The sequence below is a fragment of the Sminthopsis crassicaudata genome, chromosome 3, assembly GCF_048593235.1.
Source record: "Sminthopsis crassicaudata isolate SCR6 chromosome 3, ASM4859323v1, whole genome shotgun sequence".
NCBI lineage: Eukaryota > Metazoa > Chordata > Mammalia > Dasyuromorphia > Dasyuridae > Sminthopsis > Sminthopsis crassicaudata.
In genome coordinates this window covers 502,584,537-502,722,717 of record NC_133619.1, presented here as the reverse complement: position 1 = coordinate 502,722,717, position 138,181 = coordinate 502,584,537, and the positions used below count along the sequence as shown (strand labels likewise).

General features: G+C 38.2%; 4 protein-coding genes, 1 long non-coding RNA gene and 1 pseudogene across 23 annotated transcripts; 2 read left to right on the top strand and 4 right to left on the bottom strand.

Moving 5' to 3' along the window:
* The first annotated feature begins 18,367 nt into the window (after positions 1–18,367).
* LOC141562251 (60S ribosome subunit biogenesis protein NIP7 homolog pseudogene) lies at positions 18,368–47,810 on the top strand (annotated as a pseudogene).
* A 4,275-nt stretch (positions 47,811–52,085) lies between these two features.
* Positions 52,086–60,434, top strand: NRGN (neurogranin). Of its 3 annotated transcripts, XM_074303931.1 has the most exons (5): positions 52,086–52,198; positions 52,651–52,825; positions 58,409–58,635; positions 58,914–58,933; positions 59,481–60,434. In XM_074303931.1, exons 2-3 carry the CDS (start codon positions 52,811–52,813, stop codon positions 58,628–58,630), a joined length of 237 nt encoding a protein of 78 aa, XP_074160032.1. In that variant the 5' UTR covers positions 52,086–52,198; positions 52,651–52,810; the 3' UTR covers positions 58,631–58,635; positions 58,914–58,933; positions 59,481–60,434. The 3 variants fall into 3 exon arrangements, with proteins under 3 accessions (XP_074160032.1, XP_074160034.1, XP_074160033.1); XM_074303933.1 differs by lacking the exon at positions 58,914–58,933 and having other exon boundaries at positions 59,489–60,434; XM_074303932.1 differs by lacking the exon at positions 58,914–58,933.
* On the bottom strand, positions 52,184–59,104 carry LOC141563190 (uncharacterized). 2 transcript variants are annotated; one of them, XR_012488369.1, is made up of 4 exons: positions 58,864–59,104; positions 53,538–53,707; positions 53,082–53,425; positions 52,184–52,411 (listed from the first exon to the last, which is right to left on the bottom strand). It is a non-coding gene; the product is annotated as an uncharacterized LOC141563190 (long non-coding RNA). The 2 variants fall into 2 exon arrangements; XR_012488368.1 differs by lacking the exon at positions 52,184–52,411 and having other exon boundaries at positions 52,811–53,425; positions 58,864–59,103.
* A 437-nt stretch (positions 60,435–60,871) lies between the features above and the next one.
* Positions 60,872–68,053, bottom strand: VSIG2 (V-set and immunoglobulin domain containing 2). Its single transcript, XM_074303929.1, has 7 exons — positions 66,441–68,053; positions 65,536–65,699; positions 64,525–64,732; positions 62,550–62,708; positions 61,785–61,904; positions 61,492–61,636; positions 60,872–61,071 (listed from the first exon to the last, which is right to left on the bottom strand). The coding sequence occupies exons 1-7, from the start codon at positions 66,499–66,501 to the stop codon at positions 60,939–60,941; spliced, it is 990 nt and encodes a 329-aa protein (XP_074160030.1). The 5' UTR covers positions 66,502–68,053; the 3' UTR covers positions 60,872–60,938.
* A 137-nt stretch (positions 68,054–68,190) lies between these two features.
* Positions 68,191–77,940, bottom strand: ESAM (endothelial cell adhesion molecule). Its single transcript, XM_074303928.1, has 7 exons — positions 77,720–77,940; positions 72,214–72,398; positions 71,446–71,644; positions 71,009–71,164; positions 70,054–70,176; positions 69,610–69,736; positions 68,191–69,336 (listed from the first exon to the last, which is right to left on the bottom strand). The coding sequence occupies exons 1-7, from the start codon at positions 77,787–77,789 to the stop codon at positions 69,021–69,023; spliced, it is 1,176 nt and encodes a 391-aa protein (XP_074160029.1). The 5' UTR covers positions 77,790–77,940; the 3' UTR covers positions 68,191–69,020.
* An 8,196-nt stretch (positions 77,941–86,136) lies between these two features.
* MSANTD2 (Myb/SANT DNA binding domain containing 2) lies at positions 86,137–113,925 on the bottom strand. 16 transcript variants are annotated; one of them, XR_012488363.1, is made up of 6 exons: positions 113,263–113,832; positions 93,341–93,385; positions 92,555–92,810; positions 90,993–91,053; positions 89,292–89,616; positions 87,334–87,471 (listed from the first exon to the last, which is right to left on the bottom strand). XR_012488363.1 is itself a non-coding variant. In XM_074303919.1 (5 exons), the coding sequence occupies exons 1-5, from the start codon at positions 113,773–113,775 to the stop codon at positions 86,619–86,621; spliced, it is 1,572 nt and encodes a 523-aa protein (XP_074160020.1). In that variant the 5' UTR covers positions 113,776–113,820; the 3' UTR covers positions 86,137–86,618. The 16 variants fall into 16 exon arrangements, 11 of the variants coding, with proteins under 11 accessions (XP_074160020.1, XP_074160017.1, XP_074160018.1 ...); XM_074303919.1 differs by lacking the exon at positions 89,292–89,616 and having other exon boundaries at positions 86,137–87,471; positions 92,555–92,654; positions 113,263–113,820; XM_074303916.1 differs by lacking the exon at positions 89,292–89,616 and having other exon boundaries at positions 86,137–87,471; positions 113,263–113,818.
* Positions 113,926–138,181: the final 24,256 nt, after the last annotated feature.

Sequence of the window (138,181 nt, the reverse complement as noted above, 5' to 3'; positions counted from 1 at the left end):
TTTCAGTAGACTGTGTGTCTTTGATAACTATGTTGATCCACTACTGGATTAAATTAAGCAAATTGAATTGCTCCTGAGGATCAACATCTCATCAGGTTTGGTTGCTATAACTATTGCACTAACTCTGCAATTGATTCTAGTTGCTAAACCTTGTATGATGCATCCAACTTTTCAAAGCTCCCTTGGGTCATAATCTGATCCAACTGCAATACTCATTTGCCTAAAATAAGGAAAGAATAGACACAAAAAGGTATAAAGATACAGTAGCACAATGTTTTTATGACCATGTGGCAGCACAGGGAGGTGAGGCAACTATATAGCAGCACCTGCCATTGCTGCTGCTACCTCTTCCCCCAACCAGATGCTCATAGCATTTGTTTTTTCTCCTCACTAAAAAGAAACCAGAAAAGAGAGCTTTCATCTGTTCCAATTTTTGTATTCATACTCATTTTTGGCTCCAGAGCCAATTAAAAGGCATTTCATCACGATATATAAACCTACAAGAAATCATCACAGAATACCTGCCCATATTCTGAATAGAGAAAAGAAAGAGCCTTTCCATCACGTTTGTGTAAAGCTGACTCACCAATTCTCCACATAAACACATAGCAGCCAGAAAATATAACACATATTCTAAGGACTGTGCTCTTATTGATCAGTTCCCTGTTACAGCTATAATACACATTACAGATAAGTTAATTAGAATCAAAAAGTAAGTACTATACAATATCAGAATCTTTCTTGGGAGAAAAAAAAGAAAAACTCTGGAAAGATTTCATGGAACCTATTGACTCCATGGAAATCAATGCCTGGTAAATATCAGGCATTTAGAAATGCTTGTTGGAAGGGGCAGCTAGGTGGCGCAGTGGATAGAGCACCAGTCCTGAATTCAGGAGGACCCGAGTTCAAATCTGACCTCAGACACTTAACACTTCCTAGCTGTGTGACCCTGGCAAGTCACTTAACCCCAGCCTTTAAAAAAAAAACAAAAAAAAAAAAACTTGTTGGTTATTTGATTGGTTGATTTGAACTTTAAAGGATAGGTAGGAATTCAGCAAGTAAAAAGAATAAGAGAAGGCATTACATAGATACAAGATTGCATAAACAAAGGGAAGTACACTGTAGGAAACCTGATCTACTAGGAAAACAGAGAATTAGCCAATTCTGTTTTTTTCTTTTTTATTATTATCACAGAACATATGCATGGGTAATTTTTCAACATTGTCCCTTGCACTCACTTCTGTTTCAACTTTTCCCTTCCTTTCCTCTACTCTTTCCCCTAGATGGCAGGCAGTCTCATACATGTTAAACATGTATCTTAAATACAATATATGTGTACATATTTATACAGTTCTCTGGTTGCACAAGAAAAATCGGATTTAGAAAAGTAAAAATAACCTGGGAAGAAAAACATTTGTTTCCCAGTGTTCTTTCACTGAGTGTAGCTGGTTCTGTTCATCACTGATCAACTGGAACTGAATTGAATCCTCTCATTGTTGAAGAGAGCCACGTCCTCATAGAGTATTGTTGTTGAAGTGTATAATGATCTCCTGGTTCTGCTCATTTCACTCAGCATCAGTTCATGTAAGTCTCTCCAAGCCTCTCTGTATTCATCCTGGTGGTCATTTCTTACAGAACAATAATATTCCATAACATTCATATACCACAATTTACTCAGCCATTCTTCAATTGATTGGCACCCATTGAATTTTTGCACATACAGGTCCTTTTCTTTTCTTTAATATCTCTTTGGAATATAAGCCCAGTAGTAACGCTGCTGGATCAAAGGGTATGTACAGTTTGATAAATTTTTGAGCATAGTTCCAAATTACTCTCCAGAATGGTTGGATGCATTCACAATTCCACCAACAATGTATCAGTGTCCCAGTTATCCCACATCCGCTCCAACATTCTGCATTATCTTTTCCTGTCATCTTAGCCAATCTGACAGGTGTGTAGTGGTATCTCAGAGTTGTCTTAATTTGCATTTCTCTGATCAATAATAATTTGGAACACCCTTTCATATGAGTAGAAATAGTTTCAATTTCATCATTTGAAAATTGTCTATTCATATCCTTTGACCATTTATCAATTGGAAAATGGCTTGGTTTCTTATAAATTAGAGTCAATTCTCTATATATTTTAGAAGTGAGATCTTTAGCAGAATCTTTAACTGTAAAAATGGTTTCCCAGTTTATTGCTTTTCTTCTAATCTTGTCTACATTAGTTTTGTTTCTATAAAAGCTTTTAAACTTGATATAATCAAAATGTTCTATTTTGTGATCAATAATGATCTCTAGTTCTTCTGTGGTCACAAATTCCTTCCTCTTCAGATCTGAGAGGTAAACTGTCCTATGTTCTTCTAATTTATTTATAATCTCATTCTTTATGCCTAAACCATGAAAATTCAATCTCACCTTGGTGTACAGTATCAAGTGTGGGTCCATACCTAGTTTCTGCCATACTAATTTCCAATTTTCCCAGCAATTTTTGGCAAATCATGGATTCTTATCCCAAAAGTTGGGATCTCTGGGTTTGTCAAACACTAGATTGCTATAGTTATTGACTATTTTGTCTTATGAACTTAACCTATGCCATTGTTTAATTAGTCTATCTCTTAGTCCATACCAAATGGTTTTGGTGACCACTGCTTTATAATATAGTTTTAGATCAGGTAAAGTTAGGCCAATTTCATTTGATTTTTTTCATTAGTTCCCTTGAAATTCTTGACCTTTTGTACTTCCAGATGAATTTTATTATTTTTTCTAGGTCATTAAAGTAGTTTCTTGGGATTCTGATTGGTATAGCACTAAATGAATAGATTAGATAATATTGTCATCTTTATTGTATTCACTCAGCCTATCCAAGAGCACTTAATACTTTTCCAATTGTTTAGATATGATTTTGTGTGGAAAGTATTTTGTAGTTTTGCTCATATAGTTCCTGACTTTCCTTTGGCATATAGATTCCCAAATATTTTCAACCTTAGAGGCTGTGGAATGTGGAGTAATATGATATGAAACTTAAAATTTAAATCAGATTTTGACAAAGATTCAAAAATTCAGGAGGTGAGAGAGAACCCCTGAAAATTTTAACCAGAGTAGTGATATGGAGAGCTATGTATACAAAATATTACTCTGGAAATTATATGGAGAATAGATTAAAGGAGAAAAGAGAATGGAAGCCCCTATTAGGTGGCAACTGCAGTAGTTCAAACAGGTTATTGTCTGAGGGTAGGCCTTTAGTTTGGGTAATCACTGTAAAAATAGAGAGAAGGAAGAGATGTTACAAAAATATTTTCAGATGTGAAAGATAAGGTAATGGAATGAGTCATTGATAATTCCAAGGAGAAAAAGGGAATGGTAGTGTGATGAACACATAGGTAAATCAGAAGTAGCAAGTTTAGGGAGAAAGATAGTAAACTTTGTTAAAGTCAAAAAGTTGGATAAGCCATTAGACATACAGATAAAGATACCTTGAAAGCAGATGGAGATGTAGGGCTAGAGCTCAGAAGAGAGGACAGTTTTAGAAATATAGATTTGAGAGTAATCTAAATATAAATGGGAACAAGACTAATTAATATCTCTTTGGGATATAAGCCCAGTAGTAACGCTTTAGAGACTAATGGGAAAAGTATAGAGAGAAAAGTGAAAAATATAAAAGAGAGATCCTGATGAAACAGCCATTTGACCATTCAGAAAGAGAATAAAGAGATAGCAAGGACACAAGAGCTATTAGAGAAGCAGGAGAAGAAGCAAGAGAATTCTATCTTAGAAAGTCTAAGAAAGAAGCAAAAAGATTACAGAAAATCATCCCCAAGATAATGCACCACAACCAAGTAGGATTTATATCAGGATTGCAGGGATGGTTCAATATTAGGAAAACTATTAGCATAATTGACTATATTAATAACTAAATTAACAAAAAACATATGATCATCTCAATAAACACAAAAAAAGCATTTGATAAAATCCAACATCCATTCCTATTAAAAACACTTCAGAGTATAAGAATAAATGGGCTTTTCCTTAAAATAGTCAGTAGCATCTATTTAAAACCATCAGTAAGCATCGTAATGGGGATAAACTGGAACCATTCCCAATAAGATCAGGAATGAAACAAGGTTGCCCACTATCACTATTACTATTCAATATTGTATTAGAAATGCTAGCTTCAGCAATAAGAATTGAGAAAGAGTTTAAAGGAATTAGAGTAGGTAATGAGGAAATCAAATTATCACTCTTTGCAGATGATATGATGGTATACTTAGAGAACCCCCAAGATTCTACTAAAAAGCTATTAGAAATAATTCACACCTTTAGCAAAGTTCAAGGATACAAAATAAACCCACATAAATCATCAGCATTCTTATATATCACTAACAAAATCCAACAATTAGAGACGCAAAGAGAAATTCCATTTAAAGTAACTGCCAATTGTATAAAATATTTGGGAATCTATCTGCTAAGGGAAAGTCAGGAACTATATGAGCAAAACTACAAAACACTTTCCACAAAAATAAAGTCAGATCTAACCAATTGGAAAAATATTAAGTGCTCTTGGATAGGTCGAGCAAATATAATAAAGATGACAGTACTTCCTAAACTAATCTATTTATTGAGTGCTATACCAATCAGACTCCCAAAAACTATTTTAATGACCTAGAAAAAATAACAAAATTTATTTGGAAGAACAAAAGATCAAGACTTTCAAGGGAAGTAATGAAAAAAAAAAATCAAATGAAGGTGGTCTAGCTGTACCAGATCTAAAACTATATTATAAAGCAATGGTCACAAAAACCATTTGGTATTGGCTAAGAAATAGACTAATTGTTCAGTGGAATAGGTTAGGTTTACAGAACAAAATAGTCAATTACTTCAATAATCTAGTAGTGTTTGACAAATCCAAAGACCCCAGCTTTTGGGATAAGAATTCACTGTTTGACAAAAACTGCTGGGAAAATTGGAAATTAGTATAACAGAAACTAGGCATTGACCCACATTTAACACCATACACCAAGATCAGGTCAAAATTGATCACAAAATAGAAAAATTTGATTATATCAAATTGAAAAGTTTTTGTACAAACAAAACCAATGCAGACAAGATTAGAAGGGAAGCAATAAACTGGGAAAACATTTTTACGGTCAAAGATTCTGATAAAGGCCTCATTTCCAAAATATATAGAGAATTAACTCTAATTTATAAGAAATCAAGCCATTCTCCAATTGATAAATGGTCAAAGGATATGAACAGACAATTCTCAGACGAAGAAATTGAAACTATTTCTAGCCATATGAAAAGATGCTCCAAGTCATTATTAATCAGAGAAATGCAAATTAAGACAACTCTGAGATACCACCACACCCCTGTCAGATTAGCTAGAATGACAGGGAAAGATAATGCAGAATGTTGGAGGGGATGTGGGAAAACTGGGACACTGATACATTGTTGGTGGAATTGTGAATACATCCAGCCATTCTGGAGAACAATTTGGAAATATGCTCAAAAAGTTATCAAACTATGCATACCCTTTGATCCAGCAGCGTTACTACTGGGCTTATATCCCAAAGAGATTTTAAAGAAGGGGAAAGGGACCTGTATGTGCAAGAATGTTTGTGGCAGCCCTCTTTGTAGTGGCTAGAAACTGAAAACTATGTGGATGTCCATCAATTGGAGAATGGCTGAATAAGTTATGGTACATGAATGTTATGGAATATTATTATTCTGTAAGAAATGACCAGCAAGATGATTTCAGAAAGGCCTGGAGAGACTTACATGAACTGATGCTGAGTGAAATGAGGACCAGGAGGTCATTATATACTTCAACAACAATACTATATGATGATAAATTGTGATGGACGTGGCTTTCTTCAACAATGAGATGAACCAAATCAATTCCATTTGTTCAATAATGAAGAGAACCAGCTACACCCAGTGAAAGAACGGTGGGAAATGAGTATGAACCACAACATAGCATTTCCATTCCCTCTGGTTTTGTCCACCTGCATTTTTTATTTCTTTCTCAGGTTATTTTTACCTTATGTCTTAGTATGATTTTTCTTGTGCAGCAAAATAACTGTATGGCTATGTAAACATATATTGTATTTAACATGTACTTTATCATATTTAATATGGATGGGTCTACCTGCCATCTAGGGGTGGGGGTGGGGGGAAGGAGAGGAAAAGTTGGAACAGAAGGTTTTGCAAAGGGTCAATGCTGAAAAATTACCCGTGCATCTATCTTGTAAATAAAAAGCTATAATAATAAAGAAGTCTAAGAAAGAGAAGTATTCTTTGGGAGAAAGGGATCAACAGTGTTTTTTCAACAAAGTCTTGACAGAAGTCAAAGACTAATTTTAAAAGCTTTTTTGATTTGGTTATTAGGAAGTCTTTTTTTCTTTTTGGCCCGAAGTTGTCTACAGAGAGTGTTGGGGATAAGGGACAGGTCACAAAGAACACTCACTTTAAAAGATCAGGAAGAGAATTAGGTACCATAAAAGAAAATAATGACATATTTACAAAGGTAGGAGAACCAAAATCAATTTCACATCACACACACACACACACACACACACACACATTTTACATATAAGAAAACTAAAATCAAGAAAAATGAAGCCACTTGTCCAGTGTTATAAAGCTAATCAGCTAATCTGTTTTAAACTTGTACCATTTACACCATTTAACAATTGAATTCCAAAACCAAACTAAGAGTATCCTCCCTTAAATTTGGATTATGATTGTCCTGGAAATGGTGCTCCTACCCAGAATATTTTACAATCAGTTCCCCATTGACACTCAGCTTTGAGACAAAGGGCCAAGAGTAAGCACTGTGCTGTGGGTCCTTTTTCCTAAGTTCATCTGACCTCTAACTATGACTAAGTGTAAGATATGCATCCCCTAGGGAAACGATATCTAGAGTATCAGTGTAACGTCATCATTTCAGATTGGTGAGGCAGGGAATCCCAACGAGTAATCAATGAGTCACGGGTCTAGTTTGTAAAGCACCCACAGGGGCATTTTCTGACACAAACCCAGCCTCATCAGCCAAATAGCTTCTTGCCAGAGCCTCCCATTTCTCTGACAGAGATGGTATTGAAAGTGGGCGTCTGTCAGTCAGTTGCATGCAGTACCTAAGAGACTGGGCAAAGAGCATAGTAAATATTTGGTGAAGTTTGAGAAGCAGGATGAGGACTGAAGAAGGCAGCAATTCAGAGAGAAACTAGTATGCTCATGCTATCCCAGGAAGCCAGAACTATTTTTATTCCCTTTCCTGGGGAAAAATGGAGCAGGCAGTCAAACACCCCATAGCCTTCCTTTTACAGAGTGATGGGAAAACTACAGCTACTCCACTCTGTCTGTCTCTGGTACCTCCCAGCAGAGCCAAAGAGAAGCCTGGGGGCGGCACGTAGGCGTGAGTGGCTGCAGTATGTCAGCAGCCCCACTGCAAAGCAAAGAACAGTTAGTGCCCACCCACTCCCGTGGCTCTGCCCCCTTTGTGCTGGGAGCTGTTTAGTCGCTGGGTAAGGACCCAGGGGGTTTCTTAGGCGGCATAATAACTTGTTTCTTCCTAATCTCGAAGTCATTCTGTTGTTATTGTTGTGGTTTGGCACTTCGACAGCCGCTTTTTTCCCTCGCTACCTCCTTCCCTCCCTCCGCAGCACTCATAGGCTCTCATCCAGTGTAGAGTTTCCAGAGCTGCCCTCCAACAACCCATTCCTGTATCCTCCCCCAGAGCCTCCTTCCCTCTATCCACTTGCGGCTCCTTCACCCAGCCCCCATCTCCAATCCTCTCCTAATTCCAGGGAGTGGCTCAGGAGGAAGCATACAGGATGTTAAGGTACTAATTGTATTAATGAAAATGGCAAACACACATCCGTTCCATCTGTCGGCACAAAAGGAGAGGCTGTTGGGGATGCAATTACCCACTACAGGAGAAACGAAAATATTTGTCAAGCTTACTAGCAAATTAAGGTTCCCCAGTTGCTAAGAGCCCCTATGATAAGATGAATTTAAATTGCTCTTCATCAATGGGGGGGAAACCCCATACGCAGACCCAAAAGAGCCATTCTAGGACTTCAACACTCAACCCAGGCGAGGCTTTCAAGGCCCAGATGTCTTTGACTTGGATGTGGACTTCCCCCTCCCCCATCCTGTGGATTTGAGGTGAAACAGTTGTCATGTTTGGGATGCCAGCTGGAGGCTTTGATTTTGATTTGCTCTCAGGGGGGGTAAGCTGATAGCTGTCTTGGTACCTTTCAGATAGTCACTCTAGAGATACCTGGGCAACCATTAGACCGGAAGGTCACAAAGAGTCATCATCTACGGCAAAACCTGGCTCAATCTCCCCTGAAATCTGTATGCACAGCAACCAAGGGTGCCCATAGCAAGTGGTTGTAGCCCACTTACATACCATCAGATATTTCTGCAGTTTCTAACATTTTTTTTCTTTATGAAATTTGTATATAGAAAAAGCTGGGTTTGCTTTAGGCACAACATATGCTTCATATTTATCAGAATAAGTTTTTAGTTCCTTAGCATTCTGTTCGCTGATATTCCGTATGTTAAAAATATCTCTACTTTTCCCCCTGATACTCAGTAGTAGGCAGCCACACTTTTCATCTGCAGTTTTTCTGGGTAGAAACCAGTGCTCACTACAGCCTCAGGGAGTGTTCTGTGCCTTTCAGACCATTGACCTCATTCCCTGGGGGAGGGGAGAGGGGAGAGAGAGAGAGAGAGAGAGAGAGAGAGAGAGAGAGAGAGAGAGAGAGAGAGAGAGAGAGAGAGAGAGAGAGAGAGAGAGAGAGAGAGAGAGAGAGAGAGATTTTAGAAAGAATAGGTGGAAAGATGAATAAATATATGGATAGGCAGAAGAAAGAAAGAAAGAAAGAAAGAAAGAAAGAAAGAAAGAAAGAAAGAAAGAAAGAAAGAAAGAAAGAAAGAAAGAAAGAAAGAAAGAAAGAAAGAAAGAAAGAAAGAAAGGAAGGAAGGAAGGAAGGAAGGAAGGAAGAAAGAAAGAAAGAAAGAAAGAAAGAAAGAAAGAAAGAAAGAAAGAAAGGAAGGAAGGAAGGAAGGAAGGAAGGAAGGAAGGAAGGAAGGAAGGAAGGAAGGAAGGAAGGAAGGAAGGAAGGAAGGAAGGAAGGAAGGAAGGAAGGAAGGAAGGAAGGAAGGAAGGAAAGAGTAGGAAGAAGGAGGAAGAGTATACATTTAATACATAGCAGGCACTTTACTATGAATAGGATATAAATAAAACCAAGCAAGCCAGTTCCTATCCGCTAGGAGCTTACATTCCAATGGGGGAATTTAATACATACAATGGAGGTAGAAAGGGGTGAAGTATGTACGTGAGGGTCAGGGCTAAAAAGGTGTGGAAAATACACCATCTCCTTACTCCATATCCAGCTTCTTTACCTGTCCCTAGAGCATGCCCATGCTATAGTGGAGGAGGGGCACAGTAAACTGAGATAGCTAAGTGATGAAATGAATAGCACACTTCAGGATAGCTTAAAATCAGTAAGACCTGAATTCAGATCTGCCTTCAGATTTGCCAGCTGTGGTGACCTTGGAAGAAGTCACTTTAACTTGGTTTCTCAATCACAAAATGAGGATAATAATAGCACCTATCTCCTAGGATTGTTGTGCAGATCAAATAAAACAATATTTGTAAAGCTCTTGGTACAATGCCTAACATATAGTAGGTTCTTTTAAAAAGCCCTTGCTTTCTTCCTTTTTTCCTAAAGCCACACACCTTGATTGATTTTTTTTAATTCTTCTAAAAATATTATCTACACACCTATAATTATTGATCTAGATAGCAATAATGATATCCAAATCTTTTCAAATAATTCAGTTCAACATATTATTTTTTAAATTGTATGTGAAAATCTTTTTAACATCTATACATATTAGGAGGAGCTGTGTATGATTTTCAATAACAATAGCTAATATTTATCTAGCATTTAGCATATTCCTGTCACTGTGCTAAGTGCTTTAAAAATATCATCTTATTTGATTCTCAGAGCAACCTTGGAAGGTAGATATCATTAGTATCCTTATTTTACAACTGGGGAAACTGAGGCAGTTTTGCCCAAGGTCACATCCCTAATAAGCATTTGAGGAAAATTTATCCTTAAGTCTTCCTTACTCCAAGCCTAACATTCTACTCACTGTGCCACCTAGCTACCCTAAGATTAAAAAATACAGGATATACCCCAAATCTTAAAGTTTGAATTATTTTAGAAGCCTTAAAGTTTGGAGCTTTATGTTGGTGAAGCTTCGAACCAGTCCAACCATTCTGTAGAGCATTTAGGAACTATGCCCAAAGGGCTATCAAATGTTGCATACCCTTTGACCCAGCAATGTTTCTACTGGGCTTGCATCCCAAAAAAGATCATAAAAGAGGGAAAGGGACCCATTTGTGCAAAAATGTTTGTGGCAGCCCTTTTTGTAGTGGCAAGGAACTGGAAACTGAGTGGATGCCCCTCAGTTAGGGATAAATTGTGGTATATGAATGATATGGAATATTATCATTGTATAAGAAACAACCAGCAGGATGATTTCAGAAAAACCTGGAAAGACTTATATAAACTGATGCTGAGTGAAGTGAGCAGAATCAAGAGCACATTGTGCACAGTAATAGCAACATTGTGTGATGATCAACTGTGATAGATTTGGCTATTCACAATAGTGCAATAATTCAAGGCAATTCCAATAGACTTAGCATGGAAAATATCACCTGCATCCAGAGAAAGAACTATGGAAACTGAATATGGAACAAAGTATAGATTTTTACCTTTTTGTTTGTTTGTTTTTTTCTTTCTTTTGGACTGATTTTTCTTACATAACATGATAAATGTGGAAATATCTCTAAAAGAATTACACATATTTAACCTATATTAGGAACAACTAGATGATGAAGTGGATAGAACACCAACCTTAAAGTCAGCATCACCTGAATTCAGATCTGCCCTCAGACATTTAACTTTCTAGCTGTGTGATCCTGGACAAGTCACTTAACCCCAATTGCCTCATTAAAAAAGAAAAAAAAAGAATTAATCTATATCAAATTGCTTGTAGTCTTGAGAAGGAAGGAGAAAAATTTGGAACATAAAGTCTTACAAAAATCAATGTTGACAACTATCTTTACATGTATCTGGAAAAATAAAATACTACTAAACTTTTTTAAAATGGTGCTTTTAAAGCTTTATGAAAAGCTTTCATTCTGTGAATCTGCCCATGATTCTGACACTTTGACTTCTAGAACTATCTTCTCCACATTACCAATGAGGAGATTCACAAAATGAGAATTCAAGGTTCTAATTTTCTAATCCCATTTGCCTGGAATCCCCTGGAATTTGACATTGGATATTTAGCTCTCAAGAATAAGTACATTGTCTCTATATTTTTGTCTGAGTCAGAATACTATGGTCAGTGATCTAGGTTGGCCAGTGGGGGTAGTTTGGTGATCAGATATCCATGCTGAGACCATCATAGAGCAAGAATGATATCCCTAGAATCTTACAGATCAATAAGATCTGCTTATTCAAGCATTGCCCACCTTTAGAAATAGGTTATATTCTAAAAATTATTTTTGGAATTCAGAATGCATTTTCCCACAAGAATAATTCCCATATGTGGTAGTTATGTTCCTAGCTAAGCTCACAAATTTTATATAAGCCATAACTTCAATGACATTGGCATTAGAATGGCATTAGAAAAATTAGGAAGGCTCAAAAGTTGATCAGGGGAGTAGAAAGGAAGCAGCCATTAAAGAGGGCACTAGCTTCTCTTCCTTCCTGAGGCTACCTGTAGATAATATGAAAAATCAATAAGATATAGTTATGCCAAAATATTTATTACAGCACTTTTGTAATAGTATACTAGTGCTCCTTCATTTTGTAATAGCACTTGGAAAGGTTGCATAAATTGTAGTATGAAATTATGATAGAATATTATTGCACCTAAGAAGTAATGAATATAAAGAATTAGAAAAACTGGAGAGAACCAATATAAATTGTACTAGGATAAAACTCAAAGAACCAAGAAAAAAGATGGAAATAATAACCACAGTAATGTAAAGGAATACATTATTAAAAGACTTGAGAAGCTTTTAAAGCTTTGTGAAATGCTGTTATTTATTGTCTTAAAAGATTCACTCCATGAATCTACCCATCCTAAAATGGAAAATAACAGGTGCCTAGACCAAGATCAAGGTGATCCTGACTTTCTGCCTTCCAGGGTTATCCTCCCTACCCTACTCAAAGAAGAAGTTCACAAATTCTCTGAACTCAGGACCCCAGTTTTTCGATCTTACTTCCCTAGAATCCCCTGGAATCTGAATAGCTACAATGACAAATGACCAACTGTGATTTCAGTATGTCACCTGTGAATCATGCCTCCTTCTAGTAATGGAGAGAGAGATGGTAGAGTGTAGGTACGGAATTAGGAATACATTTTCATGCTTAGTCAATGTATTGATTTACTAAACTTCAGTATTTGTTGCAAGGAAGAGTTGGGGGGTAGGGGTTGTAAAAGATGAATAACTGGAAAGTTGCAATAATATTTTTTTAAGTATCATTAAAATATTTTTTAAATCCCTAAGCACCTGATATTTCATGGCTGATGATTAGACTGGACCAATTTTTCTTGACAAATCAGTATGGCCCTGGGGGGCTTGGTTGGCTTTCCCTGTGTTGTATGATTGATTCTCTAGAAAAGATTCATACATTAAACTAAGTGTAAAATGACTAAGGTCTTAAACACAAAAAATAAGAGTTGAAACATAATGATTCTATGTTGGAAGATAATTGACAGCTATACTTTTGACAATGTCTTCTTGCTTTTCCCTTAGGCATGTCTATGTCAGAAATCCAAGGTGCCTGACAGGCACAGACCACAAGAACCTTACAAACAGCCCCATCAAATCTACTCACCATTGTTTCAAAGTAAAATTTTCTTCAGATTTCATCATGAGATGTCAAGAAAACAATGATTCCCATTTCCCTGCCATCCAATCCTCAGCCGCTGTACCCAGAAAGAGATACCATTAGAATCACTGACACCCAAAGCTGGAAAAGATCTAGATCCAAACCCTAATCTGAGCATCCCTGACAAGTAACCTTCTGGATCTTACTTGAAGCCCTTGAATAAGAGAGAACTTCCAGCAGCATCCCTTAAGTTCAAGTAGCTCTAAGAATGAAGAAATTCAAAAAAACTCAGTGCCTCAAGTTGAGATTTAAAGATTAAGCAAAATTTTAAAACAATAAAAGGAGTAGGACTATTAATAAAAACTTTTATGTAAGAAGCAAGAAAGAGCTGGTGCTTCAGGTACCTATGATGGCCAGGAGAGACTCCAACCTATGGCTCTGTCCTTCACAGAATCTCACTCAGACTTCCTCTGAACTTATTAAACTTATTAAAAATACATTTCCTTTAAGAGTAGACTCTGGGCACAAATTCAGTGTTCCCCTCCCTATCTACCATGAACAACAACAACAACAAAATGGCATGGTTAATTCTATCCCAAAGTTCCTGTTATCAGTTCTTTCTTGTTAATTACAAACTGGTCTAGAATAGTGGTTTCCACTCCCTTATGAATGATAAAATTAAAAGTAAAGCAAGTAAAGAATGTTTCAATTCCTCCCTTTTTCACAGAGAGATTCTCCAGGAGTGGTGTAAATAGTTAGAAGTTGGCCCACTACAATAACAGCCTGCCTCTGTGCTAATTTGAGGGACGTATATTAGGAATTCATCAATTTTTCTCAAGTGACTAGGCAGTCTACAATAGACTCCTACAATGATATCATCTATTTATCTAACCTTTTGCCTCTGAAATACTCTTACAATCATAAACTTCTAGATTCATGAATTTCTACACAAACTTGTGTTGTCTTCTACATAAACCTAGGATGTCTGCACAAATCTACATTGTTTTCCACACAGATCTACCATGCTACTCCATCACACTGTTTATCTGATCTGTTCTTTTTTGAACAAAACTTTACTTTGGTAAATACCTCCCTATATTGTGACACCTAGATTATTGTTTCTTGTTCCCAGCTTCAGTAGTAATGGCCCCTGTAAAATGGAGTTGTGGTTGTAACAGGGTAAAAAGAGGCTGTGATGAGAATAAACTCTTGCTAGGAGGGGACTTGTGAGCTATGGTAGAAGGGATTTAGTGAAGAAGGAAGAAGGACAATAGAGTTGGGGAGAGATCAGAGGATGGTAAGACAGTTGTTTACACATTCTAGGCATTTGTAACTTAGATTTCCATAATTTGAAGACTGCACATTTGAGGATTTTCTCCATCTGGCCTTGGTTGTCATTGACCACCCCCACCTGCTGCCCTCAAATTGCTTTAAGCTTTGATGAGTTCTTGAATAACAGAAATTTTGTCACAACTCAAGACCTTTATCTTCAGCTTTGTTTTCTGTGGGAGACGCTGCCAGAGTCATTCGGTAGCCAGACTATGAGTAATGAAGGAGTAAATGAGTTTCTTATGTAACAGGAAACAGCAATCTCTAGGGCACATAGTGCACACAGGGAGCCAGGACTCCAGACTTCTATTTCTGATTTTGCCACTGCCTAGTTCTGGATCTTAGAACTATTTGCCTCCCTTCATCTCCTCTGTAGCTGGGGAAGCATGATTCTGTTTCTCCCTTCCCCCACTCTTTCTGAGGGAAAGGGAATTAAACAATAAGAGAAATACTTTCGACTCTGTGACATCCTCTCTCCCATCTTCATTTTATCTTCTGTTCCCCCTCCATCCTTGCCCTTTGTCCAATCCCCCTCACTCTCTTCCCAGAAACTAAATTCCATTAGTGTCACTTTCTCCTTCATAGAACAGTCTCAAGAAACTTAAATATAGTTTGATGAAAATAGCTCAGACCTGGGAGTCAGGAGATCTAAGTTCTATCACCAATTATGTCTACCTAATTGTGTGACTCTGGGCACATTATTTAATCCCTTTGGGACACAATCTTTTTTAGCTAAACAATAAGAGAATTTGACTAAATGATCTCCGAGATCCCTTCCAGCTTTCAAGTTCCATGATGCTATTTCATGATTCTTTTCTAGGTAGCTCCTAATCAAAGAGTTCAAACCATTGTCTTTAATTAGCTCTTGGCTCTTTCTATGTGTCTTGGGTGACTGAGCATTTCTCTAAAGCTCAGGAGGCTCTAGAATTGTGAATCTTCTATGGCCTGGACCTATTTAGAGAACATGACAGGAATCCCAACCTCCAAGCAGCATTTCCATTAGTGTAGTGAGGCAAAATAGAGTGACCACAGGCAGAAAGGCAGAAGGCACACTAGAAAAGCATGATAGCACACTTTCATGGCCTGCAGCAAAATTGGAGGGCTAATGAGCAACAGAGGTTGAGTCTTGCCGAACTGAGAGCGTCCATCAGCTGATGACATTGTAGAGTAGCTGCAAGCGGTAATTGTAGGAACCTGCATCATTTGAACATGAAGTAAGAGCAAGAGATAAACAATGGAATGGTATCTTCAAGCTGTCAAGAGAACATAAGGAGTCCCTTACAAACCACCTATGGGAAGGACATGGACAAGAGTTGTCCAGAATGGATAGAATGGTTGGAGTTTTATCCACGTCATTAAACTGAATACTCAGACTGGTGAGATCAGAGATTCATTTGAGTATAATCTTTTCAGATGAAAATGAAAGAATAGTCTTTTTTGAAAGCCTGGTTCAGAAAGATTGTATGTTTTGAAGTTTTTCTGACCTATTCATACCCACAGAGTATCAGAGTGAATGTTTCCCACCTCTCACTGTTGAGAATAATAGGGTAGGGTACAACTATCCTGTTTGGGGAATAGACTCCCTCAGGAATAAAGGAAAAGTAACCCCTAAAAGGACACCAAGTCTCTTCCTCATCCAAGGCTCACATCTCAGCCTTAGGACAATTCTGTTGTGCTCCACTCGCCCTGCGTGGGCTGGTTCCTGTTGCTAGGAGACCCTGACCATTTGCATCTCCTGCTGTTTTTATTTTAGATTAGCAGCCGCACTGCTGCAGGAACACAGAGTATTTTAAGAAAGAAAAAAAGAGGGGGATGGTTAGGACTTCCTTCCCACAGATCCCAGAAAGATTTAGACCAAGACCAAAGTGGCATCTGAGCCCAAACTCCATCTGGCCTTGAATTCCTTCCCTACCCTTCCCCACCCTGACACCATCATAGGTATCTTCAAACCTTAGCAGGAGTTTCAACGAAACTATCTTCCCTCTAATAAGAACACAGAGGTCTCATCTCAACCCCAGAAAAGGAACTAGTTCCCCATAAATTCAGTACCACATTCATTCCTTGGATGCCAACCAACTGATGGCAAAACTGACCTGAAGTGGTGATTCATTTTGTTTTCTTTCTCCTTCCCTCCTTCATTTGAGTGCCACCCTAAGGAAAGATGCTGTGTGTATGTCACATATTTCTTTATATGACTGCAATTGCACCAAGTATAATCCCTAGGCTGCCTCCTATGTCTTCCCCTAATATGTCCTTATTCTCTATCCCTTTCCATCTCATCTTTCCTTGGAAGTACATACTTTTTCCAACTCCTCAGTCTCATGATCCATGCTTTTGGGAGCTAGCAGAGGACAGAAAGAGCACCAAATATCACAAAGTCAGGCCCCCAGCCTTCATTGAAATTCAAATTTGCCATACCCTCTATATGATTGCCCTCAAAAAGAGTAACCTCTGAAAAAAGATCTTCCAAATCAGGGCAGTTGTTGGATCTGCCTTGTACCCACATCCCATTGTGTATCTGGCAGACAAGGAATCACCACATGACTCAATTTTAGAGACGAAGTCACCTAGTCCAATCCATACCAACACAGGCATTACAACAAACCCACTACCTTCTAAAGCAGCATTTTTTTGGACAACTCTAATTGTAAGAATTTTTTCCTTACATCAAAACTAATTTTTTTCAGCTTCTGTCTATTGCTTCTGGTTTTTTTTTTTCCTTCTGTGACCAAATAGAATAAATCTGGTCCTTTTACACATGAAACCCTTCAAATACTTGTGGACTATTAGCATGCTTCTCTTTGTCCTGTGTTCTAGTCTTCCCTTCTTTTGATTAAATATCTTCAGTTTCTTCATTCTGTCCTCACATGGCATAGATTTAAGGCCCTTCATCATCCAGGCTACCCTCCTCTAGATACTCTCCATTTTATCAATGTTTTTCTTATTCTTTAGTGTCTAGAACAATGGGATCAGGGACAAGAAGTGAGAGTGGTCAGAAGCTTTTAAATTCTAGATCTCTGATTTTGAAGTAACCCCTACCTGATCACAGGACTTCTAGGCAAAATAATGACCAGAAAATCATTTCTGCAGTGTTGGTGCTCCCTTCTTCTTGTTTTCCTATCATTGAAGAAGATGAGAATTACTTAGAGACGGCTGGTATCTCAGTGGATAGAGTGCTGAGTCAGGAGTCAGTATAAATCTGACCTCAGACCTTTGACAAGTCACTTGACTTAAAACTGCCTCAGTTTTCTCAGGTGTAAAATAGGGAATAATAATAGCACCGAATGTTGTCAGCAAAAAAATAAGATAATTGAAAAATACATTTGACACGTTCTTGGCATTATAAATGCTTATTTTTTCTCCTATAGAGAGTTAAGTAAGTCATATAGTGGCTATATTCCAGTCAGCTTCCTCCTTTCTTCCCTGCTGTCTAGCACTTTCTTTTCAGGGGTCTCAGAGCAGGCCCCGCCCCTATCCCCCCACTTCTCTTCTCCAACTCCCCTCTCCTCACCCCACAATCCTCCTCCAGTAACTGCCAATCCGGCTCCAAAAGCACTTTACCAGGAAGGAAATTAGCATGTATGTTGGGACAGAAAGTGACACTGCTCAGCTCTCACTGTCATTCTGCTCTTAATTAATATTTAACCTCAGAGAGACTGTAGCAGACGGAAGTCGCTGACAGGAGAACAAAGCCCAGGCTGGCACCCCGCCTCCCTTCTGATTCCCCATCTCCCCAGCTTCTCCCTCCACCTCCCCTGGGTCTCCAAGCCCCCTGAGGAGTCCCACAGAGTCTCAGGGCTGGGGTACTTTGGAAAAGAGCTTTACTCGAAAAACCTTAAACTAAATTTGGTATAATAGCAACATCAAAGACTTTGAAGCTCTAGAATATTTGGGCAACAACGTACAGACAGTAGCCACCCAGAACTCAGAACCGAGAGCCCCAAACCAGAGCCCAGCTTCTGCCCCGTCAGGGAGGCTGTGAGGAGGCAGGAGAGAAAAAGCAATGCAAATGTACCCCTCTCAGGATTATATTTAATGCACTATATTTAGTTCCCTTCAATCCCTCGGGGCTGTCAGGGGCGGTTGCAGCCCCACTCCCCCGGGAGTGAAATGACAGGCATTGTTACCCAGCCCGATAGCGCCGGCAGCCTCGTAGATGGGGGAGGTGCAGCTGCACCAGTTTTGAAATTTAAAGACCTGACTTCTGCGAGGATATGGAGAATTAACCCTTTGCGGCAGGAGCATGATTACCCCTCCCTCTCCAGACAGCCTAGACAGGCTGACCGAGATCAAGTGTTCACCAAGCCCACCAATGTAGGTGTCCTCCCCTACCTGCCCCCCCAGCCCGCTTCTTTAAAATCTCTAGAAAACGTTACAGAGCCTTCCTGTTTTTGCCAAGTTCTACCTTCTCTCTAGTTTTAGTTCTTTTAACACTTCTATTTAAATACTATTTTCCCTTCATTTCACTACCTCTTTTTCTCTCATCCAATTTTCCAAGTCCTGTTCTTATGTTTCTTTTTGATATAAAAAGTATTTAGAGACTGCCTGAATGCTGAATATAATGGAAAGATCCAATTGTTTGCTATTTCCTATTGTTCTCTAATGTGTCGTGTCTCATAAGACTGAAAGGATCTTAATATCAAGAATCCCCCTTTTTTTAAACATCTTTTATATCTTCTTCCCTCATCCCTTCTCCCCATACAAGGGGGGAAATACACAAGCACTCTATTCTGGACACACAGAAAGTGCTAGGGAAATGTTCATTTAATGGAATTTGTGCCACATTCCAAAGAACATTTGTTTTCTTACCCAGGGCAATAGCATTTTCTTCTATTTACTTTATTATCCACCAAGTTACCTAGATCTTCTTGGGCCCTCCATACACATGATCGAGGCTTCTGCATCTTAAGAGTTATATACTTGTTTACCTCTCCAATGGCATTGCTTTCACATTTATAACAACAACAGTTCATGAAAATAAAATCTGGAAGGGACCATAGAAATCATCCAATCCAACCCTCTCCTGTTACAGGTAAGGAAACTGAATCCTAAAGAAGTGATAACTTGCTCTAAGTCACTGAAATAAAAAGTGGTAATCAGTCCCTGAACTCAGAACATGAAGGCCAATGCACTTCCCATTAAATCAGAACTTTTTTATTTCTAATGAGCAAGTCTATTTACTCATAATCACTGGTTTAATTTGTTCCAATCTGTTTAATTCATTATTCTCTTTTCCAAGAGCCTTGTCACCTTCTTATACCTATCACCCAATCCTTAACAATCCTGTTCCATATTCAAGATATTTGATGAAAATGTTATATATCCCAAGAATGATCCCTTAGAGTACATATATCTGCTATGGGATGCAAATTCTTTATATTCCATATAAACTGGGGTGCTAAGCCCCTCCTGCTTTACCTCCTTGCCTCAAACTATCCCAATGACCATCTATACTGAATGCAGTAAGACTAGAAGAATTATGGGTCAAGTGAACCAACAGTCATTCATTTGCTTTCTTCTCCTTGCCTCCTTCCCTTTTCTTCTCTCTGGTCATCAGAGCCCACAGATACTAGAAGTATTTTAATCCAGATTTCATAAAGCAGAAAAAAAGATTGCTTCGATAGATAATACCTGCAATTCTGCAAATCTGCAATGAGACAGTGAATTTTATATTAATCCATTCTAGAATTTTGGGTGGGTAGGACCATTCTAGAACTGAGCCACAGTTTTTGGAGTGATGTGTTCAAAATTGAACTCCAATATCACAGTAGCTAATGTATATATAATAACAGAGACCTAGAGTAGATGACATCAGGGATTCCAGTTTTGTGACATCAGAATATTGCTATCTCCGATCAAAATGGAGCTTTCTAATTACTACCAGACTTTTTTTTTTTTTGTAATGAGGAGTTGATCAAGACAACCTCTGATAAACATAAATCTTCCTCAAACCACTTAAAGATGTTACAGGATGTGGACGTTTGTCCAAACAAATTCATTCTTTTTAAGAGACATGTACTCTAGCTAGCACCTTGATGAGATATAGAACTCCTGATGTGACCTAGTAACTTGGGTTTTGTCCAAAATAACTGGTAATTAAATATCAGGGAGAATGGAATCTTAAAGAAAAATACCTGTTTTTAGAGTCTATCAGAATGAGGCTCTGCTATCCTTTGGATCCTTATGCTTTGGCATTCTTTTCTAATGCTTTCTCTCCTGTAGATTTATAGGAAAGGGCAGGGAGAAAGTTTATTTTCACTCACCTAGCAGCACTGTACATTTGTAACAGAAACATGTCAGATGAAAAAATTAATGCCCAGGAAAATCTGAGACTGCATCTCTAAGGTCTACTTGTGTCTTTGGGGTTCCTTCCCTTAGCATAAGTCAGCAACTAGCAATTCTATAGAACAAATTTCTAGCCTTGGTGGTCGAGTTCCTGAGTTTGGATTTGGGGTACCAGATGACCAAAAGAAAATGATAACCATAATTCCACACTTTTGAGAAGGGAAGAAAACAAGCTATTTTCTGTAGCAACTACAGAAATTATGGCTCTGACTGGTTGAAAGATCTGAACCTAGTCAATTTTCCATAATGTGGTTTCATTTCTAAGACTATAGAATCCAGTTAAATGGAAAATAAATATTTAGCAGTTTCACAAAGGTGCTTAATAAATGTTTATTGAATTTAGAGCAAATATAATATACTTATATGGGTTTTTTGAGTATTCCATGAGCACCTGTAAACCCTATGTATATTACACCATTTCAGTGGTGAAAGAAACAGTTTTCCCATATTTTGTGTCCACATTGTCATGACTTCCTGATCATCTTTATGGAAAAGGACTCTGTTGTTTGTATCAAGGAAACCCAGAGATATAAATCATACCTAAGCTTTTGGAGATTTCCCTGAAATTACTTTGGGGTAGGAGCAAAACCAGAAAAGATAATTTAATCTTCCTTGTGAGCAGGGCCACCAAGATGGATCTGAGGTCACATAAGCCCAGAGGGTTGGGGCCAGGAGTTAGGAAAGGGAAGAGAAGAAGAAGAATGGCCATAGAGTATATAATTTTATTATATATTTTTATATTTCATTTTTAACAATTTTATTGATGTCTTTTCTTTATCTCATACTCATTTACTTTGCACTCAATCCTCCAGATTGGACTCTCTCTTATGACAAAGGAAAAACAATCAAAAATATTTGATATGGAAACATGATTTGATAGCATATATAAATATAACATTATGTTCTAATAGCCTCCCACATCTCTCCTATGAAGGATATATTTTTCATTACCTCTTCTTGAAGATTTTTATTAGTTTTTCTGTTACTCAGAATTCAACTTCCTTTTAGTCATCTTTTAATTTAAACGAACAATCATTTTATAAAACACAATATATTAAGAATATGCATGCATGTTGCTCTGTGCATTTATACTTCTATATATTTTCATTAATTCACTTTGCCTTTCTTAAAAATTTAAGTTCCCAAAAGTCATGAACTCTGGGGCAGCTAGGTGGCGCAGTGGATAGAGCACCAGCCTTGAATTCAGGAGGACTCGAGTTCAAATGTGCTCTCAGACACTTAACACTTCCTAGCTGTGTGACCCTGGGCAAGTCACTTAACCCCAGCCTCAAAAAAAAAAAAAAAAAAAAAAGTCATGAACCCTGTCTCCATAAATTTAGAAAACTTCAATCACAGTCATTCATTTAATGGACATTGGATGTGTGTATATTGCAGTTAGTGATATAATTAATGACTAGAAGTTGCAAGATAATGAAACTTTCTAAGAATAATTTAATTCAATAAATATTTATTTACCCAGTAGCTTTCACTAATAAGGCACTGTATTAGATACTATGAGAGACTCCAAATTCCTCAAACTCTCAATAATATGGTCACAACCTAATTCTTAATTCAGTTCAAGCCTTCTTTATCCTTCCAATTCCTCCTTAAAATCTATGATCTGTTCTTTTCATTCTACCTCAGTCACACATAAGGGTGGTCACATCCTGTATCTCACAAAATCTGAAAAATTTAATCGAAATAACTTAATCGCTTAGTCAAAATGACCTATCATAATGACATCATATAATCTATTATTCCATCTCTCTCTGTGCTTCATTCCTCCACTACCCATTCTTTGCCTTCTTCACTATCTTCTCTCCTTTTTCACAATACTTTCTGTGGGTTATTACCCCTGCTCTGACTTCGAATTCTTCCATTTCCATTCTCTACTCATAGTTAGCCAATTTTAACTCTACCCTGTTCTCTATTCTCAAATCCCATGCCCTCTAGTCACTGCTGTTCCTCATATAATGTACTCCAGCTCCTAGCTCAGAATTTTTACTAGTTGTCACCCATACCCATAACTCTCTCCTTCTTCAGCTTCTAGTTCCTAGCTTTTCTGGCTTCCTTAAAATTTCACCTTTTTTAGGAAGCCTATTCTGGTCTCCCTTAATGCCAGTGTTTTCTCTATGTTGAATATATCATTTATCTTTTATATATCTTTTTTGTATACAGTTGTCTTGAGTTCTTAGAGAAGAATTTTGCCATTCTTTCATATGCTTTGTGCTTAGCAAAGTGCTTGGCATATAATAGGTACATAATAAATGTTTATTGATTTCCTGATTGACCAGATTACTATTGATGCTCTTTCCTCAATCCTTGATTTCTTCCATCTATCTCCATCCTTCTGCTTATAGAGTCAGAGAAAAGGTTGAATAAAGCTGGAAGAAATCACACAACTATGCTGTTTGGGCACATTATAAATCTTGTTTTCCAACATCAACTGGATACTCACTGAATCAAAGCAATCTTTTTATTCCTCCTTAATTTATTCTCTATCTACTCCCCACAGAACTCCCAAACTTACTCTTCTCCCAGGCTTTCCTGATCTTTACCTTCTCTCTCTCAGCTAAAGATTTTGTCTTTTAGAAAATTGACACCATTTGACATAAGCCCAACCATTTTTTCCTTCTCTTCATTCTCAAGCCCTTTGACTTCATCCCCTATTCTCTCTTCCTTCCCCTCAGTCTCTGACACTAAGAAAGCCTTTCCCTTTGTCAGGGCTAACCACTCTACTTTTATCCTTGATCCCCTTCCTCTCATCTTCTCCAATATATCATAATCTCAATCATCCTCTCCCCTATCTTCTACTTCTTCCTATCTACTAACATGACCAAGTTTCATTAAACCAAAACACTGTCACTAGACTCTACAATTTCATCAAATTTTCATCTTATAACCTTTTATCCTTCTCAGTTAAACCCCTGTACTTACTACTTTATATTAATCATCCTGCAACTTTTTGGAATTTGGCTTCTGACCTTACCACTCAATTGAAATTACTCTCTAAAATCCAATTTTTTTCTATCCTTGCCCTTCTTGATGTATTTGCTATACTTGACATTGCTGATCACCTTAGCCACATTGATATTCTTTCTTAAGCTCTCCTACCTATCAAACTATACTTTGAGGAAACTAGGTGACATAATGGAAATAAAAATAGAGTAGTAGACCTGGAGTCAAGAAGTCCTAAACCGCATTTAGTTTCTTACATCTACTAGCTGTGATACCCTGGACAAGTTATTTAACTTCCATTTACCTCCATTTCTTCTGTAAAATGTAGATAATAATATCCTATAATGATTTCCTATAAAATGAGAATAACAACACTTAAACTTACCTTGCAAGATTGTTGTAAGGCTCAAATGAGATGATATTTTTAAAAAGCATTTAGAGCAACACCTAGCACTGATACACAGTAGTGACTATATAAGTAGTTATTTCCCCTCACTCTTACCCCCTCTCTAAACGTGTTGCCTTTGCTGGCTCATCATCTCCATTTATGGTCCCTAACTAAGAGTATTCCCCAAAGTTGTGTTTTGGTTTCTCTTCACTCTATCTTGATAACCCTATTAACTCTGATAGATTTAATTATTATCTTTATGCAGATGAATCAGAGATCTATATATCTAGCCCTATTAGTTTGAACATCTATCTTACATTTGCTTATTGGACATTTCAAATTGGATGTCACAGTGACATCTTAAACTCATGTCCCAAAAAAGTACCATTACCTTTCTCCCAGAATTTTCCTATTTCTGTCAGAGACACTATCATTCTTCCCAGGTTCCTAACCTTGGCATTATCCTTGACTTCTCACTCTTCCTCATCCCACATATATAATCAGTTGCCAAATCTTACCCCTTCTACCTCCACATCTCTCACATCCACCCCCTTCTCTCTACTCATAGCTATGAGCTTAGTTCAGGCTCTTCTCACTTCTCATCTGGATTAGTCTCCTAATTGGTCTCCCTACTCAAGCTAATCTATTCTTCACCCTCCTGCCCAAGTCATTTTTCTTAAGTACAGACCTGACCACACTACTCCCCTACTCAATAAAAACCAGTAGCTCCCTATTTACGTCTGTGTAGCTTTGAAGTCCTTCACAACCTGGTGCCAGCCTATTTTTCCAGCTTCCTTATGTACATTTCTCCCCTTTCTTCACTCTCCAAACCAGTAGAACATAGTAGAGAGTAATAAAATGGTTTTGGGGGACAATGAGGTTGGTTCTAATACTGATACTAATGCTGAAGGGTGGGAAATTAAATCATACGGAGGACTTGTTCTGCCTAAATCATGTACTCTTTCTCCAGAGTACTATTGGTTAAACTGAAATTTCTCCCCTTTCCCTCTGTGGGACATGGAGGGGGGAAGAGGTGGGAAGATGCCAGCTTGGCAGAAACCCATTTAAATATGTACCAAAACAGCCAAACTGAGCATTTCTCTGTTCTTTCCACACAACACTCCCTCAAATATCTAAGCTATTGCACTGTCTGTCCCCCATGCTTGGGATGCACTCCTCTCTTCAGTCTTATAGAAGACACAATTTAAGGACCATTTTTTATCTTTTATGAGTTGTCTATTTAATTATTTGTTTCACTTGTATTTGGTTATAAACTTCTTAAGGGTGGGAACTGCCTTTAGCCTCCTTTTGTATCTCAAGCATTCAATATAATACCTGGCACATAATAGGCAGTTAATGAATGTTTATTGATTGGTTTATATTTATCCTCTTCATGTTTATTTTTATGCAATTATATGGGGAGGTCCCAAAAATCAATTTTAAATTCATAAAGCTTTTAAGTTGTAGTTTTAACTGCATGAAGACTTTTTAGGACATATTCTATACATGCCTACATAATTTAGAATAGAAGTTCCTTGAGGACAAAGATTGTTTCATTCTGTGATTTGTATTCTCACCACTTAGTACAATGCCTAGCATTTAATAAGTGCTTGGTGATTTACTACCTGATGGTTTTTTATAGATATGTAGGCATATTTCATGCTTCCTGGAAAATTATAAGACTTTTGAGGGTAGAAACCATGTATTTTAACCTACAAGTCTAAGAAAGGTACTTAAAAGGAGAGGCATTTTTTTTATGTTTCCCCCAGTAAATTATAAATTCCTTAAAGTTGGGGACAATACAACCTTACATCCTCCTTCCTAACACAGTATCCCCTACATATTCCTTGTTTTTCAATTACTTCCATCATGTCTGACTTTTTGTGACCTTATTTGGGGTTTTCTTGACTAATATCCTGGAATAATATGCCATTTCCTTCTCCAGCTCATTTTGCAGATGAGGAAACTGAGGTAAACATTATTAAATGAATTGCCCAGAATCCACAGCTAGTGTCTGAGGTCAGATCTGAACTCGATCTTCTGGACTCCAGATCTGGCACTCTACCCTTACATAGTAGAGAGCAATAAAACTGGTTTTGGAGATAATAATGTTAGTTCTAATATTTCTGAAAGGTGGGAAACTAAATTATACATCGGGCCTGTTCTGTCTAGGGTCACTCATTAATCAAATAAGATGTACTTTTTCTCCAGAATACTATTGATTAAACTGAAATTTCTCCCCCTTTCCTCTGTGGGACATGGAGTGGGGAAGAGGTGGGAAGACGCCAGCTTGGCAGAAGCCCGTTTAAATATGTACCAAAGCTCCACCTCTGCCAGCAGGTTGCTAAAAATATCACCACAGTGAGAAGCTGAAATATTTTCAGAGAGAACTGTCTCTACTGCTCCCCACTTATGGCAAAAACCTGGCCCAAGAAGCCCCCAGACATTATCCCTTCAGAATACAGAAGCTACTATTTCTACTTTCCCTGCTCATTGGCTAGTCTCTGAGTTAAATAGGTCTAAGTTAAGGTACTATAACCATAGAATGCCCATTCTCCCAGGTAGGAGTAAATAAGCATTGGCAGTAAAAGTGCCACATGGCTTATGATTTCTATTGCCTTCCAGAACCATCTCCACCCAGATTCTTCTCCATCTGTCTCAGTCAGGATCTGGCCTAGAACCCAGAACCCTCCCTTCCCATCAATCGATTCCTCTTCTGCTACCATCAATCAACATATCCTCATCCATCTATAGGATGTCCTTCCTCTGATACTATCAGCTAAAGAATGAGTCTTATTATTTAGGGTGATTGTTACTCAGCAGACCGAGTAACAGGCTAATCCCAGATGGGACAATTTCTTATTCTCTTCTAATTCTTAGATGCTATGAGTTAATAATTCCCTTTATCCTAGTTTCTGCCCAACTTTCTACCCATTCTCCACCCACAGACCCAATCCCCATGCCAGTTAATGCCTCTGCTTCTTCCCCACTATCTTCCTCAATTTACTGCTTTCAGCCACATTATCTATTCCTACATGAATTTTTATTTGTATACCTGCAAGCCTGTCACAGTCGGGAGCTAGGCAAGGAGGAAGAATATTTAAATAGGGATAGTCCTTAGGAGAGAGCTAAAAAACACAATTCTAAATGTTCCTGGGGTAATTCCTAAATATTGTCATGTAGTGTTTGGAACTAGTGGGGCAAACAGACAGGTAGAGCAGCTCCTTCTTCAACCTGTGTAATGCCCTCTTAACAAGATGCATTTCCTGATGCTTTTCTATTGGAAACTTAGAGCTTGTATTAAAGGATACATGAAAAAGAGGAAAAAGTACTGGATTTAGAACTAGTTTTGATTCCTCCTTCTGATTCTTACTAAGGCAAGTCTCAGACTCTGTGACCCTAATTTTCCCCACCTTTTCTTTGACAATTTGACTACATGTCCCAAGGGGAATACACAATTTCAGATGTAGCCTGACTAGGATAGAGTTCAGTGGAATAATAATTCTACCACATGATCTTCTTAAAATTGTATAAGCTTTTTTTGACTGTGTCAATGAAGTCTGCTAAAGCCCCTGGGCCTTTTTAATGTTAATTGTTGTCTAGTTATAATGCTTTTAAAACCAAAATGAAAGACCTTCCAGTAACAGAGAACTTACTCTGGAAGGAAACAACACATTACATCTCTAGTCAGATATAATGATTTTTCAAATTGTTCAATTTGCAACAAGCGCTAAAGACAGCTGAGATCCTCTTCCCTGAAATCCATGGTTGCTCAAAAGAAATGGGCCTAATAATAATCCACAAAAGAAAAAACAACAAAAACTAAGTGATGCCACTGCTTAGGGGAACAGTTTTAACTGAACAAAAGATAGAAATTATTATTGTATAATTCTTATATAATTATATGACAATATATATAATTCTTTCAATAACTATAATTATTTTATAATTCTCATTTGATCAAATTGCAAGACTTTTGTACAAACAATATCAAAAAGGACTTGAACTAAAGAAAAACAACTAACTGGAAATAATCATATGAAAAAATATGCTAAATCACAAATAGAGAAATCCAAATTAAAGCAACTTTGATATTATACTTTATACCTTTCAGATTAGCAAAGGTGGCAAAAAAGTAAGAAGACTTATTGGAAGACCTGGAAAAAACAGGAACATAATTTTTTGAATTGGTCCAACCATTCTAGAAAGCAGTGTTGAACTATGCCCATTGATTTATACACTTTGATCCAATTATATCATGACTACATCTCTATCCCCCCCACCCTCCAAAAAATCCACAAAGAAGAAAATAATTTGTCAGTTCTTTTGTCAATAGCTAAAAATTTTAAACTATTGAGAAATGATTAAGCAAATTATAATATACACATGTAATGAAATATTTATTCTGCCTTAAGAAATGATGAAATTGAAAATTTCAGAGGAAAGGAGAAAGAATTTCATAAATGGATGCAGAGTAAAGTGAGCAGAACTAGAACAATGTATATACAATAATAATATTATAGAGAAAAACAAAGTTGAAAACAGAGGCAGCTAGATAATTCAGTGAATAAAGAGCACTGACCCTAGAATCAGGAGGATCAGAGTTCAAATCCAGCCTCAGATACTTAGCAGTTACCCAGGGCAAGTCTTTTTTTTTTCTTTTTTTCTTTTTTTTTTTAATTAATTTTTATAATTATAACATTTTCTTTGGCAGTACATATGCATAGGTAATTTTTTTTACAACATTATCCCTTGTACTCCCTTCTATTCCGAGTTTTTCCCCTCCTTCCTTCCACCCCCTCCCCTGGATGGCGGCCATTCACATACATATTAAATATCTTATAGTATATCTTAAGTACAATATATACGTGCAGAACCGAATTTTGTTTTTGTTGTTGTTGAAAAGGAAGGATTGTATTCACAAGGTAAAAATAATCTGGAAGAGAAAACAAAACAAAAAAACAAACAAACAAACAAAAACCCAATGCTCACAGTTTACACTCATTTCCCAGTGTTCCTTTTCTGGGTGTAGCTGATTCTGTCCATCATTGATCAATTGGAATTCAATTAGCTCTTCTCTATGTTGAAGATATCCACTTCCATCAGAATATATCCTCATACAGTATCATTGTTGAAGTGTATAATGATCCCCTAGTTCTGCTCATTTAACTCAGCATCAGTTGATGTAAGTCTCTCCCAGCCTCTCTGTATTCCTCCTGTTGGTCATTTCTTACAGAGCAATAATATTCCATAATATTCATATACCATAATTTACCCAATCATTCTCCAATTGATGGACATCCATTCATTTTCCAGCTTCGCCACTATGAAAAGGGCTGCCACAAACATTTTGGCACATACAGGTCCCTTTCCCTTCTTTAGTAGTTCCTTGGGATATAAGCCCAGGAGTAGCACTGCTGGGTCAAAGGGTATGCATATTTTGATGACTTTTTGGGCATAATTCCAGATTTCTCTCCAAAATGGTTGGATTCTTTCACAACTCCACCAACAATGCATCAGTGTCCCAGTTTTCCCACAGCCCCTCCAACATTCATCGTTTTTTTGTTCCTGTCATCTTAGCCAATCTGACAGGTGTGTAATGATATCTCAGAGTTGTCTTAATTTGCATTTCTCTGATCAATAGTGATTTGGAACACTCTTTCATATGAGTTGAAATAGTTTTAATTTCATCATCTGAAAATTGTCTGTTCATATCCTTTGACCATTTATCAATTGGAGAATGGCTTGATTTCTTATAAATTAAAGTCAATTCTCTGTATATTTGGGAGATGAGGCCTTTATCAGAACCTTTAACTGTAAAAATGTTTTCCCAATTTGTTACTTCCATTCTAATCTTGTTTGCACTAGTTTTTTTGTGCAGAAACTTTTTAATTTGGTGTAATCAAAATTTTCTATTTTGTGATCAATAATGGTCTCTAGTTCTCCCTTGGACAAAAACTCCTTCCTCCTCCACAAGTCTGAGAGGTAAATCATCCCATGTTCCTCCAATTTATTTATGATTTCGTTCTTTATGCCTAAATCTTGGACCCATTTTGATCTAATCTTAGTATGTGGTGTTAAATGTGGGTCCATGCCAGGGCAAGTCTTTTAACCCCAATTGCCTCACCAAAAAGAAAAGAAAAGCTCTAGAACTCTGATTCTGATCAATGCAATGAAAAGACATAAAAGAATAAAGATGAAGTACTATTTGACAAAAAAGTGCATGCAGAAGATGCTCATTTCTGGAAATTGCTAATATAGATATTTGTTTTGTCATATTAAATATGTGCATATTAAATGATTTGGTTTTCAGAGTAGTAGTTGGGTTTTTTTTATTATTATTTTTCAGTAGGAGGAGGGGGATACTATGAAGGATTGATTCATTTTTAAAACACTTGTTACTTGAAAACTTGAACTAAAGAAGGAAAAGTTCCTTAATTGGAAAAGTTTAAGTTTTTTTCACAATAAATATGTGTTAAGGATTTAATGTCCAAGATACTTAGGGAATCTGTATAAATATATAAGATAAAGATATTCTCCAACAGATAAGTAGAAAAAGGATATGATATGAACTAGATGTTTTCAAAATAAGTAATGCAGATTATTAACAATATGAAAGAATATTTTAAATCACCAGTAATAAAAGAAATTAAATTAAAACAACTCTGAGTTTTCTTTTTATAGCCATCAGACTGGCAAAGATAGGAAAAGATGGTAAATATTGAAACTGAAGAGACAAAGATACTAATAATTCACTGTTGGTAGATATAAACTGGTCCAACTACCATGTCTGGAAAGTTTTTACACAATAGTTATCATAATTTAATTATTAAGTTATTAATTAAATAATAATAATAAGCAATAAAACATTTAAAGAAAAAAATCCATGCCAGAATTATGGCTTATAGGTGGAAAACAGTTTGTGTATACATGGATATGAAAATATACACATTATACATATATACATATACACCTTTACTTGTGAGTACTCTGCCCAAAGAAATATAAATTTTGAGCACTAAAACTTCATAAGAGATCTTGGGATTTACAGACTTGATTTATTTTTTTTCTCTTCTCTACTTATTTTTTCCATATTTAATTTATTCTATAATTTTTAAAAATGGGGACAATTAACTATTTTGCTCTATGTAGTTTCATTTATGATTTCTTGAAATACAGCATTGGAATGGAGCTACTTGATTATACTTAAAACCCAAATAATAACCCTGGTTCTCTCTGATTAGCCAACAATAAGTCACAACCTTATTTGGTCATCGTTTGGGTTTTCATAGTTTGGAATGAGTGTAAACAGCAATTGTTTCTGTTTCGGCCAGAAACTCTGAAGATCTTCCCCTCCCAGATAGATTTCTTTTAATTAGGTAAGAGAGGCCATTTTTTGCCTCATTTTTTCCTAGTCTTGATTACTGAATGAGCTTTGCTCAAACTGAGACCTGGGAAAGGCCAAAGTCTCCCACTGTATCTGAGATCATCTCCAATTATCATGATCTATAACTTGCCTCTGGATAGATAGCTCCGGAGGGGAGAATGAGATGATGATTTTGCACATGGCTACTTCACTTAAATTCAGGTCACTAGCGCCTTCCTGATGTCTTAGGCTCTTTTTGAGAACAGGACAAACAACAATACATACATATGATAAGGTCCTATGTAGCTAGGTTTAAATAGAGAAAGCATGATTATAATGCTTCCTGGGGCTTAAGTGAGCCTTTTGTTCAAGTGGACTTTTGATTACAGTCCTACCCCAGTTGGAGGTCTGAAACCCTACTTTACTGTATCCAATCAGAAAGCTGAGTAATTATGTCAAAATCCAGAGGTTATATTTCCCTAATAAAACATAGGCTCCTGGTGTAGATTTTTGCTAAATCTCTTTTAAGGTTAGCCTACCAGTAATGGTGTAATGGTGTAATTTCCTTCCCTTGCTAACATGCTTTTGGACTTAGTCTGCTAAACTCCTTTATGGCTGTAGCCTGCCAGTCAATAGTGTACTTTTAGTGTGCAACTTTAATTCTTTGTGGACAATATTCCATTATGAATAGCAATATAACATCACCAAAATAATATTAATATTTTAAAATCGGGCTTTTTTATCCCAAAGAAGGCAACCCCCTTCTATCTATCTATCTATCTATCTATCTATCTATCTATCTATCTATCTATCTATCTGGACTATCAGGGGTCTCCTCCTCCATACTGATACACACAACATGGATAAGCTAAGTTTTTTGTTTCCCCTAAAAGGAGAATAGTCAATAGTGTCATGTATTCCCTTTAATGGGATCTTCCTTCTGGTTAATTAATTGTGTCTTCTTTCTGGTTAATTGTGTCTTCCCTCTGATTAATTGTGAATTCCACTAGGGAACTTGTCTTTCTCCTGATTAATTGTTCATTGTTAAAACCTTTTTTCTTGCTAACTCCTGTGTGCTATTCACAAAATAAATGAGCAAACCTTTGTACCCTGTGATGGATGCCTATGACATAATTTCTTTTTGTCAGGAACTGAATCTCTATCATGCTATTTTTATATAATATTCTTTTTACAAGCTATTGCTCTCCTGAATCTATTTCTATTTATCACTCCAAGAGCCTATTTTACCTCATCACATACATTCAGGCATTTACATGATATTCTAAAAGTCTTGTACAGTTTTAAACCACAAATCTTAAATATACATAAATATAAAATTACAAAAATACATATCTAGAGTCGTTGAAGAATGACAGTTAGCCTGTTCAAAATGGTTAGCAAAGAGAAGTTGATATTCTCTGATAGTTTTGTGATCTTGTTAACAAGGGTACTCAATACAAAAATCCAGGTAGCAACTTATGAATTCCTTCTCAGCCTGTGCCATTGTACTCTTCTCTGTGTCTTTCCATAAATACTCAAGATACCTTCCCAATGTATCTTGATATTTTCTAGCTACCAATGTAGCACATAGATTTTTCTTTGGTTATTCATTGTTCTGTCTACATAACTAAACCACCTCTTTTCCTACATATATCTGATGATACACTTTATGTCAATTCTCCTATGTAATTTTTCACTGGTAACATTGCCACCTAACACATGGCTACCATTAACCTCTATATTACCCTTATGAATTAAACACAATTTGAATTCTTTGGAGACAACATTCCATTATGCATGGTAATAGAACATCACCAAAATAACACTGATATTTATAAAATAGGGCTTTTTCCCCAAAGGCAATCCAATCCCCTGTGTTAGGGGGCTATCTACTAGGGGTCCTCCCCTCCATACCTCTACACCCAACATGGGTTAGCTAAGTTTTTTGTTTGTCTGTTTGTTTCCCCTAAAAGGAGAAAAAACTTTGAACAGCATTTGGGGCCAAGGTACAAAATACACTTTGAGTTGGTTTCCTGGTGGGTCTCTGGTCTTATTTAAGTGACTTCCTAGTCACCTAAGGATATAAAGAGGCTCACCCATGGGAAGTCTAGGCCTTCAGACTTGGAGGATGTCCCAAGATTGAGTCACCATACTCTGCCATGCTGAACAGACACATTTCCATATGGAAATGAGAGGAACTGTGTCTACCCAAACTCAATTCTGGAATATCCTTTCTATATACTGTTATGTAAGTAAACCTCCTTTTGTTAACTATTGAATAACCTCAGGCCTATCCAAGCACTTCCTCCTCCTTCTCCACTTCAGTGGTGGATCCAATTTATTATTTGTCCAAATAAATAACACATAAAATTACTACTGAGGTCTAAGAGGTCTAGGAGGGCTAGGGAAATTGACTTTTCCCTCCAAGGTTAAAATCTATATGCATAGACTAAATTCAATTATAGGAGAATTGTGTTCTGAAAAGGGTTCAGGTTCCTTTGCTGGAACTCTATCTTTCCAGAAATCAGCAAGAGTCAGGATCACTAAACGTCTTTATTCTAGATCTTTACCTTCGCCTCCAACGCCCGGTCACGAGTGCAAGTGAGCGTGAGTTCCACCACCCAAGTTTCTCTTGCTCCTCCCACACACGTCACTTCCCCCTCTTTGTCCCACCAATCAAGTCAGCACAGAACAGCTGGGGAGGGTCAACCTTAAACAAGTTAATAGGGAACCGTCCAATTGGCAATTAGTCTCACGTGCTTCACCATCCAAGTGCATTGCTCAGTTCTAGCCCTTTACATTCCTTTTCTCCAACTCTTTGGTTTTTTTAAACCCCTATCCAGAAACCCCAGGGAGAAGCACATAAAGTTTGGATTTGATTCATGACTACCTATAGTAGGGGGGAAATAGAAAGGCATTCAATATACAAATATAAATCAAGTATAAGACATCTATTTATTTCTTACACACACATACTAAAAACATAAATTACTTGTAAGTGTACTATGTGTGTGTGTGAACTTAGAATCATTATTATTATACTCTCTCTAAAGGTTGAAAAAATGTCAAAGCACAAAACATTCTGTAGGACTGACTAACTCCCATTTCTCATTTATCTTGACTCTGTATCCTTGAATAGAAGGTAGATTCTGGGGGAGACTTGACTCAGGTGTCTACCTTGTTAATTCAGGTTTGATGTTGGAATAAAATGAGCCTCTATAGAGGTTATTTAACTGTTAATAAAAGGAGGTTTATTTATATAATTATATCATATAGAAAGGATATTCAACAAAGATATTTCATGAATCTTCTAGCAAGTCAGACTCTAAGAAATGTTAAAAGGGGCACTTCATGCACAAGGATTAAAATAAAAGTTTAATACAGTTACATTAGTTGATTAACTCAAGAGTGTCCAACCTCTCCAAAGTCACAAGATTGCTTCCAAGATCGGAAATGAACATCTGAGGGTCACTGTTTGATCACTTGTGCTCAGGAAAGAAACATAAATCAGAAAATGCCAGCAAAGCTTTGAAGTCTAGTCTAACACATGTGCTGACTGCCAAATATGAAAAATTAACCATTTCTGTCTCATTAGAAGTTCAGGGAGAGATTTGCAGAGTTTTGACTTGTTCAATGAATACTAAGGTTGAGGAATGGGCAGGAGAAGAGAAAAGAGAGAAAGAGGAGGAAGACAGAGACAGCCAGCCAAAGAGATGGGGAGAAAGTGAGTTTCAGTCCTTTAAGACTTGTAAGTGAAAAATCAATTTACAAGCTTTAATTTCACATATTGTTTATTATTATCTCTCATACAGTTTTGAAGCAGGCCTCCAGAGAAAAGAAAAGGACTCATGTGTGCAAAATGTTTGTAGTAGCTCTTTTTGTGGTAGCAAAGAATTGGAAAATGAGTAGATGACCATCAACTGGGTAATGGTTGAAGAAGTTGTGATATATGAAAGTAAAATAGAATATTATTGTTCTATAAAAAATGATGAACCAGCTGATTTTAGAAAGGCCTGGAAAGATTTACATAAACTGATGCTGAGCCAGGACCAGTAATACATTGTACGCAATAACAACAAGAATTTGCAATGGATCAACTATGAGAGACTTGGTTCTTCTGAGTGGTTCAGTGATCCAAGGCAATCCCAAAAGACTTTGTACAGAAAATATCATCTACATCCAGAAAAAGAATTGTAGAGATTAAATGTAAATCAACACATGCTATGTTCACTTCTTTTTTATGTTTTTTTTTCTCCTGTGGTTTTTCCCTTTTGTTCTAATTTTTATCTCCCAACATGATTTTATAAAGAAATATGTATTAAAGAAATTAGTATACATGTATAACCAGAAAAAAATTAATAATGAAGCAGGCCTCCTCTCTACCCTGGCAGCCATTATAGTGTGATGTGAGGAACCAAGGGATCCCCAAAATTTCTTGCATCTTCTCAAAAGATCTTCAAAATTGAGCCAAACATATTGTCAGGGGAGCTCAGTGCATGCTCTGAGATGGCCCTTACAGAACAATCGTCATACATCTTCCATGGCATATACTCTGGCAGATTTCCCCTGAAAGTCTAAGGGATTTTCAGACCAGATCCTTTAGCTATTATTATAAAGGGTATCTGGAAGAATGGGAAAAACCAATTGGGATTTGGAATCAGAGGGCTTGGATTCAAATCTCAGTAATAGTACCCTACTCTTATTGATTCCCCCTTCTCAGAAGAGGTAGGGCAAGCTACAGATTTGTTTTGTTGGCTTTTGCTTTTGTTTTTGTTTTGCTTTGTCTAATAAAACATGCAGCCATAATGATTATATTCTATGTATGAGGATCATTGATTGACAAGGAAAGTCCAGAGATGAGAATGGAAGTGGAAGTCCTAAATATTTCTATAATTTTCCCAAAAATTATAACCAAAAATTCATTATTCCTTAATATAAATTCAAAATTTTGTCAGTATAGATTTTTAATTTTCCCTTCCCTCTTTCCCTTTCCTTCCCCAAACCACTATAGTTATATGACTTGTAAGGATGGGAAGCTTTCTCATGCACACCAGAAAGTCTAAGGAAAACATTCAGTAGGGATTTGAGTATACCACCCACTTGTGGAATAATTATATATGACTTGCCATCATGCAGTGATTAATAAATTAATATTTTGGGCAGCCACAGCTATTACAGCTATGTCACATGGAATATCCATGAAACACACAAGCTAACTATATCAATCATTCTTTATCACTTTTTCTCAACAAGATCTGTGATTTTTTTTTCCTCTGAAAGAGGGAAGAGGTATCTACCCTAGTCTCAGGTTTCTTGAAAATCAGTTCTCTATTTTTTTCATTATTTGTATCATTAGGAAATGATAATAATCTTTGTCAATGTCTATTCTTTTATCCATTTCCCATTTTTGGTGTCAACAGTTGTATCTTATATGTGGTCTTTTTGCAAAAGATCATCATATATAAGAGAAACTTAAATCAAAACAAATACCATTGTATATATTACCAAATATGGTTAATATGTTGGTTCTACTTTTTTTCTTTCTCTTTTATATTTTTTATTACCAGGGCTCAATCACTGGATTGGGGAAGGAGAAAAAGTATATTTAGGAATGATGCAAAACCAAAAAATATCAAAGGTTTTTTAAAGAAAAAAATCATCATTGTGGGCCAAGGACATGAGATGATGAAATATTCTATGAATTGCCATTTCTTATTGTCTTTGAACACACAATTAAATGAACCTTTACAACAATTTTAACTGCCTTCTCCAAGTCACAACTTCCTTTTGTCTTCTACAAGACAATATCTACAAGAATATTAAAAATTAACATGAACTGATGCTAAGTGAAATGAGCAGGACCAGAAGATCATTATATACTTCAACAACAATACTGTATGATGATCAATTCTGATGGACGTGGCCCTCTCCAACAATGAGATGAACCAAATCAGTTCCAATAGAGCAGTAATGAACTGAAGCAGTTACACTCGGCTAAAGAACTCTGGGAGATGACTATTTATCACTACATAGAATTCCCAATCCCCCTATTTTTGTCCGACTGCATTTTTGATTTCCTTCACAGGCTAATTGTACACTATTTCAAAGTCCTATTCTTTTTGTTCAGCAAAACAACTATTTGGTCACGTATACATATATTGTATTTAATTTATACTCTAACATATTTAACATGTATTGGTCGACCTGCCATGGGGCGGGGGGGGGGGGGGGGGAGGGGGGGAAGGAGGGGAAAAATTGGAACAAATGGTTTGGCAATTGTCAATGTTGTAAAATTACCCATGCAAATATCTGGTAAATAAAAACTATTAAATAAAAAAAAATTTCATTTTACCAGAAAAAAAATATTAAAAATTAGATTTAAGCTCTGTGAGGGCAAGAACTATCTTTTGCCTTTTTTTATGTGTCTCCAGCATGCTTTATACAGATTTGCTGGTTAATGGATACAGTTTGTTGCCTCTAGTTATTTACCTATCTGTTGGTCACTGAATATAAGCTTTTATATTTAGAATACTAGAAGCTAAATTAATCTTCATAGAACATGTAAAAGCCAAATGTTCTTTATCATTTTTTGCCAGTGTTGCTGTCAGTATGGGAAGGGGCCACGCAAGACTGAAGATTATTTTTTATTTTTCTTTGTATTCTGGATTACCATGGAAAATAATTCATCCCCAAGTGGTTAGTCTATTAGTGATGAGTCTCTTTGTACTTAACTATACAGGTTCACAAGAAACTAGATTGGCCCACTGATAGAATGACATAGTGAATACATTGGAATTGAAATTAGGAACACCCAGACAAGGCAATCTTTTTTTTTTTTTTTTTTTTTGGCTTAGGCAATTGAGGTTAAGTTAATTGCCCAGGATCACACAGCTAGGAAGTGTTAAGTATCTGGGATCACATTTGAACTCAGGTCCTCCTGACTTCAGGGCTGGTGCTCTATCCACTATTAGGCAACCTAATCTTAAAGAACAAATGACAGAAACAGTCAGTCATTTCATTAAAGAAAATGACAATAATTAAACAATATATCAAAACCTGTAGGAGACAACAAAAGTAGTAATCAAAGGAAAATTTATATCCGTAAGTGCTTATATCAATAAAAAAAGACAAAAAGCAAATCAATGAACTGGGTATGCAATTAAAAAATAGAAAAAGAACAAATTAAAAATCACCAAACACTAAATTAGAAATCCTAAAAATTAAAAGTGAAATTAATAAAATTGAGTACAAGAAAACCAATGAATTAATAGATAGAACTAGGAGGTGGTATTATTTTTAAAAATCAATAAAACAGATAAACCATTGGTTAATATGATTTTTTAAAAGTGAGAAACCAAATTATTAATATCAAAAATGAAAATGGTGAATGTACCACTAAAGAAGATGAAATCAAAGCAATTCTAAGGAATTATTTTGTCCAATTATATACCAATAAATTTAACAGCTTAAGTGAAATGGAAGAATATTTATAAAAATACAAACTTCCCAAATTAGCATCAGAAAAAAATAGACTATCTAAATGGACCCATTTTTAAAAAAGAAATTGGACAAGAAGAAATGAGCTTCCTAAGAAAAAAGTAGCAGGACCAGATGGATTCACAAGTGAATTTATCAAGAATTTAAAGACTAATTCCAATATTAAATAAATTATTTGGAATAAAAGCCAAAGAAAGGATCCTCCCAAACTCCTTTTTTATGAAACAAATATGATATTGATACTGATACCTAAACCAAAAAAGTAAAAACAGAAAAAGAAAATTGAAAAAGAAAAACCACTTTCATTAATGAATATGGATGCAAAAATTCCTAAATAAAATACTAGTTAGAACATTACAATAGCATATTACAAAGATTATACATTATGATAAAGCAATATTCACAACAGGAATACAGGGATGTTTTAATACAAGGAAAATTGTTAACATAAGTTATTGTATCAACAATAAAAGTAACGTCAATAATAATATCAATAGATACAGAAAAAATATTTGATAAAATGTAACACTTATTTCTGTATAACACTTGAAAGTATAGATATAAATGGACTTTTCCTTATATTGATAAGAATCATTTATCTAAAACCATTAGCAAGAATTATTTATAATGATGATAAGCTAGAAGCCTTCCAAGTAAGATCAAATGTGAAACAAGGATGTCCACCATCACCAATATTACTCAATATTATGATGAAAATCCTAGCAATAAGAGAAGAAAAAGAATGAGAATGTAGAATGAGGCAAAAAAAAAAATCTATCTCTTTTTGCAGATGATATGATGGTAAACAGAAAATCCTTAAGACTTGATTGAAAGCTACTTGAAATAATTAATAATTTTAGCAAAATAACAGGATTTGAAGTAAATCCACATAAATAATTAATACTCCTGTATATTACTAAAAAGGATTCTGCAGGAAAAGATAGCTAGAGATACCCCATTTAAAATAACTCTAAAGAGTATAAAATAACTGAAAATATGCCTACCAAAATAAACTAGGATTTAAATGAACAAAGCCATAAAAAGCTTTGTGCACAAATAAACTCAGATTTAAATAAAGGGAGAAATAACAATTATTCATGGGTAGGCAGAACCAATATTTTTAAAATTATAATTTTACCAAAATCAATCTATATATTCAATACCATTTCAATTAAATTACCAAAAAATTATTTTATGGAAATAGAAAAAATAGTAACTAAAATTCATGGGAAGAACAAAAGGTCAAGAATATCAAGAAAAATTAATAGGAAAATAATGTAAAGGAAGAAGTTTTAACAGGACCAGATCTTAGAGTAAATTATAAGGTAGTAATTATTAAAACTATCTGGTACTGACTAAGAAATAGAAAGGTAGATTAATGGAACAGAGTAGATATATAGCAGCAAATGAATATAGTTACCCAATGTTTGACAAATATGAAGACTTGAGATTTTGGAATAAGAATGCATTATTTGATAAAAAATTGTTGAGAAAACAGTTTAATAAAAATCAGGCAGAGACCAATATCTTATACTACTTACCAAAATAAATTCAAATTAAATACATCACGTAGATATAAAGGAAATATTACAAGAAAATTTCAAGAATATGGAATATATTAACAATCAAAACTTATGGGTAGGTAAAAATTTTCTGAAGAAACAAGAGAGAGAATGTTATGAGGTATAAAATGGATAATTTTTATTACATTAAATTCAGATGTTTTTGTACAAATAAAACAAATGTAGCCAAAATCAGAAGAAAAGTAGAAAAATGGGGAAAAAATTTTAAACAGTTCCTCAGATAAGGGTCTCATATCTTAATTATATAAGAAACTTTATTGAATCTATAATGTTAAGGGACAGATCAATTCTCTGACAGCTTCCACAGCTGTAGATCATGACATCTGAAGGAGTTGCAGGGCAGCCTTTGCTGACACAGGTGTTGCAGACAGGGAATGAGATAAATTGGAGGCAGAAGGAAGAGGAGTGAGGTCAGACAATGTAACGTCCTCTCAGTCAGAGAGGTCAGAGAACATCAACTGCCTCTCAGTCTCCTTGTAGCATCCTCTCACAAGAGAAGATCCATTCTGGGTTGGATCTCCAGCAGCCTTTGTCAGATGGCTCCCGTGTATTCCAGCAGCTCTCCCATGAATTCCAACACTATAAGAATAGGTGTCATTGCCTAATTGATAAATGACCAAAGGATATGAATAGTTTTCCAATGAAGAAATCAAAACAATTTATAGTTATATAAAAAATACTCTAACTTACATGAACTGATATGAAGTAAAATGAGCAGAACAAGGAGATCATTGTACATGATAACATCAATACTATTTGATGATCAATTCTAATGGACATGGCTTTTTCCAACAATGAGATGACTAATGCCAGTTCCAATGATTCTGTGATGAAGGGAGACATCTACACCCAGAGGAAGGACTGTAGGAATTGAGGGTGAATCACAACATAACATTCTCACTCTTTTTGATGTTGTTCACTTGCATTTTGTTTTCTTGGTCATTTTCTTTTTTTAATCTGATTTTTCTTGTGCAACAAGAGAATTGTATAAATATTTACATATATAGGTTTTAACATATATTTTAACATACATAACATATAGTGGATTGTTTGCCATCTAGGGGAGGGGGTGGAGAGGAGAAAAACTAAAACACAAAACTATGCAAAGGGCAATGTTTAAAAATTATCTGTGCATATGTTTTGAAAATAAAAAGCTTTAGTTTTTAAAATGCTCTAAACCATTATTGATCAGAGAAATGCAAAATAAAACAACTTTGAGATATCATTTTATACCTATCAGATTAGCTAAAGTAATAGAAAGGGAAAGTGACAAATGTTGGAGGAAATGTGGGAAAATTGAGGCCTTAAGTACTATCAAAAAAAAATTGCTATAAAATTTTAAATAAATAAATAATTGGGGCTTAATTCAGTTTTGATGGATCTGAGAGATGATCCAACCATTTTGGAAAGAGCTTTAGAATTATGCAAAGAATTATGCAATTATGTAGAACTGTGGATAGAGCAACAGTCCTGAAGTCAGGAAGATCTGAGTTCAAATCTGGTCTCAGACACTTAACACTTTCTAGCTGCATGACCCTGGACAAATCATTTAACCCCAATTGCCTCAGTTAAAAAAAAAAAAAAAGAATTATGCAAAGAGATATTAAAATGCCTATACCCTTTGACCTAACAACACCACTATTAAATCTATTTCCCAAAATGATTAGGGAAAATGAAAAAAAGCCTGCATGTTCTAAAACAACTCTTTGGGCTGGCAAAGGACTGGAAATCGCAAAGATGCCCATTAGTTGGAGAATGGCTAAAAAAATTGTGATATATATGTTTAGGATGGAATAAACTGTTCTATAAGAAATGATAAGCTCAATGATTTTAGAAAACCATGGAAAGACCTCCATGAAATAATGAAAAGCAAAATAAGCAAAACATTGTATACAATAACAATAATATTGTTTTAAGAACAACTTTGAGCAAGCAAGTCATTCTATTATAAATATTCAAATTAACCTCAAATATCCTATAAAGAAAAATATTTTTTAATCCAGAAAGGAATATTGTTGTGAGATAGGAAATGATGAGGAGATTTACAGAGAGCTGGAACTCTGAAAAGGTGTAACTGATCTAAGACAGCAGCACTCAAGGCTAATTACTTATAAAATGTGAGATAATGGTTCTATAAGCATATACTTGATGATATAGTGATGTGATGGCTCTCCTCACTATTGGGGCTTGCTGAATGTGTTGTAGTGAGGTAATCATAGGCAAGGATTGGAGGGCTTAGGGAAGAGTCAGAGTCTCTCTGCCACAGCACACTGAGGAGAGAAGACTTCAGGCTCCAGACTCTATAGTCCAGAATCCATCTTTATTGAGCCACATGGCAGCTTGTCTGGCTCCTTCACTTCTCCTCCTAAAGACCAAGGTCTTTGACTGATTCTGACTCTGACTTATCCTGAGGCCCTCCAGAGAGCTAGCTCAAACATTATCAGGATTGATTTAGAAAAACGTGGAAAGGCTTGGACTTATTAAGGAAGATGCCATCTACCTTCAGAGCAACAAATGATAGGCAGTAATAAGCATAGTATGGTTTCACATTATGTGTATGAGTATATATGTGTACATATTTTGTGTTTATAGATATCTATACACATATATCTATATTTAATTGTAGTCTTCTTTAGGGTAGGGGTGAGGGGAAGGAAGGGAAAAAATAACTTTAAAAGTACACAGCAGAGAACAAAAGAAAACCAACAAGGAAGAAAAGCTAGACAGCTTTGAAAATAATGTGTAGCTTTTATTAGATATATTTGCCTGAAATGGAATTTTATTGTTTTATTTTGAATTTTTGTGATCTGCTGTATACATGGCAATAGTTTTTTTTCTTTTCTCATTTTAAAATTAAGTGTAAATTTTTTAAAAATTAAAATTGTTTCATAGGAAAGAAAGGAAAAAGGATAGAAGGAAGAAAAAAGGAAGGAAGGAAGGAAGGAAGGAAGGAAGGAAGGAAGGAAGGAAGGAAGGAAGGAAGGAAGGAAAGCTTACCTCTTCTTGCTTGATTCTTGGAAAGTCATTTGATCCTCTAGGAGGAGTCTAGAATCTCATTTTCCTGATCCATAAAATTAGGAGATTGGACTCAAAAATCTTTAAACTACCTCTCAGTTTTAAATCTATGATCCTTTTTTTTTTTTTTGGCATGGTAGAAATTACTAGGATTTATCCTCCTCTGGAATAGTCTTGAAGAACCCATAATTATCTCTTTGCCACAGTGAGTAATGGAAATAGATTTTGTAGAAGTTAATAATTTGGGAATAATAATCTCTGGGACCCTGTTACCATTGATCATATAAGAGTTATTGTGAGAAAGGTCATTTATACACAACAAAGCACTGTGTATTATTTATTGGGTCAGGATGAACAGTCCAAAGATAGCTATAGCATAAACTAGTCCTTGGACTTCTCTCACTTATTTGTTCCTTGATTCACATTTGCAAGTTAAAATTCCTCAATTTTCTTGTCTTAGCCTCCTAGGATAATAGATTTAAATTGGAATGAACCTTAGAGATCAAATTCAACTGCTTCTTTTTTTTCATAGATGAAAAAAAATTAAGAACCAAGATATCAACTAATCAATCATTAAACATTTTTAAGTGTCTGCTATATGCCAGAGATTGGACGGAGTGCTAGGGAATACAAATAAGAAAAGGAGAATTAATAAATAAATATTGGTAAATTATTGGCAAATTTAATATTAATAAATAAGTTAACAAATACTTGTTGTATTTATTAAGAGCATACAACATGTCAAATGTGGTGCCTGCTATTGAGTATACAAATACATAACCCTACTTTCAAGAATTCTAATATGTGTGTGTGTTTGTGTGTTGAGGAATAGAGGATAACACCAAGGTTATGAACTTGGGATGCTGGAGGAACCTAATGGTGCTGTAAAATAAGTGGGGAAGTTTGAAAGTTGTTTTGAGAAGAAAAATGAGTTCTGTTTTGGACAAGTGAATTTTAAGATGTCTTTGGTACATCTTTGAAATACCCAATAAGTAATTGACATACAGAACTGATGTTCAAAGGAGAGACTGGAATTGGATATATACATCTCTGTATATTATAATTAATACAATATGATATTTAATTGTAATGTTTGTTATAATTATTATATTATTTATTATCAATTATTACATTATGATTAATAAGATTTTTGAGATGTATATAGAAAAAGTATGTAGAAAAGGAAAATAAGAAGAGCCAAGATAGAGATTTGAGGAACACCCATAGTTAGGAAGCATGATATTGATAATGAGCTAGTAAAGACAGGAAGAGAACCAGTAGACCCTCCCCCAAAAAAAAAACCCAGGCTGAAAAGAATTGTCTCTGTTAATGATGGAGGATGAATAAATGAATCACTTCATAATCAGTAAAGGCCTAGAAACCAAAACCTCTCAATTTCTGACCATTCTGACCAACCTACACAGCCAGTTCTCTTGGACCACTTACATCATCCCAGATACAGAGACTCAACACTTCTCCACACACTCAAGAAAACTGAATCACCAGCTTAGCTGGAGCCTAGGTCATAAATCCATTTGCTACCAAAAAGTTCATAACCATTTATTGTTCTATGCTAGCAAACTCTCATTTCCTACAAATACTTGGAGTTCTGAATCTAGCCTGCAGGTGCAAACTCTCTTTTGCTTCCAGCCTCTGCTCCCTCATCCCAATTTACCTCAACACTATTCCTAACTGAGCAGTGCTTTCCTCCCATTTCATTATGCCTTCTTTCTATTGGTAGTCAACTGCCCTTTCTCATATTTTCCCTTTTCTCACAATCCATCCATTTTCTCTTCTTCAAAAAAATTTGGCTCTTCCCCAAAACCACTGAACTAATTCTCAGATGTAACTCCCATTGTGCTCCCCAATACACTGGATCAGAAAGAGGAATAAGTTTACCCGTGCTCTTTACCTGTCGTTTCCAGGTCACCCCCTTGCCACCATCATTCAGCTTCCTCCTCTTTTTATAGAATCACTCCATCTAGATTTACCATGACTTCCAAATCTTGGTGGAAGTTATCTACTGACCTTCCAATCATCCTTTCTCCTTTCTCAAGGAATTCAGTACTTTGTGTCACAGATCATCCCAATGCCTTGTTCTTATACTTGCATCCTAAAATAGTTCGCCAACCTCCTCAACTCCCATGACCTGTACCACACACTCCAACTCAGATACCCTTAATCTCATTGTCATGGGTTCTACCTAACTCTAAAATTACTTTATCTTATTTTGACCTATGCTTCCATTCTCACCTCTCCCAAATATATATTTTTGTCCTAATTGTAGCAAGTGAAACTTTCTAAGACACAATTTTAGGGTAAATTATAATCAATTTTATTAAGTACACCTAGCAAGTAGTCTACAAAATGGACTCATTTTTTTCTCTCTCTGAACAAAGAGAAATCAGTCCTTTCTTGATGCTTATCAGCATTTGGAAGACTATGGAAATCAACTCTGATAAGTTAACCTAAGAAGAAAAAATATTATTATGGAGACCTGGAAAATGTGATTTTGATTATGTCACTTATACCCAGACCATCCCTATTCTCCGGCAATCTAGACAAAGGATCTACTCCCACCTCTACCCTCACCCATGGGCAAAAATTCACCCCATTAAATTCTTTGTAAAGCTTTTCTGGTTGGTGGGGCAACAATTTAACCTAAAATTTAGGTGAGATAAATTTTTGGACAAGGCCAGAGATTTCCTTAAAAAGGAAAATATCTTGGATCTTCCCAATTATTTGGTTATTTAATAATCATTTCTCTCATTATCCTATTCTCTAGTCACTTTAACCTCTCCCTTCCTTTCTAATCTATAACCTTTGCTCTAACCTCACTATGATGTGATTTAGAAGGGCAATTCTTAATGCCAAATAATGTTTTTGGAGTTTAGAAATTGTTATAGGCACCAAACAGTGGGATTTGATCATATGAAGAAATCACAATGGCCATTCTCTTAGATAAAAGGCAGGTTTATTTAGGAGAAGAATTATAGACAAATCCAAGAGATACGATAGATAAAATAGGAGTGGTAAATATGAAATAGAGTTGGGGGAGTGTATAATTAGCGAGGAAAGGGTTTAACAATTAACAATGGAAAGGACAAACTCCCTAGTGGAATTCACAGTTAACCAGGATAAGGAACTATTCCATGAGGTGGGAATAGGATTTAGCACCCTAAAAGAGTTATTAACCACAAGAAGGAGAAAGATACCTTGAGGTATGGTGGAGAAATGAGAGGAGAGACACCATGAGGAACGTGGGGGAATGACATCATGAGGCACGCTGAGGGACAAGGCTGAGGGCTAAATTCCAAAGGGGAGTCAGCAAAGATGGCTCGAACCATGGAATGATTTATAGGAGAAATTGAACTTCAGAGGTTTGAAATAACTCAGATTTCTGACTAGGCATAGCAAGATGGGGCGACCCACGACTTCCCCAAGGGCCTATAAGGTTGAACTGATCTCCATCAGTGTCCTTTCCTGCTTGTCTCAAGGAGTTATTCTATCAATAATTTAATTATTTGGGACCTCATCAACTATATTCTCTTTAAAATTCTGGTTATTGGCAAAATGCAGCCCCTGACTAGAGACATACTTTGAAACTCTTTAAATACATTGGAAAATGTATTCAATTGCTTGTAGACCTGATGGCATCTACTGTAGCTCCATGAAAATCGTCTATAATGTGAGAAGAGTCTTAAACTAGCAATCAGTATCTCCCTGGAGAAGCTGGTGCCTCTAGGGACCTGCTTTGGGAAAAGTTCAGATTGCTCATTACTGATCTGAATTACCTAGCACCTTATGCAAAGCATAAAATATGGATGAAAACTGGAACAGAGCAGTCATTCTTATATGAGAACCATATGTTAACAAGCAAGAATTGGGGCAGTGGATGGAGTGCCAGGCCTGAATGGCAATGGCCTGATGAAACTCATCTTCCTGAGTTCAAATCTGGTCTCAGACACTTATTAGCTGTGTGACCCTGGCCAAGCCACTTAACTCTGTTTGTCTCAGTTTCCTCCTCTGTAAAATGAGCTGGAGACGGAAATGGCAAACTACTCCAGTGTCTTTGCCAAGAAAACCCAAAAGAAGTCACAAAGAGTCGTGACTAAAAATGACTGCACAACTACATGGGCTGAAGTCTGGCCTGGGTACAAACCTAGAAAATACTAATAGTTTCAGGGACTGGTGGTATATAGAGTGTATACTACGAAAAATGTCCCTTTGAATTTTGGTGTGGCAGCAAAGTCTACATAGGACTGCAGGAAGGTGGACCCCATGGTAATTATTATGTTTCACTAAACTGACATTAGGAAAAATGTGTGACATGAAGACACTGATTCGATTCTTCTTCTAGGCTTGAGAAAAAGAAGAAAGACCTCAATTATTCTCTTCTGAGAAAGGCTAGCCTACAAATCCAGCCTTTTACTGATTTACTATCCACAATACTGTAACCTGTGTATATACTTCTTCTTCTGTTGGCCCTTCTCAATATTGCAGAGATACCAGATGGACAATGGATTTGGAAGTAGGACTGAAGTTTGACTCCAGTGCTTAGTATAGTGCGTAACATAGTAGGCACTTAATAAATGTTTAGCCATCTCAGACATTTAATAGTTGGGTGATACTGTGACCTCTAGATTCCCCAGGGTTCTTTCTAAGAGTCTCTTTTATTCTCTCTTTACATTTTTCCCTTGGTTATTTCATTGATTTTTTAAAAATTCAATTATTACCCATATACTTATGATTCCCTGTTCTATATTTTTAATCTTCATTGCTCTTCTAAGCTCCTGGTCCACACACCAAGTACCTGTTGGACCAAGTTGTATTGTAGCCATTTCAAACTCAACATGTCCTGAACATAGAACTCATCTTCCTCTTAAAACCCACTTAAAACCCAGTCCTTACTGAAAACTGAGTGGTTGCCCATCAGTTGAAGTTATGGTATATGTTCTGTACAAAATGACCAATAGGATGATCCCCCCCCTTAAGCCAGGGTTAAGTGACTTGCCCAGGGTCACACAGCTAGGAAGTGTTAAATGTCTGAGACCAGATTTGAACTCCAGTCCTCCTGAATTAAGGGCTGGTGCTCTATCCACTGCGTCACCTACCTGCCCCCCAAATAGGATGATTTCATAGAGGTCTGGAAAGACTTATAAGAAAAATGAAGTGAGTAGAACCAGGAGAACAAGGCAACAATGTTGGATGTGGCTCATTTCAATAGTGAGGTGAACCAGGCCAGTTCCAATGATCTTGGGATGAAGAGAACCATCTACACCCAGAGAGAGGGCTGTGGGAACTGAGTGTGGATCACAACAGAACATTTTTACTTTGTTGTTGTTGTTATTTGCTTTCATTTTTTTTTCCTTTTTGATCTGATTTTTCTTGTGTGGCATGATCATTGTGGAAATATGTATAGAGGAACTGCATATGTTCAACATACTAGATTACTTGCAGTCTAGGGGAGGTGGTGGGGAGAAGGAAGAGGAAAAAAAATTGGAACACAAGGCTTTGTAAGAGTGGATGTTGAAAATTATCTATGCATGTTTTGAAAATAAAAAGCTTTATATATTAAAAAAGCAACCCACTCCTTCCTAACTCCCAATTTTTGGAATGGAACCATATCTTGCCAATCACTCCAGTTTCTTCTTAAACATTATCTTTGACTCTTGATTGTCCCCCAAACCACCATATCCAATTAGTTGCCAAGTACTGTCAATTCTACTGCCAAATTTCTAGCATCTATCTCCTTGGCAATGTATCTTTTACTTTTTTTTTTTTTTTTTTTTTTTTAAGCAATTGAGGTTAAGTGACTTGCCCAGAGTCCTACAGCTAGAAAGTGTTAAGTGTCTGAGGTCAGATTTGAACTCAGGTCCTCCTGACTTCAGAGCCATCGCTCTACCCCCGGCACCAAATAGCTATCCCTCAACAATTAAATCTTAACTTCCTTGGTTCCTGTTCTCATCCCTGCTCACCTGAGCTGTTTATGACAGCCTCCTAATTTGGGTCATTGTCTCCCCCTTCTGATCTCTTTCCCACAACTGCCCAATTGGTATTCCTAAAGCATAATGGTGACCATGCAATTCACCTACTCAAGAAACTTCAATGATACCTATTGTCTCTAACAGAAAATATAAGCCCTTCTGTGGAAAGAGTGCTAGAAATGAAATCAGGAAGATCTGAGTTCAAATTCAATTTCATACATTTACTAGCTATGTGATCCTAGACAAGTCATTTACTCTTTACCTCAATTTCTTCATCTGTAAAATGGGGTCATTTACCTTATAGAAGTGTTATGAGAATTAAGTCATAACATTTGTGAAGAGCTTAGCACAGTGCCTGGCACAAAGTAAGTATTTTAAAATGTTTGTTCCCTTCCCTGACCCTTGTCCTTGTCTGGCTTTTTAAAGCTCTTCCCAATCTAGCTCCAATATACTTCTATAGAATTATTTCACAGCATTCCCCCTTATGAACTATATTCCATCCAATCTGGCCAACCTGCTGCTCCTTGTAAATGACATTCCAGCTCCTGCCATCATACCTTTCTCCCATGTCTGGAATATCATTCCTCTGCTTCTCTTGAAATCCTTTCTCCTTTCAGACCTCAGATCAGTGGTTTCTTCTGATTCCCCCAAATCACTTTGTAATTTTTTTAAAAATTTATCTATATATACATGTGCTTCTCTCCATCCCACCCTCATTCTCATTAGACCTTGAAAACCTCCAGGTCACAAATGGTTTTATTTTTGTCTTCAACTCCTCAGTGCCTAGTTCAGTGCATGGCACACATCAGGTGTGTAAAATAAATGTTTATTTTACTTAACTGTAGATTTTACCCATCTACTAAGAGAAGACCCTCCTCTTGCAGTTTTGTCCACAGCAGTGGTATCCATGAAACACCAAGCATACATGAGTACAGCTTTGTGTCTTTGTCTGTAAATGTGTTAAGATAATTGCAGTGTCCATGACTGTCTTTATGCACACGTATCCAATAGTCTATGTCTGCCAGTGACTCTGTATCTGTGCATATGTGTCTGTGGGCGTGGGGGGAGGGATATCTATGTGTCTATCTCTCTGCATATGTATATCTTCTGCCAGGTCTTGTCCCGTCGTGGAGACATCCCTTCCCCCAGGGCAGGAACCGAGGCCAGTGCAGCGTGGGTGCTTGGAGTGGGCTGTTGCTGTGGTGTTGATTGTGTCTCTGGGCTGACAGCTACCACAATATCCACTCTCCTGTAGGCTTGAGACTTTCTAGAGAGACCACTTTCCTCCCCCCATTCCCCAACTCAGACACCACAATGTTTATGTAGGAAGAAGGGATAGTGCTACAGGTATAGGGGGGGCTGGGGGATTCACTGCAAAGACACCCCCTCACCAGCTCTGACCAGCAGGAAGAGGGACCAGGAGGCAGCACAGCCTGCAGAGGAAGGTTGCCTAGCAACTTGGGAGACTTTACTGCAAACTCACCAAATCCCAAAACTCCTCAGTTCTAAATTAGGAAAAGAGAAGCACAGAGACTGGGCCTGATACCTACCTTCCCACTTCCCCTTCCATCCCCACAGGACCCTAGAGATAGAATCTATCAGAGTTATCTAACCTAAGGCTACATCTATTCCCAATCAACTAGGTAAGAGGTGTGAGCCCCTTAGGCAAGTTATGGTTTATTAGAGTCAGAAAATTTTTTTTGTACCAAGAACTGATTAAATTCTCACTAACTAACATGGGTGGGTCTTCAATAAGCTGGGGGAGGGGGGGAGAAGGGAGAGGAAGAAGAGCATAGAAGAGTCTTCCATAACTCTAAAACTTTGGAAACTCAGCATCGATTTAGTTTTGAGGAACCAAGCTAATTAATCTCTATCCTTACCCTTGCTCACAATTAATCTTCCTTTCTTTCCTTTGGTCCCAAGAACTTCTATCTTATCCTTTCAGAATCAGCCTATGCTTTTCCACCCTCTACTTAAGCTTAATTACAAGGCATCTCCAGAACACCATCACTTATCTTCTTTCTTACCTGAACTGCCCTATCAGCAATTCTCTCTCCCTCCTTTAGGTTCTTGATTTATAATTTTCCATTTTTCTTATACACATCATACCCTTACCCATATTATATTTTGCACCATTACCAACCCCACATCTCTGAAAGTGATAGCCTAAGGTCAAAGACATGAGATTTCCCCACAAATTCCTTCCCCCCAGCTTTTCAAATACTGCATCCTCCCCTAACACATCCATGATCCCAGAGAGATAAATGGAATTCTGATCATTCACTGTGCTTTAGGCTATGATGGCTTTCATCTTTAGATGAATAGAAAGGGGCAAGGGCAGGTGTGTATTTAAAAGCTAAGGATTCCTCGGATCTTGAGGGAACTTCCCCCACAACAAGGGGTAGGGACACAATAAATTCTGGGAAGACAGCTTTCTTGGTAGATGTAAGGAATAATGGGGAGATGATTTTTGAAGATTCTTTCCTACAAATATGTATATTTCATATGCAAAAGGAAAATGTATTTTGCAGTACCCTGTAGCCTGTGTATCACAAATTTGCAGGTTGCAATTGCATATGTGTCTTTCTGAGCAGCATGTGTGCGTTTTGGGGGAAGGGAGCCTAAGTGTATTTGAGCTAATCTATTTAAAGTATAGCAGTGAGTGTGTGCACAGCTCCTTGAGGGGTATCTGAATTTTTGAGTGTTTGTGCATAATTATGTGTCCATCACTGGTCTTCATGACTTGCAGGAAGAATATATCTGCACTGTACTGGAAACGAAGAGGAGACAGCTGATATTTTGGTATGAGGTCTGTGTGTTTACTTTGGGGATTCGAGTGAGACTGGAGAAGATGGGAGAAGTGATTGGGGGAGGCAATCTCTGAGTGATGGAAAACAAAAAGTGGGGGCCTGTCTCTCCGGAGAGCTGGAGCCTCAGGTAACTGTGTCCAGATGGGGGGCTGTTGCCTGTGACAGGTCGGGGGTGTCCTGCTTCCCGGACTCCTTGTCTGTCACTCTGCCGTAATGGGGAGCAAGAATGTGGGGATTATTCCGTGGGAGTTCGGGAGGCTGTGGGTGTGGAGGAGGAATAGAGGAAGGGGTGTAGGTGGAGGGGCTGGAGCTGCACCGGTAGGGGTGATGGGGAGGGGGAGAAGAAGGGTAGAAAGGGGCGGAGCCTCAAGACGTAGCCTCTCCTCTCCTCCGCCCACTCAAGTTAAGACTCTTCCTGATTGGCTATCCTACTGTGGGGTTCAGGTTACATCCCAGAGCAGCCCAGAGCGCGGGAGAGAGCGGAATAGAGTCGGGAGCGGATTTTGCACTCTGAGCCGGGAAACCCGAGTCTGTGAAGCGCGTCGGACCGCACACCGCCCCAGCCCCCGCCCCCAGCCCCGCCCAGCCCAGCCCTGCGGTCGGGATGGATTGCTGCACGGTAAATACCAGGACCACCAGAGGTGGGGGTCTCAGGGTGCTGTTGGGTCCCCCGAGCCAGGGTCCCCAGAGCATCCTAAAATATGGCGTGAGGGACCCGAGGGGTGGGCGACCCCAAGGAGGGAATTGGGACATCAGCGAAAGAGAAAAGGTAGCTGCTTGGGGGGAAATGGGGCGGGGGGCGGGGGCGCCCCCGCTAGGTTCCAAATCCTAAGAACGCTTCTGCGGAGACGGCACTTGTGGTTTAGAACACGAACCTTTTGGTTTTTTCACTGTCCGAGCTTCCCCGGCCGGAACAGACCGTAGTCTTTACTGAGTGAAGCTGCGGCAGGACGGAGGCTAGACCGGCAGGAGACACTCTGGGAGAAGGAAGGGCAGGAGACCGCTAGAAAGGGGTTGTGGGGCATCTCTCCCTGGGAGTTTGTAGGTGGAGCGGTCTCCACCTCCTGCCAGTCTCCGAGCCCAGCAGTGCTCTCGGTGGGAGTAATCAGTTAATCGGTTAATGCTGATCACGGACAAGAGGCGATCCGGACCAAAGTGTTCTGTCCCCTCTTCTCTTCGGGGAAGGTGGGGGATCGGACGAGGTGACCTCCAGAGGTCTCTGCGGGCGAGCAAGGAAATGTCTGTAATTTATCATCCACCCACGCAAGAAATCCGAACGTAGCAAATAGGAATTTGTCTCGCTGCCCCAGCAATGGTCTGAGTAATCTTACTTTATTCACACCTTTCCTGTAGTCTCAGCAGTAGAATTGCACATCGGGAAGATGATGAACTCAGGGCCGCTGTCACTCACCACGGAGATCAGGCGGTGGGGAGAGAGAGGTTTATTGTGGGAAGAATGGTCCAGAAAATTGAGGAAAAGAGGGATTTGGGATGGTAGGATCTGGAAGAAGAAAGGAACAAATATTGTGGATGGACAGATATTAGTTGTCCAGAAACGGCTTTCTAATCATCTGAATGTTCTAAAGCGGACTCTGCCCCGCTGCCCAGCAGTCAGCAGTAGTTCTAGTTGCTGAAAGGAGTGGGGAAGAGGAGGAGAGGGTTTGAGACAAAAAAATATGGTTTCCTGAACAAAGAGTACAGATGCCGTAACTGAAGACTTTTAGTACTGGAAGAGGAATATAATAATACTGAGAATCTGTACAGTATTTTTAAGTTTGCAAAGTGATTTACATGTGTGGTTTTATTGATCCTCACAACAACCCTGTGATGTTGGCATTGTTATCCCCATTTACAGATGAGGAAACTGAGGGTGAGAAATTAGTGATTTGCACAAGATTTTAAATCAATTCTTCATAACTCCCGGAACAACCTCTTTCCATTGCCTCATTGAACCTCTCTCCCATATTAACCTTATTCCCCCGGAGTAACTAGAGAATTTGCTTTATTTCCCTATCATTTGGGATCCAGGGGATGTTACCTAAATTGTGCACCACAGAACAGTCCAGCTAAAGCCATGCCTGAAAAGAATCTTGAGGAGGGCAAGGAGAGTTTGCTGAGAGAAATTAGGAACTCTCATTAATACTGCAGTCGTCCATATAGCCCAATGCCTTGAAAATTTAAGAAGGCTCCAGAACTGGGTCACCTCCCCCATTCCCACTTCATATCTTCGCTACCACCACCACATACACACACACAAACCCCTACATCAGAGGGATTCCCCTTCTTTGGGCCCTTCACTGCATTCTCTATTCTCGTTTGTCAGGCAAACTGGATAAATGAATGTTCTCAGATTGTGAGCAGTGAGTTAGCTTTGCTCCTGTTCTGCAAAAAGAAAGTATGGACACAGCTGAAGGGTGGGGCAGGGAAGAAGACAGGGGCTGAGAGGCTCAAGCATGGTTAAATTGTAGAGCAAGTATAGAGTTGGAATAAAGGTTTCATCCCCCATTCTTCTCCACAGGAGACATGGCTATTAGAGAACACTATTGAATTCCATACAGGAACTGAAACAGGCAAGAAAAGCCATATAGGACATCTTGAGCATTTAAGTAAAAATGGAATTGGAATTAGGATTCTTGGTTTCTAGTCTCAGGTCTGCCATTGAAAGGGTTTCTGAAGGGGTAAATCACAGTAAATCTCTAAACCCACGTTTCTCATCCTTAAATGAGAAAATTGGGCCCCAAAACTCTCTAAAATCTCTATTTAATCTTAATCCTGAGTCTTATCCCACCTTGTCCTTCCTCTTCTCTCCCTGTGCCACAATTTCCTACTGATTCTGACTATAGAATTTGGGATAAGGCCCAGCCCAGCTTTGTTCTTTACTTCCCCTTGATATTAAAAAGAAAAAGGCCAGACCTCCCAAGGCAAAGAGAGTTGAGGGGGAAGTGCCTTTCCTGTTGATGCAAGCATTATAGGTATTAATTTCCAAAGTTTTCTGTCTCGCTTACTGTTCATTTCATATGAAAATGTATACTTCATCACTCCTACCCTTCTTCTTCCCTTTCAACTACCTCCGTCTTTCCCTAGCTCCTGCTAGGTAAAACTGAGGTGGCCCAAATGAAGCCACAGAATCATAGCCTCTGAATAACCTCGGAATTGGGACCCTCCCTTTTCTTTCTTTCCTTTCTTTTCAATTGGGCTAGCTGGTCCTTGAGGATTGAAAAGAGATGCCAGAAGGAGGTGAGGTAAAGGGAAGGCTTTTGCTTGTTATTGCAGGTTTTCCCTCTGACTCTAGCTTTGGTGGATTCAATCCTACTGGGACTTTTCCCTCCACCCCCAACCTTATTCCTTTAGAGTTACTGGGATTCTGGAAAGTAGAACAAGTAGTGATCAGTGAATGTCCATTCTGAAGCAGAAAAATCACACTTGAGAGTTTGGGGAGTGGGAGTAAAAGGCTGGCCCTTGATCCTAGGGATCTAAGGAAGAGAAAGGAGAAGGGTCCGTTTAAAATAACAGAGGATGTTCTAAACCAAAGAAGATAGGGGGGCCAGTGTTGCCACTCTAGCTTTCTTAGTAAAGATAGGGATAGTTTATTAAGATAACATAGAAAGTTAAAACTTAAGTGCCATTTAAAAAAAAAACCTAAAGACAGTGGTAGGGCCAGAAAAGGGGTTGAAGATGGGAATAAGGAGCGTGATAAATAAATTTCAGAAGTGTTAGTATTGACCTTTTATGTAAAATTAGATTGGGTGTGCACAGAATTTAAATTGATATTGTCCAAATCCCTAGCAACATGTTAATAAGACCCAAAGGAAGTAGTCTACTGAAACTCCAGAGAAGGAATAGGCTTACATCTATCTTATCTTCTACTTTCTTTCCCTCTTGTTTCTTTTTTGCTCCAGGGAGATCATCCTCCACACTTCAGTCTCAAATACATTCACCCTATTCCCTCTTCCAAGAAGAAAAACTATAGGAAAGAAATCTCCAAATCCTAAATTCTACCTGCAGTTTCTTTTGTACCTGCTCCCAAAACATTTGAGACAAATATAACATAATATAGAAGATGACTTAATAACTAATGCTGTCAGAACAAGAAATGGTGTGAAAGTAGTGCCAGTGGTCATAGATCCAATAAATTCCCCCTACCCTAACCTCCCATATACATATAAATGATACATATACATATTAAGAACTGGAGGAAAGTTGCTAGATATGACAATCAAAACTCAATTTACATAAAACTAACTCTGAGAAGAAAAAGAAGCAGAAACTACATAAGCCCCTTGAACCTGAAATCCAATCTATTCTGGATTAATGTGATTCTCTCACCTCCTGCATCCTATGCCTAAATGCAACTTTTAAGAAGGCCATGATTCTGTGTGGTCTTTGGAGGTCAAAAGAGCTTTAGACTAGGGGCAATTAACCTTTGTTCTGTCTTGGATCCCCTTAGGCGGTCTGTTGTGGACTCCTCAGAATAATATTTTTAAATAAATTAATTAAAATAAATATAAGTGCCAAAGAACAAAAAGTTAGTGAAAATAAAGATATACTTTTCCCCCATTCAAGTTCATGAACTTTCTGAAATTTATTCTCAGGCTCCAAATGAAAAATCATCTCTTTTAAAAGTTTGCTTCAAATAGCATTGTGGTTCAAATTATTCATATTTCATGTCGTCTCTGATTCATTCTCCCATACACACACACACACACACACACACACACACACACACACACACACACACACCATAGAAAGGCCTTTCTGCTCCAGTTTACATTTCCTTCTTCTCTTTAGTAGGTGGAAATGAGTTTTTTCCTCTGCTTCTTTTCCCATCTGGACTTAAAAACACACTCTCTTTCTCTCTGAGCTTTTCCTGGAGGAGGAGCAGTCTGAGTAGGAAAGGAAAGTAGTAGAAGGAATTACTACCAGGGGTCTAAATTCTTTTGGCTGTAGCTAGATACTCAAACTCCTTGAGGTTCTATGAGCCCTAAATCTAGTATCTAAATCTGTGTGATTCTATACAATCCCCTTAATTCACTTTTTCAATTGACCTAAATCTCTTCGGTTGTGAACTCCCTCCCTGAGGGCAGATTGCAACCCATCTACTTTTCTCATTGGGTGAAGTAGTCAGGGTCCTGTTAATCCCTCACCAGAAGGAAGGGACAGTGGAAGGGGGAGCTCCACTATGTTGGAGGTTTTTCTCTAGATGTTTTGAACCAATCCTTCTTTTCCTGGTCATGTCTCTCTGTGGACATTCTCTAAGCAATTTCTCCTTCAGAATTCATTAGTAATGCTTGCAGCCTATTCAAAGCAATAAAAATTAGCCCATATGCCCTCTTTTATGTCTCTACAAAATTGTTATGAAGACAATCTACATCGAGTGGAAAATATTGTTGATGAAAGTATCAGAAAAGATTCTACAGCAGATTCCATTTTTATAGTTGATTGAAAGGTGTAGAGAATCCAACTCCCATTTACTGTTGTTGCTGCTATAAAAGCATTTGATTTAAAACAAAATGCTGCTTTTAAATGGGTCCTTTGACAAGAACCCCAATCACACCTGGTCCCCAAATAAGGAAAGTGTTGCTGATTCTCTGCAGTTGTGGATTCTGATGCCTTGTAGCTGAAAGCTATCTCAGATATCATATAATTCAATCTCTTTATCGCAGCTTACGAAGCCACGTCCCCAGAGAGATTTTAAAGTTGGGAGTTCTAGATTACTCTGATCTAGATCGAGTCTGATCAAGTGGGTCTTGGAGGGGTCAGAACCGGGAGAGGGAGCTATGCTTCCTGCCTCGTTTCCGGTTGTTTTTGCTTCTCCAAGTTCTAGCCGGCTATCCAGCTCCTCCCCCATCTCCTAATTCCAGTTGGCAGAATTTCCAGCCCAAGCCTCGGGCTCCTTTCCTGACAGGGTGTGGCCAGAAAGACTCCGGGACCTCTCGAATCCCTTAGGGACTATCCTCCATTCGGGCTTCAGTGCTCGGGTTCCCATCCCGGTACCTCTTTCCTGTGCTTTTCCTTCCCGCTTATTCTTGCCCGCAGTCCAGATCCCCAAGTGCCTTGGCCCAGTTCACCCCAGGAGGTCCCTCTCCCAAGTCTCCAGGAAGCCCCGTCTCCCAGACCCTCTCGCTCTCGAAGTCTCCCAGCCCGGCTGCTCCCCCTCCGCACCCCGTCCGAGCACAGTTCTCTTTTCCTCCCAATTCCCTAGGAGAGCGCTTGTTCCAAACCGGACGATGACATCTTGGACATCCCTTTGGACGATCCCGGCGCCAACGCGGCAGCTGCCAAAATCCAAGCGAGCTTCCGAGGCCACATGGCGAGGAAGAAGATCAAGAGTGGGGAGCGAGCACGGAAGGGCCCAGGCCCCGGAGGGGCGGGCGGCTCTGGAGGCGCCCGGGGGGGCGCGGGGGGCGGCCCCAGTGGAGACTAAGCCAGGTGGGACCCCAGCGCCACCTTCTCTTTCCCAATTTTCCCAGCATTAGTATTCCTCCCACTCCCATTTCTGCCCTCCGCTCACTAGGAAGTGTCCTCCGGGGACCCTCCGGATGTCCCGAGGGAAGAGCGGGGCTGGAGGGATATGGGGCGGGGAGGGAGGGCGAAATCCCCGGGCCGGGGACTGACTGCGTGGTGGGAGGGGAGGACCTGTGGATTCCGCAAGCTCACCGGTTTTTCTTTCTCTACCTCTCCACCCCGGATCGCCCCTCCACCGAAAGCGGACTGACTGTTTTCTAAGGTAATTATTGTGCTACTGCGGAGGGGCAGGAGTTGCGCTGCCTCCGCCCGAGAGTATTAGGATCTCTGTCGGGAGGGGGCGTGTCTGCCGTGGGAGGTGTCAAATCCTTCCTCTCTCTTTTCTTCGTTCCGAGGCTGGGAGACACCACCTGCCGCCGCCGGGGCTGGGGGCGGAGGGGGCGGAGGGGAGGCGGGGGGGGGGGGGGAAGGGAATCCGTGCCAACTGAGTCGGTGGCCCAGAGGCAGCCTGCACACCTGGGCTGACGTGCAGACGGAACTGCACACCTGGGGCCACGAGCATACACGGCGATTCCGACACACGCAATTTCTTTCTCTTGGGTAGGTCACTTCAGTTCAGTGCCTGGGGGCGAGGAGCAGTTTTAGATAAGTGGAAGTCCAAGGCACCCTCCTCCGAGGCTAATCTTCTTGGCATCTTTGCGGGGGCGCGAGAGGAAGGGGGGAGCAACAGCTTCTGACCCCATCTGGGGTAGGGATGGGACGAGTGGGGGGACGGGAGGCGATGACGTTCAGAGCTTCTCCCTCCGCAGTTCCCTAGGTGAGATGGATGCCACGTCCCCTTCGCAGTGACAAGACTTCCTTGCAGTGTTTGTGACTCCTTCCCCCACCTCTCCTGCCAGCCTCAGGAGCCCACACGCCACCGGGAGACCCCTCCCCTCCGGCCGGCTCCTTTCGGAGTCACTGCCTGTTCGCCAGTGTGAAAAGGGACCCGATTCCCGATCTTCATCCCTCTCCTCTCCGTTTGTCCTCCTTTCCTCCACCTCCTCGTTCTGCCTAACCCGCTCCACCTCCGCAGCGCACCCGCCCTGCATGAACTCACCATCAACTTTGCTAAGCTCCTCTTGGCTTTCTCTCTGCGGATTGCTGAGAGCGCCCCCAAGCAGTCCCTTTGTGTGTGTGCTCCCACTAAGGAAACCCTGTTTGTTTCTGCGGGAAGCCGAGGGGTATGCCTGCCCCCCACCCTTCTTCATTACGCTGCTGCACCATCCCCACCCAGCCCACCCAAGCTCCAAGACTTTGGGCCTTCTGCTCCTCCACAGGCGGTCCCCAGTTTACACACTCGGGGTGAGGGGAGGCTTTTGGGGGTGCCGGAACCCTTCTGGGCGAGATCCTCGTCTGGTTGGTGGGAGAAGGAGCGGGTTCCGTTCTAGAGGTCCCCTGAAATGATGGAGATTGCACGCCCAGTCCCACGCCTGCCTGAAATTCCCACTCCCGAGCCCATCCCACAACCCTATCCTCCTCGCCTCCACTGCTGCGCATCCCGGGACCACCTCTCCAACTCGTCTTGTTATGCAAACTCCTAGGCCGAGGGGTTTGAGAGGCGGTGTGGGGGGAGTCAGAAGCTGCCCCGCCCCCTGCCCTGCCCTGCCCGCCCAGCCCCCAGCCGGGCTCCTGGGGCTGTGGCAGAAGGGTTTTTAAATTTTCGTGTGTGCATGTGACCGATCTGGGTTGGAATGTGAACAATAAAGAGGAATGTCCAAGTGTTCCGGGCTACCCTCGAGAAAGGGTTGGGATGGGATTAAGGAGAGGGAAAGCCTGGCCTGGACTAGCCCCGACCTGACTTAGAACTTTAAGAAATACAAAGAAATTTACTGACAGCCCTGCAAGACAGGTAGTACAAGTATCCCCATTTTACAGATGAGGAAACTGAAAGAAAGGTTTAAGTGACTGAGCCCAATAGTTTGTAAGTGACGTGGCCTGGATTCCAAAATATGACTGGAAACCTCTACCAAAATGTGAGGATGAGATTTATGTAGGACCCAGATGACCTGGATAGATTGAGGGACATCTTGAGCACACTTTCCATGCAACAACTCCAGGAGTCTCTTACTTCCTATCCCAAGGTTCCTGAGAGGTTAGACCCATTCTATCCCCGGATGAAGTCTACATTCAGCCATTCCTTAAAGAAAAAAGCCAGAGATAAGATAAGGAATTTAATTTATAAATCCAAATCCCTGAGGAAAGAAGCAGTAAAGCATGAGAGGTTGTCACACAATCATGGGGAGCTTGGACTTGGTGGTGGTCACGGTGCTTGCAGAAGGGGATCTCTCCAGTAGCCCAACATCTGAATTGCCTCTTCGGGGTAGTGAGTCATAAACCCCTGGGGCCTTGGCATCCTCTCTGATGGAAGAGCAACAAATTCCCAAATAAAACCAGAGATGGTCATCTTTTCTGTTTTCCAGCTTTCCCCTTGAACCCTTGGAACTACTACCTGTGGCTAAAGGAAAGAGTTCTTCTAAACTTCTCCCTTTCAGCCCCCTCTCTTCAATTCCCTGCTCCCCAGGACCAGGATCCCCCCAGGACCAATTCCTTGATCAAAAATGCCCCCAGGTTTGGGATCCACATCATCCAGATTCAAACCTATTATCTCTCTTCAATTTTCCTGGACTAAATTTCCAGCTCAGATGCCCCTCTTGACTCTTACCAGTCCTTAAATATCCCATAGGAGTACGTGGTAGGGATGTTGCCTCTGGGATGCTCTGATGTACCCTACCCTGACACCACCCTTTCCCTTCCTCTTCCCACCTCCAGCCTCCTCACCTAAGGTCATTGCCCCTATATATCTCTGTTGGCTTCTTACTCCTCTGCTTCTGGAACTTCAGTAGGCAGAATACACCTACCACCAAGAACAGCAAACCCAGGAGGATACCTATTACAGCCCCTGCAACCCGGCCTTTGGAAGGGTCTGAGAAGAAACAAAACTCAGAGGACTCTCAAAGAAAAATCTTGCTGTTAACCATCTTGTACAACCCCACCTTTAACACATTTCCCACTGCAAGCCTCCCCAATCCTGTATCTTTCAAGATGGAAAAGTCAGAGTTCAATCCCCATACCAGCCACTTCAAGGGTCAGTTCACAGAAAGCACTGCCTAACTGATTGGCAGCCACACAGCGATAGACTCCAGAGGAAGTGAGAGAAAGGTTGGTGAGGATGAGCCGACCAGAGACCTCATCTACAAAAAGGAAAGAGGAGACGTGATAGAGTAACTACATCCATAGGACACAGAAAAACTGGGTAGTGCGGGGCACTCAAGAGCAGACTGCAGTTTGTGGGTATATGTTACAGGGGCTGCCTCTGTGCTATCCACCCCTTGTGTCCTGCTACAGCCTTTCCCAATCATGGCCACTTCCCCTCCTCCTCTCCACTAAGCATAGTGGTTAGGTATTAACAGTCATAAGAGCATAGATCCAAGCTTAGAAGGGACCTTAGTGGCCATCAACCCCAACCCTCTCTTTTTAGAAATCCAGAACCTGAGAAGAACAGAGGGCTTATGTGCCCATGCTCACACAGCTAATAAGTATCTGAAACAAGATTTGATTGAGCCCAGGACTTTCTGCCTCAGAGCCCACTCATGCCCTATCCATCATGCTATGCTGCTTCTTAACAGCAAGAGCACAGGGTATCAAATAAAAGGATGATCAAGGGTTTTCCAGGCTGCAGGACCCCTAAGTAAGGGGTCAGATCACTTAGTCACATAGATTCTTGGGTGGTCCTAAAGACAGATCTTGCCATTCTGGTTTCCCATATCATAAATACTGATTTCTCTCAATGCCATTCTCCTTTCCCCCCAATGCACCCCCCCTCCATCAACACTTACCTTGTACTATGCTGCCAGGAGCTGGTGTAGGAACAGAACCCAACCGAACCCAGGTGTACACAGGACGGGGGGCGCCCCCTGAAGAACTGCAGCTCAAAGCAGCACCCCCTCCTACAGAAATCTGCCCACTTTGTCCACATGTGGGCTTTGTCGGGGGTACTGCAGATGAAATGTTTTAGGTGAGAGTTAATCAACTGAGCATTTATTAGGCACCTGCTATAAGCTAAGCACTAAGGATACAAAAACCAGTCAGTCCCGACCCTCAGAGAATTTATATTTTCTGTTGGCAATAACATACAATACAAGATAATGCAGAGACAGAAGTGCAGAGGCACAAATGGGAGCTAGAAGGAACTGGGGGAAAGTTTCATATAGGTAGTGATGCTTGAGCTGACTTTTGAAGAATATGAAGTATATTAGGAAGGAAGAAGAGAATATATTCCACAGAGGAGGCAATCAGAAATAGGAAAAACATTGTCTTGTATGAAAAACAGTAAAATAGAAGTCATTAGCTAGACTGTAGAGTACCTGAAGGGGTGTAATGTGTAATAAGACTGGAAAGTGATGGAAAGATTGTGAAAAAAGTTAAAATGCCAAAAAGAGTTTGTCACAGAGGCAATAAATTGTGCTTGGAAGCTTTTGTCCAGGAAAGGTCTGTTTTAGGAATATTGGTTTGGCAGTTATATGGAAGATGGATTAATGAAAAGAAAAAATGGAGGCAGGGACAGGAATTAAGAATGCTATTGAAATAGTTAAGATGTTGAGGGCTTAAAATGGAATGGTTGTGGCCTGACTGGAAAGAAAGAAATTAATGCTAGGATTGATATGGAAGTAAAAATTAAGAGGAATTTGCAAGTGATTAAGAAAAGGGGAAGTGAAGGGAGAGTAAAGATCAAGTAGGACTTTCAAGTCTCAAAACTAGGTGACTGCACCAAAAGAAGTTCTCTTGACAGAAAAAGGAAATAGGGTGACTTTGGGGGGAGAGAAGGAAAGTAGGGGATGATTAAATTAATTATTTGTTTTGGATGAATTGAGTTTGTGGCACCTATGAAATAGTGGACAGGAGCAGCTGGATGGTGCCCTGAAGACAGGAGGATCTGAATTCAAATGAGGCCCCAGACACCTAACACTCACTAGTGAATCACTCTGGTCAAGGCATTTAACCCCAATTGCCTTGCAAAAAAAAAAAAAAAAAGAAAGAAAGAAAGAAAGAAAAGAAATAGTGAACAAAGAGCTAAGGTAAAAATCACCAACCCTGGATTCAATTTCCACTGGTATAACCCATTGACTGATCATGGGCAAGTCAACTTTTCAGACAACTCCCTAAGAATATGTAAGCTGAAAAGAAGGTGATTTCTCTTCCAGGAATTTGCTATCACAATGAAATCACAGATCCAGGCCTTATCTCTTATGGGAAGTTAGATAACATCCTATATAAACAACTAGCTACAACTAAATATTGGTGCTTAATGAAGAGGCAACTAGTGATCACTTAAAGACTCATTCTCATAACACACTCTTTTGCCTTTGTGCTTAGGAAAAAAGGTGTCTGAAGCCACAAATGAGAATTTTTTTCCTTAGATTGGGCCTACCGAAGAAGAGCTCAGCTAAATGCTCATTTTAAGGGATAAAAAACAAAGATAGAAGCATCATTTCTTAGTAGGAGAGTCTGGGTGTGCCCAATGAATCTCTCTAAATGATCTTGATGCCTGAATCAAAGGCGATTATAAATATGCCAGATAATAGTGGGTTTGCCCAATCTCAGTATCTACAAGAGAGGTTGTCTCAGGAGGAAAATAAATGTTTCCTTGATTTTCTTAAAGTGGAAGACTTTGAGGTTCAGAGTAAAGCTATATCCTAGGGGAAATAGTGGAGGAAGCAGGAAGTGAAATATAACATATATACACCCACATCAGCACACATTGTATGTGTGTGTGTGTATATACATGGGTCTGCCAGATAGGGCCCTTCTTACCCAACACTGTGAGATTGACCAGCCCCAGACCATTGCCGTGGAAGTCTGGCGGATTGTTGACCTGGCAGAGGTAGGTTCCAGTATCTGAAGATCGAGTGTCTGACAGTCGAAGTGTGGCTACCCCTCCTGTAGGGGGATACTGCAGCAGAGTGACCCTCTTTGCCTGGGGACCCGTCAGATATAGCTCCTTATTGGTGAAATATAGGATCTTAAGAAATGTCAGAGAAAGGGAAGTTACATGTGGTGTTTTTGTGGCTATCACTTCTGTGACTTTCCCAAAAGTCAGGAACCAACACTCCCTCCTATAGTGCTTCAAATTTTGCTATTAAATGTGTTAAGGTTTGCTCTTTCTAGGTGAAGTCTTAAAATGGACCTCCTCCTGATTAACACAAAAATCGAGTCACAAATTTATGTCACTAACAGCTTGATTTAAATTATTACATTGAATTTTCTCTGGGACAGGACCAGAGTTTAGAGCTGCTCAACAGTAGAAAGTGTAGATAAGAGGCAATGGGACCAATTAGGGTAAAGCCTGGAAGGAAAGGTGAATAGTTATAGAGATAAACAATTTTGTATAGAATGGGCCTATCTCTATCATGGGAACTATAATAGGAATAAACATCAGAGGGTTTGTAGCCATCACATTCTCTTACAGAAGCTGCTATATGCAAGATTCCTAGCTTTCTACTATCTTTGGATGTTGGGAAAGATTTGTAGGTGATGGGGGGGGGGGGTGTGAAACAGTGGCTTTTATGGATGGTTTCCTGGAGTCTTTCCCTTGTGATTCCTGTCCAGATAGGAAATTGCCTGCTCAGGGTAGGAAGACCACATATTCTAGAGGCCATTTTCCTTCTTTACCTAAGTAGACACAAAGGAAGTACATCACCACATCCTTCCTTCAGTGATTTACTATGAGTCTGTTTCTACACTGAAAAGCTGCCTTCCTCTTCCCTTATTCCCTCCACCTCCATCCCATTCTAGGAAACTTTAGACCTCCCAGTTCACACTCACAGTCTCAGCTGAAGAGAGGGGATTGCCAGGCTGGGTAAAACTCCATTTCAGCGCAAAGTTTTCTCCCACAGATGTGGAGTAACTACAGGTCAGCTCAGCAGTCTCACCAGCAGGTTTGCTCAGGGGTTCAATTGGCACTTTCACTTCCACAGGGCAGCCTGGGGCTGGGGAAACCCCAAGGGGAATAGGGGGAAACTTAAGCTCCTAGCCAAGAAGGGCGGAAGCAGGAAGAGAAGACCAGGGCAAAAAAAAAAAAAAAAAAAAAAACCTATACTCCATCCAAACTCCCCACTCCTCTTCCAAAAACAATGTAAACCTGGTGTCTAAAACCTCTCAGAACATCTTACTCCCCATTCTACTCCAGCACAGGCCATTTGAATCATTCCCTACCCTTTTACCCCCCATTTCCATGTACACACACCACCTTGAAACTTAAGGTAAAAATGTGTAGGAGGAAGGGAGGGGCTTCTACTGGCTAGTCTGGCTCTGTGGATAAAAAAGATCAAGCCAGGGCTAGATATAAGGGTGTGTTTGTAAATTTCTGTGAGTTTCTCTTAGAGTATGAAAAAAGACTGTAATCCCAGATTTCTTAAAAACCTTTTCGGCAACCCAAATGTCGTTTCTGCTTTGAGGGCTTAATCCATTCATCAATTAACCTCAGTTTTCAGGAGACCTCTCTCCATTCTACTCTAATAAATTCTCCTTTTAAAATTGTGTTGGTCTAACATTCTTCCCCAGTTCTGAGGCGTTCCAGCTATTCAGTTTCTGAGGCAGATGAAGGAAGAAAGGTGTCATAGGTGTGATCCTAAACTGCAGAAGTTGGGCTAACAAAATCTGTGCTCCCCCTTCCCTTCTAATCACTGCTTCCAACTCATGTAAACAGCAAACAGCCCCCAGCTCCTCACCGATCAGATAGATGAGGGTCAGCATTGTCCAAAACACCAGGGATCCAGGGAACCAAGCCATAGCTGCCTTGGGCTTCCTTCTCTGTGTGGGAGGAGAATACTGGGTGGACTGTGCACAGAGGTAAGTGGGACTGACTAGCACAAAGAGCAAACAAGAGGGAGAGGCCAGGCCTGGCACCTTCAGGAAATGGTGCTTTACCTGGAAGAAAAGCACTGGGGAGAGCAGAAAAATCTTGGGAAGTCCATATTTGGAATCAATCCCAGGATAAGTTGGATCCACAAAAAAAGAAGCCCAATCTCAAGCTTTTCCAGGTGTAATCAACTCAACACGCTACACAACAACAGGTGTGAAGGACAATGAGGAGTGATGGATTGGAGGCTGGGGACAATGAGAAAACTATAAGGGGCTAGGAGTAAAGGAATTCATTGCAGGAAGGTAGGGTCTGAAATCAGAGGAAGGATTCAAGAAGTTCCTATTCAATATGACTCTGAGAAATAATAGCATTGTTATACGCAAAATAATACACAAAAGGATATTTGGCATTATTTAACTGCTATTTTGGTGACTATAATGTGTGACAGACATAGTGGCACTGAGGCACTAAGCTTATTAGATAGCTACTGGATCTTGGGCAGGGACCCTGTGGCCAAGAAGGACAGTTCCTTTCTCTTCCGAATTCATTTTGAAAATAGCAATTAAGATAAACATCTAAATGAAAACTAAAAAAGAATTGTCTTTGGAATCAGAGGGTCTGAATTCAAATCTTGCCCCTGAGATTATTATGATCTTTGTGGTCTTGGGACTTAGATTCTTCATCTATAAAATGACATGGCTAAAGCAGATAGCCTTTGAAGACTTCCTTTCCAGATCAAGATGTATAATCTTAATACTATTAGAAACTGAAACCAGAGGTCATTTGACCCAGAATGTGGAGAGAAAAAAAAAGCCAATAGAATCTCTAGGGCAGGCAGGGTCATTCTCCATAAGCAAAGGCAGAAATAGAGGGAAGGAGAAAGGGGAGGAAAAGGTCAGGTTACTCAATGTCTCCTGAGCCACATGGTCTCCTTCTACTATGTGGACCTGGCAGATTCTTCACCTTGGCTGCCCCATGCCTCAAATGCTTAAATTGTCATTGGGTAACAATGGAGTAGAGCAAACAGACTAAGAAAAAAACAGAGGGACAAGAAGAAGGGAACTCGAAATAGGTTCTTCATCCTACTCCGTTTGAAACAGGAGTTTGGAATGGTATTCCCAATACCACTCTCTCATTAATGACCTCCAGAAGGAGGAATATCTATTTCTACTCCTTGCTGAAGAACCTTAGTAAGTGATACAGATTATCTGCATGCCTTGCTTATGCTATTATTGTTCTTTTTTTTTTTGGGGGGGGGAAGGAAGGCTGATGCCATTTTAGGATGGTAAGAAGACTGGAAGGGAAAAGGTGGGAAAAAATAAGAGAAAGTAGCCAAAGTATTACTATCATGGAAATATATTTGACTGAAATAGAAGACTCTGTGGTCTATTCTGATCTCTCTCTAGCTACTTATATCATCCTAGGAAAAGTACAGGCCTTCTTGGGCCTATTTCCTCAGCTGTAAAATTAGGGTTTTATTGTCAAGGTCCCCTTGAGCTTTCATAATCTATAGATTCTATAAGAATGAAATCTACATAGCAATGACTCAACAGTATCCTACTTCTTTTCTTAAGCTTCAATTATAAGGAGTTTTGAAAATTATATGTGAATCTCACTTTCCCATACAAATAAAAATTGTTTTTTTATTAACATTTACAAAAAAAAGGTCAGTTCAAAGTAGTTTCTAAAAATTACATCCATCATCCCTTTTCCCCCATGATAATCCAACCAAAAAAGGTTATTAACGAAGTTGACTCTGAGGTAAAATCGCAGGAAGAATATAAGCAGAAGCATCTTGAGAAGGTGGAGTGATCACAGATAAACCCCACCACATTATCTTCCTTATAAGCCCATCTTGGCAGCATTTCAGCTCCAGTCACCAGGCAGAAAGTTTGACTCTGGGGTAATATGTGAGATCTAAACCCTCGCTGAATCCAGGCTTACTTCCTAGTGCTTTCTGCTTCCTAGAGGCCAGTTATCTGAATGAATGTTGAGGAAATCTTTTGAAAATGGGTTTTTCCCCACAATCACAGGGAGTTAGAGAGGTATCTTAGAGCAATACATAGAAGGCAAACCTTGGATCAGGACAACAGGGATTAAAGTCATGCTTCTGATAATATATCAACTGTGTGATTCTGGGGAAGTAGTTTAACCTCTCAAGGGCTCTTGTCAACTCTCTAAAATGATAAGTTTTTGATGGGTTGTCTATTTGTGTCAGAGAAGGGAATTTCCAAGTGGAAGTTCTCTGTACCAATGAAATCATGGGTCTAGACCAAAAGGAGGATATTAAAAATTGGGGGCAGAGTCAGGGGGGTGAGGAAGGAGGCTACATGTCTGGAATATGGTTGTCTTTAAAGCATTCTTACTCCCAACATGGACAATCACCCATGAGGTGCCAGCAGAAAGGGCAAATCAGTAGATAATTCAGTCAGGATAAGGCTGGCAATTATACCAGGGAGCCTTCCTGGTTCTGAGCAGGCACCATGACTGGCACAGCACCCATCCGACTAAGAGTAGAAGAAGATACCCCTGCAAGGGTAGGTGATACTGCAGGAGGATGAGTCCTGTTTGTTTTGGGTAGCCTTGGGGAAGGCTGGGCTTGACTTGATAGGCTGGGTGTAGGGGTCAGTGCACCAGGTCGGGTAGGTCCATGGGATGATCTGAGAGCACGGGCAGAAGTCACAGAAGAAAGGGTGCCATTCTTGGAGATGGTGTCTGAACCCTTAGGCCAGGGCAATGTCCGGGGGGCAACAGCATCCTCCCTGAGTTAGAAAGGAGGTATAATGACAAGTCAGAATGGTCAGGGACTCTGGGGATTGGCTTTTACCTCCTACTAGTTCCCCTATCACTTGATCCTTCTACTCTAATCTCTTTAAATATTTCTTAAAAATTTTGAGTTTCCACCTTTGGCTATAAGATGAAACTGAGATCATAGCCATGGACTCTACTGCTGTTTATCAAGAAGTAGCTGGATTCCCAGGCTCATTAGGAATGCAAAGAAATTGAAGTTTTGTACAAGAGTCAGAGACACTTACTTGATGTCATTGGCTGACTCCTCTTGCATTTTTTCCCGGTGATAGTACAGGAGGACCAAAACAGCCAACAGCACCAACACCCCTAGGGTGCCCACCACAGCTCCAGCTACCACTGCTGCCTTTGGTCCTAGAAAAATCTAGGAGTCAGAACTGGACATCCAATTAATACTCTCCATAAAATTGGTCTTTTCTGAAGTATCCTCCTCCTCTTCCACCACCACCCCAACACATAATTTGCCCCAATAGGAAGGAGAATGGAAGAAAGGGTTGATTAGGATGTGTGCAGTCAATGATTGGCATTTCATTATTTTGGATAGGAGTAAAGGCTTCAATTACTCATCCCAGAATCATGTGCTTTGACCTTCTCGCCTATACTTCTCCCTTTCTTTGCTGTCACCCATCATTGACCACCCTTTTTGTAGCCACCGCATCATCCCTACTGACCTGAAGTTACCTCTAGAGTCACATTGCACTGGGCACTGCCCACCTTGTTGCTGGCTTTGCAGACATAGACTCCAGACATGGAGGCTGAGAGGTTGGTGAGGAACAGAGACCCACGGGTGCTGTCTGCAAGTATAATCAAATGGTGAGCCCATAAATACCTTTTCCCAATGAACTGTGCATTTCCTTTGGAGACAACTCTAATATGTCATGTTTGTCCATTTCCAACCAGAGTACTAGGAAGTATAGCACTTAGAACCTCCTAGGTTCCAATTTTTATACTTTAAGAACTTTATCTGTTAGGCTTACTCTCAGATTCATTCCTAACTTGCCATCTGTTATCTCATCACTGTGGACATGTATAGCCACAATGTTGGTTAAGGGAAGGGAGACTAAAGGAAATTCACTACTCTCTCAATTTACCTTACACCTTTATCAATTTACTCCCAAATTATCCCTGCCAACCTCCTTATCTCCTCAACCTCCTTATCTATCTCAACCCTCGCTGAATCCAGGCTTACTTCCTAGTGCTTTCTGCTTCCTAGAGGCCAGTTATCTGAATGAATGTTGAGGAAATCTTTTGAAAATGGGTTTTTCCTTTCCCTTCCCCTCCTTTCAATTCCTCTTGTTCCTCTTCAACAAACAGCAATCAATTATTGTTCCTATGCTACGTGTTAGAGCTATATAGTGAAAAAAGAGGACACATCTAGACACTGAAAGTATTTATAATCTAGTGTTTTCTGTAAGACATATACACAAATACATGAAATATAAATTAGAATAACATCAAACAAAATGGTATAAGGAAATTTAAAGAGAAAGAATCAGGAAAGGCTCAGTTCCAACCTTTCTCACTCTGACAACTCCTAGACATTTCCCTTTCTTGCCCTCTCAACATTCTAGCACCCCAGCTCCCAAGTTCTCCCAAGTTCTCCCAAATTTTCCCAAATTTTCTCACCTACAGCAGGTGAGAAGAAGAACTGGGCCCGTGGGTGGAGCCGTTCCCAACTGTACAGGGCAACTGGTTTGCTTCTTGGGGTCTGGCAAGTCAGGGTCACATTGGCTCCCATTCTTGGAACACCATGGAGATGACATGAGGGGATAGCTGGGGACACTGAGGAGATGAAAGGATCAGGTGAAAGACTAAGATCAATTACTTCTGAAAGAAAAAACTAATGGCTCTGTCCCACCTTCCCTAAGTCCATAGTTCTCTTATATACTTTTTGGAAGACACCAAACTGTAAGGGTAACAAGAGAGGAGAAAAGTTGGGGTTGGATGTCAATAGTAAGAAAAGTTAAAAATCTAAATAATACTTTACATTGTTGAATATCTCTCTTATGCATGGAGGGGTAAAGGGAGACAGACTCAAGAGTTTAAGAGTGTTGTTCACTTACCCAGAACATCAAGTTCCAAGCTGCCAACATCTGACATACTATTTCCTTGGTCCTGCACGTTCACAGAGCATTTGTATTGCCCAGAGTCCTGCTCCTGGAGCTGGACTAGCTTCAGGGATACGTTTCTGGAGGGCAGGGTGTGTACTAGGGATATTCGAGGTTCCTTGATTATTAACACTCCATCCAGGTAGGACAGCACCTAGAAAGACAAAGGAATGGAAAGGCCTCATTACTGGGCACTGGAGGTGCTTAACAGACGAGCAGCCTTCAAAGCAAACTTTTAATTTTGTATTAAAATTATGTCAAAATAACGCAAGTAACAAAACAAATTCAGTTGTGGGGTGATTGATTTTTGTATTGGTTTATGTGCTCCTGGTGTGCATGTTACATTTTGCTGTCTTGCCCCATCTCAATGATGAGTCTCTGTTCTATCCCAACTAGTTAGTTTTAGAAAACCCCACTTGGTCTTCCCTATTTGACTCATGCATTGTGCTCCTCCCAGATGTTGGAGATATACTGACAAAAAGAGAACAGGCTTGAATAAGATAATGGACATAATAGTGAATATAATTTAGTGTGTGGTCTCTAAGACATGGACATAAATTGGGCTAAACGGTTTTTAAGGTCCCTTATAATAAGTTCTAACAATATCTACCCCCTGGCCTAAGCACCCACCCAACCCCGTAGTCTCATCGAGGTCTCAACTCCCCATAAAACCTTTCCTAAATGATGTCCTGCCTCTTCTCTGGGGGTATCCCTCTCCTTCACCTGCACCATTTCCTTCCCACTTTGTTCCAGGAACCACAGCACGAAAAGGGAGGCCTCGGGCTTCAGAGAAGGCGTCATTCTGTTCAGCGTGTACCATGCAGGGAGCACCACCTCTGACCCTTCCACTGCTTCCACCTTGGGAGAACCCAGGTGCACCTTCAGTTGGGCTCCTCTGGAAACCGACACTGTGGGAGGGAAGAGAGTGACGTCACTGAGGAGCTGGGCAGAGGGAGGGGGAAAGAGTAAGGGAGAAAAAAAAAAAAATCATTCTTCCTTCTGCCCACCCTCCCTGCCCCACGCCTCGCGGAGAATAGACCTCTGCCGAGAGATGGGATGACGCTCGAGCTCGCGCTTGCAAAAGTGAATGGGTTAAGATCTGTGATCCTCTCTCTCCTTGCCCTATATCAGTTAGGTCTAGGAAGAGGTATTTCAAAGCTCTTTGCGGAAGGGTGGGAAAGAGACTTACTGATTTCCTCCTTTTTCACAGCAAAAATTAGCGGAGTAACTTTTTTATGTCAGCACTCCTGATCCCTGCATCCTACTTCCTCTTCCTAGTCACTTGTAGGAATGGGATAGCTACCCTTGGTGCTTTAAGAAAAAAAAAAAAAAAAAAAAAATCAGCGCCGCTCCTTCCCGTGCTGCCTTTACTGCAGGGTTCAGAGCTAGCCCACTCACTCCCCTGCCGAAGTAACAGGCAGGTTACTCGCGTGCAGGGCGGCGGCTTTTGTTTGCATCACTTCGGTTGAAGCCATTCTCTTCTCTCCAGACGGGGTACTTAGAGAGGGGCCACGTGGGTGGGAGCGCTCCAGTTACTCATTAACTCGGCGGCTTTATCAAAAGTTCTTACGAGTGGGGAAAGAAAAAGTGACTTCAATGCCTGGGCCTGGCACCAGTTGGATCTGAGTCCGAGCCTTCCCGGTCATGGACAAAGGATTTTTCTCCCTTCAAAAGCGAAGATTTGGGGAGGGAATTCAGATCAAACCTTTCTCGAAATGGCATTATCTCGTACCTATCATGGGAAATAGACTGAAGAATGGAAGGGGGGGAGGAGACAATGTTAAGGATTGCTAAGAGTTGTATTTAATTTATGCTGTTTGATCTTTTCAGCAATATAGCAGTCGCTATTATTAATTGCATTTAATAGATGAGGAAGCTTGGAGATACTGACTCGCCCAGTATTTGAACCCAGAAATTGGAAAAACTCAGATTCTTGATAACAATTGCATAATTCTATCCAAGCTGCCTTCCCGATGTTAGCACAGTTAGTGGGCTGTGCTAACATCGCTTTATATGTGATTAAAACTCAGGTTTTTAAATGATGGGGGGAGGGGGAAGGTAAGAGGAAACAAATTGCTTGAGTTGTCTGAAAATTCCAAGTAGTATAATCTGCCATCCTTGGAATCCGTCTTGGCAGGCTGCTTAGGTTCTAAATATCAAATCAATGAACTGTAGATAGAAGGCTTATTAGAAGTAGTCTTCACCAACTTCCTTCTCCCGTTCTATAGCTAATAGACGGAGGGATAGAGTACTGGGCTTGAACCAAAGTCTTGACCTTCCAAGGCTCTCTTCTCATGTTGGTGGGTAGAGAAAAATCATTTAAAACCTCTGAGTCTCAAGCAAATCTGAAAATACCCTGAAAAGCAGGTGTTATTATTCTCCCCCCTTAAAGACGAGGAAACTGGGGTAGAAGGTTAAACGAATTTCCCAGAATCATAAAATTAAAGTGACTAAGACAGGATTTGAATTCAGACCTTCCTAACTCCAAGTCCAATAGTATCCAGTGTCATTTATCTAGATTGTAATCATTTTCACATAGATGAAATCACATCTCTCTCACTTAATGATAGTAGCTGACATCCACAGAAGGCTTTATGATTTAAAAAGAACTTTACATATAATTATCCTGACAATTCAGTGAGATAGGTGCTATTTTTCTTTCTATTTTTCAGATAAGGAAATTGAGGTTTACAATGGTCATGTAATTTGTCTATGATCATCCAATCCAGGCTCCTCCTCTCCTGACTAAGGTTTGAAACATTCTTTTCAATTAGAGAAACAGGTTCAGAGAGTTAGTGAATGGAAAGCTAGAAGAGAGATCCAGACTTCAGACTCTCCCCGCCCCTCAGTCCAGTAATTTTTCTGCAACCCCTCAGGTACTTCTTGGCCTTGCTTTGTAATTTAAATTTCTTAAACCCTAGCCCATTTGGGGTTTAGTAAATCAACACACATTTATTAAGTACTTAAATTTTTTGTCTTCACAGAATTTAAAAATCTAATATATGAAACAAAATTCAAATAATTATGTACATCCCAGATGGATATAGTGTAAAATGGCAGATAATCTCAGAAGGAAAGCCCTAGCAGTGCAAGGACAGAATAAGGTCTCTTGCCGGGAGTATGTGAGATTTAGCAGTCTTGAAGCCAAGGAAGCTAGGAAGGAAGTGAAGAGGAAAAGTCAAAAAACATGGGGTCAATCAGTGAAAAGGTACAAAGTTTAGAAATGGAGTGTTGTGTTGGAAGGACGGCAAGAAGGTCAGAATTAACAAAACTTGGGAAGACAAAGAGGGTTTAGGACATAGCCACAAGCAACCGGTATAGGAATCTGGGATTAATCATAGCCACCCTCTAAAATGTCCTGACTACTCCCTTGAGATAGGGAGGAAGTGACTCTAGTGCAGGATGCACCCTTCCCCCACCTATTCCACTGTCCCCATTTGTTTGAAGGGTCCCTTCCTCACCCACCTCTTTCCTTTGGATTTTCAGTGTTCCCACCAGCAAAACACACACACCCCTCCCCCGTTTCCTGGCAATGTCTTCACAGGCTGGACAGGAAAGAAAGGCCAGAGAGATAAGTAGGGAGACAATGAAGGGGGGGGAACAAAACCGGAGACACCCCACCCCAAAATTATCCGGCCAAGTAGCTAAACCTCTTCTTCCCCTATGGGGCTGGACCATTACATTTTAGTGCCTTTGATATTTCTCCCTATTATTCTCTCTTTGCTATAAGGAGGTAAGAGGTAAAGGAAAGAGACCATACTTTTCCTGGATTATGCCTAGCTGGGAAGGGGTGGGAGGACAATAGTGCCTGGGAGAAAGTTTATCAAAAGCTTTCTCTGTACCTGCAAGCAAGCAATTCTGGAATCACAAACTTCGGTAGTTTGGGAAAACCTATATTTCTCTCTCTCCCAGAAGAAGCTCTTAAATCTGGAACTGAGACAGCAGAACCACCATCCATTTCTTTGTGCATGTGTTGGGGAGTGAGAGAAGGGGACTAAGCCCCCCTTCCTTTTTTCTACTCTCCCTATCTCCCCGACCCCCATTCCACCCCAATTCCAAGAAAATAACCCAATTGAAAGATCAATTCTGAAGTAGTCTTTCTCCAGAGCTTGGATTCACAACTCTAACGTTTTCGAAAGTGATGGGGCTAAAGCATCCAGAGAGAACGAGTGTATGCACACTCTCCTAGGATTTCTAAGAATATATAGCCCATCACTTTCCATTCTACCTCCTAAATCTAAAAATCTATTCAGGGAAAAAAATTAAAATTATTCAGATATCCTATTTTCTCATCCCCCTCCCTCCCGACTCCTTCATTCCAATGGCCTTTGGCCAGATCTTAATTGGAGTGGAGAGAGGTATCAGGGTAGTGAGGACATAGAGATTGGGCCAAAGTAAGGACCATACCAGCACAGGGGAGCTCTTTTCTGGAAAGAGGAAAGAAGAGGGGAGCAGGCAGCTCAGGCCCTAGCCTCCACCATCCCCTGGCTATTTTTAGTCTCCCTCCTTCTCTGGGAACCTCCCCTTGCTGGCTTCTCACGCCCCAAGGGCAGCAACACAGAGTCATGGAGAACAAAATGAACTGAGTGGAGCTGAGCCTGGACCAGAAGGTTGAGGATCATCAACCAACGGGGCTATTAACCAGCCCCTTGCCAGTTCAGGAGGGGTAAAGCCCCTTAAGATCAAGTAGGTAACCTCTAATGCAGGGACAGAAAGTTGAAGATAAGGGTGGTGCAGCAGCGGAATTGAGGAGTGAGTATGAACCCAGCTCTGTACAACCACCCCCTCCTCACTCCTCCTAATCTAGGTCTGAGGCAGTTTTTCCTCTACGCCTGGGTAGCCCAAAGGGAAATTGGAGAAGAAACAAAAAGAAATTGAGAGAGCCTGAGGATCCCCAACAGTAGCAACTACTACTTCCTAAAGGCCCACACTCACCCAAAGACTGGAAAGGGTCTTTTGCAGAAATGAGCATATTAGTAAAGGAATCTTTGAACTCCAGCAAAGGAGTGTGAAAATGTAATACTCCAATATTAGGAACTAGATCAAACTAGAGTATAATGGAGGGAGGCTCCCTCATCCTACTACTTTTTGTCCTCAAAAGATTCAGAGTGTCCGGATATTCAACCACAGGTTTTAGTTTTGTTTTTGTTTTGTAATCTCTTAATTCTCCCTTAAAGACCAGTGTGACGAGAGCTGTAATAATGATGGGCAAACTGACCCGGACCCTAACTTTGCTCTGGCTTACACTGCAATCCAACAACAGAGGTGGCCATCTGCTCCACCCCTCCCAAAATAATCAGCCCGGGGAAGGAAAGAGCGTCAGGAGATAAGGTACGCTGAGTAACGGGTCTGGAAGCTTTCCATTCTCCTTCAGATGTAGCAGCGAGAATGAGTTCTGTTACGCCATCCTAACCAAGAACTAGATTCGTTTGTAAGATCTTCAAGCACTTACTCTCAAGGAGTATCTCATGTTTTCCACAGTCCCTCCTCCCCTCAAACCCGACGGTTTTATCCTATGAAAGATCAGTGGGAAACCTTTTAGGGTTGCAAGCCTGCACTGCCCCACTCTCCCCCATAGATCCCCCCTCCTCTTCTCCCCCTCCCCACACTTCCTGTGTCCCAAATAACCTCACTGCCAAGCTCCCGAGGGTGCATCCCCTAGTTCTCCGGGCAGGAAGCAGCCTGAGGGTGGGGGGAATAGAGGAGGAGGAGGAGGCCCAAGGAAGGGGACGCTAGTATAGTGATACTTTAATGTGAAACCCCAAAAGATAGTTAATTTTCAGATTGTTTAAGGGGTCCCCCCCAGCTCCAGCCTTCTCCGACGGGGTGGGTGAGGGTGCGGTTAAGCCCTTAAGCTCTTTATAGTTGGTTTCTCCACCGGGAGCTCAGAGCAGATCAGCTCAGCTCATCCTAGCTGAAGATGGAGCGGGGTGGAGTGGAGGAATGGGGTTACTAGCCCTTGAGAAAGTCCACATCTACTGCCTTTCCCTTCCCTTCCTCTCCCACTCCGAGAACTCGGGCTCCTTCAATCTGCCCAAGACGGTCAGCAAGCCTTGTCATGTCACGGAAGAGGTAAAAGTACTTTCCTTCTCCTCTCTCAAAATATGAGAATGCTCAAAAGTTTCGCCTCCTCCCAAAACAGCATCCAGAGTGTCAGAAGCCTTCCCATCGCATCAGCGACCACTGCACCACACTCTAAGCCAGGGGGTCCCGCCAAGGTCGAACTCACCGAGAGTGGTTATCCCCAGGAGAAAAAGCTGAAGGTGGAGGGACCATGGAGGGCCAGGCAGGGGGACCATGGCACTCCCAATCCCCAGAGCATTCAGGTACTCCAAATCCCGAAACAGGTGTTGCGTTTGCGCTCGAGCGGGAGCCAGAATACCAGCCCCGGCCACAGACACTAAACGACTCCGTGGGCGGCGGCTCAAACTCGGGTGTCTCGGACTTCGGGGAGTGAGGAGGGAGGGTGCTCAGGGGCGGGGCCTTCGTGGGGGCGGAGAGGTCACGGTTCGAGGGTTCGAGTGGCTAGATCAGCCGCGAAGCGGCGCTCCTTCCTTCTTCAAAAACATGAAGCCCAAAGCCTCTTGGAGGTAAAAACCAATGAAGAGGGGGCAGGTGGGTGGCGACATCCTTGTCACCGAGCAGTGTCGCCCTGGGAAAGGGTCCTGTTGCTAAAATCCTTACTATAGGTACTCCTTCGCCAGTTTTTCAGGAGTTTGAGTCTCGGGAATGGGGGTTTGGAGAGGGGACGGCGGACTTTGAGCAAAAAAAGAGATCAGGGAAAGGAAAAGGATTGAGAACCAACGAGCGGAGCCCGCTCTGAGCGCAGAGCGGTCCTTAGGATTCTTTCACCAACCCATAAAGGTGATGGTGGGTGTCGCACAGAGCTGTTGCTCAAACCGTTTTCTATACATAAGGAGTGGAACAGGATCCTGAACTTAAAAAAAGAAAAAGAAAAACCTGCCCCTCCCGCCTCCCTAGCAGGAGGTCCTTCTTAAGTTGGGCCAGTGGGCGTCACTAGCAGCCTAGGACTTTTTGTCACGGCCGGGGCAGCCGCAAAAGCCCAAAGATGCAGCCAGCCTTGGGCACAGGTTATTCAGCGCCTCCCCCTTCTCCGCCCCCAATAGTTTTCTGGGGACATGGGGCGGGGCTACCACTGGGAGAGTAGGTCTGTGACGCTACTCAGTCAGCCCAGCCTTCTTTTCCTGGGCCAAGAGCTTCGAAAATCAAGAAATCTCTGACGGTCAGGAAAACTCCAAGCAGCACTCCCCACCCCGCTAGCAAGGACGGTATAACGAATACTCTGGTGGCTTTGTTCTTACCGAGTGGAGAGGGGAGAAATCGACAACGAGAATGCGGGCCCAGGGCCCACGGATCTCAGAGCATGGCATACCCCCTGAATGCATCTCTGGCTCTAGTTGACCTAAGGCGGCTCAATAAACTGAGAATGAAAACCAGGTGTTCGGGTCCTCTTGGATCCTCCTTCGGGAAGGGGAGTGGCTCGTAGCCCAAGACATACCGGGTGGAATGCGGGGAAAATACTTAGCCCTCAATTATCCTCCCCTCCGGAGCAAGGCTCAAGGCCTTATCTGAGCCTTTAATGCTCAGGATTGCGTCCTCGGGTTGGCTGAGAATTTAATTAAATTCACAGGGAATAAAACACGCCAGGTCTACCAGACCAAGAGCCTTTTTGGTAATGGTTAAGCAGCGCGGGGGACCTCCGCCGCCACTGCTCAAATGAAATACATTAACATCTGTTTCTTCTCCAGTCTACGGTGGGAGGAGGAGGGGGATGCTTCAAACAGTGCAAAACTAGGCTGAAAATAAAGTCAGAAGTCACGTTGGATAGAGAGCTTAAGTAACTCATTTCATTGCTGCCAGCCTTCTGGGTGCCAGGATTTTAGGGCACCACAGATGTCAAGACAAAAGCAACAACTACTTGTTAAGGGTTTACTAAGTGCACAGCATCTCACCAAAGTTTAAGGGAGTAAGAGAGGAACCATGACTCCTGAGTTTCATTTTCTAGTGGTGACCACAGTCTCATTCTTCCCTACTATTTCCTCCCTAATTCCTTCTCTGGCATGTCTTTCTGGGCTTGACAGAACGCCAGATTAAATGGCTAGTGAGTTGTCAAAGTGCCAAGAACAACCATGCAAAACATCAGACAAGCCATGAAACCCCAGGAATTTAGTGCTGTGGGTATTTGGCTGTAGAGTGTGTGCAGGTGAAAAACTTTTGGAGGCAGAGGCAATAAAGAAGCCTTGAGAAGTATGAGTCCAATACATGAAGTCCAGGAAACACCAATCCAACTAGGGGGTGAATTAAATTTTTGCATGCTAATCATCAACATAAAAGCAATATCCTTTTAAGATCTGTGTATTCTCCAAGCTCCACTTTCTACAGTTGAAAATTTGTGAGCATGCTCGTCTAGTTTCCAGATTTGAGTTAAATCAATCCCACAGCTTGTGCCTGATTTCATTCCATAAAGAACTGACACTCCCACCACATACATCTGATACCACATCCTAGGAGCACATCCTCCCAAGGTACCTCAAATAACCCTTTTGATACATAAGGCAAAATCTACAAAAGGAAAAAAAAAGAGATCTTTTCCACTGCCTCTTTTTCCTGTTAATGCCTGTCATTAGAGATTCTTTTCTGTTTAGCCATGGTGATTCCAGGCTGTCAAGTGCTTTAATAAGATGCACTCTGAAGAGTCCTCACATTACTGAAATCACGACAACTTTCTTTAATCTTCTATAGTACATTTCTCAATCTTATCTGAGGCAAGTTTTAATGGAAAGAGCAAAGGATGAAGAACAAAGAAACCTTGTTTCTAGACCCATATCTGCTATTAATTTTATCTATAATTTTGAACAAATTAACTTAGTTTCCTCCTCTATAAACTGAGGGGCTGGGGGCAGATCTCTAAGATCTCCAACTCCTAGAATTCAATTTTTTTGACCAGGTAATTTCCAAGTGCTGGAAAGCTATCAGTGACACCTATTCTTTGCTCTAAATTCTATAGCCTGGCATATGAAACATTTATTTTTCATAAAATGGATTAAATTTTTGTGCCCTGAGTATCATAAAAAGTGAACTATCCTGCTGTTCATAAAATTATTTTACATAACATACAAAAACTGGGCTGTGAATTAGTGATTTAGAATAAAATAGATAATAAAAGCCAATGTCAGTTTCATATGTTGTCTCATTAGGTTTTTAGGCAAATCACAATCAGTTCCACATCTCTAAAATCTTTCCAAATACTGGTTCTGCTTAGTAACTTTCTTCATCACCCTATCTTTAAGAGTTCAATGAGGTCCAAATAGTTTCATTTCATTCTGTTTTTAGCAATATTTATAAGCTGAGAGTAACAATGTGCCATCCTTCCTACATTTTTCTAAATATATATGCATAGATTTTACACCCAAGGCCTTTTCCAGACAACCTCCTTTCCTCTAATCCTTGGTTCCTTTCATTCAAAGCTGAATGCTAACATGACTGTTAATTATTTTGGGCTCCACATTCTCAGATTCAGATACATACACACACACACACACACACACACACACACACACACACTTCCCTTCCCTAGTTGAGCAACTATTAAGCATAAGGGAAGAAGGAAGATTAGAGGTGAGGAGTACTGTTATCTTAAGGATATCATGTGGTATTCCTCGTAATAATATAATTTTCCTGTACATTTGGATTATTGTTATAGTTTAGAAACATTGCTTAAGAAGAAGTGCTATAATTATACGATTCAGGATGCTTGTGTTCATATTGTGTACTGCTATGACTTGTCAGCATATACCAGAACAGGTAATTTTACACACACATATCTCCCCCCACCCTTAAGAATCACTTTCATCACAAATGAAAATTATATTATTTCAAACTTATCTTTAGTCACTGGGAAGTCAGTTAAACTTAAAAGAAGAAATTTAAAGGTCAAAACAAGTCAAAATTCACCAGACTAAAGAACAGAATCACTAGTCTACAACTATCTGTCATTTGGTTTTCAATGACCAGAAATATTTTAAATCTTACCTGATTTGCACCTCCTGTTGAAAGAATTGGAGCTAGATGACGTTTCCATAAAAGATACTAATGGATCATTGAGAGGAAGTAATCCAATAAATTTTCACCATATTAACCAAAATTCTCTAAGTAAGATGACTAAATTTGGCTAATTTTAAAGTGGAAAACCACTTAGCCTTAAAAATATCTGGAAGACCTAGACAGAGTTCTTCTCAGCTATGATCTTACAAACCACTATTTTTATACTTAGCTCATATCAAAAATTACTAGTTTACATCAGTTTCCTTGTTTCTTTAAAACAATATGAAAACATTTTTTCATTTTATATTTTGGGCAAGATATCTCTGTTCACTAAATAGAGAATACAGAAAAAGAATCTCATAGTTCAAGTATTTAGGATAAGATACTCTCAAGATATTTTGTAAAAGTCCAGATATACAAGATAACAGAGAAGTGGTGACAATAGCCAACAGAATCTGAAGGTCTGCTCCTCAAATCACCTGTTCTCATCTTCTACATTGCTAGTAATTACTTCCAGGTCATATTTACACTTTCTTTAATGACTTTTAAGTTGACTCACAAAATCTCTTTCCTCCTGACAATGTTATCATCCTTGTGTTCTTCAACATTCATGTTAAGGAAGTATACTCCCAGTTCCCTATGTTTCTCAAAATTTGGGAAGGGGGGAGTGAGGCAATTGGGTTTAAGTAACTTGCCCAGGGTCATACATCTAGTATTAAGTGTCTGAGATCAGATTTGAACTAAGGTCCTCCAAACTTCAAGGCTAGTGCTCAATCCACTGCACCACCTAGTTCCCTGTTTCTCAATTTCAATAGTCACCATCTATTTCAGTTCAGTCAATAAAACAATTACATGGCCCTACCTCAGACTTCATTATGACCCAAAATCCTACCCCTAAAATATCCTGAATCCAAAATTATTTTCTCTGCATACAACTCATTTTCATTTCTGTATTCTTTGTTCTTCATCCTCAGCATTATCTTGGGCACCCCAATTCTTCCCTATTCTCGGAAACTCCCCAAATCCAGGTTCTCTTATCCCTAACCCAATGTTGATACTATCCAGGAACAGCTATCTTATTAAGTCACTTAGTATATAACCTTATAATCCCTTCCTCCTCCCTTTTGCCTTTCACAATTATGATTCTATTATAAAATTATGCAATAGAACCTTCACTCATGCTCATCAGTCCTTTTTGTATCTCTTCTCTAAATCCGTTCATTCTCATTTTTTTTTATAGATTTCCCATCCAGTTCTTCCTAGAGAGGAACTCAAATTTAGAAAGCCATGCCTCATATTCCCCCATGAAAACAGGCTCCCTTAAATTTCCACCTTCACACTTCAAAATTTTGTCTATTATTCTTTCCTGCCTCAAATCTATGTTTGAGCAGACATATATGCACACAGCTTAAACCCTCCTTTCCATCCCAAGCAACCAACTCATCTCTTTACTGTTACTACCAAGATTCTTGAAAAAGTATAACCTATACCTGTTGCCTCTGCTTCCACATCATCACCTAAAACTGCATTGCCTTTGAGATTCTGAACACCTAGATTCTCAATTATACCTTCAATCATTGTGCCTCACTACTCCACTCTTTTCAAGTCCCTTGCAATGTGACTTCTTTCATTTCCATTATTCTATAGAAAATGCTCAAGGTTCATCTATGATTTTCTTGTTTCTAAATGCCAAAACTCTTCCATTCAGTATACTTCTAGATGTTTTTATAGCATGACACTTTTGGCCACTCCCTTTTTCTCAATACTTTTTTCTCCTTTTTATTCCCTGGTTCTTAGTCTATCAGGGAAGACAGGGCAACTCCAGATAGGCTGGCATGCCAAAGGTACATTTGTATAAGACTACTTTACAGAGAACAAATGCAAGGAAGGCATTAACATGGTGGTCAGAAGTGATAGAAGGGGAGACACAAGGACTCTGAAAAACTCTGGGGTTTGATTTTGTGACATGGGAGATACTGACAGGACTACCCCCAACATGGTGTGCTTACATCAAGGAAAGGGCTGTGCTCACTGCAGTAGCTCAAAAAAAAATATGAGATGCAAAAACTTAATAGATGTCTGCACTCCAAATATTCCTATGATCTATTTGTCCTAACCTAGTGGTAAAAGCTTCCAAGCTCATATTGGAATGATCAGTTATAGTCGGACACACTGGAACTTGACTCCAACAGAGAGATGTTATTTTGGTCCTTTTCTAACAATCAACCAACCAATTTTATTCTACTGTTCTAATAACCATTTGTTTCCTTTTTCTTTTCTTAAACCCCAAATATTGGAATTACTCAAGGCTCTGCCTTCTGCCCGAGTAGTTAGGATAGGACCATAAATTCGAGCTAAGAAGGGCATGAGAGATCATCTACTCCAATTTCTTGATTCCAAAGATTAGAAAACTGAGGCTCAAGGGAGTTAAATGACATGCAGTCACATTGGTAGTAGCAGAGGCGGGATTTGAACCTTGGTCTTGATTCTAAATTCACTGTTCTTTCTCATGTGCCACCAGGGTTCTTCTCCCTCTCCTAATTATTTTTTCTACAAAAGTATATTCTCCTTTGAATTTTCTTATTTCTGTCAATAGTATCACTATTCATTTAATCACTAAAGGCTATTTAGTGTTATCTGTAACTTTTGTGTTATCTTTGACTCTATGTAATAAACTGCCAAACCCTGCAAACCCTTTCACCTCTTTTATTGAAGGAACTATTTGCCATGTACCTGGCCAACCTCTTGTGCTCTTTCTACCATCTTGCTTCTCCAATATGAATTTCACTCTATAATATACTAATCTAACTTACACAAAAATCTTATCATCCGACTTCTCTTGTGTTCAAATTTCTGCAATGGAGCTCTATTCCCTACTATATAAAGAAGAAATTCCTTTGTCTGATATTCAAGTATCTCCACAATGTGGTACCACTCTACCTTTCCAGTCTTCTCTATCATTACTTCTTTCCACATATTTTCCATATCAGCAAATCTAGATTAATCATTGATCCTTCCTTTCTCATCCTAATATTTGGATACTACCAAACTTCCTACTCACCAAGGTTCACAATCTAGGAATCCTCCTTGACTCCTCACTCTTTCACCTCTCTATAACTAATAAAATCACTAAATCTTATCAATTCTACCTTTGTAATGTTTTTCATAAACATACTCTTATCTCCTCTGACACTATGCTATCCAATTCTAAGCCCATATTACTTCATATCTGAACTATTTATAAAGTCTTTGGTTGTTCTGCCTTAAATCTCTACACTTTCAATACCTCCTCCACTCAGCTGTCAAAGTGACTTTCCTGTAGTGCACCTATGCCACTTCCCTATTTAATGAGCTCCAGTGACTCCTTTTTAGCCTCTAGGATAAAATATAAAAACCTGCTATTTTATATCCCAAATTCTTAACCTGGCCCCCTCCTGCCTCTTGAGTTTTCTTATATCTTACTCTTTCCCATAAACTCTGGATTTCAATGAAAGTGATCTCTTTGCTGTTCCTCACATAAGATTCTAATCAATTTACTCCAGGAAAAATTCTTTGCCTCATCTCTGCCTCCTGACTTTCTTTAAATCCCAGCTAAAACCTCACCTTTCATAAGAAGCCTTTCTCAAATCTCCAAATGTATCTTGTATAGTTTGTTTGTACGTATTTATTGAATGTTGTCTCCCCCATTAGACTGAGTTCCTTGAAAACAAGGACTATTCGCGGTTTACTTTTTTTTTTTTTTTTTGTAGGCCCAGTGTTTTACACAGTGACTGGTATATAACTGGTATATAATTCTTAATAACTGATTATTGACTAACTTCATATATACTAGGTGCTTTCCCCTTTTCCGTGTCTTATTCATGCTGTTTTGTATACTGGAATGTCCTCTCTACCATCTCTAACTATTGAAGTATTGCCCACTTCAAAAATCAATTCCTCTATGAAGTATTCCCTTGTCTACTCAATGGAGAATTATTTTTCTTTTCTTGAACACAATGTGTGGCTCTTAGGAACTTATATTCTAGACTCTTATCTCCCTCTGAAATTGTAATCAGCATGAAGAAGGCGCATATATTTATTAGACTTTTATACCTCCCATAGTATTTAGAATAGAGTTTTACACATAATAACTAATTTAAATGTTGTTCAATTGAAAAATACCCCCTCTTGTGGCAAAAACTAATCCAGGCGGATAGTTCCATATAAAGATAGTAGCCAATGGGGAACAAAGAATTAAACTTTTACAAAAAAAGGCAAAGTATCCTGCTTTTGCCCTTTTATATGTACTCTAGGCAGCATATTTAGGAGCTTCGAATTTCAGCTGCTTTAAAGTATCACTGTGCTACAAAAACCCCAACTATTATTTCAAAAGACCACAAATCACTTTAATGTAAAAAATAAAAAATAAAATTGATATAGCAACACAACTAGTTAAGTGAATACATCACAAAATAAATTGTTTTGTTTTGTTTTTTTCCAGGCAATACTGGCTGTAAATAGTAAAACAGGTTAAAAAATGAATTCTAAATTATATGTAATAGTAGCTAAGAATGATATTGAAAAAGTCTCATTTAACGTGACTCAAGATTTAACTTGCCATTATCTATTGCTTATTTATTCAGGTCTGTAAATAACACTTATATAGAGACATAAGAGAGATGTGTAAAAATGAAACATTGTGAAAAAAATACAGTTTTTCAATTTCATATGAAACTCAAAAGTATAAGTTCAGTCCAATGTGGAATGTACCTACAGTTGTTTATATCAGGGCTCTAAAATCCATATTTTAAAAATTTTTGTTTTAAAAAAACAAACAAACAAAAAAGCAAAACCAGCTGACCCACCCTGCAAGTCCATTGTGTCTCGTTTGCTCAGAATAAGCATTTTTCAGGAGTGGTTTTGTTGCTTCTTTCTTGAAGTCCACTTTGATTCCTTTAAAGTTGTACTGGCCCAACCGTGGAAAGACAATTTCCATGAAGAGTCCGATGGCAGTGGGTATATGGGAGAGGCAGATAAGGGGAAGGAAGGGAGACAAAAACCCAAATCCTTATGAAGGATGGAAATCAGTTGTTAAATTTTAAGGGGTATCCAATGGCTTTTTCCAGGCACTCCACTAAAGAGCCAGCAGAAAGAAAGTCCCTTTCTACTTCCACAAATTTGATATAAATGGACTTAGGGGACACACCAGGTTCCACAATGCAGTTCTGAGACAAAAAACCATTGATACCAACCCAATCTTTACTGAAGGTTTTGGTGTTTGCTTGGAAATGTAAAAACAAGCATTGCTGCAGAGTCCGAACCTCAGCAATCCCAAGGTAGCAATAGATAATGCGGGTGGACTCCATGTCCACTTGTAAGGAGGCCTGTGATGAAAGAGTCTCTGTGTCTCCTCGGGCTTCCTTTCCTATGTCCTGGGTACGGCGTTCCAAGTGTGGTGAAAGTGCCCTTTCAATACATTCTTCATAACCAATAGCATAAAGGCCTGGGCTTTTGGGAATACCCCCTGGCAATAAATATTGAACAACGTTCCCACCAGTTGGCTTGGAGTGGGCAATGGGTATCCAGTCAATCTCCATGTGCAACTCTAGGCATCTGGCTTCACTAATTGTGATTTCTAAGAATTTATAATAAACATTTTTCCAGTTCATTTTCTGTACTCGTGTCATAATGATCCGGCCTTCAGGTTTCTCTGAATTGAAGTATTCCCGAAGACGCTTGCCAAGAGGCACCTGGGAGCTGATTTCAGCATAGTGGTAACGGATATCCTCTTTCCAACGAGTATTGTAGCCAATGCCAAAAATGGCCAGTTTGTTAGAAAGATGGAGCCTGGAAAAGTCTGTCCAGCTCTGAAACAGTTCCCATTTTAACTGTACTGATTCCAAAATCTGCACAATATTTTGCATAATGTCACGCTTCCTAAAAGGAAAAAAAAAAAAAAAAAAATTCAGGTGGACAGAGGATTACAGTAGCACAATTTTCCTATAAGAGAGGTCTGAGAAAAATTTACTCTTTGTAGAATTAAAGGAAGAAGACTTAAATCATCTCTCTAGTCTGGGTAGAATCCAATTTAATAAAATATTTTTTGAAAAAATCAGATATTCAAATTTCAGAAATCACAAACATATCAAAAAGTACCTATCAATAATGTAAAGTTAATGGTGAGCTTTATGAGCTTCCATTCCTGAGTGAAGCTGAAAAATACTGGTTTTGAAAACGTATCTTGTACCACTTAAAAAATCACTGTAGTCCAAACCTGGTATTTCTGATACATCAAACCAAACTTACGTGGCCTATACCTGCCATGGGACCTATTCAAATAATTGGATCAAAATCAGACATAAAACACTATCAGTGCCTTTTTGCTATTTCAAAAATACTTAAAATACATCACCATCTCAGTGTCTTCCTAATACCACTGTTACGTTGACTTAGCACAGCATTAAGCCCTAAGAATGAATCTATGTGGCAAAGACTTACATTCAATCGAAGCCGTTAATCCTAACAAAAATAGACATTAGGAATAAGATTAAAGAGTATTGGAACACAGCAGAAAATATATACTTATACTAAGATTGTCCCGGAAAAAGAAAGCAGCAATGAAGAAAGTGCTTGAATACACAAGACAAAAAAAAGAAAAAACTTGGAAATTCTCATTTCACATGTTGCTACACTTGAAGTTGCAAAAGTGCTGGGTTGATCAAGGGGATGTAGTTGGTTGAATTCTTTTCTTGGCTGGTCTCATTTATAGCAGTAGCTAAGACCTTTGTTTTAATGGAATTCATCAGAATTATTCTGATTTACCCTTCTATAGGAATCACTTACTATATATTAATTGTAGATTCAATCTGCATTATGCTGAACTAACACACTCACACACAGTCAAACAAAAGCGAAGAATAAAGATGAACATTCCTGATTTAGTAGCAGCTCTTTGGAGGAAGAGGAGAGAGAATTGTGGCCTTTTGAGACATTCCTATCAGGCTGAACACTCTTTGAGGGACATCCATATGTATCTTTCCCAGACTACACATGATCACATGTCAAATCTGTTCTCCTACCCATTCACTTTTGTTTGATAAAGAATTCATAAATTGCATCATCTTCCTCTGGGTGTCAGAGACATTCAGTGTGAAGGCCCTTTTGTTTGTCTTACATAGTTCCCAGAAGATGAAATGACCCTTCTAAATTCATTTGCTGCTTTATTAAAAAATAACATCTATTCTTTTACATATATGCTGAAAAATAGTAAGCATCCAATAAAGTCTATTTTTATAATTCTTGGTGCTCTCAAGGCCAAGGTCCAGGAGTCTATTTCTGAATGGGCAAATTAGCTTCGAAAAGAGAAAAACCATTCCATGACCAGTCTTGCAAATCCCTGATCTCAGGCAGCTATCTTCCAAATGAAATTTTATCCAGTCATAAGGAGGACCAAGCAACATAGTATGAATGGTTTAACATGAAGCCCTTCTTCTCAGTGAAAAATAACTTAAAGAATATATTCTTTTGATTTTGGGCTGGGTAGTATCATCTTTGGATGGCATATTTTGCTGTAACTCATGATAGCTAACCTGGTTAAGCCCTCCTATGTCTAGTACTGCTACACAAATGAAGATGTTCAGCATTGTCACAGCCCTACACCATCAGTAATACTACAGTTAGACACTGCAGGGAACAGTTCTGGAGAGACCCCTGCACTGCAGAGTGAGCACCCTAAGGAACCTCTTCAAATCTCTCACCGTGTGGGGTGTGAACTGGAGAGAGGAGGCGGCACAGCTTGGAGATCTCTGCAGAGCCGGTCAGTTTCCTGCCCTGCTGATCTGATCTCAGCTTGGAGCTCCTACGGCTCACATCAGCTCTTCGGAGCTATGGAGCACAAACAGGGAGCTAGACCCAGAGTTACTCAAAGAGTCCCTGCGATCTGTCTGTCGTTTTTCCTGGACTCCGGAGTTCCAACAACGGGAAAAGTTCAGGTGGTTTGAGGTTGGTGGCACCGATTCTGTGCAGTTTGAATTCAGCCCCAGTTACACCAACTGCAGGGCCTCCCCTGTAGATCTCTGGTGGCTAAAGGGAGAGGTGGGACATTTTAGTGAAAGAGCCAATGGCTTTTTTGGGAGTGGGGTGGGGTATGGGGAAGGATGAACTAAGAACTTGTTAAACTTTACTTTAAAAATTGTAGAATTAAAGTGTTTCCCTTCTTTTGGGATACTTTAGTTCCATAGTCATAAAAGATGATTCCTAAATCTAGTCAAGGGATAATTCCAAACTTAGTTTGAGTTTGAAATTATTTGTCCTCATTCTATTGCAATTTTTAAAAACAGTTCATTAAAATGTTAATCATAACTGGTCAAAATAATAAGATCTTAGACTTGGAAGTGATCTCAAAAGTCCTATCTAATAAAAATATCTAAAAAGTCAAATAGTTCTTAAGGAAAAATAAAGGCCCTCTATAATATCCCTGAAAAATGATCATCTAGCATTTACCTGAAGGTATCTAGTGAAAGGATTCTTAAGGCAGCTCAAGATTTTTAGTTCAAATTTCTACTACTCACCCCCAGCTATAGCCATCAGGCCTAGTGATTAATGTTCTGGTCCCAGAGGGAATGTTCTAAGAAGTCAGAGTGGGGCAGCTGTCAAAGGAAGGGGAAAAGGGAGATTCCAAAGAAAAGCACCTAGTCTCTCTTCACTATACTGATCACTACTGCAGCAATTTCTTCTTGCCACTTTCTCTCCACTTCTTCCCACCATCTTCTCAGATGATGTCAAGATTACAGATTGGGAACTTTTATTTCCCCATAATTTTGTCTCTTCACTTTTTCTCAACAATAATTAGGCTCAACACTGCATTCAAAATCATTAAAAAGAATAAGTCACTTACATGTTATTGAGATCCCAGAGAGTTGAAATATTTAACATAACAGAAAATACCAGGCTCTTGGGGAAAAAATTAGCACATCAGGCCATAATCAAAAGGCCCTGGCTCCTAACCTTTTTCATTCTCCTTTCTACTAATTGCTTTTTTTTGCTTCCCAACTAAGGAAGTAGGACATCTGGCTACACAAAATGCAACTTAAGATGTAAAAGAAAAATTGAGTACTTTTTGTCCCACAACTTTTCCATCTAGCCTTAAGACCCTTCTGCTTTATTTCTGAATCTGTTTAAACAGCAAAGTATTCCACACCCACACACTCTAGCAGACACATACACACACCTTTTCATTTAATAATGAATTTCTCCTTCTCAGATGTAAAATTCTCAGCATTTGAAGATGACTTTTAGGGATAACATTATGGAGAAAGTCAAGAGATGAATAAATATGCTTCTTTAGTGGTATGGCTATGATTTTGCACACATGTATAATTACAAGTTTCTAAATTTCTCCCAATGTTCACCATCCCTAGAGGAAATTCACTTTGTGGCAAGGTGAAACAGCTACTTACTGTGCTTCTTCAGAAGACTCTTGTTTTATTTTTAATGTTCTCTTTGTGACAGGCATTTCATCTGAAAGGCAAAGTTTTGAAGATGAGTTACATATTGTTAAGCCATGACATACATTTATGCAGATTTGTAACTATCTTTACTGTTGATTCCATATTTTCAATTGGTAGGCATTAATTCTAGTGTCAAATACTGTTGTAGTTCAATGCCAGATTTATAAATATATCTCCCAAATAATGAGATGCACACATTTATATGCACGATCAGAAACCAGCTCTACATGTACAAGATTCTTCAAGGTCACCAATGGATTTCTAGCTAGGAGATTAAAGTTTCATTTCACTATGAACATGATTTTAAAACCACAAGAATGAAAACAATTCTGTTCAACTTAGATTTTCCATGTAAATTTTTCAAAGCAATTATTTCTCCAATATAAAAAAAAAAAACTTCCTAAATGTATATAACATGTAATTTTTTTTCAAAGATTTTAGTGAATTAACCTATCAGAACGAAACGAGTCGCAGGACACTAAAATAATTTAGCCTTTATTAATGCACTTCAAAAATAAAATGTGGTTAAATACTTTCTATTTAAGTATATTATTTTTTTTCTTTCCTACTATATCAAGATCCTTTCTTGCATTTAACATTTTTTTCTTCCTCATTCAACATTTGAACATTTTTTATCTTAAAATACAGTATCATTTTGAAATACTAATTTTAGATCAGCATCCAACTCTTGCTTTTTTCATCCAATTCTTTTCTGCCATTAGGATTTTAGATATTGTATTTAGATTTTATCTGCTAAGGAGTTCATGCTACCCTTATTACAAAAGTATGGATAGCCCTAGATTCATTTCATAGGGATTTCTTAATTACTTCAACATGAGGTAACAGGATTTTGGCCAAAGTATGAGTTATTTTCATAAAACTTAACTGATATATAGTGACTGCAAAGGGTCTTTTTCATAAAATAATGATCAGAAAGTTAAATGTTAAAAAAAAAAATCTCTTGATCAAATACAAGTTGCAAATAAAACACTCATGTCATTGGGGCTGCTTATAGCCATATCACTAACTAGTTAGAATAAGCACATGGTAAATATTTTGATTTAAATAATATCTTGAATAAATCATTCTTTTTAGGACTTTTTCAAGGTAAATTGAAGAACTCTACCTTTTTTTCAGCCCAGTTGAAGCCTAACAGGGACCTTCATCCATATTTAAGTTTAATAACCAAAAAGGGCAATCAAAATGTCAGTATTTTGTCCAAATGAAGAAAAAAATAGTAAAACCAAACAATATGGAAATAGCTAATAAACTTTGTAATTATTCGGGAATTATAGGGTACAGACACCATATACTACATTTAAAAGTAAATTGCTCTGAATTCAAAAGTCTTCAAAATCAATAATCTTAAATATCAATAGAAAAATCATGCTATAAGATATCTGACTACAAAAGGTAGTAACCACCTAGTGCCAAGTGGGAATGGTACCAGGATATAGTCCTGGATTATCTATAGCAGTATGCAACATAAGGGTAGATAATGGCTCTCTTACCCAATTCCTGATCTGTTGGATAGCCATGTAGATCCTGACTGTGGTTTCCCCAGTCCTCCTGTGAATAATCCTCCATAGTGCTGCCATCTGACTCCAGCTCCTGGTACAAGCCACTACTGTTAATAAGTACAGGCTGGCAGGGCTGAGCATCCCATCCTCCCTGACCAAACACCTGTTCCAACTGTTCAAATGTGTAACTGCTCTTTCTTTTCCCAACACCATGTTCTTTCACCCGACTGTAACACCTGCGAAGGGTCTAAGACACAAAGTCTTTTGTTATTCCTTTAAATCTGTACTTCCTCTTCCAGGTATGGACCACAGATATTAATTACTATTAAACAGACACAAACAGACAAACACAGACACATTGTTATAGGAATGCTAAATTTCATTTTCATTCATTATATTAGAAAAATACTATATTCAGCAATAACTCAAACACATTACAATTCAAACAACAGCTTTGCAGTTAATTATCCATTATAAAACAAGAAACATTACATCATAGCATGTACCCGATACACACATTTTATCCCTCCTCCCCCATTAAAAAAACAACCAAGAAGTACCAGCCAGCCAATAGGATGCACACCTGCCACAGAAGAGAGAGTACAGCTGCTATTGTGCCCAGAATTTGGAAAAAGGTGAGGGAAGGGAGGACAGAAAAGAGGATTCCCCAAAGCAAAGAATACAACCTTCCTTATTCTAAGTTAAGGAGGAATACAGATAAAAAAAAAAAAAAAAACAATTGCCTAAACTAATTAGCTAGTAAAATATATTACTTACATAGTCTGTATTCCTTACTAACTCATTCTGTCTCTTGGGAAGCTGCTGAAATTTAAAATAGAGGTCAAATCAATATCTAACATATCAATTATCAAGAAATAATATTCTAACCTTGATCTAATAAGAACCTAATATATTACAAATCTACTTTAAGACCCAAATTGTCAGCTAAAATGAACAAAGGTACATAATTGCCTTTTTTTTTTTTTTTAAGAAAGTGGGTTGGAAGGGAACATATTTTATTTCCTTTCCTATTAAATTATTATATATTAAAAATGTTACACAAATATACAGATATATTAAAGTTACTGTTGCACAGGAGCTGTTATTTGTATGGTCTTCATTTCATTTCTGATTATCAACACCATTTTCTATAACCAAGTGATATACCCTAAGATATGTTATTGAGTAGCACACCTTAAGATATGTTATTTTAAAGGATTTAATAAAGACCTGGCACCAGCTTCCAAATATAGTTAGCTATATTCCTACCCCCTCCCCACTTGTACCCTTCCAACATCCATTCTGTTTCCTTATGTTTAACTACATGAGCAGTTTGCCTAAGAGACAATGCCATCTCTCTCACACCCCCACCCCCACCTCTTATTCCCAGATGAGTTCCAAGTACTTCTGTATTCAACTATGCATAGCTGGTTCATTTCAGAATATGGAGGCATTAGTATAACTGTAAATTTCTTCTTTAGATATAAGGTTAAATCCTGTAAGTCAATACATTATCTATTCCATCAAAAACTCTTGATAACCTTTTTAAGGCCTCCAATACTATTAAAACAATGATTTTACATTTTATTCCAAAATGTGTCACTTGAAGATAAACATACAGAATGAACAATGGTAAGTATAAAAGAATGATAAAGATGATGAACTGCACAGTCCATCCTAAATGTTACCCATTGTATTCCCTGCATAATCACTTCCCTATTTAATTCAATCTTCTTCCCATTCTCTTTTGGTATCTCAAATGAACCATTCAAAGTATTAAAGTTGTTGGTAATATTTCGTAGTCTTTCCTTTTTTTTTTTATTTTTTTTATTTTTTTAAAACTAGGGGTACAACAATCCCCTTCAACACAACCTTCTTAATGGGTATTTTAGGCTCCAAATCTGCCCAGAACTATTGTTAGAACTCTGGATTTGGAAAATGATCAATAAGCAAGCTTTTTAATCAAAGAAGACACAAGTACCTTCAAAGTTTCTCTCATTCAAACCTCAAAATATTCCCGTACCCCAGGGAATTCTGCCCTCTTTACAAAGATTAGAATTTGAATTGCAAGTGACCCCAGCCAAGTTTTTTTTTTTTTTTTTTTTTTAACTCTTACAATATTTTGTTCTTGCCTCCAAAAAATCCTAACCACCCCCCACCCCCGTCCTTAATCAGCCCAACTAGGGCCATAAATGGAGTTTCCCAACCACGCTCCTTTCACCCTCCAAGGCCATAAATGAAGATAGAAATGATATCGCTGCTCAATCCTTGCAAGTTACCCAGAGAAAAAATTCACTACATAAAATATCCCAGCCAAAATTATCACTGATAGCAATTTGGGAAATCAAGGAATAGTGCTAAAATCATCTCTCTAAAGAAAGGTAACTTAGCCACATCAAACCCACTAGGAAATAATACAGACCAAAGAAAAACCACCAATCTCTGATACCAAGCATGGTGGAAAACCACAAAACAGGCTCTTTTACCATCTGTGTAACCACTAAATTGTAGTCAGCTAAACTTGAAATTTCATGAGGCTTATATAAATGTGCATGAAGAAAGTAGTAAAGTCTAGTAGTTACACAATGGTTGAGAAGTCCCAGATCCGTTTTTGGAATATTGGCCTGATGACTTGGTTTCTTTTACTCAAGAGGGACTAATAATTATTGCTATAAACCTACTTCTAATAGCTCATACAGGAAAGAAATATTCCATTTCATTGTTAAAGATCTGAGTAAGCAAATATCACATTAGGAATTTGATATAGAAAAGAATAATGTCAAAACTAGCTAGAAATATAGATCTAGAACTAGAACTCAGAGGCCATTTATTCCAACCCCCTCATTTACAAATGAAGAAACTGAGGCCCAGGGAGATTAAGTGACCAAAGGGCATATAAGTAGCAAGCATCAGAGACAGGATTTGAACCAAGGTCTTCTGATTCTATGGCTGGTATTCTTTCCATTGAACCACACTGTTTTCAGGTAAATTTGGCTTCAGTCCTCTCAAGAAATGTACTTATTTCAAGAAATGTTTAAAGCAGAAGTGCCTTGCTGATCTCCAGCATGGACCCAAGAACCAAGATGATTTCATATTTTTCATATAACATATGTAAGGCATGTTCGTCAAGACAGATCATGTCTCTAGACTTGAAGGAAACATTATAACTGAGAAATGTTTGTCTAACTCTCTGAGAAACACTATGATACAGCTAATTTAGGGGATTTGGGGTGGATAAATAGGAGGGAGATTCCTTCATGTCTCAATATACCTGACCAGAAAAAAAGCAGACCTTTCTAACTACAAAAGATTACTTATGGGAAATAATATTAAAAAAATATGTACTATATGTACAAAAGAATATGGGGAAATCCCCTAGTCTACGTCCTGACACCAAATTACTCCAGAATCTAGGAAAGGGAACCTTGATGATTCTCAGGGAGAAGTCTCACCTCTCATTTGCTGACAGGCCATATCTGGCAAGAAACTCATTCTGGCCTTTCTTAGAAAAATAATTTCAAGTATTAAGAAGAAATGTTTCTTTTTTCCCTTCTCTTTTTTATCCCACCTCAAAGTCAAAGGAACTTAGATTCAGAAAAAAAATTTAAGTGATTAAAATTTAGGGGAAGAAAATTTGCTTAAACTTTGGAGGATTTACTTTTCTAGGATACAGAAAATATTCAAAGTGGAGTAGTCAGTATAGTTACTTATTATCAAATATTTTCATAGAAAATTAAATATATCTATCTATCTACATAGATAGATAGATAGATATACACATGATTGTTCCCATAAGAAAAATTAACAGTCACATTATCTTATATCTTGAACAAGTTTTGTTTTTTAAATTACAGCTATATGAGCACTAAAATACCAGTTTGATCAGATGACCAAATCATACAGGTGTGAGTGCTTCAGTAGTGAGTTTAGAAGAAATGCCAAGTGAACTCTTATTGAAGTCCACCATGCCAATTATTTGAGGATTAAAAAAAGTCGAGAATCAAAGAAAAGATTTGAAAAATGCCCCACTACCAAAGTAGGGAGAAAAAGATGACTGACAACTTATAGAACATAGTTAATTTTTTGGCCAATTTTAAGATTAAAAGAAAAGAAAATGAAAGAACAAGAAGATGACATTCATTGGGGATGAATGCAAAGCAGTCTATCTGAGGAGTAAACAGAGGCAGGAATTGAGATTGGCAGGATTTGGGTTTAACAGTAGCAATGCAGAGAAAGACCCAGGGTTACAGTACACGAAACATTAAATACAGTGCACAATGCAACTCTCTTGCCAAAATAAGTAAATCCAGTATTGGGTTGTATAAGCAGAGGAATCACATGTAAGCTATGAAGGTGGTTCTTCCTCTCTATTCAGCACCGGTGAGGCAACAGCTGGAGCACAGCATTCAGTTCTGGGCATCGCACCAGCTACAAGAGAGGGAAATTGTAGAGTTCAGAAAAGGGCAAATAAAATAATGAAAAGCTTGGAAAAATAAGATCTACAAGTAGGGCAGTGGTTTCATCACAGCCCTCCCTGACATTATACAAGATACTTTTGGGGTGGGAGTAGGTCTCTTTCCCTCATATCTCCTAAAATCCTAGATTCTCAGGAAGTGAAAAGAAATAAATTCCTCCCAAGCCTGCCACAGCATAAAAGGAATTAAGCAAATTCATAAAGCAGGGTAGAATGTCACCAATTTCTACTATCAGCACAATCATCTCCTCAAAGTTTGCCCCATTTTACATATAATCAGAAAAGAATTACCATGACAGAACCACTGATCTATAAGAAATGGTTATAGGTGAAACAGAACATCCAATAAGAAGTAGAAAAAATGGGCCACAATAGCCACATTCAGGTAAATGTGTTATTTGAAAGACACTTGGCATGATCACGTGTCAGAAATCAGATGAAAAATAAAGTTATACTGCAGGAAAGAAAGCTGAGTTGTAATAGTAGGAAACACAATTAAAATATAAAAATAAAAAAACCAAGTAGCAAAATAAACTTTCAATGGTAGTTACAGAACTACCCATACTAGATGGAGATTAGATATACTTTATCTTAAATCCTTTGCCAATTGAAAATTATTCATGTGATTTCCTCTTTTTGGCCAAATGATTAGAATGGGGGGAACAAAATCAACCTTGGGGAAAGTATCCGGGAATTCATTTTCTAAGAACCAAAGAAAAAACTATGGCTAAAATAGCTTAACTCTTAAACGCACCAAATCACATGTCATTTTTAAGATTATTTCCCTATTTTGGACTAAGGTTACTGCTTTCTAACAACACCAACTGATAAAACTTTCCCATATCCTTGTTCATAAAAACTACAAGTGAGGAACCTTCCAAAAGGAGGAAAAAATGAACTCTGCCAGTTGTTTTTAAGAATTATCTTTTTAAAAAATCTTTATTATTTTAGAGCATACTAAAATGTTCTTTCTTCATCACATTTTCTCAGTGTGATCAGCAAAGTTAGCAGAAGAAAGTTTCAATTAGCAGCTGTTAAGGGAAAACAAACTTATTTCAATATGGGCAAGAAAGATGGTAAAAATACAGGGTACAAACTTCTGGCAATTTACTTCATACATTTTTTTGAGGTCTACCTATCAGCAACACAACATCAAAATCTATCCATACTTGCAAAGATCCCAAGTTTTGCTCTGCTCCCCTTTGTTTTCAATGTATTTATTTCTATAATATTGTGATGCTGAAATCACCTGTATACCATTTTGTCTTTTATTTGAGCATAAAACTGCATTACAAAGAAAAATAATTATAGTTCTGGAGTCTTTGACCGCCTAACATAGCATGTCAAATTACTGACTAAAATGTAAAAGAATGTGTGTGTGCCGGGGCAGGGGGGTGTTTATGTAACTAAAGCAACAGACTATTGGCTCTTCCTTTTCCCTTTCTAGATCATCTTAATTACTACTTTTTAATAGAAAACAGTTTAGCTATGTAAGTAAGAGACACAATAGGTCTACATAGTAACCTGCCTTGTAACAAATTATCATAGTCCTCATGGGGGATTCTAAGTTTTGAGTTAGTTTGGGTTCTATTTTCATATTAAACCCCAATCAACTGACTGCTTAGACTGAATGGCATGTAAAGACAAATAGCCAAAATTCTCTTGTTCTCTGGCAGAACCAAAAAAAAAAAAAAAAAAAAAAAAAATTCAACAAGCAGAAGTGTATACTAGGATTTAATGCAAAACAATAACTTATGAGGTATAGATCTACTGGACAAGAATTTTTTTCTTGTTGCACCAACTAAATGTTATTGCCAAATTGATTCATTCTATAGCTTTGTAATTGCCATCAATTATCTGACTTCAATATTCAATTCTTATTTTGGATAAATGACCTGTAAGAATATTCATATAATGCATGGTAATCTCACATTTTCATTTTCAATGATAAGCAAATATAAATATATTTTGTCAACCTTCCTAAGCAGTCACAATGATAAAACCTTAATCTGTCTTCCGATTTCAGTATGACAAATAGGATATTAATCCTAGTGATTTGGAATGGCTGTAGAAAATTCTGTCCATTTAGACAAGTAATTTAGGGAGTGATAAGCAAAGATTGGATATGGTCAGAAGAATAGGTGAGGAGTGTATAAGTAAATTTAATCAAAGCCACCTAAATTCCACGTTCTCTCTGAAGGTGGAATTATTTATTAGGGGAGGGCAGAAGTAGTTCCCTTTATCACACATACTCAGATTCATTCCAAATTTGATTTTTAGAAATGGTAGATGAGGTTTAGAATGCTCAGAGTGAAGGAAAAAGAGACATATTATTCTCACTTGAGCAAGGGAGCTCAGTTTAAGAAATAAGAGGGAAGAATACCATCTCCTCATATATTATCCCAAGAAGGCTCAGGGCTAAAATATAACACCACAAACACAGCTAGCTCCCAAAAAGTCAGTCTTTGTTCTTAGTGAGGAGACACATAAGAGGCTTGTCCTCGGTGAGGGAGAAGGAAAGGTGTCTCTCTATCTCTTGCTGCTCATCCGGATTTCTTTGCCGTTGCTGACAGGATTGGAGAAGGGGGTTGGAGTGCCAGCAAAAGCAGACTGTGGCTAAGCTTACTTGCAGTGATTCAGGTGCTGTGAGAGGGAACATGGGGTAGATGGGGAATCACTGCCTGAGCCAGGGTGGGGAGGGAGGATGTTAGGCCATTCCCATTCTGACTCTTAAGAGGCTGGAGAGGCTGTAGAAAGGCCAGCTGGAGGCTGGGAAGTGGCAGAAGTGCTGTCGTTCTGTATCATCTTGCTGGGGAGCTGAGCTGCTGGGCACTCTACTCAGGGTCTGGCTTGCTGAAGTTGGGGCCCTCAGAATAAACCATACAGAATTCTCCAATCTTCTGTACATCACCCCCATGGCCAGTGTAGAGGGTCAGAAAGCCTTTAAAACTGAAGCATACCCCTTGGTGAGTCGGATAATCTCCCCAGGATGGATCAGGTTGTCAATATCATCCCAAAAAGATATATTGATGCTACCTGTTTTGTCTGCTACTTTGCAGATCCTCACCTCATGTCTTTTGTCTTGGTCACTCGGCCTGTCTCTAGCACAATGAAGATGAGATTCAGGTTCTTAAGTCCTGGGCTTGATATCTTTCACAAAGGTCGCCATCGCCATGCTGCCCAGGCCTCCACACTCTGAGGGAGAGCCAGGGTTGTCTCCCAGATAAATTCTTGTGGGCTGTTGATGTCTGGGAACTGGTGGATTTTGCAGCTGCAAAGGCTGTAAGAGTTGCCAAATTTCTCTTTTACTATGCAAATTCACAATATAATTTTTTAAAATCCTTTCCAGGGGAGGAAGAGGGATAAGAGAATTTCTGATTGCAACACAGGCTCCAATTACATCAAGTAGACACTTCCCCAAAAAGACTTTGGTTTGTATTAAAAGATGACACAATGTTTAATAGTTAAATCATGACTGGATTAAAAAAAAAATTCTTAGAATTAAAACAAAAGCTCTTTAAATATTTAAGAATTTTTTAAAAATTCCTTAGAGGTTTATTTTAAATAAAGGGAAGATTAACAGAGGGAAGAAATAGAATTTTTCTAGAAAAAAGAACTGAAAGTCATTAGCAGAAAAATTTCTTGAACTAACTACAGTCAACTTGGTTTGTTATCTGGCTAGACTTAAATTGGGCATCTCTCACTGTTATTCTTCTATATACACTATTGTTGCCATACTTCAACACAAAATCTGAGATGGTAAGAACTTCCTAATACCTCCTAAGAAAAACAGAAGCAGAAAAGGTCATTAAAAAATAGGTACAAATATAAAAAGTAACGAATTCTTTTACTCAGTGCAAATGGTGACAAGGAAGATTGTTTAAACAGTACTTCTAATCTTTGATAATGGTTTCCTTATCAATGAAATACTACTTTTAATTTCAACAACGTTGTTAATCTGTAAGGAATGGTTCTGTGGCTATTGGATAATGGAATTTAAAAGTTGGAAGAGACTTAAGAGATCATGTAATCTGATCCCTACTTGAAGCAAGAAAGATTTCTACAGTCATAACCTAGTCATTCAAATTAAGTTGTTTCTTATATTTGAAACATGGCTTAAGAAATTCAAAAAGATAAAATAGTTACCTTTACTATAAAGATGAAATAAATCAGCTGATTTCTACTCTTGAGGTCGCATAAAAAAAAGATAACCATTGTCAAAAGGTTTCCCTTATTTATAGCCTTAGTAATTCTAAGGGATTGTCCAGAAGTGAAATTGTTCAGCAATATACATACCATAATCACTGTCTTATTCACAGAGTTGGAAAGGACCTCGGTCATCTAGTCCAATTCACAAATGACCAAAAATTTCCTTTACAAGAATTCCTACAAGTGAGACTGTAGTCTTTGCTTAAAATCTTAGAAAAACCTAAGAAGTATCCCCGGTTTTTTATCCTGTTTTTAATTTAGAATTTTTTTTTAATACTAAGATTAAATCTGCCTCTCTGCAAGTTCATTTACAGCTCCTATTTCTTCATTTTTCTTTCAACTGTCACCACAGTCTTCAATGAGATGTAATACCCATTACTCCAATATATCCATTTACTCCTTTAAGTGTCATAAAATCATCATAAGAGAAAGATTTGACAGGATCATAGATCTACAGTTTGAAGAGGCTTCCCAGGCCATCTAATCCTTTCCTCTTATTTTACAGATGAGGAATCTGAGGTTCAGGGAGATTACATGACATGCTCCAAGGTAACATAAATTGTAGGCACCAGAGATAGGATTTGAATCTAGTTCATCTGACTCCAGTTAGTTTTGATAACCAGAAAAAAACTTGATCCTCCTCCTGAGCTAGCTGTTTTAATCTGGATACTAGTATAGTTTTCTGGACTCATTAGGTCTATGTCTATTCTGATTGTTCAGAGAATCCTTGAGGAAAAGAGAATGTTGACTACTACAAAATATAATAAACTCCATTGCCTCAAGAGCTAATCATAAGTGGTCATTATTTTTAAGACTATAAGAAACAGATTATCAGAACTGCACTTCAACTTCTGATGTCCCTCAATGAAACAATGGTCACAGGACCACAGCAATAAGAACTGAAAGTTCATCTAATCAAATGATTCTTAAATCTTTTTTTTTTGTCATAGATCCCTTTTGGGATCTGGTGAAGCCTATAGACCCTTTCTTAAAATGGTTTTTTAAAGATTTAAAATGAAATACAAAAAATTTGAAAGGAACTCATTTTCTTACACACACACATACACACACACACAGTTCCCAGGTTATGAACCCCTAATTTAAACCCAACTTAATTTTCTAGATAAGAAAACAGAATCCCAGAAATATGAAAACCTGAAATTCAAATCTAGATTTTCTGACTCCAAATTCTGTGCCTTTCTACTGAATTATGCCTACAGTGATCTTATAATATGGACTTATTAGATGCTTTATAAGGAAGAAAATACTGTCATGATTTTTTTTTTTTTGAGAACTTCATCAATACTTTCAAAGCACAAAATAAGGGAAAGACATACTTGCTAGGGAAAAAAAAATACATAAACTCAAGCATCATGAAATATAATTTCAACAAAAAAGAAGAAAATTATTGGACACAGAATAGGACTAGGGTATGCCCTTCTTAATACAACATTTTCAAATAAGACAAAGATTCCAGTAGAAAAAGATGGTGAAAAATAATCAAATTGAAAGAACACAGCAGTAGATCACAACTGTGCAGACTAGAGACGCTATAAAGTTATCACAATGATTCCTTATATCTATATGTATATCAGCATTGTCATTCTAATTGAATCCAGCAAAATATATATGATGCAGTAATGAATAAGCAAACATTTCATAAACTTAATGTTTCAAACATATATACATTAATAGCTGACTTCTTAGCTACTTAGTACCATCAGTGAAGTATACATAGCCCAATCTGATTTGCAATTTTGAGTTAAGATTTAAGGGATTCTTTAGAAAGGAAGAGTTATTTTGGAAAGTGAAATCCTTGAACAATCACATACATATACATTGAGAATAGATGTAGTCAACCATCTAAAATATGTTGGACATTTCAGCTACTTTACAAGTTATCACTAACAGGTAGCTATGTCAGTAATTAAAACCTGCCTTTTGCCACCTTTCCTCAAACTTCCTATATCATCTTCCATATCACTCTACTTTCAGCACTTATTGCTACATCTTCATATACATATTAAAAAGTATGCTGATACTTTACTTTTTGTATATCTTCTGTTCCACAGATATATCCTAAAAATCATAAATATTCAACCAAAGAAATGTTAATGCTCCTATTCTAAACTTGATATCTATTAAAAACATACCTGACATTACTATCTAAAACACTCCAATTATAGAAAAGGAGAGCATTAAATTTTAAGTGCTTCTTATTTTCTGCTAAGTATAGTTAGCTGCAACTAAAAAATGTAACACCACTGATCTACCATTACAGTATTATTAAATACTTCCTGGTTATTGACTAAATGGAAATTTTTAACCTATAAAGCAATGCTTACAACAAATACTGGTCAGAGTGAAATTTTAACCCAAAATGTAAATGTCACTTTTCTTCTTTCATTTAAATTACATAATTATTTATTTTCAAATTTATTTTGTCTATGGTTTTTATAGTAGGAAAATGGGACCCTAACACTATCTGTCATTCATGAATTAAAAGTAATTTGTAATGAAGTTATTTTTCATAATTCATGCAAATATCTTGACATTCAATATGGAGATTTTAAAGACTTGGGTAAGTAGATCAAAAAGAAGAGTACACAAAGACTTTGTCTTAGGATCATAGGATAACGGAACCTTGGTGAGCATGTAGCACAACTGCCGATTTTTTTTTTTTAAACAGATGGGGATGCAAAGTTCAGAAAGGTTAAATGACTTGATAATACAAGTAATAAGTAGCAGACCTAGGGCAACTCTCATCTCCCTTATTACACATGACCTCTTCATCTGATCCCACAACACTTTGTCCTCCTTGTCACTTTCATTCTAAAGAGAAATACACATCTTACTCTTGCTAGATTGTAAGAGATAAAGTTAGGATCAAAGCTTACTTATAGGAAGAAGCTAGAATGGTGCTGCTAGTTAGCCTATAACCCAGTGACAATTTACTACACAGTAGAAAAAAATGCCCTAGATAAAATAATACACATCATCTTGAACATAGAAAACTGGGATTTTTCATGATGTATCTGAAAACCATAAAAGATCAACTTCTGGCTTTAAGAAAAATAATGATTAGTCCAAAGAAATTTCTAAATATTGATATAAAAGCAATCTCTTCTCTTAAAAAAAGTTCAATTTCTGTTAGCTGTTCTAAATTATGTATATGAATTACTAACATTTTAAAATAGGAAGAAAGGGAGGGAAAGGCATTTATATAGCTCCTACCATGTGCCAGGCATTGTGCTAAGCACTTTTACACATTTGATCTTCAACAATTCTTCCAAGTAAGAACTGAATTCAAGGAAACTTGAGGCAAAAGAGTTCAATCAATTAATCAGCAAATATTTATTAAACACCTACTATATGACAAATTAAATGACCTATCCCAGGGTCACAGAGCTGAACTCAGGTCTTCCTGACTCCTAGCCCAATACTCTATTTACTTCACCACCAATTATCAAAGTAGGTAGCTGAAAGGTCAAAATCCAGAACAAAACATTTTTCAATTCTTCTTGAACCACAATTCAAGTCCTCTCTTGCAGGGAAAGAATCTGCAGATGTTAGAAATAAACTAAATTTTAACCAAAATGGATTTTTCCTGATCTCACTAAGATCAATTAAAAGAGCACTTGGTTTAGTCAGAGAAATGGGAAGAATTAAATAAATATAACTACTACAATGAATTTTTAAAATATAACTTTTAAAACTTTTTTATAGGATCAGTTCTAACAAACAGTGTCATTCCACAGTTTCAAATACACTATTGTTACACAAGGTGCTATAAACTTACATATAAAAATATGTAATGATAAAAATAAACATTAAAATGTTTAATAGTGGGAATGTCAGCTAATCAATAACAACCAATACTAGGAAGCAAAAAGTTTTTGAGAGATTGGGAGAATTTCATTTCTATTGGGTTTCACTGGATTCTTATTTACAAATGGGTAAACTATACTAATGTAAAGAAATGATCATTTTTCAGTCATTCAGATAATATAGGAAAAATTTAAGAAACAAAGATGAAATTAAACCAAGCTAAACTTAAAAAAAAAAAAAAAGCAAGTTAGAACAAATTCATTAAATATCAGAGATTAGAGATGGAAAGTACCAACTAAGTATCTAGTCATCTAGTCCAATCCCTCTTCTCATTTTATAGAAGAAACTGAAGCCCAGAAAGTTAAAGTGATTGACCATAGATCACTCTAATCGTAAGAGTAGAATAAGACTTTGAACCCAGGAACCTCTGATTCCAAACTGGAACTCCTTTAACTTTACATGGAAAGGTCAACATTTTAGTAAACAATTTCTACCACACAAGGAACTGGAAATTAAGTGAATGCACATAACTTAGGGAATGGCTGAATAAATTGTGGTATATGAATGTACTGGAATACTATTGTTCTATAAGAAATGATGAGTAGACTGATTTCAGAAAAGCCTGGATAAGACTTACATGAACTGATCCTGAGTGAAGAAAGCAGAACTAGGAGAACACTGTACACAGTATTGGCAAGATTGTGTATTGAATGATTATGACAGACTCAGTTCTTCCCAGCAATACAACAATCTAAGACAATTCCAATAAACTGGGGATAAAAAATGCTATCCCCATCCAGAGAGAATTACAGAGCTTGAATGAGAATCAAAGTACACTATTTTATTTTAGTTTGCTTTTTCTTTCTCATGTTTTTTTTTCCTTTTGTTCTGATTTTTCTTTCACAACATAACAAATATGAAAATATGTTTAAAATGACTGTATATGCATAATCTATATCAGATTGCTTGGAGGAGGGAGAAAAAAATTTGGAACTCAGAATTTTGCAGAAATGAATGTTGAAAACTATCTTTACATGTAATTGGAAAAATAAGATATTACTGAACAATTAAAAAACATTTCTACCACAGGATAGAAAGAAAAATTCCTGCAGCAATTATATTGTAGAAACTTAAGTGATGACAAATTGGTCAACATCTAACTGGATATAAATTTTGGTTATTACTGTCTTGTGAAAGTGTTAAGGAAATGAATAAGGTTGACAAAAGAGAAATAAGAAGCCTTTATAATTTACTCTTCCAAAATTGAGTTGATTAGTTTCCAAGTGATATTTTCGGATCAGTTTTTACAGTCTTTTAAAATTGAGCCTAAAGTTTGAAACTGTGTATTAGTTTCGTGCTAAATGGTGATGTCTATATATAACATGGTGGGCTGCACATTCTTATTAATGTCTAAAAAGCAGATCCAAAATGAAAATTTTCTTCAAGTTCTAAACTAATGCCACTTTGCTGAATATAACAGGTTATGGCACTCAAACTATGATAGCTCACTATATTCAAGTAAGACTCATTTTATACCACAGATTTTCTTGAAAAGTGACCTTGGAAAAACAGTGACTACTGAAGCCTAGTTTTAGTTTCTTTGTATGTAATAACTGAAATAATATTCAGTCTATCTAAAAAGATTATTGTAACGACCAAGTTTTTTATATATATATATATATATATATATATAAGAAAGAACATTGTAAATTGTAAAAGGCTATAAAAATTGTCACAGGTAACTCTAGAGAACTTCTAAATTTAGTTCTCTATACCATTAATTTTTAAATTTTTGACAAAGATGCACTGGCTCTGGCACACAGGTTTTATAACCCATCAGAAGGGCAGTGTCCAATACGAGCAACTCCACTATCTTTAGATAATCGCCAGGTGATGTGGAGAGACCCAGAAAATGGTGAATGGAAGGGACCAGATAGGTTAACTGCTTGGGGGAGAGAGTTTGATTGTATTTCTTCAGATGGAGAAGGAATCAGATGGGTGCCAAATGAGTCATATTCACCTTGTCCATCAGAGACAGAAAAAGAGAAAAACCTCAAAACAAAGGAGAAGATTTAAGAAACATCTGACATTAAAAGAGCATGGCTGATAAAGAGACTGTTAAAGAACTTTAAAATCATCAGGAATCATTGGATTTCCTAACACAAGATGAGACTATTGTAGGACTTTAAAACTTGCAGGAATTATTGAATTTCTGGCACATGAACTAATAGACAATGGACATATGGACATGTATAAATTCTCAATTTATGATTATTTAATCATGTTATGTGTTACATCACTTCTAGCATGTGTTATATTACTATGTATTTATGTAATTTATGTAATTATGTGTAATACCTCCCATTATTGATGGATTTATGTTTCAAGGTCATGACCACCCTATGTTCTAAATCAAAAGAAAGGGGGAGATGTTAGGTTCTTACTGGATGCTAAGTCAGAACTTAACAATTCTCTAGCTCAGGGTTCAGTTTTAGTTCACACCTTTAAAAGGAGTTATGAAAAGGAGTTTACACACCTTTAAAAAGGAGCAAGTTCTTGGTCAGTAAGGAGTTCCCACAAGCCCATTCTCTGGGAGGATAAAAAGAGGAACTTTGAGTCTGAGGAGTCATTCTGGATTGGATTAAGGAGAAGAAGCCCCGTGGATTCGCAAGTCCAGCAATCCCACACTTTTGGAAGAAGAAGAAGATTCAAGATTCTACCTTTGCTCTGGCTGGAGGCTCCAGAAGCCTCCCAAGAAACCTGCTCACAGAGAAAAGGATTATACAAAAAAGAAACCTCCTCCCAGAGAGGGATTATAATTGAGACACGACGAACTTTACAGACTATTATTATTATATGAATTTTTACAAACTGATTTTAAATTAATTAGGTAAGTACATTATTTAAAGCAAGCAATTTAACTTAAGATACATGATTTTTTTTAGATAAGTATATTTTAAGATAATTGATTTTCTTTATAATCCTTTGTATTTTATTTTGTGTATTTAAAAACATTGTGAGAAGGTTCTGTAGCATTCAAAGGGCCCTTTGGCATACAAAACAGAGTTATAGTACTTATTTTGTAAAAGGAAAACTATTTCTATAATTTAAATATTTCCCTAATATGTCCTTCCCAAATTTATTTCTTGTATACTAGGTTTTCTGAAAATAGAACACAATCCTATTTTAATTCTATACCACATCAATACTCTCACATTTAAATTGTTTTTAAAAAAGCAAACCCAGAATCCTATTCATTTACAAATGTTTGCAAGTCGATTTACTTCTAATTAGGGAAAACTCTTGATATGTTTCAAAAGGTCCCACAAGGATATGTTTTAAAAGGTATGAGATAATATTTTAAATGAGTTGTTCTGGGCACTTCCTACACCTCTCTCAGTCTAATCAACAAACCTGAAAGGTATTATCAGCATATATAATAAAGTAGAATAGATAAAATAGATAAAAATTTTAGTAGAGATAACCAATTTAATTAAATCCTAGATACTTTGATAGCACTATTCAGCTTGTAGAAAACTTTTCATCATCGTAATGCAGAGTTTTTGTAGAACCTATAGAGAAAATTATACTCCTATTAAGATGCTCAATGACAAGGCAACTTTTGGCCCTAAGCAACTCTTTAATTTAAAACAGAACAGACCCCACTATTCTCTCAAAAAGATGGTTAAGAAATGATAATTAGAATTAAGGCAAAAAGTAATTTATCTACTGAATCATAAAAAATATTCTAGATATTGTGATAATTATTTTTAATTAATCCAAAAAATAATAATTAAGAATTATTTTTAGTGGTAAGGAGAAATCCCACCCATTATCTTTAAACATGTTCTTAAATAAGCAAGCAATATTGATCCATAAAAGACAAGTTTTTTAGATCACACATTCACCTTGCATTCCTCTTGTGGCAAGCCAGAAGTACACATCTGTTTCATGGACATAAAGCCAACTCCCAAGAGGCAAATTTTTGGAGAGTGCCCAAAAACATGGGACTTGAGAATGAGTTTTGCAGTGCATCAGATTAACTGACTGAAAGTGTGAACACAGCATCTGGCTCAATAGTGAATGATTTTATAAATTCAAAGCTTGGGTAAAGTGTCAAAGCCAAGAACTGCTAACATAGTATGAACTGTGACATTCCCTTCTTTTCTGAAAATAGCCTTTACTGAGACTCCCTCAGTTGCAACTTAATTCATGCACTATATTAAGACACCTTGTGCATTCATTGACTTTTACGGTTACTCATCTTTTTCATGTATGTCTTATCTTCCCAAACAAACTGTAATCATAGTACAAATTACAAATATTTACTTGTAATCATTAGGTTGCAAATGCATAGCCTACTACTATACACAATAATAATGTATACAGTATTGTGCAAAGAATATTTACATATATAGAAAAAGATTGGGAGGCTCATCTGTGGTGACAGATGATGGACAATGAGATCATGGACAAGAACTGCACAGGATGGGTACATTGCAACCTTCACAGTTTAAGAAAGCATACATATCAATGAAATCCATGGAATCACTTAAGTATCCAAGTATATTTCTTTATATCACTCAGAAAACCTAATGTTTTAAATATATACATGGTACTCAATATATGGATGTGAATAAATGTTCTTGCCAAGCACAAGAAAGAATTCAAGATTAGATCACCCCAACACAAGTCATTTTCACCTTTTTTGACAAATATTTTTCAGAAGTAAATAATCAAGTCAAATCTTGTTAAGTTGTGAAACACTATGTAAATGATAAATTTGAAGAATGTAAGGAAATATGGAAAGATTTACTTGAAATGATGGAAAGTAAGATTACCCAGAACTACAAGTGACTACAATGTTATAAAAAGAAGACAAGGCTAGTGGAATTTCAGATGGAAGTGGAAAAGGTTATATAAGCAAGACTTGTTTTTGTGGGTTTATTGTATTAATACATTTGGCTCTACTTAATAATATTCTATAAGTTTCATATAAGATGCTTGTATTTATTCAATCATTTGTATTAGTGGCAATTTAGTTTATAATAATTTTTAAAAGATTATTATAATAATTATAAGATATAATAAATCATGCAGCAATAGGCAGCTATTTTCATCAGAGCAAAATTGTGTCTGTCCTTAAATTACAAAACTGGGCTAGTTAGAAAAAAACCAAAAATGATTAGTAGCCACATCCAACTAGGATCAACTCCATATGTCTTTACTTCTTATGATGAGATAAATATTATCAAATAGACAAATTCACCCTGCCTAACAAAGGGATAGATCTTACGTTGGAAAAATAACCTCTCCAAGGCACAGTAATTTGACATGCTATGAATGGATACTAAACTAGGCCAATTTTTTCTGCCCTACACAAATTTCTTTTTCTTCAGAATTTTGAGCAGTTATTAAGTTATCAGTTAAATCAACAATTCTAATCAATGCAAGGAGTCCTCTATTTTTTCACATTTGGTGGCAAGTCATTTGCTTGTATCACCATTTAAAAGCAGAATATACTACTCCCCTTCAAAGTCAATGAATTTTTTAAAAGAGTTAATGAATTTATTTCTGAATAATTTTCAGATAGTAATTCAACATGTTTTGTTTTATTTCTAATTTACAAATGAATATTGTTCTAAGAATTATAGTACAAGCTTATGAAAGTTCTCTTTCTAGTCTTTAGTTTATAATAAAGTCTGGGTTGTTTTGATTGAAATACAAAAGTTAAGCTCTTTTTCCTCCCTTTCTTTTAAACCAAGTTAATTGAAGCAGTTTAGCTATACTTGTTCAACTTAGAATAGTTACAAATGAAATTGTATTACTTTCAATACTTCAAGGATTAATGTTTTCCTTAGGTATAACTTCCTCCACAGAGTACTCAAACCCTTTGTTCTGTAGATGGTCTTCAAGAATTTTTATGACTGAAAAAATTAATCATCCTGTAACTAAAAAAGTGATGAATCTGGCTGGGCTAGTTCTAGGACAATACACATATAGCACCCCCATATTCCAAAGTCAGCTCCAATAGGCAGTAGCTACAAGAATTTGTGTTATACCAACCTAGGTCTGAAACACTGGAGACATCAAAATAGAACTTCAAAGGAATGTAGTACTGTTAGAACGGATAAAAAAAAGTTTTGTATTTTTTAAAATAACCTCCTAGACATGAGAAGTTTAAGGACAACTTAGTCATTTTCATTTGCATGGATAAACTTATCTTCTTTAAACATATTAATGAGACTGTATAATTTCCTTTATTAATTTCTCTTTCAGACTGGGACAGTGGAGCAAATTGACTGAATGATATTTGATTATTTCATGGATTATATCTAGAATAGAGCTGCCCCTGTTCAGTAGATTCATTAATGGCATAGAATGCTCAACAACTTTCGACCAGTCTTGGAATTCCTCTACAAAAGAATTCAAATAGATCATATTTTAAGGTCTGGGTGTATCCCTCAGTAGAACCTAAATAGAAGAATGGTATATTGCACATTATCAGTGATTATTTCTGTTAAATGTATCAAAAATAGGGAGCTCCTCAAATTTCTAACTTCATAGACCTTGACTATTAACTGACTGGATCAAATACTGATAAAGGCTTCTTATTCTTCATTAAATTTAAAAACAGTAACTCAAATTTCTTACGTGGCTTTCTCACATTTTCCTGGGGATTCATCCCCAAGTTTCCTCTCCCCCCACTCCACACCCCCTCAATTTATTTGGGCTCGGCTGAGGCAGATAAAGTAAAAAGTAAATTCCTAGAGGGTTGAGAGGGGATTATGTTGATTTTAATTTTTGCATTCCCAGCAGCCAGCACAGCGCCCAAAACGTAGCAAATGCTTTACTGAACAGAAGTAAAAGACTTTTTAAAAAAGTCTAAGACACTACGAATGAAATCAATTTAGAATGAGAAGTAATTGGCAGGATCTTAGAACAGTATTAGAAAGATTTGAAATATCTTTGTTTTTGGTCACGCCAAAATTTTCCAAATTATTTTTCCTAAATCAGGAAGTAGCCTTCCAAAAGACCCTAATCCAAAAAGGACTTTTACTATTTTAAAACCATATACTAGAGAGAAACAGCCTCAGTCACAAAGGTTGTGTTTTACCGAACCTGTTGTTGAAATAGGTACCACGCTTAGAAATTAACAGAAAGTCTTTCATTGGGGGATGTCTGGGAAGATGGATCCTTATCTGAGTCTTAACTCCGGTGAACACTAGAGATTTGTAACCACAAACGGATTCAACTAAAATACAACTCAAAAACTGGAGCCCGCGGGCTTAAAAACTACAAATTAGTAAAAATAAAATTAAAACACCCCAAGCACCTTCCCAAAATAGGAAACTTCTGATCCTGATTAAAAGCACTAAACGTTAAAATGCCTAAGGAAGTGGAAGCCCAAAACTCGTGAGGCTTTTTGCCTATTACTCCAAATAGGGCTCAGTATCTACTACTGGAGGAAAGGAATAGCTTTCATACGGGGCCTATCAGAAATGTTAGAAAGTCTCAAGCCAAGGGAAACAACGGTCTCACTCCACATTCCTTCCCAATTCCAAGTCCGGGAGTCGTTGCGCCCACTAACTCGCCACGGTAACAATACAAGACTGGCTGCCAGCAGCTCTTTCCGAGGCATCTGGAATCCCACGAGCCCCGCTGGCAGCTCAAGTTGGAGGTACGGCCACTGACACAAAGGCCAGTAGTCCTAGAGAGCGCTTTTTGTGAGTGTGGCTCAGCCACTCTGGAAAACCCAGAGTGGGAGCTCATTTTCCCTTCCCCAACCCCGCCTCCGACCCCGGGAGCCCCACACTAAGGAACAAAGCGAGGGGCCCCGAAGCTGGAGGGAACGAGGCGTCCGCAGCGCGAGGACCGCCGCTCAGCACACAATGAAAAAACCACCAACTTCGGAGCGCTGGAGCATCCACATTAGCACGAGAAAGGGGGCGGCGGCGGTAAGGACATTTAAGTTCACACCCAGAAGACTTGAGGCCCGGCGGCCCCCCTAGAAAAAAGTCCCCTCCCCAAAGGGAGAAGAGAAAGGCGGAGGGGAAACGAACCGCCCCCCGGCCCCGGAGGGAAGCTCCGCGGACAGCCCAGCCCCAGCCCCCGCCCCCCCGAGGCCGGCTTCCCCGCCTTCTCTCAGTGTATCAGGTTCGCTGCCCCGGGCCGGGCGGCCGGTTACCTTGATGCGCTCCCGGCACTGGGACGGGGTCCGCTCGTAGCCCAGCTCGGCCAGGGCCCGGGACACGCGCTCGTACATGGCTGGCCCAGGGGCCTTGCTGCCGAACACCGTGCCGGCTCCCTCCAGCTGCTGGTACCGCGCCTCCACCAGCCGCTCGTTGCCCCACACAGCTATCAGCGCGTTGGTCTCGGCCGGGGTCCACGACATGCCCCGGCAGGCAGCGGCGGCGGCGGCGGCGGCCCCGCCACCGCCGCCGGGGGAAAAGGAGACGGAGGATGAGGCGGCGCTGCGGGCCCCCAGCCCCAGTCCCCCGGCCCCAGCCCCCGCCGTCGCTGCTCCCGACCCAGCCGCGCTGCCGGGTCCGAGCGGAGAGGCACCGCTGGGCGTGGAAGGGTCAGATAGAGACGGGTTCCCATCGCTCATTCCGCCCGGAGAGGCCGGGGACATCACCTCCATCTTCGGGATCTTCAGCGGCGAGTCAGTGGGCAGCTCCGAGCCACAGGGCGCAGCCATCTTCCGAGCGGCCGCTGCTGCACCGCCCGGAAGTGACGCGCCCCCACATCCGGTCGCCGCGGTTTCGAGAGCTACCCGCTGTTCTCTGAGGAGCTCTCGGGCGGGCGGGTTGGATGGTCTCGCTCGCGCGCCTACTGCAGGGACTGGGGCTGGGGGCGGGGAGCGGACACACCTTCTCCTGGCTCGACCTGGCTAGAGAACCGACTTCCCTGGGCGGGGGGTGAGGGGGGGATGTGAAGAGTGGTGATTGGGAGCCGGGAGCCCTGAGAGGGGCTGTGGGCTAAGGCGGCGTCTGGGGCGCTGTGGGGTGGACAGGATTCTCGGAAACAACCCTTCCTCTAATGCTAAGGGCCTCTGTCCTGGGCAAGGGAGAGGAGAGGAGAGGGGAGAGATGCAGGGAGAGGAGGGTCAGGGATTTCTGCAGACTATCCCCACCCCCCGCCGCATCTCCGCGCTCTCACCCCCTCCCCCATCCTGGCCCTAGGGAACTCTCGGAGAGCCTCTTGAGGAGGACGACAATGAATGCGTGTCTCCCAGAAGTAGATTTGGGGATGTCGGAGTAGAACGGAGTTTGATTTGTGCCGGGTGCATCCTCAACTAGTATTTAATAAGCAGCATTCTCAACCCCTAGCCCAGTGCCTGGTACGGGCTGGAATTCAGTAAATGCTTGTGATTGATTAATGCGTTGATTGACCTTGGGGAACCGCGGGAATTGGGAGTCCAGCAGTTCTTCACTTCTGGCAGATCTTTCCCAGTCATTCTTTGCAGATATCATCCTTGATTCTGGAAGAAATCCTGTCACATTTAGGCTTTTTCATACCTATATGTGATGATTGAAAGAATGCCACTTTGATGACAGAGTTTGTGATCTCTGTTAATAAATTAACATATTAATCACCCCTTGAATATTTTAATTTGCTGGAATTTGATGAACTTTTAATAATAGCTACAAGCACGTTGCTGAAAGAGTCTTTGGAAGCCATTATCTAGTTCAGCTTCTTCATTTTACAAAGAAAATAGACCCAAAGAAATGAAGAGACTTACCTAAAGTCACAGCTAATCAAAGGGAGAAGTGACTCGAATCCAATCCTGACTTTAAATAATATTCTTATTAATTTAGATTTGTGCATTTGCTTTTCTCACAAAAATCCTGTTAAATAGAAGTCCAAACTTCATAAGAAAAGAAGCCGAAACTCAACTAAGTTAACTTTTTACTCAGGGTCACAGATATACTAAACTTCTATCACTAACCACCACCAATTACCTGCCTAAATTGCCCTTTCCTCATTATTGTAAAGACAGAGAATAAAAGGCAATGGCAACATAAGTGACAAATGATCATCCACGTTTCTTTGCCAGAAGGAAAGTAATGGGAAACCCCACTACTTCCAAGGTGGCCACTCTGTCACAGCTTTACTTTTTAAGCAGTTTTTTCTTGCCTAAGTCTGGAACTTTCATATATTATCCCTCATTCTTTATAAAAAATTTGTTTTACACATTTAACATGTATGGGTCTGCCTGCCATCTAGGGGAGGGGGTGGAGGGAAGGAGGGAAAAGTCATGACAGAAGTGAGTGCAAGGCATAATGTAAAAAATTACCCATACATATGTACTGTCAGAAAAGTTATTATAAAATTAATTAAATTTTTTAAAAACTTGTTTTAAGGTTAGGCTATAAGAGAAGGCTGTCTTAAAAGTTACAAATGATGTTGTTAGCAGGGGAGCATCAATTTGACAACTGGGAAATGAAGGGGAAAAGAAAGTGAAGAAGTTCTTAAGTTCTAAGTGTCACCTCTGGAGGTTTGCAATGCTTATTTGGTTAAAGAAATATGTAATAGGGGAGAGATTAAAAAGACAAAAAATAAATGAGAAAGAAAAAAGAAAAAGCGGGAATCAGAGTCCAGTTAGAAGAGTGATAAATGTAGAAAGTATCATTTTTATCCCATATCACCTCGAATACCACAGATTGACTATTCCTAGATCCATTCATTTTTTAACATGTTAAGCAGTATAATAGTTATTACTGATAAAATGATAAAATTTGTAAGAAAACACCATTTCCTTTGACCACTTCTTTTTTTGGATGGTACTTATGTAATTATTACACTGCTTAATTAAAAAATGAATGGATCTAGGAATAATCAATCTGTGGTATTTGAGGTAATATGAGGTAAAACTTACTTTCTACATTTATCACTCTTCTAACTGGACTCTTATTCCACTTTTCATTTTTTTTCTTTCTCATTTTTTTTAATCTCTCCCCTATTACATATTTTTTTAACCAAACAACTGTACATCTCCAGGGATGATACTTAGGACTTAAGAACTTCACTCTCACTGTGACTCTGGGCAAGTCACTTAATCCCAATTGCCTCAGCAAAACAAAAAACAAAAACAAAAACTGGAATGATGTAAACTACACCATTTAGCTGCCCCTCATTCCAGTTATTTAAAAAATCATTTTAGTTTTACCAATCTAATCTGGATCTAACCAATGGATTGTTATCACTTTTCTACAGATGACTTGAAGATCCACATTTTTAGCCTTCATTTCTGTCCTGAGTTCTAATCTTCACCTAGATATCCTCTTGTTATCTCAGACTCAACAAATTCAAAAGAAAACTCATTATCTTTCTATACCACTTCTATTTTTGTCAAAGGTACTGCCATCTTTCCTGATTATTTTCCTGATCTAGAAGCTTTGGTAGTTTCCTCTTCTGTATGTCACTTAAATCCCTCAAAATCTGACTCTGATTCTTTTGTCTAGACCAGAGGTCCTTTGAGGTCTGTGAACTTAAAAAAATTTTTGTATATATTGCCATTTATATTCAATATGCATATCTATATAGTGCCATATATAGTTTATAAAAGCTAATATATTTGGCTTCTTTGCAAGCCTATGTATTTACAAACATTATTCTGAGAAGGGGTTCATAAGCTTGATCAGACTGCCAAAGGAAGGTGGTCATACAAAAATTATGAACCCCAAGCGCCTCATTCATTTAATCACTCTGCCAACTGATCTACTTCCTATTTTGAAGACCTAATATTCTAACTACTGCCTCTTTTCCCTGCTCTGAATGGAATTCTTTGCCTCTTGGAGTCTCCAGTTCTCTTCAAGACCTGGCAGCTTAAGTACTACTTCCTATAAGGAAGACTTTATATATTATATTACATATTTTATATATATATATATATATATATATATATATATATATATATAATAAGTAATTCTTCTAGTTAATAGCTTTCTTTTTTGTAAATAACTCTGTCTATTCATCCATCTGCCTGCCTATCTATCATGGCTATTTTTATTTGTATATGTGGGTTTTTAATTTTTTGTGTCCATGTTGCTTACCCCAAGTAGAATATAAGGATCTTGAATGGAAGGACTGTTTCATTTTTGTCTTTATCCCCACCATCCAGCACACTGCTTTGCATAATAGGTTTTTAATAAATGCTTGCTGAATTCAATCGATTTGAAATACTTGTTTTGAATTTGTGTATATACATAAACACACCACATTTGTACATGTATAATTTTATGTTAGAATCCTAGAATAATTATCAAGAAATTAATTTTAAAATAGCCCCATCCTAGAGACCTAGAGCTAAAAGGAACCTCCAGAATTAATTTTCCTTTGTATTTCTCTTATAGTCACTGGATTTGATCTTAGTAATCTTTTATTTCTCAAATTTCAGATTGTTCCCAATGTTTTCCAACTCTGATTTTTGGCTATTTTATTCTTCCGCTATCTCCAACAATTTTGTAGATTCTAAAACAACTTTCATAGCAAAATTCCTTTTCATTCACAATTATAATATCAAAAATAAGTGCAATTCAGCACTTTTGAGTGGGTGTGGAAGGGGGAGGTGTGTCAAAATTTTTAAAAAGGGTAGGGAGACTCCAGGAAGTTTGGAAATTACTGTTCAACACCTTTCTACATTGTCCCATATGCCAGAAATAATAATAATAGCTTCCATATTTTTGTTGCCTAAATCAAAACCTTCTTCAAATCTACCCTGATTCATGCAGGAAGCTGTCCCAGATTAGGTGGGTTGGTTGAAAATCCTCTCCTTCAAAAAATTTCTGTTTCTAGCTGTTACCTCTACCTCATCTCCAACACCGCCTCCACAACAGTGAATCTACCAAATAAGAAAAATAGAAAAGAAAAATAAGGCATAATTCAAATACAAAAATGAACCTTAAGAGGTAATTGTTACTGTGTTATGTGAGATATATGGACAGTCTGTGGAATGCTTACTATGCTGCTTTAGCATACCTGAACACTGCAGGTACTTTAATATATAAGAAGTTTCTGAACTTCTGCTGTACAGTATTTAGCACAAGATACTACGTACTATTGGAAATACAATGAAGATATGACAATAAACCATGAACTCAAAAAAATAAAATCTAGAGAAGACAAGTATAAATAGACATGAAAGCACCTAAGAACAACACAAAGCAACATTCAAGAATATAATGACAATAATAGCTGACATTAAGATATGTGTTTTAGATAAACAATTTGATTATATAAAATTTTAAAGGATTTATACAAACATATAATGCAGTCAAAATTAGAAATGAAAATTACAGGGAAAATTCTTTGTAGCAAGTTTGTCTTATAAATGTCACAAGATATATAAGAAACGAATTCAAATTTATAAGATTAAAGAACTATTCCGCAATATATAATCAAAGGGTATGAACAAGTAGATTTTCTGAGGAAGAAATCCAAGCTGTCAAAAGCTACATAAAAAAATGCTTTGTCACTAGTAATTTAAAAAGAAAATTAAAACAACTTTGGGATTTGAAAATGACAAAAATGACAAGGAAGAAAATGCAAATGTTGAAAGAACTGCAAGAAAATAGACACACTAAGGCATTTGTTAGTGTGAATTGGTATACCTGTATTTCAGTGCGATTTCTTCTGTAACCCTATCCAATTGATTTTATGCATTTAAGGATGAAATTTTGAGAAGGGGTCCATAGGCTTCACCAAACTAATAAAATGATGCATGCCATTAAAAATGTATTCCTTGTCTAGATCTTTAGGATACCTTCTTGATATAATTTCAATGATTTGGAGTTTTTTTAAGGTTTGCTAGGCATTTTGCATCCCTTATCTCATTTGATCACAGAACCCCTTGAAGTAAGTAGTAATACAGAGAAATCAGTATACTGCAAGGTAGTAGATAATAAGATGTTTTTAAATCCATTTTTTAAACTTTTTCTTGTTCTCCTGTTCATGTGCCACTTCCTGTAGAAGCCCTTTCTTGATCCATTCACTCAACTACCTGTTTTCCTATCCAAAAGCAATGTTGTATTTGCTTCATTTATTTCTCAACTTTCTAATTTTTAAAGCATTTTCAATTCATTAGTCCTCTATATTAATATATAAACATACAAACATATTAACAAAAAATATGTTTGTATATATATATATATATATGTATATATATATATTAATATATGTTTGATTTCTACCCCTCCCTCCCCTCCCATCCCAGGAATACTTTAGCTGCATCCCAAAATTTTAATGTTATTTCATCATTTTCATTTTCTTTCACATGACCATTAGTTTCTGTGGTTTCCTCTTTAACTTACCTTAAGATTTCATTGTTAAGTCTCCATTTGGATTTGCTGCCTTTTATTATGCTTCTTGAACCAATGGCTATTTTTATTGTGTCTACAAAAGATGTATTTCTGCTTTTTTCTTTTCTTTCTTTGTTTCTTTTTTTAAAAAATATTTTAATAATTAAATATTTTTAATATTTAATATTAATATTTAATGCAGCTAGGTGGTGCAGTCGATAGAGCACCAGCCTTGAATTCAGGAGGACCAGAGTTCAAATCTGGTCTCAGACACTTCCTAGTTGTATGACCCTGGGCAAGTCACTTAACCCCAGCCTCAGAGGGAAAAAAAAAATATTGGCTATACTTCTGTGCCCTAAACTATGCCAGGTTTTGTAAAAGTTTCATGTGGTATTGAGAGAAATATATCTATTTTTGCAGTTCCATTTAGAAGATGCTACAAGTCTTCTACCTCATATCAGAAATTTAAACTGGTGTTTATATTAAAATTGGAAATGACTGTAAATTATACAAGATCCTTATCCATTTTTGTGATAGGCCATATTATGTTTATTTGGCTATCATTAATAAAAATTGTGAAATTACTAATTAAGTAGGGGTTATTGTCATAATATTGAAACCTAAAATTGTTAGAGATTATTGATGAAATAGATTGTTAGAAAGAGGTGGAGTGGGAGAGCATAGGAAGGAGTTTTAATTATCAATGATGGAAAGAAAAGGGCAAGTTCTTTAGTGGAATTTGCCATTTTCCAGGAGAAAGAAAACACTCCATAAGAATAGGGTATGTTCTTAGCTGGCAGTCTAAATCCTGAAAGGGACTTAGCGCCCTAAAAAAAATTAGCTATGAGGAAGAAAAGTGGGGTCAGAAAGCATAGTGGAGTTAGGGGAGATACCACATGGCACGGGGAAGGGGAAAAATGCCATGAGTTGGAATGCCTTGGGCTGACCCAGGGGAGGGCAGTTGTCATAGGGTGGCCCAAAGATAGATTTTGTGGGGAGGATTTGACCCTAGGATTTGATTGGAATTTCTGATTGGACAGGCAGGGGAAATAGACTTCAGCCCTTCCCCTAGAGTCCATTCCCCAGCTTTGAGAACTTGCTAGGTTTTGAAAAAGCTTGGTCTTAGGTGTAGAGTTCCCATCTCTTCACCTTTAGGTTTCAGGAGGTTTTTGCTTGAGATTTTTGGTAGTTGATCTAAAATTTAGGATTGAAAACTGTATACTAGTTATTTGCATGAAGACAAGGTCATTTTTGATGCTGTATCAAAGATTCTATTGGGAAACAATGCAAGAAAACTTTTAAGAGATTTGTTAGAACTTCAAGTTCTCTAAAAATGATTATTTCTACGAAGGTCTCCATCTGTCTTCAGCAAAATTATGTAATATTTATTTAAGTGAATAATGGTATAGACTATGCACAATAGTTATATATATATATAAAGAGAGAGAGAGAGAGAGAGAGAGAGAGAGAGAGAGAGAGAGAGAGAGAGAGAGAGAGAGAGATTGAGAGAGCCAAAGTCTCTCATTGATGAAATTTGCAATTGAGATGAAATTTCTTGGGAATGATTGCCTAATGAATTATTAAGTCAATAACCCATTATTTGGGAGAAATGCTGTAAGTTACTCAGCAAGATGTCTTCCAGAACTGTTACAAATGGATGTCTTATCTGGACAAGAGCTGGGAGGACAACCTTGGCCTTTGCTCAAAGTGGAATCCTTCTGACTTAGTTTCCCAGTTCTATTTCTTTGTTTCTCACCTGATTATTCTTGAGTTTGACTGTGAGATGAAATTGTTACTGCATGATTGCTTATCAAACAGAGCTAAGGACACTTTTTCCTGTCATGTATATGTTCTCAGGCTGAGGCCCTAAAGGATAAGTTTTGATACTATTATCATCAAGTCCCTGCTTTTTTCTCTTATAGCAAATTTCTGTAATTAGAGCAAATGGTCAGTAGAAGCCATGAGCACAATACAAGTATATATGAGCAGTAGTCCTCAATTTTTTTAAATAGGGGGCTAGTTCACTGTCCCTCAGACTGTGGGAGGGACAGACTATAGTAAAAACAAAAACTCATACTCTGTCTCTGCCCCTCAGCCCATTTGCCATAACACTGCAGGCCCGAATAAAAGTCCTCAGCTGGCAGCATCTGGCCCAAAGGCTGTTTGAGAACACCTGCCCTAGAGGCTTCTCTGGCTTCGGCCATAAAAACTTTTAACCTGGGACTTTCTTTGTTTGAAGGCCTACTTTGCTTATCAGTCTATTAAGTATTTGAGGCACCTCCCTTTTGCTCATTGCCCAGGAAGAAGACAATCTTATCATTCCCCATCAAGCCAAGGCTTTTTAAGAAATTGAAAACTAAACTGACCTCTCCCCCACCTTAGACTTACCTAAAGCCTCTTACTCTGTATATTGATGAAAAGCAGGGCCAGGTCCTAGGGGTCTTGACTCAGTCCTGGGACCTGATCCCAGACTCTTTTGCTTACTTCTCATAGAAACTTGGTGTCCTTGAGTTGACCCTCCCACCTTGGAGCAATGGCTTTCACAGCCCTTCTAACTGAGGAAGCCCCTAAGCTCATCCTAGGCCAATCATTGAATATTCTGGCTCCCCCCTAGTTTCCAAGCATTTTTACCTATACCAGAGCTTTTGCACTCTCATGGGGGCTATATGGAAAGAAAGGGTTTTTTTGACAACAAAACATTCCCCCATTAAGTATGCAGGAGAACAATTACTGCAAGCTGTCCCTGGACTTAGAGAGGTTTCTGTTATGTTTTGTAAAGGATAATAGAAGAGGAATTCACTTCAGGCCAAGGGAAACAGACTTACAGAATCAGCTGTCCATGCTGCTGCTTGTTTGTCCCTGACCATGGTACCTTTAATTCCCCAACTCCTGACTCCTATTACCCCTCATATAGCTCCCAGACAAGTAAATTTTGAAAAGGCTGTTAAATTGTCCCATCCTGAAGTCTATCTGGAGGAGGGATATATATTTAGGGGAGGATTGGCAGATGGCTTCTGCATATATTCCCCAGCAGGGGCTTCAAATTGCTTTTGGTTTTTGCTGACACCTGTACTAGTTGGGTAAAAGCCTTCCTTTGTAAAACTGAAAAGGCTCTAGAATTTTTGCTAAAGGAGATCATACTCACTTAAGGCCATACTGTTCCACCCATTATCCCTATCCCTTTGAGAAAACAAAAGCAGAATTTGGGGGAAATATTCTTTCATATTTATTCTAGGAAAAGCTGTCTGGATAAGAGACATTCATGATAATTTCATCTCCCTCCTCACCCCAGTCTTCCTTTGGGAAGGGTTCCTGGTTACTATCTCTAGTAATCCCTATACTAACTCCACTTTTGTTTATTGTTTAGGGGTTTTTTGCTCACATTTGGTCCTTGAATTTTTAATCCTTGTGAGAATTGTTTCTTCCCGATTCTAAGCCATGAAATTCCAACTACTTGGTCAACCTGAAATCACCTGATATCTGATTCTGAAATTCAGCATTCTTCCATGCTGTTGATACTACCCACAAGTCACTTGTCTCCCCTCCTCAGTCCAGACCCCACTAGGGAGGGCCAGCTCTTCGCCCCTTAGCAGCCTGAAGCATCTCCAGAAGATGAGACCTGTATCCCTTTGTCCCAAATGAATCTGGGTCTGGACTGCTTGAGGTGGGAATGATAGGATAATGGCCCTGAGGCCACTGGGCCTTGATAGTGCTGTAGTTCTACGGATAACACTGGCTGCCAGATAATAGTCTGTTGGTCTGTGATGACAGGATTTCCAAGACAAATGGTGGGAGTTGGTGGAAACGGGGGTCTCTGGTTCTTGCTCAAAGCTTTAAGCAGCATTATTCTATCACCCACTTGTTTATGCACTTAATTGTTAGAGTAGTTCTAGATTTCCTAGCTAAAACAGTTCCTGAAAGCTTCCATTGAAGTGCCATGTTGGTTCTAAATAACAGAGGGTGGGTTGCAGTTGATACTAAAGAGAGGGACCAGCTTGAAGGCCTAGGTCACATGCATGTTCTAATGGAGAAATGTATCAGAATTGGTGTGAGAAATCTTCATATGTATGAAATAAAAAGGAGGGACTGAATGGGATCGGGTGAATATTTCTCAGAGGTTATAAGACCCCAGACATAAGTTTTAGGAAATTACATGACCCACAGGAAGTAGACAGTATTGCTGACCATTGGTCAATGGTTACTTCTTTTTCAGTCCATCCAATGAACCCAAGTCTTTTTGCTCTTTAATCCATTCACTGTTTCTGGCCCAGCCCACACATCATGCTGGGCTGCTCAGTAAGTATGGTTGGAGTTCTCCTTGCAAGAACTGAATAAATGCTTTCTGTTTGTATCTGAAGATGCCTCTGAGTAATCAATTTGAGTAAGGGGGATCTAGCACCTATCCTACACAGAGTGGTCAAAAAGCAAATAATCTCTTCAAGTCTTATTTCATTTCCAAAAAGATTTTGAATAACTTTTAAATTATTGTGTCCATCTATTTTCATTTATGATTAAGTTCAGACCTATAGGGTATATCCCCTTGGGCTGCATCCTGAGGTCCAATGCTCATTGTAACAGAATATTCCTTGTCTTACTGCATTTCTGGAGCAGAATAATCTTGTGTTATTCTAATTTCTTTACCTTTGTATTTTATAGTCTTTCTTTTGATTGATAGAACCTGAATAAAATGGTCATGTGAATTTGCATCTTTGTTTCCCCCTTTAAGGTGATTTGTAAATTCTTTCATTTATTCTTACAGTGTGTGTGTGTGTGTGTGTGTGTATGTGTTCAGAAATTCTGTCAGTTCTTTTCTATTATTTTTTGCATTCCGGTGTTAAGATTTTGTGTCTTATCATGGAATTCTGGAAGATTTATAAGTAGTCTCTATACTTCCCAACTTCAAGATCAGTATATTTTGCTTGAATAGAGTATATTTTCTTTTAATATTATTATTTTTTGCTACTCTTCTTTTATATTGTTCTTCACTTCTTTGTATGTGCATACCTAAGCTATTGTTCTCTCTTTTGTTCCTTTTGTGAAACTTACCATTGCAAATTCATTTTTTTTTCCTATTTTGCCCATTATTTTTGCTGGGGAGGCCATAAATTCTGCTCTTGTGATTCTCATTTCTTTTTTTAAACTACTAAAGAACAGCATATTATGGTTCTATGTTCTCATATTTGACAAGATCCTTGAATACATTTGGTCTTAGATCTTTTTCATTAGTTTTGCTGTATTATTCATAGATGCCTGAGCTCATTTACTACATCTGGAATGTATATTTCTTACTAATGTTATTGTTTTCCTGATTGACTTATCTACTTATGCTCAAGATATTTGAATTTTCTTCTTCTTGAGGTCCTAGGTAATTTCTGATTTTCTTCTATTGCATACTTTCTGACTCTCGAGAAAAATAATTATTAAATAACAAATTACTGGGGAGATCCAGGCTTTTACTTTTATTAGATTCTCATTCTCTACTAGACCAAACTAACATCTGAAGGACATTGTTAATAGATGAGATTGCCTAAATCCCTGAGGTACAAGTCTTTAAGTCCTGGGTAGAAGACTTAACCCAACTAAAAAACCTTACAAAAATTTTAATGTAAGATAAAATCTGGCTCATTGTGTTTTACTCAGGTAGATCTGCGCAGAGGTGGATCCCCTTTTGTTTAAATTGCCTTGGGAGGTACTCTGGATAAGAAATAAATCTCCTTTTTCAAGACAGAATGATGAGTTATATTCCTCCAGCCCCTTATTAGAATAAGCCCATCTCTCATTGTAATATTGATTCTTCTTCTAATTTATTAACCAATCAGAATTGATTGCCACTCTCAAGAACACCTGCTCTTCCAAGGGCATTGGGTAGGTCTTTGACTTTTGAAAATGCCCCTGACCCCTTTTATTAATTACCTGCTGACATCATTAATAAAATAAGTAATTATCCAGAAACTATGTCTCTCAAACATTTATACATCACTCTCTCCACCATTGGTGGTTTCTTTGAAGGGATGTGTTAGGATTCTTATAAAGTGCTAAGTCACTGAAATTGATAGAAGACAATAATTATTTAATTTAGCATGGTTCAGTATGATTGACCTGATCCTACAAGGAGATATTATGGGCCAGAACTTGAAACAAGGTATTGAGTGGAATTGAGGAGACAATGGTTAAATCTAATTTAGCATTGATTTAAACCTACAACAAATAATGGTTTCCTAGTGATGAAATGATTGGTGTATGCTCAATGGGCAGCACATAAGCAAGAGGCTCTCAAGACTTTAGGAGAACTTCAGGGAATTTCAGGGGAGGACTTTGGGAGGAGATTCAGAGTCAAGATTCATTCCAACTTCCACCTTTGTGCTGGCTAGAGACATTGGGAGGACAAGAGGCTGAAGCTGGCAGAGACAAAGGACTAGCAACAAGAGCTCTTGGGGAACCAAAGAGAGAGATAGGCCTCTAAGAAAGCTAACTGGGCCTAAAGAAGGAGACAAGACTTGAAGGAGAAAATAAAGAATCTGGACTTTAACTCCTGGCTCCATTTGGGGTGATTACTGAAGTGAAACAAAGGCTGCCTCCAGAAGCTCCTGAAGGAATCTGCTCACAGAGAACAGTTATATTTTAGAGAAGAGAACATTACAGGGATGAATCTCTAAACTGTCCTAGTCTTCTCCCACCAGCCTAGACCTCTACTTTGAAGGGGATAGAACTGATCTATGGATGCTGGATTCTTTCTCTCAGGCTCAGTGGGGTGTTCTATACAGTCTTTCTCATACACACACACTTAGCTGCTTGTCCTAATGTCCTGTCTTACTCCCTCTATTTCTCAGTTCTGAAGCTTACTACTGCCATTTCAGAGAAGTGCCATGGTCTTAGACACCTAGAATCCAAAAGAAAGTTTTAAAAAAAACCTCTATTAACTAATACATACCTACCCTGAGCTAATCTAGCATGTCTCTCACACCTATCATGTTATCAGTAATGAGACTGTACTAGTGTACAGACATTTATACAACCCAACCCAACCTTGTTCTATGGTGCTATGGAGATCTAAGATCCAGGCTTTGGGGCCTAATAACAGTGAGAGAGACACTTAGTGCTACAGTGGAAATGTCATAGAACATGGAGATGATTAAGCTTCCTTAATCTTTGATAAATAAATTCTGGTTTGAAGAAATTTAAGTTGTGGGCCACACAAAAAATGCCTGGTCCACCATCTTGGTGGTCACATGATCCAACAGTCTATATTGACTTAGTATATCTTTTGTATTTACTTATCTATGTATATGTTATTTCCTTCTAAATAAAATGTGGGCTACTTTATGGCACAGACTATTTTCATTTTTGCCTCTATATCTCTAATATTGTGCTTGATACCTCTTAGGTGCTTAACAAATTATTATTAAAATTCACTTGAATTGAATTTTGCTATTTCTTCTCTTAGAACATCCACATTCTTTTCCTTGTTCTAAATCTCTACCTTCCATCCTTTCTAGGAGGCCTCCTTTAATTTAGTGGGAGATCTCTCTCCACCCACATCCTAGTTATATTATTTCTAATACAAGAATGATAAATAGTAAATCTAGTACAAAATGCTAATATTTGCATATTAGTCTGGTTCTTTTGGATGCATCATCTCTCAGTTTGCTCTATGTTTGTCAACATATTTGTCTGCATTTGTCAGCATAGTCAGTAAAGAGACTAAAGCCTAGCTGAGAGGGAAGAGAAAGAAAAGGAAGATAGTGCCCTGAAAAAGATGTCCTTAAGGCAGTTCTACATTGCATTAATCTTCCTTCCAACCTCAAGCTTCAAACTAGTGCCTAACAATTGAGAGGATGTCACACAGAAACTAAATACTTAGGGATGTTGATAACCTACCTGAATTAATTCCTCAATGATTAACCATTTCCCATCTAGTCATACTCTCCCCATCTCAGTAATCCCAAATTTCTGGCCATCATCACTCAAAATCCATCTTTTATCCCCTACTAAACATCCCCTCAAACCAACTTTCCCTTCCCCCAATGTTCCACTCTAAAATTAATTCCCACTGCTCTCCTTACTTCTTTGTGTACTCCAGAATTTTAACTATGTAGTTTAAAAACTTGCTTTCATGTTAACTCTTTTACTAAGTCAAAAAGCATTTGTTATTAAGCACCTATTGTATGCCAGTCACTGTATTTCCCTTTTTTTTTTTTTTTTTTTTCATCTTTTGGACCCCACTGAGATCTGGAGTACTCTTGATGACACAGCTTCCCCAGCCATCCTTTCAGCATTAACTACATTTTCACTCACACTTTCCTCGCTCTGGTAGAGGTGAGGGAATTGGAATACTTCCTGCTTTTTATTGCCCCATGCAAGCTTTCCTTCTATCACTATCACTCAATAACTTCCTCTGCCTTAAGGTTCACTCAATCTATAGTCTCCACCCAAATAAGATTCTGTAGCTATTATCTACTGTCCTCCAGAACACTCCTCTGCTTTCCTCAAGGAGTTCAGTGGCTGACTTACAGTCTTTCTCACCTCCCCAATTTTACCCAATTCTTTCTAGAAGACTTCAGTGTTTATATATATATATTGATATATATATATATATATATATATATATATATATATATATATATATATATATATATATATTTATATTCCCTCAAACACTCTACACCTCAGTGTAATGTTCTGTTGTCTCCAGAAACTGCAGATCGCTCTCTGGGAAGAGATATGCTGTCTCAACTCAATCTCCCCGCCAGACTCTCCTTCCTCCAGAGAACCCCTCCAACTCTGGCCTAGAGCAGAGACTCTTCTTAACTTGCTCAATGTTGCTCCTTTTATCCTCCCAGAGAATGGGTGTGGAATAACTCAGGGGCTTCTGGGGAAAAATACTTCAACCAATGAACTTATTTCTCTTAAACATGTAAGCTTCTCCCCAGAAGTTCGAAGGAGTAAAACTCCCAGTAATGGCCGGAACTAGAGAATTGTTAAGTACCGATTTAGCACTTAGTAAGAACCTAATATCTCATTATCTCATTAGCATTTAGTAAGAACCTAACATCTCCCCCTTTCTTTTGATTTAGAACATAGGGTGGTCATAACCTTGAAACATAATTCCATCAATATGGGAGGCATTACACATAATTACATAGATTACATAAACATATAGTAACATAGTAACATAATACCTCAGTTACTAATTTAGGAATTTTTCCATGATCTATTACTATATTCTATCCCAGTTTTACACAGAGATGATCATATCTTTGATCTTGCCATCACAAATATTTTATTTTCATATTTATGAACACTCAATTCCCTTATCTGATCACAATCTGTTATTCCATCTTTCCCTCTGTCTTCCCAAACCCTGTTCTTCTTCACCATGACCCTGATCCCTTCTAACTCCTAAATTCTAAGCTATCACTCTTGACCTCTTTGTTAACCAGTTCAACTCCACATTTTCTTCTTTTCTTGAGTACCTTAACCTTCAATTCACTAAGTTTTGCTCTGCCTAGTTCCATTCTTGGAGTATTCCCAACATCCATTGCCTTTGTTCCTATTCACATGCTGGTGAATGAATCTAGAGAAAATCATAAAATCATGAAATCATGCTAATTGGGTCCACTACAAATTTGTTACGTTGTTCAGCTGGACCTTTACTGTGTTAAGGCAAAATATTTACGCCTGTCTCTTAAACTCACTATCCCATTCCCCATAATAGCTTTACCAAACTTTTTTAGCTCTCCTCAAATCTCTTATGGCTTTCCCTAGTTGCCACCTCTCAGCTGAGAATTTAAACCTCATATTTTACTGGGGGGAAAATGAGGTCATTTGACAATAACTCCCTTTCTTTATCTCCTATCAACTAGTTATCTTTGCACACTTTCTCCTCTTCATCACTATCTCATATGAAAAGGTAGCCCCTTTTTCTTAAGGTAAACCCTATTACATATACAAGTGACCCCATGCCATTCTCTCTTCTCCAGAACACTCTCTATGTCATCTCAAACTCTCTCACTTATCTTCAATCTCTTCCTGTCTACTGGCTCCTTCTCTACTGCATACACAAGCCTATGTCTCCCACATTCTCAAAAAACCCTCATTTTATCTGTCCATCCCCAATATTAAGTGTCCCATTTTTCTACTTCCTTCTGTGAATAAACTCCTTGAAAAGACATTTACAATATTTGCTTCCACTTTCTCTGCTCTTATTCTTTTTTTAACCTCTTACAATCTGAACTATTCTACTGAAATTGCTCTGTCCTAAATTATCAATGACCTCTTAATTGTCAAATCTAATAGCCTTTTTCAATCATCACCTTTCCTCATCTCTCTGCAGTTGCTGATATTGTTAGTCCCTTCTTCTCTCTGATATCTTCTTCCCTTTAGGTTTCCATGACACTACTCTCTATTGGTTCCTCTCCTATCTGATTATTCCTTTTCAGTGTCCTTTGATGAACCTTCATTTAAATGAGGCCTACTAAGCCCCAAAAGCTCTGTTCCTTGGCCCTCTTGTTTTTTCTTTATAATATTTCACTTGATGATTTCATTAGTTCCTAAGGATTCCATGTTCATTTCTTTGCTAATGATTTCTATATATTTTCAACCAGTCTTAACTTCCTGACTCACATGTTTAACTATTTTTTGGATATCTCAAACTGAATATTCCATAAACATCTTAAACTCAATATTGTCCAAAACTGAACCCATTATTTTTTCCTCAAAGACCTCCCTCCTTCCTAACTTTGATATTATTTTGGAGTTACCCAGGTTCAAAACCTCCTTTACTCCTCTGTCTGAACCTACATTTTCAATCAGTTGTCAAGACTTATCATATCTATTTTCATAATATCTTCAGTATATACTCCTTTCTCTCCCCGACAGTGCTACACCTTGGCCAAGGTCCTCATCTCACATCTTGAGTACAGCAATAGTCTTCTACTTGATTTTCCTGACACAACTCTCTCCCTACTTCAATCCATTTTCCACTTAGCTACTAACGTACTTATCCTAAAGTGTAAGTCTGAACATGTCACATCCCTCATTCAACAGATTTTACACACACACACACACACACACACACACACACACACACACACACACACACACCAATTTCCAATGCCTCCAAAATCTGTTTTGTCTCCAGGATAAATGTAAAATTCTGTTTGGAATTCAAAGTCCTTCAGAACCTGGTCCCCTTCTACATATATAGCTATCTTAAATCTCTAGTCAGATTAACTAATATAACCAAAAAAAAAAAAAAAAAAAAAAAAAGATAAATGTAAGTATTGAAGGGGATGTAGGAAAACTGGGACACTAATACACTGTTGGTGGAATTATAACTCATCCAACTATTCTGAAGAACAATTTGAAACTATGACCAATGAGCTATAAAACTATGTATATCTTTTGATTCAGCAAGACCACTAGCAGATCTGTTTTCCAAAGAAAATCTTTAAAAAGGGATAAAGAATCTATTTGTACAAATATTTATAGCATCTCTTTTTGTGGTGGGTAAGGATTGGAAATCAAGGGGATGCCTATCAATTAGGGAATGGCTGAACAAGTTGTGGAATATAATTGTTATGCTATAAGGAATAATGAGCAGGATGGTGTCATAAAAATTTTACATAGAGTGAAAGATTGGAAAGATTTACATATATAGATGCAAAATGAAGTGAGCAAAATTAGAACAGTGTACATAATAACAATCATCTATAATGATCAGCTGCAAATGATTTAGCTTGTTTCAGTAATACAATGATTGAAGATAATACCTAAAGTCATATGATGAAAAATACTACCCACCTCCAGAGAAAGAACTTATTGAAAAAAATGAATACAAATCTAAGCATATTATTTTTCACATTCTTCTTTCCTTCTCCCTTCCTTTCTTCCTCTCTTCTTTCCTTCTTTTCTTGCTTCTTGCTTTCCTTCTGTCCTCCCTCCCTTTCTTCCTTCTTTCCTCCCTCTCTTCCTCCCCCCTCCTCCTTGAAACAGTAAGCAATCTGATATAGGTTATACATGTACAATCATATCAAGCATTTTCATATTAATTATATATATATATATATATATATATGTATATATATATATATATATATACCACAACTTGTTCATCCTTTCCCTAATTGATGAGCATCACCTCAATTTCCAATTCTTGGCTACCACAAAAAGAACTGCTATAACTATTTTTGTACCAACAAGTCTATTTTCCATTTCTTTGATCTTTTTGGGATATGGACTTAGTAATGGCATTGCTGAGTTAAAAGGTATGCATAGTTTTATAGCTTTTTGGGTATCTTAAATAGTTCTAATTGGATTTGTTGACAACTCCACCAAGAGTATGTGGTGGTGGTGATAGTCGTTGTTCAGTTTCACTCTTCATGACCCCATTTGGAGTTTTCTTGGCAAAGATTTGCTGTTTCCTTCTCCAGCTCATTTTATATGTGAGAAAACCAAAGTAAATAGGATTAAGTGACTTTATCAAAGCCACATGCTAGTAAGTGTCTGAGTACAGATTTGAACTCAGGAAAGTGAGTCTTCCTGACTCCAGACATTCTATCCATTGTGCCACCTAGCTTCCCCTCAACAATGTATTAGTGTCCCATTTTTTCCACATTTCCTCCAGTAGTTGTTATTTTCCTTTTCTTTCATGTTATCCATTCTGTCAGGTATTGGAATTGTTTTCATGTGTATTTCTCTAATCAATATTTAGAGTATTTTTCCAAATGACAATTGATAGTTTTGATTTTTTCTTCTGAAAACTAATTGTACCTTTTGATCATTCATCAACTGGTGAATGGCTCATATTTTTATAAATTTGTCTCAGTTTCCCAAGTGTTTGAGAAATAAGGACTTTATCAGAAAAACTGATTGTGAATTTTTTTCCTATTTTCTTTCTAATTTAGACTGCATTAATTTTGTTTGTGCAAAAGGTTTTTGATTTTATGTACCCAGAATTATTTATTTTACTTCCCATTATCTGTTCTGGCTCTCTTTTGTTCTCTAAGTTTATAATGATATCATCTGCAAAGAATGATAGTTTTGTTTCCTAGTGGCCTATTTTTATTCTTTGTAATTTCTTTTTCTTGTTTTATAGCATTTCTAGTACAATAATAGTGGTGATAATGGACATTTTTGCTTCATGACTGATTTTACTAGAAAGACTTCTACTTTATCCCCATTATGGAAAATTCTCACTCTTAGTTTTAGATAGTTAATACTTGTCATTTTAAGAAAGGTTTCATTGACTCATATGTTTTCCAGTGTTTTTAATAGGAATGGGTGTTGCATTTTTGTCAAAAAAGCTCTTTCTGCATCTATTGAGATAATCATATGATTTCTGTTGGTTTTGTTATTGCTGAGGTCAATTATGCCAGTAGTTTCCCTAATATTGAACCAGCCCTGTATCCCATTTGGTCAAAGCGAATGAACCTTGTGATGTATTGCAGTAATCTTGATGATATTTTATTTAAAATTTTTGTGTTGATATTCATTAAGGAAATTGGTCAAGAGTTTTTCTTTATTTTTGCTCTCTCTGATTTAAGTATCAAAATAATGTTTTGTGTCATAAAAAGAATTTGGTAGAATTTCTTCTTTGTCAACTTTTTCTAGTTTATAGCATTTGGATTAATCATTTCTTAAATATTTGATAGAGTTCCTTTGTAAAGCCATCTGGCCTTGGGAAATTTTCTTAGGGAGCTCACTAGTGGCTTGTACATTTTCTCTTACTAAGATAGGGTTACATAAATATTCTACTTCCTCTTCTATTAATCTTGGCAGTTTATATTTTTGTAAATATTCACCATTTTTTTTCTTAAATTGTCAGTTTATTGGCATATACTTTGGTAAAATAACTTAATAATAGCTTTGAATAAAATTTCATTGGTAGTATGTGCATCCTTTTCATTTTTGATAACTAGTAATTTGGTTTTCTTTCCTTTTTTAATTAAATTAACCAATAGTTTATCTATTTTACAGGATTTTTTTTCCCCATAAAATCTCACTTCTAGATTTTAGCTCCTAGATATATTTATTAGGTTTTTTAAAAAGCTAATTCATTTTGCTAATCTTTCCTTTGATTTTCAGGATATCTATTTTAGGATTTAATTGGGGATTTTTAACTTGGGTTTTTTTTTAGGTTTTTTTTCCTAGTTGCATTCCCAACTCAATGATATGCTTTTTAATTCTTTTATGGATGTACACATCTAAAGATAAATTTTCCCCTAAGGATTGCTTTGTTTGTATACCATAAATTTTGGGATGTTCTCTCTCTCTCTCTCTCTCTCTCTCTCTCTCTCTCTCTCTCTCTCTCTCTCTCTCTCTCTCTCTCTCTCTCTCCCCCTTTGCCAAGCAGATAACAATTATTTTATTCACTATTTAATTTGGTCAGTATATCTTTGTGTCCAGGCTTCTTTAAGATGAGTCTTTACTCTTATACCTGCTTTTCCTGAGGTTTTCATCACTAAGTCATCTCCCTTATCCAGAGATGCTCATGTATTTCTCTAATCAAAAATCCTTTAATAGCTTTCCATCATATTCTGGGACAAAGTCAAATTCTTCTGCATGGAATTCAAGGTTCTTTATAATCTGGCACCACCATGTCTTTCCATCCTTCATGTGTATCTTTTAATATATCTTTTTTATTATAGCTTTTTATATACAAAACATATGCATGGGTAATTTTTCAACAATGACCCCTGCAAAAACTTCTGTTTCAACTTTTCCCCTCCTTCCCTCCACCCCCTTCCCTAAGTGACAGGTAATCCCATACATGTTAAATATGTTAAAGTATATGTTAAATACAATATATGTATACATATTTATATAGTTATCTTGTTGCACAAGAAAGATCGGATTTAGAAAAAAGGTAAAAATAACTTGAGAAGAAAAAACAAAAATGCAAGCAAACAATAAAGAAAGAGTGGAAATGTTATGTCATGGTCCATACTAATTTCCCAGTGTTCTTTCTCTAGGTGTATCTTACTATCTTTTTAAATGAAAGTATTTTTTCATGATTTGTTTTTTGATTCATTCATTCTTTAGGATTATATTATTTAATTTGCAACATTAGCTTTCAATCTTGTTTCCATGGCACTTTATTAAATGTAATTTACATTATGTTATGATCTGAAGAGGATGCATTTAATATTTCTGCTTTTCTGCATTTTGGTTGTTAGGTTTTAATGCCCTAACATATAATAAATTTGCACAAAAGTATCATATAGCTGAGAAAAATATGTATTCCTTTATATTCCTATTCAGTTTTCTCAGAGGTCTATCTTATCTAACTTTAAGATTTTATTCATCTTCTTGACTCTTTTTTATTTATCTTATAATTAAAATCATCTAGCTCCAAGAGAGGAAAATAATAAAATTTTATAGTCTCTTTCTTCTGTAATTCATTAAAGTTTTCCTTTAAGAATTTGGATGTTGGGGAAGCTAGATGGTGCAGTAGACAGAAACCTAAGCCTGGAGTTAAGAGGACCAGAGTTCAAATCCAGCCTCAGATACTTATTAGCTGTGTGACTCTGGGCAAGACATGCCTCAAAAAAAAAAAAAAAATGAAAAAGAAAAGAACAAGAAAGAATTTGGATGCTATACCAATTGGTTCATATATGTTTAATATTGATATTATATCATTGTCTATAGTTTCTTTTAGCAAAACATAGTTTCTTTCCATATTCCATTTAATCAGGTCTGTTTTTGCTTGTTCTTTGTCTGATATCATGATTGCTTCCCTTTCTTTTTTTTTTTTAAACTTTAGCCCCTTATTTTCACTGTGTATGTCTTTCTATTTTAAATGTGTTTCTTGTAGACAACAATTTTTATTCTAATTTCTAATTAAAATTGCTATTCATGTGGGGTTTGGGGGGCAGGGGAAGAGAGCAGCTAGATGGCACAGTGGATAGAGCACCAGCCCTGAAGTCAGGAGGACCTGAGTTCAAATCTGATCTCAGACACTTAACACTTCCTAGCTATGTGATTCTGGGCAAGTCACTTAATCCCAATTGCCTCAGCAAAAACAAAACAAAACAAAAAACCTGCTATTCATTTCTATTTTATGAATGAGTTCATGCCATTTATATTTACAGTTATGACTACTAAGTGTGTATTCCTTCCTTCCTATTTTTTTTTATCCTTCTCTAGCCTTTGATCACTGACTTCTTTTATTTGTTTTCCCTTTTATCACCTTCCCTTGTTATGATTCTTATAAGGTACTAAGACAGTGGAATTGATAGAGATAGTAATTATCTAATTTAGCATGGTTTAGTATGATTGATCTGATCCTACAAGGAGATGTTATGGGCCAGAACTTGAAACAAGGTACTAAGTGGAATTGAGGAGACAATGGTTAAATCTAGTTTAGCATTGATTTAATCCTACAACAAATAATGGTTTCCTAGTGATGTAATGTTTCGAATATACTCAGTGCACAGCATATAAACAAGAAGCTTTCAGGGCCAGATACAGAAGCCAACAGACCCACAAGCCCACTCTCTCAGAGGTGGAGTCAAATTCATTCCAACTTTCACCTTTGTGCTGGCTGGAAACATTGGGGAAAGAGAAAATAAAGGATCTGGACTTTAACTCCTGCCTAAATTTGAGGTGATTATTGAACTGAACTGAAACTAAGGCTGCCTCCAGAAGCTCCCCAAGAAACCTGCTCTCAGAAAACATTACACTTTAGAGAAGAACATTACATTTTGGCGCCCGAATGTGGGACAGACACGATCCTGATCTCAGTGGAAAAGTCTCCTTGACTCAGAAATTAGGGTGAGTACAACAAGGAAAATTTGTTAAAGAGCTAAAATAGTATTTCAGCTAAAATGGGACAGATGTTTAGAAAACAGCCTTCTGTTTCTCTTCAAGGAAAATGTGTAGAGAGCATTGTCAGGGTTATGAAAAGCCAAGGTTTGATTACAATTTTGGAGCAGAACACTGAACTTTTAGAAACTGTACAGTACATATTTCCTTGGTTCTCTATGGAAAAAGAATTGGATCTAGAGTAATGGAAATTAGTAGGAGAGCAACTATGTCAATTCTATAATGATAATGGATCTGACTCAATTTCCAAAGACACGCTTAATACATATAATTTAATACTATAGTACTAAATAATAATAATTATATAAGTACTAGAATAAGGAAAAAGAAGAAAGAGCAGGAGGGGGAGGAGCCAAATAAACTAGGTGAAAAGGATGAAGAATCAGATTAGAATGGAATTAAGTACAATTCTGAGTGTGGCACTTCACAGCAGGAGCATTTCCCATCCCCTGACCTCCCTCCCTCAATTAACCCTTCATGGGTGGAGAGAGAAGGAGGAGGGGAAGAGGCAGTATATTCAGCACCACCTATGAAGCAGCCTATGACAAGACCCTAATTTCTTATGTTCTTATGTTAAGATGTTACTAGATAATTTGTCTTATGAAATCCTAATCCCTAGTGACTGGAAATCCATAGCAAGGACATGTTTAGAACCTAGACAAAACTTATTGTGGCTTTTGGAGTATCACGAATTATGTAGGATTCAAGCCAGATACAATAGGCAAACAAGAGTTAATACACAAGTCACCTTTGACCAACTAGCAGGTGAAGATCAATATGCAGAGAATTCAGAACAGATTAATTACCCCGTAGCAGCTTATGAACAGATTGCCACTGCTGCAACAAAAGCTTGGGGTTCCCTCCCTGGACAAAAAGATCAAAGGGAAGCCCTCACAAAAATAGAGCAAGGTCCCAATGAACTTTTTGCAGATTTTGTGGGACGTTTGCAAACAGCTGTCACAAGAACCATTGGAGAAAATGCAGCTACAGAAATAATGACCAGACATCTGGCTAAGGAAAATGCCAATGAGGTTTGCAGAAGAATTATATGGGGACTACACAAAGATGCTCCTTTAGAGGAGATCATAAGATGCTGTGCCACAGTGGGCACAAATGCTTATTATACCCACCCTATGATGGGAAGACAGGGTCCCTCTTGCCAAGGGACTTCCAGAGAAAATCATTGATGTTTTCAGTGTGGAATAATAGGACATTTTAGAACTCAGTGTAGATATGGAGATAGAGTGAGAAGACAGGATGAGAGAAGACCTAAAATCTCATGTCCAAAATGCCACAAGGGTTTCCACTAGGCCTCAGAATGTAGATTGACCCAAGGAAATGAGAGGCAGGGTCCAGCCCCAAGATATCATACAAAAGACAGGTGGGGCATGATGGCAGCTGAATTTACACCCAGAGAGTCTTTAGAAGTTCAGGACTCTGATGTGATCTATCAGTCAAAAAGCAATCAGATAGCAGAAATGAATTACAATTGTGGAGAATACAGGCTTTTTAAACCAACAGGGCAGTGTCCAGTACAAATAGCTCCAATGCAATTGTCAGGTGATGAGGAAAGATCTAGAAAGTAGAAAATAGAAGGGAATTAGATAGGTTAACTGCTTGGGAGAAAGGGTTTGCCTGTATTCCTACAGATGGAGAAGGAAACAGATAGATGGCAATGAGCACCTGGAGAAAGACAGAAAAAGAGAAAAATCTGGAAACACAAGATAAGACTGTTGCAGGACTTGAAAACCAGCAGGAATCACTGGATTCCCTAACACAACATAAGACTATTGCAGGACTTCAAATCTTATCTTGTGTTACGGAATCCAATAATTCCTACAGATTTTGTTCTTAGGTCTTCTCCTTTGTTTCCAGATTTTTCTCTTGCAGGAATTATTGGATTCCTGGCATATGAACTAATGAACAATAGATTCCTTTTGGACTTATGGACATGTATAATTCCTCATGTTCATTCATTAT

Excerpts from the sequence above, each read along its gene's own strand:
- ESAM (XM_074303928.1), bottom strand. The coding sequence starts at position 77,789 with ATGGTCCCCCTGCCTGGCCCTCCATGGTCCCTCCACCTTCAGCTTTTT. Across the intron at positions 72,399-77,719 it reads CCTGGGGATAACCACTCTCG|TGTCGGTTTCCAGAGGAGCC; the intron begins GTGAGTTCGACC and ends TCCCTCCCACAG. Across the intron at positions 70,177-71,008 it reads CTTCTTCTCACCTGCTGTAG|ACAGCACCCGTGGGTCTCTG; the intron begins GTGAGAAAATTT and ends TTATACTTGCAG.
- MSANTD2 (XM_074303916.1), bottom strand. The coding sequence starts at position 113,775 with ATGGCTGCGCCCTGTGGCTCGGAGCTGCCCACTGACTCGCCGCTGAAG. Across the intron at positions 93,386-113,262 it reads AGTGCCGGGAGCGCATCAAG|CAGCTTCCCAAGAGACAGAA; the intron begins GTAACCGGCCGC and ends TTTAAATTTCAG. Across the intron at positions 91,054-92,554 it reads TCCAACAGATCAGGAATTGG|ATGAAATGCCTGTCACAAAG; the intron begins GTAAGAGAGCCA and ends TTTGCCTTTCAG.
- VSIG2 (XM_074303929.1), bottom strand. The coding sequence starts at position 66,501 with ATGGCTTGGTTCCCTGGATCCCTGGTGTTTTGGACAATGCTGACCCTC. Across the intron at positions 65,700-66,440 it reads GACCCTCATCTATCTGATCG|CCCCAGGCTGCCCTGTGGAA; the intron begins GTGAGGAGCTGG and ends GGGTTTCCCCAG. Across the intron at positions 64,733-65,535 it reads CCCTCTCTTCAGCTGAGACT|ATCCTATATTTCACCAATAA; the intron begins GTGAGTGTGAAC and ends ACATTTCTTAAG.